Genomic DNA, 144,179 nt, shown 5'->3' on the forward strand with positions numbered 1-144,179 from the left:
ATGAAGCTGGTAAATTCGCTCTGGCTATCTACTCCGATTTCAGACAACGGGTAAGATAGTCTAGCTAGCTACATTTTCAGATATTACACGTGTCTAATTTTGACATTAAGTCTTTTCGTTTCAAGTTAAAGTGTACTGTTAGCTTGCTAGATAACATTAGCTGGCTGGCTCGCTAGCTAACATTACGTGTATGATCTTATTATTCGTATCTCAGAGCCATTTGCTTGGCTAGTTATAGCCTAATGTTAGCTAGCTAACATTGAATCTAGTTGGTTGCAGATTCAAGCAGGGAAGTAGTGTCATGAGTTGGGATTATGATTCTAGCTAGCTAGCTACATGTGTTAGATAACATGAAAACAGCCTAACCAGCTCTGCCCGGGCAAATAAAATGGTCAGTTTGAATTTGGATGAGAGCTAAAGCTTAATAGGGTGTGAATGATGCTGAATGGGTGTAAACAAATATCTCTCCAGTAGGTGCCAAAACAATAAAAGGCATTTTTCTCAAAAAGTGAGGTTACAAGTTTATCAACTTTCAAAGCAGAATTACTTTCCCATTGTTTCTCAAATGCAGTGAGTGATATGTCGTTTTGTAGCTCTGTGTCTCTGCTTTTATCCAATGTAAAAAAATACAATTTGAAATGTTTCTACATAAGACCGAATCAAGGCGGTCGGTCACATATCCCAGCCAGAATCCGTTTATTACAGGCAACATCCGCACTGAGCTAAAGGCTTGAACTGCCGCTTTCAAGGAGCAAGACACTATTCTGCTAAGACCTCCAATGAACCATCAAACAGGCAAAGCGTCAATAGAGGACTAAGAATGAATCCTACTACGCCAGCTCTGATGCCCGACGGAAGTGTCAGGGCTTGCGAACTATCATGGATTACAAAGAGAAACCCAGCCACGAGCTGCCCAGTGATACAAGCCTACAAGGCGAGCTAAATGCCTTGAGGCAAGCAACACTGAACCATGCATGAGAGCACCAGCTGTTCTGGATGACTGTCTGATCTCGCACTCCGTAGCCGATGTGGTCAGACAGGCGGCAGGGCCTGACAGATTACCAGGACGTGTACTCAGAGCAAGCCTCTTCCCCCCTATTAACCAGCTGGCAAGTGACTTCACTGACATTGTCAACATCTCCCCGACCCAGTCTGTAATACCTACATGTTTCAAGCAGACCACCATAGGTTACCTTGCTGTTATTGGGCACAGGAACTATCTAAATGATACATCTGAAGCCATGAAATGCTTTGAAAGGCTGGTCATGGCTCACATCAACACCATCATCCCAGATACCCTGGACCCACTCCAATTCACAATACCGCCCCAACAGATCCACAGATGACGCTGTCTCTATTGCACTCCACACTGCCCTTTCCCACCTGGACAAGAAGAACACCTATGTGGGAAAGCTGTTTCTTGACTTCAGCTCAGCATTAAACACCATAGTCCCCTCCAAGCTCATCACTAAGCTCAGGACCCTGGGACTGAACACCTCCCTCTGCAACTGGACCCTGGACTCCCTATCGGGCCGCACCCAGGTGGTGAGGTTAGGCAACATCACATCTGCTACGCTGACCCTCAACATGGGAGCCCCTGAGGGTGCGTGCTTAGTCCCCTCACAACGGTGATAGGTCTGCTCAACGGTGGAAGATCTGATGACAATGAGACAGCCTATAGGGAGGAGGTCAGTGACTAAGCAGTGTGGTGCCAGGACAACAACCTCTCCCTCAACGTCAGCAAGACAAAGGAGCTGATCATGGACTACAGTAAACAGAGGGCCAGGCAGACCCCAATCCACAGGGCTGTAGTGGAGAGGGTTGAGAGCTTCCTCCGTATCCACACCACAAAGGAATTGTCATGGTCCGATCCACCAACTCAGTTGTGAAGCACAACGATGCCTTTTCCCCCCTTCTTTAATTTTTTTTATTTAACTAGGCAAGTCAGTTAAGAAACAATTCTTATTTACAATGATGGCCTACACCAGCCAAACCTGGACAACGCTGGGCCAATTGTGTGCCACCGTATGGGACTCCCAATCATGGTTGTGATACAGCCTGGATTTGAACCAGGGTGTCTGTAGTGCTGCCTCTAACACTGAGATGCAGTGCCTTAGACTGCTGCACCACTTGGGAGCCCCCTCAGGAGGCTGAAAAGATTTGACATTGGCACTCAGATCCTCAGAAAATTGTACAGCTGCACCTTTGAGAGCATCTTGACTAACCGCATCACAGCTTTGCATGGCAACTGCTTAGCACCGACCGCAAGGCGCTACAGAGGGTAGTGCGCATGGCCCAGTACATCACTGGCGGTGTCAGAGGAAGGCCCAACCAGGCAGTTTCAGAGGAAGGCCCTAAAAATGGTCAAAGACTCCAGCCACCCAAGTCATAGATTGCTCTCTCTGCAATCAGCAAGCGGTACTGATGCATCACCATGTCTCACCCTTTCAACAGTGTGCTTGTCTCCTTTTCAATGTACTACCAATAGTCTGTTAACTGTGACAGACTGGTCTTAATTTGCTCAGTGTCTGTGTGTTTGTGTGCTTTGCTCAGATAGGTTCTGAGAAGAATATCCTTACAGGACATGTGGCATGGTACATGTCAATGAAAAGTGTGTGGGAAGGACTTGAATAGGGGAATTACATTTGTGAGTGACCCTGTTAGCTTATTGAAGAGTGTAATTACAAGCTCTGAAATGTTTGACATAATTGTAAGACAGACATTTTTGTTCATGGTTCATCTCTCCTTCTTGCTCTCTCTCTCTCTTATTCACTGTCTCTCATATCAGGAAATAACAAAAATTACTCTAATCTATTGAACATACACAACATGCCTTGTTCCATACAGTGCAGTGTTCGGGACCCCTCCACCTTTGTGGCTCAGTCTACCTCAGACCGAGAAGCCTCTCCTGGCCTGGAGCCCAGAGTTCTTAGCTGAACTGACTGAGAGCTTTGCCCCCGGGGCAGGTTTAGCCCTAAACACACACTCACCACAGAGAAAATGCAGCGCATCACACAAATTAATGTGTGTGTGTGAGAGGAAAGGGCAGGGGGGGTGCCCTGGGAGAGGTCACTACAGAGGCATCCTGCAATATAGGGCAGGCAACTATGGCCTGCCCTATACTGTACTACTTTAAAGCTGTGGCCTACCAACTGCTGGGAGAAGCTCACTTTAGCTTTCCTCTCTCTAAAGAGGAGCCTCTCATAAACTGTCTGCTGTTGGATGTGTAGGCTAACAGTGGGTCTATGACGAATCAGGAGAACAATGATGATCTGACTAACCCCAACCTACATTACTACTATTTGTGCTCGGCAGCGTACACAGCCAAACACTTGTGAGTGGAGACCAACAAAGACAGGGTTGAGAGAGGAGCAGAGAGGAGAGGGAGTGGGGGAGTGGGAAGTAGGACACAGGAAATGGACAGAGAGACAGAGAGCGCAAGGGAGGGGAAGGAAACATGGAGGATGACTACAACAAGAATCACTTCCTCTAATTGTGTGTCTCCTCCTCGGCTGTCTGCTGAGCACTTTGGCATTTCACTTCTGTCTTTATCGGTCAAAAGGGAGGCTAATGAATATGCAAATTTTGGTCCAACGCCTCCAGTTGTGGCGGGCAACACCCCCTAGTTAGCAGCCCATAACGACAAGGGGTCAGAGACACTCTGGTTTCTCAGCAACCTGGAGTCACGGCACTCTACCCCGCCTTCCCACCTGACGGGAACAAAGGATTATTCATGAAAAATGGAGAAGTACAGTGTACGTCAACCTGCATCCTTCCCCGCCCACACACTGTGACAGGGCTGAAATCCACAGCCCATTCTGCTTGATTGATACCATCAAACCAACCAAGGTCACAGCTTCCTCCGAGCAGCCCAGCCGCCACTGCCAGCAGGCAGGCAGCCACCACATCATAGAGATATACAGGGTAAGAGAGAAGGGGGCAGTTCAAGAGCTACAAGCAAGTCAATGCGATGCAAAATGGTTCACATTTCAAGCACCCATGGAGCAATTGCATTTTACATGCTATACAATACGCTATACGATGTTACTCCGATTCCAAATTAATGTTAGAGTTTCAACTCAGTAAGTCACTTTGGACAAATGTAAACCTTGATCAGTTCTGCAACATAAGGTAAACATTATTGCATGGTCACAGAATGATCATAAGTATTTTCAGATTACTCATGGAAATGATTGAACTGTCAGATTCGGTCTGTGTGTATCGACCGTTGGTGGAAGAAGGTGAGGACCAAGATGCAGCGTGGTAAGTGTTAACCATTATTTTAATAAACTGAACACTAAATAAAACAAGGAACAAAATAAACAACCGAACCAGCTCCGTCAGGTGCAAAACACACTAAACAGAAAATAACTACCCACAACCCATAGTGGGAAAACAGGCTGCCTAAGAATGGTTCTCAATCAGAGAAAACGATTGACAGCTTCCTCTGATTGGGAAACATACCAGGCCAAAACCAGAAATACAAAACATAGAACAAAAACATAGAAAAAATAACATAGAACGCCCACCCTAGTCACACCCTGGCCTAACCAAAATAGAGAATAAAAAGCCTCTCTATGGCCAGGGCGTGACACTGTGAGGTTTTGGTAATGTACAGTGTGCTCCTCACCCAGTTCCCCTTTTCAAATCTCAGAAAATGTAACTTGGCCAGTAACTGAGCGTTGCCAACAAACATTCATGCCTTCTCAAACAAAGGAGACAGACTGCACAAGAAATTTGAGGAAGCACACACATTTTTGCATGCATAAACTCCAAACAAACCTAATTGAAGGGGTGTTATGAATTTAGGAATGTTATCGAAATGTAATTTTGAGTCAAGTTTGTTTAGGGAGCTGTCAAACAAATCTCCTAGTCATCATTTATTCAGAATGACCCCATGCAACGTGACCACGTCAAAGAGTATTGCATAAGGCAGATGAGAGTCAAAAGCATGTGAAATCAATCAAGGACTTTCTATCTCGTTTTGAGAACATATAGTATTTTATACTACATGGGACATACCAAAGTAAGTGGGTATGGCTGCCAAGCACATTCATTAGAAGTGCTTACATTTACAGAAGCTCCAGTTCCCGGCTTTCAGCAGAGGCTTTGTGTTGGCATGTTTAGGTGAGCTGAGCCCCTCGTTAACGTAAATAATTTACCATTACCTTTATCCTGATGGAATCTTAATTGTGCTTCTATGGGCAGCCTGAAAGCGTCACACTCGCCCAGGAAAATAGACGGGGCCTGTCAGAGAGAAGAAATACATCTTAACACTCGGAAACCTGAAATAAAGCCAGATGTTAGGCGACACGCAAATTACACACACACACACACACACACACAAACACACACACCCAACAGGATTAATGACGTTTCTCCTCTAATTAAATGAGTGTTTGTTCATTTGATTCTACAAGTCATCCATTGTCTTTTGACATTGATCTGGATTTCAATGGAGCGAACAGAGAAAACAACAGAGAACAATATGAGCATTACAAAGGGGCCTCCTTGGCTATGCTAGCCCAGGAACATTCAGAGGTTTATTAGCGAACCCATTCACTCCAGTGGAGCGTATTCATTATAGGCCGAGATTGATAAATGCAAGGACAAGGGCTGCATAAACATATGGGAGCCTTTCAGAGGGCAGTGTGGCTGTGTTCTATGTGTGCCTGGCAGTGGAGCAGGGGTGTGACTCTTTATTTATCATTCTTGCTTTATCCGCCAGCCGCTGAGGACCACACCACAGTTGTGCTGGAAAGAACCATGCATCTGAAGCATGTGACTCAGTGTAATTGCTTGCGAGCGTTCCTTTCAGCTCAAAATGAAAGTAGCGTTTGGCCATTTCTCAAGACAGAGGGCAAAAACGAGACCGTAATCCACCACTTCCCTTCGTGAGAGAGAGAGAGATCTCGTACACCCACGGCTTTTCTCTTTTACCAGAAGTCATTCAGCAGAAACACTCACTGAGGTGTTGTAGGCCTGTCTTGTTCCTGTACATGTAAATAGACCGCTGCCTACACTGCAGTCTCTTCTGCCATGTCACTGCAAAAAACTTATTATAGACTTATTACTTTTCATTGTCATCATTTTTGTGACAGCTTGTAGCCTACAGCTTCACTAAGTTGTTAAGATTTCCCAAAAAATATAAATGTAGTATTTTTCTGTCTTATTCTTATTGGGAAAAAAATAGACAACCATTGACAAACAGCTTCTATCTCCAGGCCATCAGACTGAACCTAAGACAATTTAACTAGCCGGTTACCACCCGAAACTCTACCCTTCACCTTAGAGACTGCTGCCCTATGTACATAGTCATTGAACACTGGTCACTTTAATAATGTTAACATTCTGTTTTGCACAGTTTATAAATAGTACCAGTCAAAAGTTTGGACACACCTACTCATTCAAGGTTTTTTCATTATTTTCTCTCAACCAGCTTCACCTGGAATAATTTTCCAACAGTCGTGAATGAGTTCCCACATATGCTGAGCACGGGGGAACTACACATGCCAAGATCATCCGTTCACCTACTCTGTGTCTCACAGGACAGATTTCCACCGGTCTAATGTCCATTGCTCGTGTTTCTTGGCCCAAGCAAATCTCTTCTTATTAATGGTGTCCTTTAGTAGTGGTTTATTTGCAGCAATTCGACCATGAAGGCCTGATTCACGCAGTCTCCTCTGAACTGTTGATGTTGAGATGTGTCTGTTACTTGAACTGTGAAGCATTTATTTGGTCTGTAATTTCTGAGGCTGGTAACTCTAATGAACTTATCCTCTGCAGCAGAGGTAACTCTGGGTCTTCCTTTCCTGTGGTGGTCCTCGTGAGAGCCAATTTCATCATAGCACTTGACGGTTCTTGCGACTGCACTTGAAGAGACGTTCAAATTCTTAACATTTTCCGAATTGACTGACCTTCATGTCTTAAAGTGATGATGGACTTTCATTACTCTTTGCATATTTGAGCTGTTCTTGCCATAATATGAACTTGGTCTTGTACCAAATAGGGTTATCTTCTGTATACAACCTCTACATTGTAACTGCACAACTGAATTGCTCAAATGCATCAAGAAGGAAAGAAATTCCACAAATGAACTTTTAACAAGGCACACGGTCTGCCTGCAAGCTAAACATCTTTGCTAGTGGGTGTGTGTGTGTGTGTGTGTGTGTCCAGGCTATCTGGCCCTCCCCCCTCTGAAACATAGGCTACTGTACTGACATTAGAAGCGTGAGTAGATAGGGAGAGATATTTTTAATTAGCTAGAGAAGAATAGATTCACTTTTAGAATGCTAGCTAAGGGTACTATAGGCCTAGTTATCATGTTTCACGTTGGATTTATTAACTACAGAAAGGTAAGATATGTTTTTAATTCTGGTGCAGCTCTGCACACACAAGGTAGCTCAAGCTTGTTAGGTAGTTAGCTAAAGCTTGTTAGATTGCTAGCTCAAAGGAAATTCAAAGTTCCTTCATAGAAGCCGCTCCTCCTAGGTATAATTCTGTGGACCTAATTCAGATGCATGTGCATGTCATGACATGATGCCCAGCGATTCAAGCCTGCTTCTCAATTATCTCGCTCTCTCACCACCCCTTGCATTTCAGTCACATCATGCGCCATAGGCTACACTTGTCTATCCATCACTTATGTAAACAATGAGCTTGAATGCTCTATCCGCACTGATTGATTTCACAGGTTTGAAAAGGAACAGACAGGAACGATACTGGTTCAGAACTTTATTTTACTGGTTGGAACAGTGGAACATAATGAAAAAAAAATGTGGTTCTGTTCAGGCACACCAGTTTGTGTCAAGAACTGCAACGCTGCTGGGTTTTTCACACCCAACAGTTTCCAGTGTGGGGTCCACCACCCAAAGAACATCCAGCCATCTTGACACAACTGTGGGAAGCATTGGAGTCATGGGCCAGCATTGTAGACTCCATGCCCGGACGAATTGAGGCTGTTCTGATGGCAAGAGGGGAGGATGCAACTCAATATTAGGAAGGTGTTCCTAATGATTGGTATACTCAGTGCATATTTATATTCCGGACTCTAGTCCAGAAGCTAAATTCCTGCAATTCTATCAATTTTGTTGTGGGGTTTTTATACATTTGACATGACTCATCATAATATTTCTACCTCAGTACATTGCATTTTAGTCACACTGCTTATACACACTGCATCTGTATTTATATACTGGATTCTCACTCTAATATATCTACTGCTGTACATATCATTCTTAGTATATCTTGTGTAAATTCATCCGGTGTATATACACTACATGACCAAAAGTATGTGGACACCTGCTCTTCGAACATCTCATTCCAAAGTCATGGGCATTAATATTGAGTTGATTCCTCCTTGGCTGCTACAACAAGGTCCAAAGGCGGCGAGCTTTACACCACTCCAGTCGACGCTTGGTATTGCACATGGTGATCTCAGGCTTATGTGCGACTGCTCGGCCATACCCAAGAAAACTCAAGGCTGTAATTGCTGCCCAAGGTGCTTCAACAAAGTACTGAGTAAATGTGATATTTCAGTTAATTTATTTTTTATAAATGAGCAAAAATGTTTTTTAAAAACTGTTTTTGCTTTGTCATTATGGGGTATTGTGTGTATTTTATTAAGTGTGATATTTCAGTTCATTTCTTTTATAAATGAGCAAGTATTTCAACAAAAAAAGTTGGCTTTGTTATTATGGGGTATTGTGTGTAGATTGATGAGGGAAAAATCGATTTAATCCATTTTAGAACAAGGCTATAACATAACAAAATGTGTAAAAAGTCAAGGGGTCTGAATACTTTCTGAATTTGCACAATAACAGCTAAGAATGATATGTACAGCAGCAGATACAGTATATTACAGTGAGCTATGTCAAGAATCCAGTGTGTAAATAATTATGCAGTGTGTATAAACAGTGTAACTAAAATACACGTACAGTAGTAGAAATATGATGATGAGCTACGTCGGGGATACAGTATTTAAATACACAGTGTGAAATGGGAAGTGACCAGTGGTTCAACGTCTCTATAGCATGGGAAAGCAGCATTGGCTGTGCGTGTGTGTGTGTGTGTGTGTGTGTGTGTTAGTGTGAGTGTGAGTGTGAGTGTGAGTGAGAGCTTAGGCTGGAGTGACATGTTGTCCCAGGTTCCTCTTAAACTCAGCTGTGTGAGGAATTAATGAGGCTTTGTCAAAGTTATCATTACGATGACAAACTCACCACTGGTGTGCATGGCCAACGAGCTCTATTTTCATGTCCTCTAACCAAAGCACCGGTTCCAATCCAAGTGCCAATGCTTTTTAGTAAACTCCAGGAGTTTACATTTGTTGGATGACATGAAAATAGAGCTCTTGGTCCACGCACACCAGTGGTGGATTTGGTGTCAAAATGAGAATGCATAAGCACAAGAGAACCCCATACCTGTAAAATATGGTGGTGTATCTTTGATGTTATGGGGCAATTTTTCTTCCACTGGTCCTGGGGCCCTTGTTACGGTCAACAGCACTTCACCCAGTACCAGGACATTTTAGCCAAAAACCTGGTTGCCTCTGCCAGGAGGCTGAGGATTGGCCGCAAGTGGATCTTCCAGCAAGACAACAACGCCAAGCACAAAAAAAAATCCACAAAGAAATGGTTAACAAACCACAAAATCAACATTTTGCAATGGCCATCTCAGTCTCCAGACTTGAAACCCATTGAAAACCTGTGGCTTGAATTGAAGAGGGCAGTCGATAAGACCAGACGATGGACATCAAGGATCTGGAAAGGAGAGGAATGGTCTGAGATCCCTCCCAATGTTCTCCAACTCATAAAACATTTCAGAAAAAGTATCAGTGCCATTATCCTTGCAAGGTGAGGTATTGAAAGGTATTGAAAACGGGTCTGATTGGTGAGCAATTTTGACCCAAACTTTGTGAGGGAAAAAAGGGATTACTTTCTCTGAGCAAGTCAAATATGGTTTGGCATACAATGTAGCTCAGTATTTGAATTATTTATTTTATACAGTATTTTTTTGCTCATCTTTATCAAAGGTGTCAATAATTCTGATCTCCATTATATAGCTCTTCCTAAAGAGGACCACAGAAAGAGAGAGAGATAGATATATATAGAGAGAGATATATAGAGAGAGAGATATATATAGAGAGAGATATATATATATAGAGAGAGATATATATAGAAAGAGAGATATATATATAGAGAGAGAAAGAGAGGTTGAGGTGTATGTCTGTGTGTGTGAAAATCTGGACAAGTGGTGACATTTAGCCGGTCCCACAAAGAAAATTATATTTAAGGCTTAGGGGTTAGGTTTAAGGTGACAGTTACAATTAGGGTTAGGGTTAGGTTTTGGGTTTAGGGTTAAGATTAGGGTTAGGTTAAGGGTTGGGGTTAAGGTTATGGAAAATAGGATTTTGAATGGAAATACATTTTTTGGTCCCCACAAGGATAGTAAAACAATCATGTGTGTATGCATGCGTGTGTGTGTGTTTCTGTGTGTGTGTGGAGGAAACAGGTGACATGGCGGGAGTCCTGATGAGGGCCAGTGTAATGTCAGCCAGATCAGGTTACCACATGGCTTCCCATTAATCCATTCAGCCATCCCCAAACTCTCTGATATGCTGTTGTTTAGCAATCTAATGTCTAACGATATGAAGTCATGCTCAGAGGCACACAATCTGTGTGTGTCAGATTTCCTTACTGAGCTGTATGGGAAAGGGTTAATGAGTATAGGACAGTTGCCAGCAGGCCTGCATGCCTCTCCCCTCCACCCACCCTCCACCCCTTCACCCGGCCTCCACCCCTCCACCCGCCCTCCACCCGCCCTCCACCCCTCCACCCGGCCTCCACCAGCCCTCCACCCCTACATCCGCCCTCCACCACTCCACCCGGTCCACTACCTGTAGCCTGCAGCCATCAGGCCCCTTTCTATCCATCCCCTGTCTACCCTTCCTTTCTCTCCTCTTTTTTCTCTCCTCCCCTGTACTTTGGCTCCTCCCTGCCCTGCACACCTGCTATGGGAGCCAGCCTCTTGCCTCTTGCCCAGGCAGGGTGGAGGAACAGACGCTCTCTGTGTTTTCTTCCAGATAATCATCACATTTCTCACATGCTTGCTCTTCTCTGCCTGGCCAGCCTGCCAAGCTTACCTCAGCCAAGACCCCTGCTGCAGCTGCCTCGCCATACACCAGACCCACAGACAGCCTCTGGGACCACACAATACAGCCTCTCTCTTTCCACCACCTCCCCACTCATGCCCCCACCCCTGCCTCTCCTACTGCAGGTGTCCCCGGGATAAGAGAATAGCAGGGTGGGGAGGGGTGGAAGGGTTCATTTGGGCTATTGAGGTATAGCTATGGTTCCAAATTCCACACCACTTCTATAGCTATTCAAAGAAAAGAATGCAGAACGATAAAGAGACTGAGTCGTTCCCCAACAAGCATGACAGATCACCACGTCTCATATCCACAGTACATTTAGAGGAGGTATGATCAATGGCATTGTCACTATCTGACCTTATTCTCAATGGTCCAGACGTGTATGGTGTTCAAGTGCCTCTTATCCAGAGGTCTGTGCTGCTCTTCTGTGTAAGACTACCCCTGTGGGCTCCTGAACAGCCATTGTGACTGTGTAAGTAAACCCCAATGGGACAGGGGAGCTCAGTGTTGGAGGAGAAATAGGAGACATTTTTCATTTATTAATGAATGCTATCAGGTTGACCAGTTCATGTTTTACAAAAAGCCAGGGAGAGGCAGATTAGTTATCAGGGCCAGCTGTCCAGTCCAGACTGGCCTCTCTCTCTCTCTCTCTCCCTCCCTCCTTCACTCCCTTCTTCCCTCCCTCCCTCCCTCTTTGGATTTTACCATGGCCACAGTCTCTGGGCAGATGGACAGGGCCCTGGATCAATCAGAGAGGATCAATAGCTCCAGACTGATGCGGGGTGAAAGGTGTGGGCTGACTGACTGTGAATAGGGGACTGGGGAGGGGAGAAGGGATGGGGAAGGGCCCATGTCGTGTAGTGTCACTCACTGGCTGTATTCTCTCAACAGGGGGCATGAGTGAGATGGATGGAGGAAAAGTGGAGCCAGTCGACACCACTAGCTACTTACCTGACTGACTGTCGTTCCTCAATGTTCATGATTCATTAAGTCAACCACCAGTTTGGAAAATGTCACCATGCTGGAGGGGGAAACCACAAGAAAGAAACCTCTCTTCGCTGTTGTGCTTTCTTAGCGTGTGAGACTGTGCACAGTACCTTTTAAACATGAATGCAGGAGTATTCTTATCTTTGGCAAATAGCCAAAGATAAGATGTATTGATTGATTGATGTGTTGATTGTGCTGTTATCCTGGGTGGCAGGTAGCATAGCGGTTAAGAAAAAAAATAAAAAAATCTGAAAGGTTGCTGGTTTGAATCCCCCAGCTGACTAGGTGAAAAATCTGTCAATGTGCTCTTGAGCAAGGCACTTAACCCTTATTCCTCTGGATAAGAGAATCTGCAAAAATCTTATATTACATCATGTGTTGATCTATATGATTTGCTGTAACTTGGTATCAGAACCTTGTTCCTTATCAAGCACTTTCTAAACAGTGTATCTCTTATTTAATTCATTCTCTCAAGTTCAAACTAAGTACAACAGAAGACCCTGGCATACTGAAATAAACCAGATAGAATTTAACAGCTTAAATAATCTTAGAATCCCATCCATCTAGCTCAGCGGCGTGAGGCCTCTGTGAGGTGATGGTAGACAGGGTCACAGTGGTCAGCCAGACCGTCAGACACTGCTCTAAACACTGCCCTATTGTTTCTGCTTGTCTTCCGGCCGGCTGTTAGCTCTGGTCTGTGTTTGATGCAGTCCAGACTCTGCCGTGTGTGGTGGGTGTGCCTCATACTCAGCCCTGTGACACTAGACACAGACAGACACCAACAAGAAGGAAGGAAGGAAGGAAGTGGATCTCAGAGTCCACTCAGCCACCAGCCAAATGGCCGTCCAGCAGCCAGCTCACACTAGTCAACAGTTCAAGAGGTTTGTTCTGCTTTCTCAGGCTTCCAGAAGAGGAGATGGGAAAGTCAACTAAAATAAATTCCTGGGTAGCCCTTTCCTGCAGTCAAATGAATATTTTAAATATTTTTCATAATTTCATAATTAATAAACATTATTTTTTTTAAATCTGCCTAAAATCTGGTGATTCTATGTCAAACTGTTTTGTTATATTTCAGTCTTCTGTGATGTGTATAAAGAGTCATACTGGAATGGAAATTCAAAATTGAATACATTTCAACTCAATATTTGAGATGGTACAGGTGTCTTCTTTTTTAAAGTACATTTAAAAAATATATATATATTTCACCTTTATTTAACCAGGTTGAGAACAAGTTGAGAACAAGTTCTCATTTGCATCTGCGACCTGGCCAAGATAAAGCAAAGCAGTTCGACACATACAACAACACAGAGTTACACATGGAATAAACAAACATAAAATCAGTAATACAGTAGAACAAAAGAAAACAAAAAGTCTATATACAGCATGTGCAAATGAGGTAGGATAAGAGAGGTAAAGGCAATAAATAGGGCATGGTGTCACGCCCTGACCTTAGTTCCTTTTTTATGTCTCTATTTTGGTTTGGTCGGGGCGTGAGTTGGGGTGGGCAGTCTATGTTGTTTTTCTATGTTTTCTTTTCTATGCGTAGGATGGTCAGTTTTAAGAGGGTATGTTTGGCAGCATTGAGTGAAGGATGCTTTGTTGTGAAATAGGAAGCCGATTCTAGATTTAGTTTTGGATTGGAATGTTTAATGTGAGTCTGGAAGGAGAGTTTACAGTCTAACCAGACACCTAGGTATTTGTAGTTGTCCACGTATTCTAAGTCAGAGCCGTCCAGAGTAGTGATGCTGGACGGGCGGGCAGGTGCGGGCAGGTGCGGGCAGTGATCGGTTGAAGAGCATGCATTTAGTTTTACTTGCATTTAAGAGCAGTTGGAGGCCACAGAAGGAGAGTTGTATGGCATGAAAGATCATCTGGAGGTTAGTTAACACAGTGTCCAAAGAAGGGCCAGAGGTATACAGAATGGTTTTCGTCGGCGTAGAGGTGGATCAAAGAATCACCAGCAGCGAGAGAGACATCATTGATGTACACAGAGAAGAGAGTCGGCCAGAGAATTGAACCCTGTGGCACCCCCATAGAGACTGTGTGTGAGGTGTATACTTTTGTTTCAAAGTAGATCTGTTAATTACTACCAAGAAACACTCTGTGTGACCCTGATTTAGCCCACTGCAGTAAAAGGTTAAATTGTTGACCTGCGAAATAAGGACCTAAAAATGGCCATGCTACGAATCATATTAATTTCACATTAGCCCACCTAATATTACCTAATACCTACTTCTATGTATTTCCCCTCACAAACTACTGAATCATCATGATTCTGAGGAGCTGGGGCTTGAGCTGAGAGTTGGATGTTTGGGCGGTAGTTAGTCAGAAGTCATGGGAGTGTTTGGCATGCGGTGTTTCCTGTTTCCTGTTGAGGGGCGAAGAGGAGTCTCATGGTTCCCTGCAAAGACAGGCCGTGGAGGGTAAACAGAGGGAATCCCACCCCTGCCATCACCACACACCAGCATGGAAATTTCACAATAGTTTCCACAGAGGGATCCCCGTCCCCTGGCCTTTCGGCATGACAAAGGAAGTCAGTGTGTCTGCCTGCCAATGAGAGGCAGATATGGTGATTTAAACCTTCTGTTGTATTGAAATCCAATCAAATCACAGAAATGTAAATGCTGTTTGCAAACTACATCTGGGGCTACTTGGGAAAATATATATGGTGTCGATATTATAATGCAAGTTTCATTGAATTAAGCCCTACGTTTTTTCTGATACCACCATGTGAAACTTTCAATCACAACAAAGACAACACAACAAAGAGAAATCAGTTTTATTATATTTCCTCCGGTTCAGGGTTATTATTTGTGGGCCCTTTGTTGTGATTCGTGTCATGTCTTTGAAAAATGAACAGCATTGAAAAACAACGGCAGATACAGATGTAGGATCTTAAATTGATCACCCTGCTGCAGAACATTTAAAAGTGTATTTGAGGTTTAAAAAGGCTTCTGAAGTTATTCATTTCCACTTGGGAAAAATGTATCAACCACTACAAAAATGCCTGTTAATTATAATCCACAAAATTATTCCCAGTTCCTGTTGCTGCAGGATTGTTTTCCTGCTGTAGTAAACTGGCTCAAATTAAGATTCTACATCTGTACGTGAAGAGCAACACAACTATGAGAGAAAGGTGGTGAACATATCACCATGATGCAATGGTGTGCAACCATGGTGCCCTTTGTGAATGTTCTGGGGGATTAGCCTAGTTTGGGAAATGTCACAGTCTTTGCTTACCTCCGCACAGCGCACTGTCTTCACTTAGATGGTGACCTTATTTTTTTCTTATCTAAGCCATCCATGTGAGACCTCTGTTCATACGTTTATAATTCAAAATCATTTCTCGAGTTCAAAATGTGCGTTTCAGGAGAATTGGGAGTCTGAATTGCATTCACATCCGGGGGTAGCAGCATTTGTTTTGACAACGTTGTAAAACAGCAGATCTGCTAATGGTGAAGTGATTTGGTGCCCCTAAATATTTGATGTTAATGTAATAGGAAAGTCATGAAAGCTTTTCAAATCTCAATTTATCGTGTCAACCGATCATTGATTTAACCTGCAAATTTATGGAACCTTTTGTCCAGTTCCTGGAGGGCTAAAGGATGAATGGTTGGACTGTAAATAGCATGTCCAACTCCCAATGAGAAATGTTTCCACATTTTATATTGCAAAGGGGCTTATCTCATTTTAATTATTTACTTGCGAGTGTGATGGAGTGCCTCAGGGAGAAATATTGATTACACAGATTTAGGACCTGCTGCCTGGCTAAATGGCATACTGGGATACTTAAATGGGAATGTCAATGTAGGGAGGTCTGGCTATCTCCCACCCCAAAGACAAAACACACAAATAAACTGAGCCGACAAAACACAAGATTGGATACACAGGGAAAGGTCAGTCATTTCTGCATTAAATCAAATATCATCTGCCTTACTGTATGACCAGTGAATAGGACTGTCATTAGGGTAAATATGGTAATGGCACTGGCCTTGTATGTAGCTTCTAACGTTCTCGTGTTCTTCTCATTTCTTCTTTTTATTTCTTGTGTGTTTTTGTTCTTCCTTATGTTATTTGTAGTACTACATTGTTATTGATTACTGGAGCTGGCAAGAAAGGCATGTCACTGTACTTGTGCACGTGAAATTAAATCTTGAAACTAGGAAATCTGCTACCAGAAGTCACCGGTGGGCATTTCAGACATATTGACAGAAAATGGACATTAAAATACGCCTATTCATCGGTTTCTGACAAGCAAGAGATCCAATCCATACCACTCACTATGTTCAAGATCCTGCCTGTTCAAACACAACAATATGAATCCACACACAAGTTCTATTCTGTCAGACAGACAAGGTTAACACCCATAACTGGGTCTTGGTTAGTACCTTGTCTGTCCCTCTACTTGTCATCAACAACAGCTGTACCTTAATAGTGTAGCAGAAGGAACACCACTGATCTGGAGCTCAGACAGAGACTGAGACCCTTCTGTGATGATCAGGGGCAGTCACACTGGCGGGTCAAGGATCGTCCGTCCTGCATGGGGGCCAACGCACACAGATCAATACATAATATCTTACTAATTGAATTCGACCTGGATCGACCCAGAGGGCGGCTGGCTGCGATCTGTGGGCGAGTGCACAGTAAATACTAATGATCAGCATGGGGGAGGGGTGAGGGATGGAGACTGGGGGGTCTGGGGGGGTTGGGGGGGGGTATGTCTGCTCTGAGGGGGAGATGAGAGGTGGGGGTTGCAGAGAGGGGTTTGGGTGGGCAGAGGATGGGGATATAGCAGGGATGGGGGAATGCGGTATCAGTTGATCACATGAAGCCAGGGGGTCAGCCAGATTCCCCTATCATTACCTTAAAAGGTTTTCACCTCAAAATTAATCTCCATAATAGTGTTCTTGTTTGGACATGGTCAATTTGACAGTCTCTGTAAAGTTGTTTGTGTGCGCAAGTGTGTGTGTGTGTGTGTGTGCGCAAGTGTGTGTGTGTGCTTGTGCGTACGTGCGTGTGTTTGTGTGTGTGTTCGTGTGTGTTTGTTTTACCCCCATGTCTACTGGAAATAGCTGACGGGGTCATCTTGTGCTTTTCAAACAGTACCCCAGCCTCTTCAGACTCTGGCATGGCATCTTTATATGCACTGTACATAAAGCAGTAATTCCACATATATCAATAGAAATGAAACGGTTAGTTGTTTTTCCATCTTACCCAACTACACTGAACAAAAATATCAATGCAACGTGCGACAATTTCAAAGATTTTACTGACTTACAGTTCGTGTAAGGAAATCAGTCAAATTAAATAAATTCATTAGGCCCTAATCTATGGATTTCACATGACTGGGAATTCAGATATGCATCTGTTGGTCACAGATACCTTAAAATAAACGTAGGGTCGTGGATCAGAACACTAGTCAGTATCTAATGTGACCACCTTTTGCCTCATGCAGCTTGACACATCTCCTTCACATAGAGTTGATCAGGCTGTTGATTGTGGAATGTTGTCTCACTCCTCTTCAATGTCTGAAGTTGCTGGATATTGGAGGGAACTGGAACACGTGGTCGTACGCGTTGATCCAGAGGATCCCAAACATCCTCAACATGTCTGGTGAGAATGCATGCATGGAAGAACTTGGACATTTTCAGCTTCCAGTAATTGTTTAAAGATCCTTGCGACATGGGGCTGTGCATTATCATGCTGAAACATGAGATGGCGGCGGATGAATGGCACGGCAATGGGCCTCAGGATCTTGTCATGGTATCTCTGAAAATGCAATTGTGTTCATTGTCCGTAGCTTATGCCTGCCCATACCATCACCCCACCGCCACCATGAGGCACTCTGTTCACAACATTGACATCAGCAAACCGCTCGCCAACACAACACCTTACACGTGGTCTCTGGTTGTGAGGCCTGTTGGACATACTGTCAAATTCGCTAAAACTACTTTGGAGGCAGCTTATGGTAGAGAAATTAACATTCAATTCTCTGGCACCAGCTCTGGTGGACATTCCTGCAGTCAGCATGCCAATTGCACGCTCCCTCAAACTTTTAGACATCTTTGGCATTGCGTTGTGTGACGAAACTGCACATTTTAGAGTGAAATTGTGTTGTCCCCAGCACAAGGTGCACCTGTGTAATGAGCATGCTGTTTAATCAGCTTCTAGAAGTGCCACACCTGTCAGATGGATGGATTATCTTGACAAAGAAGAAATGTTCACTAACAGGGATGTAAACACATTTGTGCACAATATTTTAGAGAAATACGCTTGCTGTGCCTAAAGAACATTTCTGGGATCTTTTATTTCAGCTCATGAAACATGGGTCCAACCCTTTACATGTTGCGTTCATATTTTTGTTATGAATATGTGTTTGAACAAAGCTTCTCTCCTTAGAAAGATATGTGTGGCTTTGCTCTGTGTAACAATCTCTTTCAGGTAAAGAGAACACAAAGGCTGTTTGGATCCTTTTTATTCTCTCCTAGTGTGATATCTACCTGATGCAACATAACATACATTCACTGTAACATGCAGTTCTCTATTCCTCAACCAAATAAAAGGTCACATACTGAACGTTCACGTTCACGTCAAGATTTCACCTCATCCTATTTCCACTACCACTATGACAAGTCACACTGGTCACACAGTCACACTATGACAGGTTACACTGTTAAAGCCCTGCTGAAAGTTGTTTACCAGAAATGAGTGCAGAATTGTCTACAGTAAGCTAATCATACTGCGAATTAACAGTCTCCATACCAGGAACAAAGACACTCCTTAGCAGGTTATTTACGGGGTGGCAGGGTAGCCTAGTGGTTAGAGCGTTGGACTAGGAACCGGAAGGTTGCAAGTTCAAACCCCCGAGCTGGGTTAACGGCCTGTTCCTAGGCCGTCATTGAAAATAAGAATTTGTTCTTAACTGACTTGCCTAGTTAAATAAATAAAAAATTGTCCGGTTTAGTTTTTCTAACGACAGATTACTATGTTTGTTTTTACAGAACCGGCGTCTGTCGAAGCAATGAGCGAGGACATCTGTGTTTCTGACAGCCTTCAATGGAGTCAAGCTGAAGAACAATCTATGGCAAAAAGCTCTCGGTCAATTCCACCCAGCAACACAGCTCTTGTGACAAGGCCAATGTGTTGGTATCATTTACATGGCCAGGGGAGGGTACATTTATTTGAGTCCATCTAATTGACATTTGTGGATCGATGTAACAAAAAGCCTCTCTGCAGAGGCTGCCAATACACACCTATTCCCAGGAGACCCCTGGGTCCACAATGCCACGTGCATGGGGCCTGGCACCTCATCTGTCACAACTATCTGCCCGATCCAGAGGACTTCTTCCCATTCTGCACCTGCCCCACCACACAATCTCCATTGATCAGCGGGGGTACCTATCCCTCCTCTAAGACGCTCCATATTGTTGGAGGCACAGCTCACTGGGGGTCCTGACTGATCCCACCATGGACAATTGGATCACACGAGAGGTATTTATTTGACGGGTTAGTAGATGTGTCACTGGGGGAAACGCTTTGTCTATTGTCACCCAATTCCCAGAGCATACCTCAGCTATGATAGAACGAAAGGGAATACCGATATTACTCATAGAAATCATTATGTCAGGATTCCTACGATAAGTCATGATGACTGTTGTGCATTAAAAGGCCTTAATAACGTCAGTGTTGTAGAACCGCTGGCCCTTTGAAGATAAGTGGTCCTGTGTAACCTGATGACGTGGACTAGTTCTAATCACAGTCCAATTTGGCAGTTCCAGCTCGGAAACATGACCATGCTGAACAGCATCCACAGATGTTTTCTGAGGATTGGTCTTCTGAGTGGATTTAAGTTCTTGGTTGGATCATCATAACTGACACTCATTGGTCAGTCATTGTAACACTCTGGAACTATTGACTTGCATCACTTCCTGGTGGAATCCCAGAGTATCTGGTTCCTCAGTGGGGGCCTAATGAGTGTAAGACACGTTCTGAGAGGAGTGAAACCCAGGCTGCCCCAACACCTGTCACCCGTCTTTCAACTGGCTGTTTGAGGAGAAAGAGGGAGTGAGGGAAGGGAGGGAGGGAGGGAATGAGAGAAGGCAGGGCGGGGTGGGGTGGGGTGGAGAACAAGTCTGTCTGGATGATTATAGGGGGCAAACAAGCAGACGTGCAGGTGGTGAGTGGGTGAGGGGCAGGGTGTGTGTACACACTGTAAGTGTTTGTGTGTGCGTGTGCGTGTGTGTGTGTGTGTGTTTGTGTGTGTGCGCGTGCTTGCATGTGTGTGTATCTCTGTGTGTTTGGGGGGGGGGGGGTTAGTAACCCAAGCTGAGATGCTACCCCCCCCTCTCTCCCCACCAAGGCTACAGATTTATGTGGCATTTCAGAGAAGGCTCAGTGTGGGTGGCTCAGGGTTAAGTCTTCCCCCCATCCCACTCCTCCTCCTCCGCACCCCAGACCCCCTGCGCAGTCCCCCTCTGCAACCCCCACCTCCACCACGTGCCCAAAGCACTATCAGCTCCCCCACTCTACCCCCTCCCTCCACCAACGCCACCGCCCAACCTTCGCCTAACTCCCATTCTAAGTAGGGCCTCCTTTATGGATATAGTCTGAGCCCCACCTCCAAGCCTCCATGCTAATAGACCAGTAGCCCCATCAGCATTAGCCCGGGCCTAATTACCATCAGTGAAGCCATAATTAGTGAGGGATTTTTGGTGCGTTGGTGCGAGTGCTGCGGTTTAATGAGCCGGTGGGGAGAGAGGTCAGGGCGAGGGGAGCAGAGACAAGAAAGAGGGAGCATCACCCTCAGAGGAAGCTCAACCACTCAGGGTCATACAGCATACATCTGCTCCAAAGGCGTTGTACAGATATTGTTTTTTTTGGGAATGATTTGTGTTACACAGACAACACTTAAGGTACCAAAATAATATGCATTCACTACAAGTGATTCTACTGAGGCAGTTTTGGGCATTTATTCACATAGTTAGGGTAGGAGTGCTGATATAGAATCAGTTCAGCCTTTTAGATCATAATGAATAACATTATATGGACAGGGGGACCTGATCCGAGATCAGCACGTCTCTGAGACAGCTCAATTACTTACTTTCCTCAGTACATACAGCATATGATGCAAATGAATACAACAGAGTTGTTTCTGCTATATAAAATGAGATGGGAAGTAGGCTATGTGAATAAAGTCACTGACTTAAATCCAGCGTCACTGACACAATTGCAAACAAAGCTATTTTGATAATGGCTGACTGGATATGTGTTTTCAATACAGATCACAAGACAAAGTCCAAACAGGGCAACAAGGTTCTGAGGTTACTTGAATAATACATTGAAATGATGGCATCAGAAAATCACAATGCATTGTTATTATTTCTCTCCTATTGTGGTGTTTACACAAGAACATGTTTCTATTTGTTACACTTAAGTAATGGCTGTCATTATTTAGACTGCACTATTTAAACACGGTCCTTGATTTGCGTACAGTACATAGTGAACATATGGCCTTTGCCAAGAGTGCCATTTTCTTAAAGGACAAAGCTGTCAAAACATTTGGCAGCGCTCTCATCGTTTTCTGTAAGCATTCAAAAGTTCCTCAGAGTCTTTGTTTGTTTTATGTCTCCCGCAGCTGCTCCCTCTTAGTCTCTCTGTACTAGAAATGACGTCAAGCGAACGAGAAAGGCGAGCCTTCCTCGCTGCTTATGGTTTCAGTTTGTTACCATGGCAGCACGCCCCACTTCCTGCCAGAGTAGGGCTTCCTGTGTTCATACATTTTTTGTGCGTGCACTCCAGAGGAGATACTAAGATGTGTTTACAATACAACATGAGGGGTTTTATGAACAATGAGCTCAGGGCTTTCCTTAAATTACATCAACGTGGTCAATGACATGTCTGTGGTCATTGTAAGCCTGTCTGTCTTCCTGGTGAACGTGAATTATTTGAGTTTATTATTATGGTATCAAGAATCTTCAGGATGCAGAGCCCACATGGACTTATAGTACACTGTATTTGCTGTAGCCAGAAACAAAAAAAATATTTATAATAGTTATATGTGCACATGCAGTACATACGTACATGTAGTCATGGATATCCACATACTGTAACGGCTGTTGGAAGGAGAGGACCAAGGTGCAGCGTGGTATGTTGTCCATATTTATTTAATGAACACTGAAATCACAAAAATAACAACGAGAACGACCGAAACAGTTCTGGCTGGTGCAGACACACAACAGAAAACAACTACCCACAACCCATAGTGGGAAAACAGGCTGCCTAAGTATGGTTCTCAATCAGAGACAACGAAAACCAGCTGCCTCTGATTGGGAACCATACCAGGCCTAAACATAGAAACACAACATCTAGACATACAACATAGAATACCCACCCACATCACACCCTGACCAAACGAAAAATAGAAACATACAAAGCAATCTACGGTCAGGGCGTGACACATACATACATACATACCAGTGGTATGTATTCATGGGTGCCACAGGCTTACCCCAAAACATGTACCAAGAAATAAAAAAAATAAAAAATAACATATCTTTCGTCTCTCTTTGTTTCATAATTTTCCTTCAATTTGCAAGAAGCTGAATGTATCTCACCGGGGAAAGCATCCGAGCAAAACAGCGTCCCAATGTCTCGATATGTGTAGCCCATCTGTCTGATCCTGTCTGGTCAAAAAGAGTATGATATTACTGACACTTGTAGCATTGAATGCAAGGAAAGCCCGTGAGCATTTGGCCTCCCTTGATAAAAAAAAAATCAGAATTGAGTGAGCTCAACTGAGAATGGTCCTGGCACACCAAAAAAAAGTGTCAAGGGAAGCCCGTTTGGATTTGTCTTCACACCAATCACATCACATCAAAAGCCAAACTTCACTGACAGAAAAAAAATGTAATTGTTGCATCTCTTTGTGTTGTTGTCTTCCGGTGGCTAGCTAGCTCAAATTGTCCATTCCCTTAAAGGGTGGGGATAGGGATTTGGACTTACTTAATTGTCCATACTGGCCAATGATTATAACGATGAATCTGATCCAACCATAAATTCATACATTGTTCCTCTGTCCTGAGAGGATGGAAGCTCAATATGTAGCTAGATGTAGAAGGCTAATGTTTAATAGCTGGAGAATCGATGCCCATGAAGTTAGGCTAGTGAGCAAGCATTTTAGCCAGGTAGCCTAGGACAACAAAAAATAAAAGTGTGTACTGTATGACAGAGTCATAGACTGTTTCGGGAAAATGAAAGAGAGGAGGATGGCATTGGCATTTCCCTACAAGTAGGGTGAGTCAACATGTTTTTTCTACTTACACACACACGCATGCACGTAACCCCCCCATACACAAACACACACACACACACACACACACACACACACACACACACACACACACACACACACACACACACAAATCAGAACCATGGACAGCCACATTATATCGAGCTTACGTTGATTGGACTAAATAGTTATTGGTATCTTTTAGTTGCCCCCGTGTTGGACTAAGCATGAGGTGATGTTGAAATGTTGTTGGAATAGTGGAGGCAGCTCCTGTTTTCTTTGCAACATGCAATATGCTTTGTGGACTCCACAGGACAGATGTTGCTCTCCGGTTTTGTGATGAAACAAAGGTGTGGTTGAATTTATTCTGCCACTGTGTCTTCTTATTGTCTCTGCCTTAGGCCTATATATCACAGTGTCAAGGAATATGAACTTACAGGTTATAGAGCAAACAACACAATTATCACAACACAGGTTGCAATATGGCTTTTTTTCCTGTCTTCACTTCCCCAGTGATTTTACCCACACACCGCTAATGGTATATACATACAGATTTGCCTTCCTACGGGAATTAAAAACTATTTAAAAACAAAAACCTTTAAATTATACAACTTATCTTGTCGCATCTTCCAAGTCTTGGAAATACAATTTGCAACCAGGATTGTTTTTTCTTCTAAATAGCCATTCAAGTGTTTTTTCATTACGAATCCACAAAGCTACTCTCAAATGATCATATAAAGTACAACAACAATGCAGTGGATTCTCAACCTCCCTAAATCAAGACAGTACATAGTCGCTCTTCTTCATCTATGCCATTGAACCTAATACTACAATTAACAGAGGCAGCATCTTGTGTACACACACACACACACACACACACACACACACACACACACACACACACACACACACACACACACACACACACACACACACACACGCCACTCTGTCCATTCCCAAACCTCATCTGACATTCCCATCAACACCCATTTGCAATACAACTACTATAATTATCCCTATACTTAAAACAGGCATTTTCTACTGGAATGCAGATGTTTAGACATGTTATTTCAAAAGACCATGAAATTGTAGATGCAAAACCAAAAAGTGGTATATCTTGGTCAAAATCTGCTCTCTGGTGTGATTGAAAGTGCTCTTTGACGTTACCATTAAATACGTAAACACTGGTTGCAAATGATAAACCATGTTGTACGTGTGTGTTTTAAATGGTGTGAGATTCCCTGTGCCTGTCTGTGACGTTCACCAGAGATCTGCGTCAACTCGACTAGTACGTACAGCCATATGTCTTCCCAGCCACCTCCTCTTCCTCTGGTAACATAATACTGCTGAGCAGACAACTGTTATGTCATTAACACAGGCCTCTCTCTCTCTCTCTCTCTCTCTGCCTCTCTCTCTCTCTCTCTCTCTCTCTGCCTCTCTCTCTGCATCTCTCTCTCTCTGCCTCTTTCTCTCTCTGCCTCCCTTTCTCTCTGCCTCTCTATCTCTCTCTGACTCTCTCTGCCTCTCTCTTTCTGCCTCTCTCTATCTCCCCCTCTATCTCTCTGCCTCTCTCTCTCGTACTCCAACGCCTAAAACGAGACCTTTGAGCTGGGTGCAGAGATTTGACTATGTGGGGGTTTATCATATTTTCCACTGAGGCGAGCCTTGAGAATGTGACAGCAGTGTATACACAGCAGAGAGCTCTGTTGAGAGACTACCTTGAGGCAGACAACCTGGTAAAGAATCAATGCTGCATCTAAGAATGCAGAAGCTGTGATATTCTATTCTTGCAGCTGTATGCTATTTTGTTATGCCGATTATCCCACGTATTTTGGGTTGGTTTGCAGAATCCCTGCCCTGGCGTCAGAGAGGGAGGGGCAGACAGAAGGACCACCCTCCCTCAGCCTCAGCCTCGGCTGCAGTGTGGAGTTGGAGTCATGCCAGTTCCCTTACATCCAGCCCCATGCTGCACTCTGTATCAATGACCTCAGCTGTTTCTCCCCACTGTAATGCCATTCCATAACTCCTAGTGCCACATTTACTGATGATGGGGGTGAGGAAGAGGGGGGTGCTTTCTGGGAAAGAAAAATGCGAACGAGGCCGGCCTAAAGTACTGGACTCTGGCTGCCCTATAGCACCTGTTGGAAAGCAACCAAAACGCTGCCTGCCTCACTCTGCCCTTGTAGAAGAGCAGCACACTATTAATCAGGTGGTTTGTACAGCAGTCCTGGTCAGCTCGGAGCAGCAGTACACATCACCATTAAGTTAGACAGCTTCATAAATAGTCACGGAGCCTGAGTGTTCAAACGGAGGTTCAGGTTCAACACTGAACACGCTGTGGTGGGAGTGTTGAGGGCTAGTGTGTAGGTCAGGTTAGGGCCCGTGTCACAGCCAGTAAATGGGAGGATGAGCAACAGGCGAGCAGCCAGCTTGACACTGATTATTAATTTGTAAAGGCACCCTGTGACTGGCTGTGGCTTTGTAGGCGAGAGGTGGTAGCAGCCGGGCGAGCAGAGCAGAGAGGAGGGCGGTTGGGAGCAGGGCCAGTCGAGGTGAAACAAGCTCAGCTCAACTCGCCATCTTTCTCACCACAGCTGCTAAAGGTCACCGGAGCAACTGTACGCGAAGCCCTGCTCTTTACTAGAAAGAAGAAGAGAAAGAAACGCCTCAAAATACATAGTGTTGAGCACATGACAGCCACAGCAGAGGCCACTAGCTAATTCTGCTGTGAGCGACCACAAAGTCTTTAGCAGGTGGGGACTTGGATGTACTCACAAAGACCAGAATGTCAAACCTAAATGTTAACCCAAATTATCAAAAGAAGCTCACCTTCACTTTGTGGTACTTTTGAACAATGCACAATTAACAAAAGGCCCCCACAGTATATTGCTCCTATGCAATTTTTAAAAGTGACAATGGCTCAATCCGGTCCTTCTCAGAAATGTTTGAGCTTTCCTTTATCTTTCTAACCAACCATGGACAGTTGACAGTTGACTAGCGGCCAGTACGTGGTTGTGTTAGTCAACATCCTGTTTACACTAGGTCTACTCTAACCATGACTCCTGTGTCTCTTCCCACTGGTCAGGAGGGCATGCGTTAAGGTCAGCTCTGAGGGGTCAATCTTCGTTGATGTGAATGGTCAGCTGCCCCCGCCGTTTCACTCACTCTCCATGTGATGTTCTGTGCAGCGCATCACGGACGAGTGCAGGAAGAGAGCCTGAACAGATGTCAAAGCTCCCCTCAGCTCACGGCTGCATTAATATCTACTAGGTAATATTTCAGACATTCTTCTCTTTTAAGTGGGCAGGGGACAAACAAGAACTGGACAAAAGGAAACAGATTCCCAGCAGCATCTGACAGAAGTCATGAGAACTACAGCTACACGCAAGAGCCTGGGGGGATATTAGTTTCCGCTCGAATGTTTGTTTGTGTCCAGGAGAGCGCTCTTTCAATGTGCTCAGTCCATTACCCAGACTCTGATTTCAGCCAGGACTTTGTGATCACAAGAGGTTGTTTTCTGATCGTGGACATGATTCTTATGCAACGCGATATTCACAGAGTTGTGTAACCATCGGACACAAAGGAAGACTTCGTAAACAGTTGAGTTGAATCAAATGATTTGAGTTATTATTCAAATGTATCCAACCATCTCAAAGAAAGCCTGGTTTCGCAACCAGAAAGTCCTCAACATTATGTAGAGGATGTAACCTAATGTCCTATCATTTCACACTTGAACAACAAAAGGGCATAGTTGTTTAGTGAGATGTCAAGGTTTTTCCGTTGGTGCGCACTTCTCTGTCACATGTCGGGGATACAGCTGAGGCGACTGAAATGAGACAACATGTGAAAACCCAAGAACAGAGCCTCTTGTATCCCAGAACCACAGGATTTTCAGTTTGTGGTGGCAGTTGTGGTCTCAGTGAACACAGACGGTCTTTCTATCTCTTCCCTCCTGCTCAGTTTCACTCTAGAGTAGAAACTCACACACTCACACGCAAACACACTCACAATCACGCGCTCACAGATAGTGACACCAGGCCTGCCGTCATCACTCACAGTGTGGAGGCAGAGAAGTTTATCAAGTCAGAGTAGAAAAAGAGGGCCTCTTCTGGGAAATTCGTCAACCCATGGTTGTAATATTACTGTGCACCCAGTGTGTGACCATAATAGTTCTCTCTCTCTCTGCTCTCTCTCTGCTCTCGCTCTGCTCTCGGTTCACACAGCAGGGTAATAGACAGCTACAGTGGCAAGGTGAATACACAAACAACAAAGACACAAAAGGTGCAGGGGGTGCAATTGGGTTTGCAATATTTTCAGCAAATGTATGTCAACATCTTTTTTTTCTCAGCTGTGTTTTTGTTCATTTACAGCTATAGGTTTCTTCTGTCAGATCAAAAGCCAGAACAGACAGTTATGACAGTTATTGTAACAGGCAAACCTCATTTCTTACACACCTGCACCAAGGGATGTCTGTCTGCTAGGGGTTTGATCTTTCCAATTCTACTCTGCTGGATTACAATGTCGTCCGTACATTCTATTGTTTTCTGAGGAGTAACCAAATCAATAACTCCAGGGTACCCCAGGGTTCAATAATGTGTCTCCTTATATTTCTTCCCCAAATGGACTCGCATATCTATCATCGGAATAGTTACTTCCATGAATATGATAGAGGTTTCCCTCACAACATCTTCTAAACTCTATCCCTGCTCTCAGCTAAAAGGGTCCATCGAGAGTTTAGTTCTGGGAACTGATTCCTAAATCGAATGGCAGAGTTTGATCAATGGCTAATCTTTAGTTTCATCGATATTCTGCCTTCGTGTGGGATTCCTTATTAAAGTGGCATGTCAAGCATTTATTTCCTGCTGTAGGCTGTGTATATGCTTGTGTAGAGAAGGGCAGCGAGTGGGAGTGTTTGATTAGCTGCATCTATCATCACAGGGAAAGAAAGGGGTGAGGAGTTTCACCTCTACAGTCCTACTCCATAGCTATCTTCCATAGCCAAGGTCTAAACAAGGCTATACATCTGCTGGTTGGAGGTTGGCACAGATGGTATTTATTGCATTCTAATCGGATAACAAAAGCACCACGTTCTGATACCACGTCAGAGATAAAAGTGTGTGGATCATCCAAGGCCTAAATACTACGAAAGGAAAGACCACATATTTGGTCGAAGTGGATCATTAGTGATTGCTAAAAGACTCAGAACTTCCTAGGAAAATACAGCACTTTACCACTTAATGCTAAAATGAAACAAATTGCTTCTTCCTCCTAAATGTCACCCTTATCTTCTTTTATGTACAGATGTAGGATCTTCATTTGATCACCCTTTGCAAATAAATGTGACATTTCAAAATTAAATTTCCCTTAGAAAAAAATGATCGCCCTGAGAAAAATGTCCATGAATTATAATCCACACAATAATTCACATTTCCTGTTGCTGCAGAATTATTTCCCTGCCGTAGCAAACTGGATCAAATTAAGATCCTACATCTGTAATCCACAAACTTTAGTAGCTCTAAATTATTTTCTTCCTTTATTTAGCAGACCTCGTTACAAGATCACTATAGCAACACACCACTTTCAAAACAGCTTTTCCACCCACAGCTTTGCTGCTTTCCCCTGTAAATAACATCCATCCAGGGAATGTGATGCAGCATTAGCCTGACACATTCTGAGCAGCAATGCCTTGACATACAGTAGCTTGGTCCTTTCAAGTGCAAGTCTTTCAGGCATTTCCTCATATCCAAGACATGCTGTTCTGTTCTGTTCTGTTCTGAGCAGCATTCCTTCTCCAATCTGAGTGTGTGCTTCAGAACCTGACACTCTAACTGCAGGAATTAGAGAGCTAGCTCATTTCACATGAACTACTTGCTAACCAATTGCTCTGCACTACCATCTCTCTCTCCAATCTGTCACTTCGTTCTCTTTTCTCAACTTCCTCTCATCCTCCGCCCGGCTGGGGATAAGTGGGAGATCTCATCTGCCTTTTCTTGCTCTCTTCTATCATTCTCCCCGGTGGCAGAGTGAGCCAGCTGGTATACTAGCTCAAATCTTTGCCATTATATATGATGGGTAAAGTAATACTTTATCAATGTACTTCCTAGCTCTTCTTCTTTTTCCTAATGTCACTCCTATCTGATTACCTTATGAAACAGACTTTCATATGAAACCCAACTCTTATTCGGTACATTTCACTCAATACTCAAAAGTCAATATTCTTCAATAGGGATTTGAACAACACCGACACAGACCATTGGGCGTACTCGTTTTGTTTTTTATTTATTACCTAAAAAAGAAAAATGTTCTATCACAAGTCACACTGAAATGTATTGCTTAAGAAAAAAATATATGTAGACATTTTTTAGTTTTTTAGGGGAAACATGATTTCCGTTATATTTCACCAAAAACAAAATAGGACATAGGCATTAGTCGTTTCTACGTCCCAACCACCTTCTCCCACTTAAAAAAATGCACAAAGAAATACAGAATTCACAGTTACCATTTTGGTTTCATAAATTAATACAGTCACACATGTGCTACACCGGTCTATAGCTAGAACATTGTAAATGGTATTCTTGACTCCTGTTATTATTTTTCAATGGTTGGCTACAAGAAAGAACAGGCAACTTAAATGATGTGATCAGAACTCCACCTACAAACTGTTTTGTAAATGCCCTCCCCACCCCCTCTTTTGTCCAATCATCTCATCCCATGTCATCATTTTATGTTTTTTTTTGTTTTTTTTCACACATAAGTGAGGCACACACAGAGTATAGTTCATACATATATCAAAAATCTAATTCAATTTAGGGGGGGGGGGGGGGGGGGGGGGGGGGGTGAATTGTCCTTTGAAATGTCTTGTCCAAGGAGACAGGAAGTGCATGTCATGTGGTCTCACGTCCTCAGAAGACACCTGTCCAGTCAGAGTCAGGGCACTTTGTTGCCATAGTAGCACACTGCAGTCAAATCTTCCACCTCAGGTACTTTGTTTTGTCAATGTTGGTGGGCAGGACAGAGCGGGGTGTTCAGACAAAGAAGACAGACAAACATAGCAACACAATGGAGAGAAAATGGGAAGACCGATTGAGGAACAAACACAGATTACAAACACATCGATATTAATTCACTCAACGTGCTTACCCCTAAAAACTACAGCTCCCATGTGGTTACAGCCTTTTATATTAATTCATGAATTCATCAATGGAAATAATTTGTTCATCTTATATCTGACCCACACTGCAAGGGCAACGTTTTAAGGCACAGAAGCCTTGACATAATAGAGACTCCACCTGCTAAAAGCACAAACAAGAGATGCCCGAATCCTCAGTGACAATGGCGTCTTCACAAAACACAGGTAAAGAAACAAACACACGTCCCCACCAGTCCCCTCGTGTCTCGTTTAGTGAAAGGTAAGGCCACTGACAAAAAGACAAGGTTTACCAAACAGGTAATCTCCCACTGAAAACTCTGTGAGTGCAATCACGGTAGGGTAGGGTCAGACATTGTGTTTTACATAGAAGTGTGGGTTCTGTGACGATGCGTACTCTGGTCCAATGGTTTCCCCTGTTAATTAGTCCCAAACATGCACCTTGTTGAACACTATGTTATTGAGTTAGGCTGAGAGGACTAAGGGCTGGTTGCTGCCTGGGTCCTTGTCTCCATGTTGAGGAGAACGATGTTGGTTGAACCAGCGTTTAGGGAGGAAAGTCAATTGCTCTTTGCTCATGATCATCACTGTCCAGGGAATGTTCAGTTCAGAGTGAGCAAGATATGAGTCCATTCTTACTTCATCTGCGTTGGTTTGCTTTGAGAATACTTGGAGCAGGACAGTGTTGCTGTTCTATGGAAACAATAACCTAACCAACAAAAGCGGCTAAGCATTATTTGTCCACAAATTCTCCAAAGCACCAGTTTCATGTATATATTTTTTCTTCCAACAATACAAAAGTCAGGATAATTCACACTTTTTGCATGCAAAGAAAAGTCACTTTTCCCCCGTCTATCAAAGTCCCATGTAGCAGCAAATCTCTTAGTAAGTCTGTAAATGGCCTAATCTGATATGTGAGGGAATCCATTGGTGGAGGCACTGGTTGATGAAACTGGAGACAGGTTCCCTGCTTGGGATTTCTTAGCTTTCTTCCACCTCTCTTTTCCATTACTAGAAAGTAGCTTGACATAATCAACATTTTCTAACAGACGCCTTGGTTAAAGTGGGATGTTGGTTCAAAAAGGAATACATGGGAAAGATATCTAGAGCGTCTGAATGGCGAGAAACGGAGAGTATTCTCTGTACTGAACCTCCATTGTTTGAGTGACGAGAGGGGTGAATCAGCCATCTTCACTGTCACACACAAACACCCATACGCACACGCTTATAAACCCCTGCTAAGTATCATACAAATGTGAGATCCCCACCTATATTTGAAATAGGCTTGTAGTTGGGTTCAATGGGATTTTTATCCATTATTTGTTTGTGGCTATATGACCCTAATGAGTGAATGAGCTGATGAATGATTGAATAAATATGTTTGTTAGCTATCAATTTAATGAATGGCTTGACCCAAGCCATACTTGGCTACTGTTTTTTGAAAACAGCAGATAAAAAGTGAAATAAAAATAGATTTGTTTCCATATACATTTTTTAATCATGATTTTAAAATCTTCTGAAGCACTCCATTAATATTTATTTATTTTATTCATTAATTCATTCCTATTAATACCCTACTGTATGTTACTGAGGTTGCTGTTTATGTAATAGTCAAAACTTTAGTCAAAACCACATTTCCAATGAGTCATTGCTCCTCATATCCCACTTCCTGCACACTCTGACCTGCTGTTCCAAAATCATGAAAAATGTGCAAATCAACGACTACTTTTAAAATTGTTTATGAAAACCTGAATGCTTTTTGAACAATGCTACATATTTGTTTAGAAAAAATAAAATAATATTACGTTTCAAAATGGAAATAAAAAGATAACCCAATAGGTAAAAAGTCGACTCTGGTCGGTGAAGTGGAGACCTGGAATGCCCATTAGAGTAGTCCAGGGATGGCTCTGGGGCCAGGGGTTGTCTGTCTGTCTGTTTGTCCTGTGTGTAGTTACACCACGGCCCCAGCCACCGACAATCCTGCTCAGAAGTCCAGTGTGAATCTCTCTCCAGAGTTCTCCTTGTAAAACTAAAACAGAAAAACAGAAAAAAAGACCAAAACACCACCACCCCCATCCAAGTCTGCTATGCTCAGTTCAGTTTTAGTTGTTCCTCATAGGAAGTACATATTTTTGCAGTCCGTATGCATAACGTAGTCTTGTAAGTCCATACATATCCGTTCCCAGTCCAAACGTCAAAAATCTTTTGTTGTTTTTGTTGTCTATTTCTAATGGTAGGAGGCTGTTGAGGACATGATAAGATGAAAGACAACAGGGAGCCTTTTGGTGTGACAGTTCGTTGTCCCAGCGAGAGAAGAGGATGACTAGGTTTCTTCCCTCTCTCTGTTTTTCATGCTCCACACTCGGCTCCAGCTTGTTTTCCATACCTCTGAAACCATTCCCAACTTCCTTAACCCGAGTCCTCTGCTGCCTCTTCATTATCCAGCCAATCAGCATCCTCGTCTTTGTCATTACGCCATGACGAACTCAGTCTTCATGTCGGCCTTGACGTCGGGCTTCCACACCGAGTCATCGAAGTCGAGGTCCATGGATCCCTCGCTGGATGTGCTGCTGTTGCTGTTGCTGCGTCCCGCCTTGCGGTTGGGCAGCCAGTGGTAGGGCGCTCTGGAGTCCCGCCTCGCCTTCCGGCGCAGGCGCTTCTGCTGCATCAGGAGCTGTAGACGCTCCACCTTGCAGCGTGTCGCACGGTTCTCTGTCTGACGCACACGGTCACCTGGAGGGAGGAGAGGAAAACAGAAGGTCAAGCATTTTTCAAACAGTCAGATTTTTCCATGACCTTTTGATACACCCTGCTTTGCAAGACGTACAGAGCACAGTCCAACAGAGCACAGTCCAACAGAGCACAGTCCAACAGAGCACAGTTCAACAGAGCACAGTTCAACAAATAAAAAATGAATAAAACATATGTAGGTTCTTAGAGGAGAGTGTATTTTTGAGGGAACAGAGTGTTGTGTTCAGTGTGCGTTCAGTGTGCATTCAGTGTGTGTTCAGTGTTATCTAAGGCCAGGAAGAGGACAAACAAACATAGGCTGGTTTGGTAATGATGCTGGGGTGCAGACAGAGAGAGAGAAACAGACATGCTGCTGTGATCATTCTGTAGACTCTGAGACACACACACAGACACAGACACAGACACAGACACACACACACACACAGACACACACACAGACACAGACACGCACATGCAAACACACACGCACACGCACACTTTTGTTCGTGTCTGGGGTGTGTAATGAAATGCCCCACAGTGAAATATTAGCCATGTGTCCTTCTTCTCAAACCCTTATCACTGTTTGGGAGAACTGGGACAGTCTCCCTGAGATTGCACAATCACCGAGAGAACACACACTCACTACTGCACGTACACTCTAATTTCTTCCTATCATATGCAGTCACATAACTACGGCTGGCATCCCAAATGAGTGTCTTTGTCAGAGCTGTGCGACTAAGTGCATTTCTGGCTGTTGATGTGCCTATAGCAGAGGCTGATCTCTAGGGAATGGCCTTCGGTTCCATTGTGAATGCCTGCCCACACCACCCAACTCAGCCTTCATTTAATTTAGAAATACATTCAGGAGCTGGAGAGGAAGGGACGGCAACCACAATCAATTAGCTAGCTCCATTAGTATCTGTCTCAAAATGAAATAATTAAATAATGGTCTAGAATGTCAATAACCCAAAGCACAGCCCATCTCTCCCTCTTTCTCGAAAACATACACACACACACACACACACACACACACACACATGGACAAACACACAAAACGCATGTGCACACATGCAAGGACACCCTCGACCACACTGAGGCACACACAGGCACACCAAACACACAAGCACGTACACACTCACACACAAACACACACGGCAGCCGCAGCAGAAGCAGTAGCTTTAAACATGGATCGATGGCAAATGAAAAAGACCTATTGATTAAACTTTAGCTCCAGTGCAGCCATCCATCTCCAGCCGAGGACACTGCTATTGGCTTTCAATAGAAAATGCAAGCGAATGGAAATGGTAAGCGAAGAGAGACTGGGATTTTTTCTTTTTCCCCCTCTACTCCTTCTTTATGACTGCAGTTTCCTGCTTCCAGCTCATTGACCCAGCATCCCCCTCGACCCCCCACTGCCTCCCCCTACCCCTCTACCCCCCCTCCCCTCCATGGGCCAGTGTCCCCAGAGAGGGCTAGGTGGGGTGGAGGGGAGGGGCGCGGGCTGTGGAATTTCGCCCTACGGGTGATGGGGAAGGGAATGGGGTAGGTGGACGTTTTTTTCAAATCGATTGTGCCTTCCCTCCTCCTCCTCCTCCTCCTCCTCCTCTTCCCCCATCGGAATGAATTCCAGACTCTGTGTGGGCTTAATTTACCTCTTCCCTTCATTTGCTTATCGGATTGAGCCGAATGATTCTCTGGCTATAAATATTCACTAGTCCTGGCAGTGCATACTAACTAACTGCATTAAACAGAACAAGGACTGGGCTATTCAGCACATGTTATTCAATGTTTTCCACACTAGATAAGAGTGTCGTATACCATAGGACTATATCTCCTGCCTAGTGCATAAGGGTAACAAGGGGGTTCTTGTGCATTAGGGGCATTGTTTAGCTGCCTGCATGCAACGGCTATACATTCTGCCAGGGGCTTTGTTCCCCCTGCGCGCCCCCCTCCTCTCCCCTCCTGTCGTCTCTTACACAGGAAAGAAACCCCTCTATGTTCGCTCTCTCTCTTTCTATGAGAGAAAGGGGATTTCTCTCTCCTTCCGCTGCCCTTTATGTATCTCTCTCTGCCTCTCTCTCGCTCGCTCTACATCTCTCTCCCTCTCTCTCTAGTCTAAAGCCACAGACAAGCGTGGGGTTGTCTCAAACAAGCGTGGGGTTGTCTCCTGCACCTAAAAGCTGGTCAGGCGGGGGTCACACAGCTCAAGCCCTGCTGAATGAGGAAGGACTGGAGCCTGGGGCATGGCCTCATTATAGGACACACACAAACAAATACACACACACACACACACAAACACAGTCAGACCCGCATGCCCTACAATGTGCCCATGCAGTTACACAAACTCCGGAGGTTCTTTACAAGTCATCAGACACACAACCTCTCTGTCTCCACACTTTAATACTGTGTAAAGACTACAGCCATTTTCCCTGCTTTTAAATGTCAAGAATATGTGAGTTTGGCTGCCGCACGCACTGACTTTAACCCAGTCTCACCCACACGTTAACACACAGACACTCGCGCTGGGCAGTGTGGTGTGGGGTCCTGAATGCATTCCCGGTGCAGCCATTCGTCCGGCCTTTGGCTTGGCTGGACCCCTGGGAATGTTTTTGAGGCAGGACCTAACCTATGTGTGTGTGTGTGTGTGTGTGTGTGTGTGTGTGTGTGTGTGTGTGTGTGTGTGTGTGTGTGTGTGTGTGTGTGTGTGTGTGTGTGTGTGTGTTTGGCTAGTCATTAACCACACAACACCACTATTATTAGAGCATACACACACACGCACACGTGCACACCGGCCTGCTTGTATAGATGCTGGAGCTGACGTGAGCAGTAGAACTGGAAGGAGACCAGACCACTGTGACTGACCCAAACTTGACTATGTACAGACTCAGTGAGCATAGCCTTGCTATTGAGAAAGACTGCCGTAGGCAGATCTGGCTCTCAAGAGAAGACAGGCTATGTGCACACTGCCCACAAAATGAGGTGGAAACTGAGCTGCACTTCCTAACCTCCTGCCAAATGTATGACCATATTAGAGACACATATTTCCCTCAGATTACACAGATCCACAAAAAAATCAAAAACAAACCCAATATTGATAAACTCCCATATCTACTGGGTGAAATTCAAGTGTGCCATCACAGCAGCAAGATTTGTGACCTGTTGCCACGAGAAAAGGGCAACCAGTGAAGAACAAACACCATTGTAAATACAACCCATATTTATGTTTATTTTCCCTTTTGTACTTTAACTATTTGCACATCGTTACAACACTGTATATAGACATAATATGACTTTGAAATGTCTTTAATCTTTTGGAACTTTTGTGAGTGTAATGTTTACTGTTAATTTTATTGTTTATTTCACTTTTGTTTATTATCTACTTCACTTGCTTTGGCAATGTTAACATATGCCCATGCCAATAAAGACCTTGAATTGAATTGAAATTGAATTGAGTTGAATTGATAGAAAGATAGAGGTGGATGGGAGGAAGGAAACAAGGACAAACACACCAGCAGGGAGAATCACATCTTCCTTCCTGTTTCTCTGTGACCTAACACTGCTCTCTGACGCACTATGCACAGAGAAAGAAGGAAGTAACAGCACATATTTTCTTGGGAATCACCAGAAGCAAATATTAGGTAAGGGACAGGTCAGGGGCAGAGAGAACAAGGAATACACAACAGAGGGCAGTCCCTCCCTCCCTCTCTTTCTCCCTCCCTCTCTTTCTTCCACCCTCCCTCCCTCCCTCCCTCTTTCCATGTACTCTCTCTCCCTCTCTGGTCACGCAACCCTCCTGCACCCTGTGCTGCTCCTCCATCAGCACTGTATTGTTTGTACCCGTCCTCCCCTGGAGCGGAGCTGTGTGTATGTGTCCTCAGTAGACACTCAGGGCTTTCACAGGCCCAGTTAAAGCCTACAGAGACTAAAGGCATTGACAGGAGTAAACCATAGACACAGAGCCGTAGCTGACTGAGCCATGAGGACAAAACCCTCTCCAACTCCCCCCCTGCTGTGCAGCTGCTCAGGGCAGACCAATGAGAACCACATACACCTGGCCCCACACTCCTCCCTTTATCATCCATCCCTCTCTCTCTACCTCCCCCACCCCCCTCTCGCTCTCTCTCTCTGTACCTTCTCCTGTCTTCTCATCTCACCCTGTGTGGACCAACCCCAAGAAACCAGAGGGAGGGGTGTGAGGTTGTTGGCGTGTGTGTCTAGGGTGAGCATATGGAGATTATTCCAAAAACCCATGTGGAATCCCTGAACTCCACCCAGCAGAAAAACAACCGGAGAGGCTCCCCCTACCCCTCACCCTCCACTGTGCCAGAAAATGACTGTAAACACCCCACTAACACACAAGCTATTTTACATACAGTACTGCATGCAGGTTGGGGGTGGGATAGTATTTCAGCTGGACATAGTAGCTACTGACCACCATATTGCAAGGCAGATAGACGAGAGGGGGAGAGAGAAAGAGGCTGATCTATGAATAATCAATTACATTCTAGAGCCTGGCCAAAGAGGGAGGGAACGAGGGCGGCAGAGAAGGAGGAGGGCTGCGTAGGAAGGATGCAGAAGAGATTAAAGGAGCTTCTCCTCTATTGATCCCTTAAAGATTCCGCTTCATTAACAGTTGTCCAAGTGTTGTTGTTTGTTGTTGTTTGTTTGTTTGCCTTGATAATTCTTGTGATCTCACAGAAGGAGAGCTGTGTTTTCTGAGCATCAGGGGATCAGGCGGAGTGGGTGAGGGCTCAAACTACAGTGAAAACAACCTGGGTTTAATTACAGGAAAACCGTGCTTTTTAAGGTCTTCCAGTACATCCCACCGAAATCGTCAGTAGCTGAAGGGGGCTTGATACTTGTCCTCCATTTGTATGCAGTGGAATGGAACCCCACCTATCCCAGAGTCAATCAAACGTCATTTTACGTAACACTGAAAAAAACACTGTGTTCATACAGGCCTACTTCTCTGAGTAAAGCATGACACAGAGCCAACCCCCTGAGGCCTTGCAGTTTCCCCGTGCTCCACTACTTTCCTAATCCCTGTGGCATCCATAAATCACTGCAGCTACAGGCCCATCATCCAACACAGCCACATGTCATTCCTGGTTGGCCTGGGCCCTGGGCCAGCAGCAGAGCAGAGAACAGCCCAGAGGGTAAACACAGGCCTGGGAAACATAGACAGCACACAGCCCTGCCTTTGTCCTGCCATCCATCCTAACCATCTGGAGCCCAGGGAAGAAGACAGAGAGAGAGGAGAGGTAGAAAGGCAACCCAATGGAAAAGAAGGGGCCAAACTGAAGGAGTCAGACCAGTCAAAGGGAGCGAACGAACATCCCCGTTTGACAGGCGTTGAAAGGGCATCGACAACCCTGCAGGGGAATGAGGTCTTAAATGACTTTTAGACGCAATTTACATTCCCCCCCCCCACCCCCCCCGCTATCTCTTGTCATTCGACAATGAAAGGGCACCTGACGCGGTTGGTTGGCTGTCGTTGCTATAGGTCGAGACAGATAGGCTGGGGGTTAGATGGCTCGGTTACTGCTGCTCAGCAGTGTGTGTGTCATTGGCCGCCGGGTGGCTGCTTACATGCTTGCTGACAGGCGGGTGATAAATTATGTACAGTGGCCTGCTGTCCTGGCCTGGTGTCCTAGCCTAGTGTCCTAGCCTGGTGTCCTAGCCTGGTGTCCTAGCCTGGTGTCCTAGCCTGGTGTCCTAGCCTTGGTGGGTCAACCACGCTGAAGCACGACAGACAGGGAGAGCAGGGTGAGGGATCAGGACACCTGTCAGACTGAATCTGACACACACAGGTCAGAAATGAGGAGAAGAGACATAGTCCAGAGACGAAGTGAGGACTGAGACAGAGGTTAAAGAGAAGGGGAGGACCATATGAAGGGCTGCCACATTAGAACAGAGTTAGGTGTTCAGAATTAGCCATGTTGACAACTCTAACGTGAGGCAGAGCGTTAACATTTTAACAGAAATTAGTCTTCCAGTAGAAGGCACCCACCACAAAGGTAATTCGCTCTGGGCTGGATTAAACGAGCTGGGAGAGGAATTTAACCATTCCCACCCAATCCAGCTTTCTCTCTCTCTCTCTCTCTCTCTCTCTCTCTCTCTCTCTCTCTCTCTCTCTCTCTCTGTCTCTCTCTGTCTCTCTCTCTCTCTCTCTCTCTCTCTCTCTCTCTCTGTGCACACACCGCTCCACCCTGCCTCCCGCAGCCAGAGCCTGAACTAGACTAACCTGACCTGACAGATACTGAGTAGATTGGTGGGAGGAAGAGACAGGAGGGGGAGGAGAGGATATCTACCCCTCCTTTCCTTCTTTCGGGACTCATTTTGTTCATTTTTGTCCTCTCTGTTGAACCAAGCAGCTGCAGTGGGAGTGGGTCTTAAAGCTAGGTCTAATCCTAAGGCATGGAGAGCTCTCTCACGCCCTCTTTTCCTCAAAATTTTTCTCTTTCCTTCTCTACTTCTCACTCGCTCAGCCCTACAATGGCGCAGCCTGGTTCCCTGGGGAAGGGGGGGGGGGGGGGGGGTCCCACTGAGCAAAGGAATTCAGCTAACAATTAGCCTAACACCCCCTTCTTAAGCCCTGCCCTCAGACAAAAAGCATTGGCCCCTGGGCCTAACAAAGCTCTGCACTCAGCAGTCACCACCACCACCACAACCAGCCACGTTGCCACATCACAACCAAAACCAAACTAATCTAGCTAGCTCACTAGGCTGACTTGTCCTGCTATCTCCGATGGCTCGAAGCTCTTTCTTCACCGCCGCCTCCTACCTTCTCCTCCCCTCTCTCCACATGAACCTGCAGTGGAAAGGGTAAAGGCTCTCCGGAGATAGCAGCGCTATGTGACATTTTCATGAGGCTGTCTCAACCTGAGGTAATGTAACACAGACAGCAGACTGGGAAGGCACTAAGCAGTAAGCATAGGTTATTCCTGTAGGCCAATGGAAGCGGGTTTCTGCGAAGAGTTAAGCTGTCAAGTCTTTCACCAGGTGTCGGCTGATAAGAACGTCGTCTCAGGGTTTTACCGGAACACTTAGTCACCTGCCTTCTAAAATGTTCCTCGCCAAGCATTCCACAGTCACACAGCCAGCCAACCAGACAGACAGCTTCCGTCCATACAGAAAAGCCCCAACTCATTAATTGGTAAGGAAGTTCGGCCGGTTGCCGGTCTGACTCGAAAGGCATTTATTTTGCCTGTCTGTTTTTCCTGTGACGGCACAAATTAATCTGTGGGCAGTTAGCAGACGGCCGGATATAAAAACAATGTTATGAATGGAGGCTTAGTGTGTATGTTGTTTTTTCATCCTCCCGCTGCGTTCCAAACACAATGCACATTCTTTCAGAGCTCACATTTCTGTATAAATCTATCTATTTAAAGTCTGAGTGGACACAGGCGACCATTGATGGTGAGCAGGCTTGGAAGAGACCAGAGAGAGATGGCTTTTACAGATGAGGCTAGTTTTGGACAGCGACGGAGGAAGCAGTGGGACGGTCCATTGACGGGAGAGACGGGGGGAGAATGGGACAAAGAAAGAGAGAATTAAAGCAGGGGATGACGGCTGAGTGGAGGAATGGGAGGAACGAGGGAAAGGGGCTTCCTGGGTTAAGAAAATAAGCTCTTATTATTTCAACTGTGCAGAACTTATTTTAAAAGGGCTCACTGGATACTGCAGAGTCCCCTGGACGTTGGGTGAACTTTTGGTCCATGCTTCGATGAAGTGCTCCATTCTATCGCAATGCCAAGTTTCAATACATGTGCTGATATCAGCCTTTGTCTACCATGGACAATGGAATTCATGTTTTTATTTCAAACAAAGAGGCCACATAAAACTTTAATCAGGGCCATTCAGAGATCCTCCCCCACTATCCAACTCTATTCAACATGCAACAAGAGCAGCTCATGGAAGAAAAGTTCAATTTCCTCTGGCAAGGTTTAAAAAAGCAGAGTGGGGACAATGTGTTTCCGCACAACGACTACCTGACACACGCCTGTGAATGTTATCTGTGGTGAGTATCTGTCCTAGCCTCTGTGTGGATGGGCAGTAATCCCTAGTCCAGCCCTCTGAGGGGTAAACCTATCCCCTCAGCACAGAGACAAAGACAAAGACAGGTCTACTTCTGCTGCTGCTGCTGCTGCCTGACAATCTGAGCCTTATGGAATAAGGCTAGAGCAGAGCTGCTGCATTCCCATGGAGGGCCCAAATTCTCCCTCTCCTCCCCCTCATACTCCTCTCCTCCACCCTTCCAACCCCCACAAGAACCTCTCTGCCAACCTCTGTATTCCCTTTCTTTCTCTTTCCTTTTGAGCAAGGATATTGTCTTTTCGAGTGCGGCAACAAATGTGGGGATAATAAGTATTTTTTATTTTTTTTACCTTTATTTAACTGGGCAAGTCAGTTACGAACAAATTCTTATTTACAATGGCGGCCTACCAGGGAACTGTGGGTTAACTGCCTTGTTCAGGGGCAGAACGACAGATTTATACCTTGTCAGCTCGGGGATTCAATCTAAGAACCTTTCGGTTACTGGCCCAACGCTCTAACCACTAGGCTACCTGCCGCCCCAAACAGTATTTGTTAAACAGTATTTGAATAGAAACACAACGGCAGAAACAAAGTTGCTGATGAATCCTCTTCTTTACAATAGACCAGCGGCTCATCTAAATTCAAGCTCTTGACGACAGTCGTTTCAATCACTCTCATCCACAACAACAACAACTGCAGCAACATCTGTTGCTCTGCTGCACGGGGGCTCAAATACAGTGAAGGGCCTTGTGTGTGTGTGTGTGTGTGTGTGTGTGTGTGTGTGTGTGTGTGTGTGTGTGTGTGTGTGTGTGTGTGTGTGTGTGTGTGTGTGTGTGTGTGTGTGTGTGTGTGTGTGTGTGTGTGTGTGTGTGTGTGCGTGAGTAAGTGAGTGGATATCACTACTCACCAGGGGGCTTGCACATGCGGATCTGGCTCTGACACTGCACCAGCGGGTGGAGAGGGGGTGAGATGGGGCTGCTGGCAGGCACCGAGGTAGCTTTGGCAGAGATGCCGGCAATGCCAGGGGTGGTGGCTGGGGGTGAGGGAGGGGGTGAAGGCGATGGGGAGGCAGGCGAGGGCGAGCCACACTGCGTCTGGTAGCGGAGCTGGGTGAGGGAGGGGGGCACGCCCTGGTAGTGGCGCGTGGCACTCAGGAGGTCGTTGAGGATCTGCAGGATGGTGCCGATGTCTCGCCTGGGCCGCCCGGTGCCATCCTGACAGTTAGGATGCAAAGTGCCTAAGGGAGGGAAGGAGGGAGGGGAGAGAGAGATAGAGAGACAGAGAGAGAAAGAGAGAGAGACAGAGAGAGAGAGAGTGTTACAACGCCCCTTAGCTCCAGTCTAACCACATGTCACATCCCCAGACCAAGCCCAGTAAGACACAGTAGTAATCTGCGCCACTGAGAGTGCTAAGCCATAGTCTGAGAGTTAGTGCCTTAGTCTTAGTGTAATGCTATTAGGCCTCACTCACCTGAAAAAGTCCCTGAGAAGACCCCAGGAGCGTGGTTGACGAAGCTTTCGATAATGGCACCTGGTTTGCGGGAGGAAGAGGAGGAGGAGCGTGCTGAAGCGCTGGTGCCGTTACTGGGGCTCTTAGCACTGCAGTTCGCCTGTGGAGGAGAGGAGACAGTCAAACACTAGAGACAAACCTTCAACACACCAACACTTTGCCTTCAGTGAGTGGTAATAAATATAAATCCACTCGACAGCAATTGTGATTAGTTCAATTATGACCATAAGATGTATGTATGTAATACGGGTCATATAAAACAGTATAGAAAAGTTTATCACAGTTTATCTTATTGAGATGATGAGGCAGTGACTTGAAACTCGTAACAGCCATGTCGTGACAGCCATGTCATGACAGCCATGTCGTAACAGCCTGCCTCCCTCATCACAACTGGCGCCGACAGAGATGGCCGCCTCGCTTCGCGTTCCTAGGAAACTATGCAGTTTTTTGTTTTTTTACGTGTTATTTCTTACATTAGTACCCCAGGTCATCTTAGGTTTCATTACATACAGTCGAGAAGAACTACTGAATATAAGATCAGCATCAACTCACCATCAGTACGACCAAGAATATGTTTTTCGCGACGCGGATCCTGTGTTCTGCCTTACAAACAGGACAACGGAGTGGATCCTATGCAGCGACCCAAAAAAACGACTCCGAAAGAGAGGGAAACGAGGCGGTCTTCTGGTCAGACTCCGGAGACGGGCACAGCGCGCACCACTCCCTAGCATTCTTCTTGCCAATGTCCAGTCTCTTGACAACAAGGTTGATGAAATCCGAGCAAGGGTAGCATTCCAGAGGGACATCAGAGACTGTAACGTTCTTTGCTTCACGGAAACGTGGCTTACTGGAGAGACGCTATCCGAAGCGGTGCAGCCAACAGGTTTCTCCACGCATCGCGCAGACAGGAAAAAACATCTTTCTGGTAAAAAGAGGGGCGGGGGCGTATGCCTTATGACTAACGTGACATGGTGCGACGAAAGAAACATACAGGAACTCAAATCCTTCTGTTCACCTGATTTAGAATTCCTCACAATCAAATGTAGACCGCATTATCTACCAAGAGAATTCTCTTCGATTATAATCACAGCCGTATATATCCCCCCCCAAGCAGACACATCGATGGCTCTGAACGAACTTTATTTAACTCTCTGCAAACTGGAAACAATTTATCCGGAGGCTGCATTCATTGTAGCTGGGGATTTTAACAAGGCTAATCTGAAAACAAGACTCCCCAAATTTTATCAGCATATCGATTGCGCAACCAGGGGAGGAAAGACCTTGGACCATTGTTACTCTAACTTCCGCGACGCATATAAGGCCCTGCCCCGCCCCCCTTTCGGAAAAGCTGACCACGACTCCATTTTGTTGATCCCTGCCTACAGACAGAAACTAAAACAAGAGGCTCCCACGCTGAGGTCTGTCCAACGCTGGTCCGACCAAGCTGACTCCACACTCCAAGACTGCTTCCATCACGTGGACTGGGAGATGTTTCGTATTGCGTCAGATAACAACATTGACGAATACGCTGATTCGGTGTGCGAGTTCATTAGAACGTGCGTTGAAGATGTCGTTCCCATAGCAACGATTAAAACATTCCCTAACCAGAAACCGTGGATTGATGGCAGCATTCGTGTGAAACTGAAAGCGCGAACCACTGCTTTTAATCAGGGCAAGGTGTCTGGTAACATGACCGAATACAAACAGTGCAGCTATTCCCTCCGCAAGGCTATCAAACAAGCTAAGCGCCAGTACAGAGACAAAGTAGAATCTCAATTCAACGGCTCAGACACAAGAGGCATGTGGCAGGGTCTACAGTCAATCACGGACTACAGGAAGAAACCCAGCCCAGTCACGGACCAGGATGTCTTGCTCCCAGGCAGACTAAATAACTTTTTTGCCCGCTTTGAGGACAATACAGTGCCACTGACACGGCCTGCAACGAAAACATGCGGTCTCTCCTTCACTGCAGCCGAGGTGAGTAAGACATTTAAACGTGTTAACCCTCGCAAGGCTGCAGGCCCAGATGGCATCCCCAGCCGCGCCCTCAGAGCATGCGCAGACCAGCTGGCCGGTGTGTTTACGGACATATTCAATCAATCCCTATACCAGTCTGCTGTTCCCACATGCTTCAAGAGGGCCACCATTATTCCTGTTCCCAAGAAAGCTAAGGTAACTGAGCTAAATGACTACCGCCCCGTAGCACTCACATCCGTCATCATGAAGTGCTTTGAGAGACTAGTCAAGGACCATATCACCTCCACCCTACCTGACACCCTAGACCCACTCCAATTTGCTTACCGCCCAAATAGGTCCACAGACGATGCAATCTCAACCACACTGCACACTGCCCTAACCCATCTGGACAAGAGGAATACCTATGTGAGAATGCTGTTCATCGACTACAGCTCGGCATTCAACACCATAGTACCCTCCAAGCTCGTCATCAAGCTCGAGACCCTGGGTCTCGACCCCGCCCTGTGCAACTGGGTACTGGACTTCCTGACGGGCCGCCCCCAGGTGGTGAGGGTAGGCAACAACATCTCCTCCCCGCTGATCCTCAACACTGGGGCCCCACAAGGTTGCGTTCTGAGCCCTCTCCTGTACTCCCTGTTCACCCACGACTGCGTGGCCACGCACGCCTCCAACTCAATCATCAAGTTTGCGGACGACACAACAGTGGTAGGCTTGATTACCAACAACGATGAGACGGCCTACAGGGAGGAGGTGAGGGCCCTCGGAGTGTGGTGTCAGGAAAACAACCTCACACTCAACGTCAACAAAACTAAGGAGATGATTGTGGACTTCAGGAAACAGCAGAGGGAACACCCCCCTATCCACATCGATGGAACAGTAGTGGAGAGGGTAGCAAGTTTTAAGTTCCTCGGCATACACATCACAGACAAACTGAATTGGTCCACTCACACAGACAGCATCGTGAAGAAGGCGCAGCAGCGCCTCTTCAACCTCAGGAGGCTGAAGAAATTCGGCTTGTCACCAAAAGCACTCACAAACTTCTACAGATGCACAATCGAGAGCATCCTGGCGGGCTGTATCACCGCCTGGTATGGCAACTGCACCGCCCTCAACCGTAAGGCTCTCCAGAGGGTAGTGAGGTCTGCACAACGCATCACCGGGGGCAAACTACCTGCCCTCCAGGACACCTACACCACCCGATGTCACAGGAAGGCCATAAAGATCATCAAGGACATCAACCACCCGAGCCACTGCCTGTTCACCCCGCTATCATCCAGAAGGCGAGGTCAGTACAGGTGCATCAAAGCTGGGACCGAGAGACTGAAAAACAGCTTCTATCTCAAGGCCATCAGACTGTTAAACAGCCACCACTAACACTGAGTGGCTGCTGCCAACACACTGACACTGACTCAACTCCAGCCACTTTAATAATGGGAATTGATGGGAAATGATGTAAATATATCACTAGCCACTTTAAACAATGCTACCTTATATAAATGTTACTTACCCTACATTATTCATCTCATATGCATACGTATATACTGTACTCTATATCATCGACGGTATCCTTATGTAATACATGTATCACTAGCCACTTTATACTATACTATGCCACTTTGTTTACATACTCATCTCATTTGTACATACTGTACCCGATAACATCTACTGTATCTTGCCTATGCTGCACTGTACCATCACTCATTCATATATCCTTATGTACATATTCTTTATCCCCTTACACTGTGTACAAGACAGTAGTTTTGGAATTGTTAGTTAGATTACTTGTTATTACTGCATTGTCGGAACTAGAAGCACAAGCATTTCGCTACACTCGCATTAACATCTGCTAACCATGTGTATGTGACAAATAAAATTTGATTTGATTTGATTTGATTTGATTTGATGTCGTGACAGCCATGTCGTGACATGGACCCTAATATTAACCATGTTGGTCCACGTATAGGGACACATTATGCGCTGAATAAACCTGAGCTGTGTCCTGAGAGCTCCTGTTACTGTCCCTGACATCAGACCCCATCCCTGATCTTTTATTTGCCCTTTCTCTGCTCTGTGAACTGTGAAAGTAAAACTGTGAAAGTGAAAGTCTAACCCACAGGAGGAGGAGGAGGAGGAAGAGCTAAGAGGGAGAGGAAGGGAGACGTTTCAGAGTGAAGAAGAAAAATGATTGTTTCCTTTATTCACTGTTCTATGTGGCCTCTCAAACTAAACTACACTAACCCACATCTGGTTTTGTTTCTGAAAACTCACAGAGTTGAATTCGGGCGAAAAAAGAAGAAAAAAAACAGGTTGGTGGAAATCAACTGCCATTAACAGACAGATAGATAGCCTAGCTCCAGGCTGCCATTAACAGACAGATGGATAGCCTAGCTCCAGGCTGCCATTAACAGACAGATAGATAGCCTAGCTCCAGGCTGCCATTAACAGACAGATAGATAGCCTAGCTCCAGGCTGCCATTAACAGACAGATGGATAGCCTAGCTCCAGGCTGCCATTAACAGATAGATAGATAGCCTAGCTCCAGGCTGCCATTAACAGAGATAGATAGCCTAGCTCCAGGCTGCCATTAACAGACAGATGGATAGCCTAGCTCCAGGCTGCCATTAACAGACAGATGGATAGCCTAGCTCCAGGCTGCCATTAACAGACGGATAGCCTAGCTCCAGGCTGCCATTAAAAGACAGACAGATAGCCTAGCTCCAGGCTGCCATTAACAGACAGATAGATAGCCTAGCTCCAGGCTGCCATTAACAGACAGATAGATAGCCTAGCTCCAGGCTGCCATTAACAGACAGATGGATAACCTAGCTCCAGGCTGCCATTAACAGACAGATAGCCTAGCTCCAGGCTGCCATTAACAGACAGATAGATAGCCTAGCTCCAGGCTGCCATTAAAAGACAGATAGATAGCCTAGCTCCAGGCTGCCATTAAAAGACAGATAGATAGCCTAGCTCCAGGCTGCCATTAAAAGACAGATAGATAGCCTAGCTCAAGGCTGCCATTAACAGACAGATAGATAACCTAGATCCAGGCTGCCATTAAAAGACAGATAGATAGCCTAGCTCCAGGCTGCAGTGAGAGAGGCCTGCTTACCAGCGAGGGGGCTGATGATCAACAAGACAACAACCTACGCAGACTAACTCATTAACTCCTCTCTCTTCCTTCAATCTCTATCTTTCATCCTTTCATCTTTCCTGCTGTGTTCTGGCCCTCCTTTGTGTAACCGTGGTACGCTGTGAGTAATACAGCATTAAGAAAGCAGTGGTAGGTTGATTGGTAGGTAAGGGTCTTACCTCAGGGCAGGGGACTGCAGTGGGGGTGCTTTGGGGGACGGAGCCAGGGGTGGGGCTGGGTCGGCCTGGGAAGGGCTGGTGGGAGCGACTAAACATACTGCCGGGCAGCTGGGAGGGACGAGGAGCAGGAGGGGTGTTGCAGTGACTTGAAGAGAGGGAAGAGGAGGAGGGGTACATGGGAGGAGAGGGCTGGTGTGAGGGGGCAGGGGGGAAGGCTGCTGAGCTGGTGGAGGGCGGTGGCACTGGATGGGGCCGGGACAGGTGGGGGTGAGGATGGGAGTGGGATTGGGGGTGGGGATGTGGATGCGGGTGAGGGTGGTGGTGGTGCGGGGTGGGGACGCGGGGGTGATGCCCGCTGGTGGACCCTCCAGATGCTCCTGTGGACTGTCCCATGGTGCCCTCTGCGCCCCCACGGGCAATGAGATGCCTGTGCTGTAACTGCTGCCCTCCAGACTGCTGGGCTGCCAACTGCAGCTGAACGAACATCATGTGATCACCCACTCGCAGCGCCAGGGTCAGAGGAGAGCGGCCAGACAGGAAGTCACTGACCTGGAGACAGGAAGAAGAGAAGAGAGTTGAGTCACCTACCAAAAACATTATACATCGAATGCTAATGCAACGTACAGTACATTAATGCATACTAACTAAATATATACCAGTATACCACATATGCCACATACCACATGTGCACACCAACTGACAAAAGAGAAGGTCTGTTAGCTCTTTATCATTTTTTTCGAGGCTTGGGGCTTTGTTAATGAGTTTAACAAAAGCACATGTATGGATATGTGAACAGAGAGACATAACAGTACATTGAGCTGCATTGAATTCCCCCTCAGAGAGGCTGGTGAAGCAGATACAACACACTATCCCATCCTGTAATTAATCACTGCCCTGAACACTGAAACACTGGGCTATTTACATTTGCTGGGTGGATGAAGGGAGCCTTTGGAAAACACACACGGACGGACGGACGCAGACACACACACACGCATGCCCCCCCCCTCCCCCCCCAACACACACACTCTGTCCCTCCCACACACTCCTGTTCCAACTATCCCTATAATCCAGAGTCTGAACATCGTTACCATTCACCAGACATACAAAGGCCACCCTTCCGTCTGGCCCAGGGCCTGAAAATTCAGACCTTCGATAGAGGAAGTCAGACCCACCCGCCCCGCAGCTCATAATACCCGATTGTTCGGGGGTCCACGGCGGATCTGGAAGGGCTGCCCATCTAAGGAGCGCCGAGAACGGGCCCCGGAGCCAAGCATGGAGGCACTGACCCACTCACTCCAGGACACACACCACAGAGAGACGTGTCACCACTTGGCCTGGAGGACACATTCGTCCCACACTGCTCCAACAATCTCCATGGTGTCTCACCCTCCCACACCCAGGGCCTTGTTACTACTCTGGCCACTCATGGGGGGTTATGGTGGTGGTGAAGGGAGAGCATTGACGGGTCAGAGAGCTCCACTCACCACTCAGTACACTGAGGAAATGACGTATCAGGTTCTCCCAAATAGAAACAAGAGTACAATAGGCTATCAGGACAATGTGATACTTAGGTTCCGAAAAACTTCAATGCCCTGTGTGCATTCCTAAGAGAAAGAGGGAGGGAGAGAGAGAGAGAGAGAGAGAGAGAGAGAGAGAGAGAGAGAGAGAGAGAGAGAGAGAGAGAGACAGAGGACAGAGAACAGAGGGAGCGCTCCCTCCAGACTCATAAGCCTTTGGGGTGTGCTTGTGTGTGCTGACCTGTTTTTAACCCTCTGAATCACCAGGCTCTGCCCTCCATCATTTTCCCCTCTTTCTTTTGCTTATTTATTTTTCTATCGACCGCCGGCTCTCTGCAGCCACGGTGACCTTTGCACGTTGGTATTGACACACATTGGAAGAGAGGGGCGAGGGAGGGGGGAGGAGGGAGGACGAAGGGGGTGGGGGGACGTCACCCAACACCATACCTCTTTCTCTCAGCATCTCACAATTAAGCAAAACGACTATTGAACTGGCATAGGAATATGAACCCAAGATTATTCACAAGTCCTAATCACATGCCATGTTAACACAGTGACTGACTATGATGGTGATGACAACTAAAATAAATACAAGCACTGAACCATTGTGGTGCTGTTCTTGGTAAGGGCAGGCACAGGAACAGAGGTGAGACGGTTCTAGGAAACTCCTCACACAAAGGTCACCTGTTAGTCAACCAAGGGGGACAGGCGAAAAGAGAGAGGGAAGAAAGGAGAGCGGGATCGAACGGCAGGAGGGGTAGTTGATTGTGTCCCTCACTGACAGCTGTCAGGAGAATGACTAGGCAGTTTGCAAAACCCTGTCACACACACAAAAGAGAACAAAACACATACACACACACAAAGCCAAAGGCCTTGAGGGAGTCACAGAGCTGTGTTTGATTAGGGGGGGGGGGGGGTAGAGCGAAGAGATGGCAGTGTGTACGGGGGGATGACACATCAGTGTGGCTGTGTTGAGAGAGAGAGGAGAGAGAGAGAGAGAGAGAGAGAGAGAGAGAGAGAGAGAGAGAGAGAGAGAGAAAGAAAGAGAGAGAGAGAGAGAGAGAGAGAGAGAGAGAGTGGAATAGAGAGGCATTCCATCTCCGTTTAAAGACAAGTGTGGATTATTAAAAAACACACCAAAATGAGATAGATGATGCGTTCATACCGAGCTCCCAACTCTGCATGGCAAACCTCAAATTAGTCAGATACGCAAAACTCCCCTCTCCTGTTCTGTCTCTCTGTTTTTCTCCATCCCTCACTCCCTCACTCCCTCACTCCGTCACTCCCTCTGTACATGTGTCACTCCTGGCCCTATTGTCTCACTGGTTGACTCATAAAGCCAATTCTGAAGTTCTCACCTAAACCCCATGACCCAGCCTGTGTTTCACACACGTAACACCGTGTGTGTGGAGACCTCCCCTCTTTAACCATCTGCTTACACACCGCCAACCGCCCACCATAATGTTCCCATTAGATCAAAATGAAAAAGGCCACGAGCCCACATAAAGAAATGCATTAAGCGACCTAAGAAATGGCAGGAGCTACAGAACTCTCAGCCTGCCCTTTAAACCTCTCACTCTCAGGTCTTTGTGGTCCCTGCCTTATTTTCCCCTCCAGAAATAAGTAAGGAACCCAAATAAGCCCCTGGGCTCAGAATTTCAGCCTGGGTCTGATTAGTCATTCTGCCCTCCGTGTCAGATCGAAAGGGGAGGACAGGGTGAGAAATGGGGCAGGCTGCATATAGGAGCCGGGGGTGGAGCCAGGGGTGGAGCCGGGGGTGGAGCCACGGGCTGTGAACTGGAACACCTGAAATAGGTCAGTCTCCTAAGAGATAGGAGGTAACACTAACAGCTACAGTCGGGGGGGTACATACTACAGGAGAGGATGTTGAAACCATAATGTAAAAACAGCTCAGATAGAGTTTCACTAACTAGAAAACCTCAGTGGTTACGGCACATCCCTGTCCATACTCGCCTTTCTGCTCTCTCGAGACAAGTCTGTGTGAGGTTGATGTCAGGGACGAAAAAAATAACGAAGCAGACAAAGAGCCTCCATCAGAGTCTTAAGTCTTCAACCTCCACCTTCCTTCGTCCTTGGTGTCTTTACAAATTCCAAAGCCCTAGGAAGACAGCCACTCCAGTAGTGGGGGATGGCAGTGAGCCTGAGTTACGTTTAGACAGACAGGAATGGCCGTTTCATTGTTCCTATCATCCTGACTCAGCGACAGTGGCTTGTGGAAGCGAAGAGCGAGGACAAACCATAAGAACAAGGCGTCTGACAAAAGCGTCGTCTTGAACGGTATATTTCGTAAACAGTGCCGTGATAAGTCAATGACAGCCTATCTGTTAACTGGGTGTTTAAGAAGATACAGAGACACCTGGTTCTGTTCAGATCAACATGACCTCCGTCTGCCATTTTGTTTTTGTTGTTGGGGTGTCATTTTGTGTAGCTGTAGCAGCAGGCTTCGGTTGCTATGCAGGGACAGGAGGATATGATAAGCAGAGACCGGGGAGGAGGGAGAGAGGATGGATGGGGGGTGGGGGGGGTAAGGGAGAAAGAGAGGATGTAGAGAAGGGGGGATGGGGGTAGGGTGTCAGAGAGGAGATGGTGGTGGATGGTGATGAAATATTCAGTGAGAGTGTGACTCTGCCTCCTTTTCTCTTTTTTTCTCCAACTCTGCAGTTGACAGTTTTATTTATTGGGGTCCCTGTGGTTCAAGGAACTCATTTGCAGGCGTTCTTCCTTTGCACACTAAGCATACTGAGAGAGAGAGGGAGCTGGGAACAGGACTGAGCTGACATTCATGAACAACTGAGCAGCATTTGCGTCAGAGCCCAGAGAGGACAGGGATCTGTGGAAGGGTTCAAGCGAAGGAATCGCCCTTCTCCTTCAGCTGCATTACGGCTGAGTAGCTCCTGGTCAACCTATCAAACAGATAGGTGAAGGGGGGAAGAGGAGGTCACAAACCAGCTTATTAACCTGCCTATCGACCCAAATGTTTTGATCGCACTGGGAAACGATTGATACGCTCCTTGTGCAGACAGACGCTGGGTAAAGATGCAATAACACGATTCTCAAAAGAGGAGAAAAAAATCAATCATGCCACAAATCCTAAAAAGCAGGCCCCGTCTTCAAAGGACCCATCAATGGCTAACCCATCAAAACATAAAGCGAAGAGGGTGAATGAGTTACAGTGAACCAGCTGGCTATCAGCAAATTTGCCCAGCTGGGTGAAAAAAAAGAGACAGAATGGTAAAGTTCATAATGATAAGGTTCTTGGTTCCAACTCCCCCCCCCCCCCCCCCCCCCCCCCCATCCCTCCGGCCCTCTACATTACCTCTGCTTGCAGCCAAGCACAATGGCTTTGAAGGTTCTAAGGCAACAGAGGCAAAGCAATCCAGTCTATTCGCTCTCCTTGACGTATTACATCTCCTGCTGCTATCGCGGGTGCATCCCTCTCTCATACACACTCCATTCTCTAGGAGATCAAAGATGGTGCAACACCAATGCACAAGGTCTTTGATTCCAACTGAATGAACACGTTCTGACTAGTCTCTGCAATAAGGGTGGCGGGGGAGAGAGAACGAGGGCCAGGCTTAACCACATGCTGGCTCTACAACAGGACACAACATTGAAAGGAACGTAGATGAATAAAACAACATTTGGAGTAGATCCCCATTCATTATTATTCGGCAGCGCTGAGATGCGGCAGCCGGTAGAGTTTGTGTGTACTATTTACACAGAGGGAGTACAAAACAAGAGCTATATGCGATGCCATCATAGCAAATGAACATGACAATTACACTAGGTCCAACGGGTCTCAACCCATCGAATTTAGAATGAGTACATCAGCCGATGTACATCATGAGCCGATCAAAACATAGTCCGCAGGCCTGATGCCTTTGAATGGTGGTGAGAAAACGAAACCCACCCAACACCTCCTGTACAGTTGTGTTGTGCTAATTACCTACATGTGACATTGGGCTATTTTTCTATCTGTTGTGATATTCCTGGCTTCCACCGCCTCCCACACGCTAGCCCAGTCAGTCACGATCATCATGCTGCAGGGGCACTTGAAGCACAAAGGAGGCCAGCGGAGGAAGAACAATGACGGTCACGACACAATACACACAGACTTTATTTTCGCTGGACCCACACGCACTCACACAATCTTTGTCACGCTCTCTCAAATACAAACACAAACACAAATACACAGAAACAATAGGACAAAGACAATATCTGCAAATCCATCTCCCCCGTTTCTCAAACACACCTTGGCACCCCTCCTGTATGTGCCCGTCTGTATCAGAAAGAGATGACACTCCACCAGCTAGGGTTTATAGGTCACGGAAACAAATAGTTCCTCTATTCACTATTGTCTTTCAGTCTTATAATATACCATTCGATTTACACATTCTGCTCCGAAATTATTTATTTATGTAGCCAATTACGAGAAGGCAAGACAAAAGCTTTGATTTGACACAGGGAGACAGCAGGCCGGTTTTATAGATGGGGAGATGCTCTTATATTGACATGGCAAGTCAGTAATTTTTCAATTCTTTCCACTCCCAAATCCTCAATACAATTAAAGAACAATGATTTCCAGTAGTGTCTGACTGGCTGATTAACTACCATCTTGATGAGGTGGGTATAGAGCAAGGGTCTGGAAAAAGACACATATTGACCAATTGCTTTGAGCAGTGTGCTAGGCACACAGGCACAGACAGGCACACACACACACGCACCACACACACAGTTTATGATGTACTTCTAACACATGAACAGAATACCTTATCTAGAAAAGAACTTGGACAATCTGACTATAAGGTGGAGGTGCATGAACGGACCATATAGTTATAGCCCTATGACAAGACAAGGCCTTATCGGAGCTCCATCACCAGCACTCAGAACACTTCTCTACTACTCTACCTCAGAGGTGACCTTTTCTCCTCTCCCCCTCCCTCCCTCCCTCTGCTCATCTCCTCATCTTTGAGTCACGCCTGTCCTTCCAAACATCCTCCCTCCGTGGCTCAGAACAACCTGTACACAACACGCCACAACGCCCTAAAACAAATCGCCGTGACTCACCAAGGCCACCTATGGCTCCCGCCTTTCCGTCCCACATCCCCCCTGCCTGGCCTGGCCCACCAAGCTCCCTGGAGGAGGGGAGCTGGTGGAAATGATGAGAGGGGTGACCCAGAGGTGATCCTCCACATAATGTTAGATCCCACTATTAGCATCTATCTGTTTTCAGACACAATGACAATGCTGAATCTTTTTCAGAGCCCAGCGGAGGCTGGTGGAGGAGGGTGTTGGGAGACAGAGGGACGGAAGAGAGAAAAGGTACAGCAGAAATGTAACAATGTACTCCTCAGGGACCTGGCCAACATACAGCCTCCCCAAAGACAAGCTGTGTTCTTACTCCAGGAAAATATGTCAATCTTCTCCTCCCTGCCGTCCTCCCTCTATCCTTCCAGCTGGGCTATACATTGATTTTGAAACGGCATCATAGCACTGTTTTACTTAATTGGCTCCAGCCTACATGGAAAACAGAGTCATCAGGGAGACCTTAACCTAAAGCTTGACTCTCAGTAATTGTTTTTGCATTGGAGGGTTGGTCAGCTTGGCAGGTTTTGTGGACTGGACTGGGTTTATTCTTTAAAATGTGGAACAAAGGGAGATGTGGGGGAAGGGGAGGGCAGTGCATGGGGGATGGTTAGGTTAAGTGGCAGTAACAGTTGATGATGCTGATTATACTCAACCACGGTAAGCATCCCTCTTCCTCTCCCTAGATAGCTACCATATTTCTCACAAACAGACCAGTAGCTACATTGCTCTGAGTCCAAGCTCGAAGGGGGCTTTCATTCTTCCATCAACAGAAGCAAGCCTCTTAAATACAGCCTGCTGCACAGACAGACACTCTCTCAGGCTCAACCTAAACCTATCTCTGGCAGACAGAGGGAGAAAACCAGCCCAGTCTTGATGGACTGTCAGGAGGTGGTGGCTTAATGCAGATTAGATGTCAGGAGAAAATTTGCCTGGGAAAGCCAAGAAGACGAATTAAGAGAGCCAGTGCCCTTGATAGAGGCCAGCCTATTCTGTCACTGTCTGAATATAGCAGGAGCCTACTGGAACCAGTGGGCAGGCATTAGGTAGAGAACAAAACTTGCAAACCACAGCACATTCAAATGATAGGGCTGTAGACGAGTTGTTAAAGAGAGAGAGATAGAGAGAGAGAGAGAGAGAGAGAGAGAAAAAAGGTCCTCCCTTTCCATGAAACACTTTCCCTCTCGCTCTACGGAAGTCCGAAATAGATCTCTCCCTGGAAGCCACCTGGCTGGGCAGATTGTGGAGTACTCCTCTGAATCCCAGTATGAAGCAGGAGAATACTGGAAGCCGTTATCAGCTGGGATTCTATGAACACACTGAACTTCCTGGTACAAAACCTGATCTCCAATACCGACCAGACTACACATAGTTGGGGGGAGGGAAGAGTGCGACATAGGGGGACGTTTAACCTACCACTTTTCCTAATGTTACCAGCCAGCAACTAGCCACAACATTTTCTCCCTATGGCTATTTTTGGAATCGTAGGGGTATCTGTTAACCTATCAGACACATTTAAGAGCTCAGTGCATTGATTGATTTTTGATAGCCTCCAAGTTGGAGGAGGAAATGAATGGGAAAGCTCTTGTGTTCCTATTTTCTAATCTTACCCGGTATCTGTAATCTCTCCCCGATCTATATCATCCCATTCCGCCTCATGAATTATGAAGTGGGAATCAATTCTCCTAGATAAAAAAAAACAACCACATTCAATCTGTTTCATACGGGTTTCTTCCTTTACTAAACTTTCATTGTTGGCTGTGCATATGAGCACATTGAATGACTCACCAGGAGACATGAATAGTGCCACCATCTCACGTTCTTACAGTAAAGTCTTGAGAAACAAGGGGCAGGCTTGATGAAGAAGGAAGTCCTACCAATGTGACTCATAATGACTGTAGGGCCTAACTACTGTACATGCCCTTTCCTGCTGTCTGCCTGCCCCGTGAGAGGAGGAGAGCCGAGGCGAGGGCAACAGGTCTTGACTACAGAGCTGTGGAAAGTCAGGGCACAGACTGTTTGATGTTGGCACTGTTGAAGTATGGGAAAGCCTTGCCTAGTGGAAACAGTCAGTGTTGGCCACCCGGCAAAGTCGTAACACATGATGATAAAGGCTTCTAGCCCAACCAACCCCCACGCACACACACAAACGCACTCACTCATCTGTCGTCACCGTTGTGCTGTGCGCAGGCAGGCTAGGCGCTGAGATCACACACACAATAAAGCCAGGATTTCCAGTGTAAAAATATCAGCGGGAGAGAAGCCACACTGAGGTTTTGACATGTGTTTAAAGTTTTTGACTTTACCAGCAGCCCTGCTGGAAGGCTTTATGTTCTCAATCTTTATCATCTTGATGTTACTTGAGAAAACTTGCTACTTCAATGTCACACAAAACCTCAAAATATAGGTGTGCAACTAGTCCATTTTATTGAGGTCGTATCTAACATTGGTGACATATTTTTTACTGCAACTATTACGTGCATCACAGAGACACAGCACACCTTGAGTCAGTCAGCTGCTGAGACAATACGTCATCGCTGTCTCTCTCTCTCTCTCTGAGGTTGAGGAGGTGAGGTGAGATCAGATCTTATCACTTTACATTCAGTATTGATCATATCAGTGACTCAGACCAAACCAGTGACTCATATTCATGCTGTATTTCAACAGTTCCAGAGAGGTACATCGAGTTCTTGGCCACTTTGTTCTCGTGCATGCATTCTATGCTTCCAGGAACGATAGGCTAATATTGATTGAAATGCCTATCTGTCAATTGAATCTCTGTTTATGAGTTTAGTGTATAGCTGTGTTGGCTTCCTGGAAACATCTCGCAGAGTCTCTGTGGTGAGAGGAGAGCCAGAAGGGAGAGCCAGTCAGGGCTTTGCACAAAGAGGGGGGGGGGGGGGGGGGGGGGTGACTTCACTCTCAATCAGGCCCATGTTGGGTGGGGTTTGCTTGGGCTCGCTTGTTTAAGAGGCTAAGATTACACATGGGAAGAGTCTGGTGTAGCAGCAGCCTGTCTCATATATGAGGTATTCTCTATACTGCTCCAGCTTCACATGCAAACAGGTCTCATGCACTTTAAAACACACTGCTTCTTTTCAGGGGCTATCCGTTTAGGTTAAACCAGCGGTATGTCAAAGCACTTCTGAAATCATTAGATGATCTCCAACGCAGGGCTACTGAACGGTCTTCTCATGAAGGTCACTTAAATACCATTATTTGAGAGAGTTCTTACCTGAGTTTCTGTTAAACTCTCCAAAGCTTGCATCACTGACTGTTCTGGTCTTGATGCTTGAGACTTCAAAGAAAGAAGAAGAAGAACGACATTATTTACTGGTGAGCCTTAGTAGACAAAGGAGAAAGGCTGAGCCTTGTGCATTCAAAGATGACTGAGAGGAGATCAACACAGACTTAATTACCTACATTAATCTGTCTGATGCTATTAACATGTATTATCTTGAACCCAAACAACCCCCCAGGGCGTTTAGCAAAACACACACAGATGAGGTGTATAATTATCCTTACCATTAAGCCTGCTTCAACTGTAGGTACAAGGGTTAACTTGCTCCCATCAGAGATCCCTAGGTCCTGGAGTTTTCCTGAACTCAAACGCCTGAGGGGGAGAAATAAATAACCATATTAGTTTACAGTCAAACTGGCATTTTAACTGATTAACTGACATGACTCTATTCACATTTCAGAAGCGCCAACCTTTGTGCAGTTAGGTGAGTCTTCAAAATTTATTTAGAAAAACAACCTGTATGAAAGTCTGCTTGACGGAGAGCCGGCATATTGATCCGCTGTCATACACTATTTCAATTTCAAGTAGTGGGGCTTGACAACTGTTAACAGTGGATATTTGACACCACTGCCATTGCCTGAAGGAGAGGACTATTTTCTCTCATGATGCTGGACAGGAGGTTATGACAACTTCTTGGAGGACAACAAAATCTGATAGTTGAGGGTTATGACCTCTCCATAAACATTGCATGTTCCATTTGAAACTATGAATAATGTGTGTTTATTCACATGAAATAGACCTAAGCGTTTGCATTTGTACAAAATCTTTCAATTAACAGCCTACTATTTGACTTCCCTAAAAAGCATAGTTTGGTCCATTCATGTTCACTATTGGAGAACCATGAGCATGCAATGCCCTACTCATCATCGGTTGGAGACAGGTTTATGTGTGTTCTCTGATGACAGTTACTGGAAAGACTTTCCAACACATTGAAATGGTATGTAACCATAGGGTGATCATTTGCATTTGAAATGTTTGGACATAACATGGCATTTGTTTCTGCACAATGCATTTTTTGTACAACTAACGCGTTCAGGAACACTTGTAGGCCTACGCCTATTTACTGAACAGCCATGAAATTTGTCATTCTGAATGGTCATTTTCAGGACCTCATCATGTCAAAAAAAGAGGTGGAAAAAACGCGAGGCTAGCGGAAGCGTTGTGAGAGGCCTACTGTACAGTACAGTGTGAACTAAAAAAAAAAAGTCACACCTCCAGTTGGAGAAAGGCAGTCAGCAGCGCATAACGTCAGGTATTTGGAGAGAGGATTTAAAAAAATGTTCTCGGTTTTAAGGCCTGATGTGATTTGGAGGCGATTACACCGGGAGACATGGGACGGGTGTTATTTAAAAGCACACAAAAAACAATGCGACTGGTTGATTTGAAAGTACAAAGACACCTTTAACATACCAACTCCCCTCCCCTCCATTGTAATTTAACGCACGAAAATCCGACTCAATTGAAAACCAGCTAATATTACAGTTTCCGTTTGCTTTAAAAATAAATACATAATTACAGTGCAGATAGATTGTAGATTGTGACGCGTTGTTAAACTACCCCCATTGTTCTCGAGTGCTCCCCTATTCAAAATGGCAAATACGTGTTCTCCCAATTTTCTCCAGGGGAGTTCCTTGTAATAAAACGTGAGCATAAACCAATGCATATGCGTTCCCTGGTGTGAGAAGAGATTGTAGAAAGCTGGGTGTAACCATAGATCATGAAAGAGCAGGAATTAAAGAGATTCCTTGTGCTTCGCCCTCATCTAATCTTCCCATGACCCCAACCATGGAATAAATGCAATTGTGCACCCCACTTACGTATAGCATCAATTCGATTCTAAACCCAAAGCCTCTAAATAATTGTGTATTTATTTAAGACCAAATCCTATGTTCAGACAAACGGCAGCTGGATAAATAAAGTAAACATGCACTGTATGCATTTCGTTCAGCTGTTAATCATTTGTATAATATATTTAATCATTAATGGTATGGTACGTATAATGAACGCTGAAGGAGGCAATGCAATGTGCCCCACGACTCCCTCATAAATACTGCTTCAAACCTTGACTGACAAATGTGCGTCTCCCATGCGCAATTCGATACTTGCCGCACTGGCCGGCTTTAATGGTCAATAGCTGCTTAGCTTGAATACAGTGCTGCTGATATGACACCTATGCCATTCTTGAGCTACACAATGTGTTACAGTTTAAATAAGTGCAAAATATAGACATCATTAGAAATCCATGATTTGTACAGAGCAAATGTATGTACAATGTAGTCTACTGTATAATGTATGCACATAACATTTGACCGTAGGATATGCTGATGTTTATAGATGTACTCACGTTTCTTTATGTAGAAGGGCGAGTCTTTCTTTTGGTACTTTGAGTCTCTGAGAAAGCTTTCTCTTCAGTCCTTCCACAGTCTCCTCCAGGGGAAGAGAGAGCTCGAAGCGTGTGCCGGTTGTGGAATGGATGTACAAATTCATGGAGGGTTCACTCGGGACGGCCTCGCAAGACGGAGCCCCGCGGCTGGTGCAGCTCCGGGCGCTAGGATGTTGGTCCATTCGATAGCTTGTGGTCAGGGGGGGAGACAAGGCGAGTGGAGCGGGGTTGGAGAGAAAGAGCAGACCCTTTACACAGTGTCCCTTGTTTTCAGAGAGAGAAACTGCTTGCATTCAAAAGAAAGAAATATAATCTCTCTCCCGGTGTCTTTCTGTCACTGTATACCGAGTCTGAATAAACCAATTTTCCCTCTTCTGATTATATAATGAGAATATTCCCCGAACGAGTCTAAAATAGAGAAATACTTTGTTGCGCTTTTCTTGTGCATGCGGCTTGCTCAAGAGATGTTCCAACTTCCACTCCAAATGTTCCAGATTTTTAAATGCTACAGAGGTGGATGAATGCCAGGCAGCTATACTAGTATCACAGGAATATACCAAGGACCATCAATTAGAACTATTGCCTTTCTGAGAGAAAATGCGCAATATAGGCTATACCTCTCTGTCCTTATTGTTTTAAATGAATGGGACTGAAAACTGCCTTGAAGCCAAATACAAGACCTACAGAATGCAAAAGCCTCATAAGATTAATACAGTAAAGCTCTCTGCTGCGCACCCATGCCCACCGCAGCTCCAATGAAAAATCGACACTGAGCATTGTCACAAAGTAGCTCACTTCCACCACGACAAAAACACGCCTACAGTCCGCAGACATTCTACCCAATCACAAGAGAAGTCCTTTAGGACGCTGTTGATCTAAACCAATGGCAAAAGTAGATTCACACCCACGTGGAGGACAGATGTCTCGTTTTTTCTCTTCCACACCATTTTGATCACAAAAACCAATCGGTTTGAAGGGGGCTAGGCATTGGAGCGTCACGCAATAATACGATAGTTCCAGCCCACTCAGGCAATTTTAGGCCATTCATAATATATTACAATCACAACATATAGCCCTATAAGTGGTGGAATTTCAAATCCTAAACTAAAGGCTGCTGTAATGAAAACAAACTATGTAATATTCTTACATAGATGCTTTATGTGGGTAGGACTTTAAATGTAGGATGATGTTTTATTATCGGTTATGCAGACTACAATGGCAGCAATGCATGTAGGTTGCCACATTGTCCATATCCTATAACTATGTTATGTATATTCAATGTTGCGCAATCTCAAGTTTCACATGTTGGCTGTCATCGTCATCATTTATAGTACGGTGCTGACGTCATTTCCTTCCTTCTAACCAAATCCAAATCCATTAGAAGGTAATCGCGCGCGGAATGCAAATAACACAATAAACCGGGTATTCTCTTCAGGAAGTGCGGTTCGGCATCAGATCTTTGAGATATCCTCGGGAAAGAATATGGACACTGGTGGCAAACAGGGCTCGGCTCCTACGTCATGCATTCCCTACAATCAGTTTTACAAGAAAAAGAGCCCATGTTTGTTACTCAGATCCACCGGATATTCCGTGCGTAGGCCTACAGGTAATTGCGCATTGCCAACTGGTTAGAAATGATCCATATGTTTATCCACTGGACTTCTCTGAAAGCCCATACCCTTCTTTCTGCAACATAAACCCACATACCATACTTGGGCGACAGATATGCGTGTCAACTGCTAAATATCACAGACATCAGGTTACTTCAGAGAAGTGCTTTCTCAATTTTTCCTCCTGGAAAATCTCACTGGCTTGGGCTACATGGCCATAAGAGCTACAAGAGAGAATGTTTAATTGGGCCACCACTGTACCTTCACCTATGTACAGTAAAGGGAGAAATATGTATATGTGTATTCTATGTAGGGCAAATATCGACAAAGGGCGCTGAATAAAACCAGATACTCGCTCGCCCTCCAGTGGTCAATGTGGGCACTTTGGGAGGCTGAATTTGACAGGTGAATCCCGACCCTGTTGACCCCTAGGACCTAGGCGGTCTACACACCTGTTGTAACAGGTTTTTGGCACTATAATCTGGTTAGAACATCGAATCCACAAGAACTTAATCTTGTTTTCAGGAAAGGCAAGTGTGTTTAGGAAAGACAAGGCATCAATGTTGAAGCACACATTGCCTATTGTTGCAGGTGTTTTTAACAAATTTGTAATTTATTTAACTAGGCAAGTCAGTTAAGAACATATTTTATTTTCAATGACAGCCTAGGAACAGTTGGTTAACTGCCTTGTTTAGGGGCAGAACAACATATTTAAAATATATATATATATATATATTTTTACATTGTCAGCTCAGGGATTTGATCTTGCAGCCTTTCGGTTACTAGGCCAACGCTCTAACCACTAGGCTACCTGCCGTCCCTTGACAGACAATAGAAGTAAGCTAGCCTACCAGTAATGACCCTCTGAGTATAGGTACAGCTGACAGAGTCGGTGTAGCCTAATGATATCATACCACAGACTGCGCTTGATGTCTATAAAGAGAGGTAGGTTGTGTTGCTTATATTGATTGACATTATGGGTGCTGTCATCAGCTATCCTATAGGTCAGGGATAACCACCCCTGTTATTGTCTGCAGATGGCAGGTAGCATCAGTTGACACATCAATTGAATCTTGCATAGCCTACATGTAGTTGTATAATTTTGAAACTCTTGAAAGTTGCCAAAAACAACAGTGAAATGTGATGTAAAAAACATGAATAAAGCCGCCCCCCGCACCTGTTTCAGTACAAATCTGACGGGGCTGGAGAAATATAACCAATCTCAAATTCATAAACAGAGCTCTGGATGCAAGGACTGACCATCCATGTCACAATTATAGTTTGAACCATGTTTTGAAACTATATTGTGTTTGTTTACAGTTACTGTGTTTATTTGGGGTTCTGTTGGGGTAGGACAGTTGAACTGAGCTTATGAGGCATTTATTTCTAAGTTGTATTCCTCAAGAATCAATGTGTACATATTCATTTACAAGTCCAAAAATGAATGTAGCAACTGCAGATTGCCCCTTTGAGTCAACGTTATTAAAACTATAGAATCATCATTTACCACATTATACAAATTATGAATTATGACTATAGGTTTGACATGATTCCAAAGTCGGAATGGAACTTACCAATTGTTGTGGCGAGAACTTTAACGCTTTTGTTTTTCAAACACGTTTCCCCAGATTTGGCATGTAAATCTTCCCAAACTGAGAAACACAGGTATGTCCAGTTAGCATCCACTGTGACAGTAAGTTCTCAGACAAATCTGTGAGTCTTCACTGTAGTAAGGACCACTCTGTAGCCTATTCCTCTTGCTTAGCACTTGAGTGTCTTAAAATTCCCGTGTGATGTTTGCACATCGGTGTCTTTTGTACTACAAGCACAATTCGGAAGATGAGGCACCTCTTGTCCTAGCCCTCTAGGTCTAGGATATGGGTGGAGAGTAATGGTTCTTGATATGTCAGCATGTGATTTAAGGTAGCCACGGAATTCCTCCTCACATGCGAGTTCCTTTCCAAGACCTGCTGCCTGATTCGTTCTCCACTATCGGAAAGAATGTGCTTGCACAAAGGTTTAAATCGCTTCACGGGATTGGTGGGGTCTCTGTGGGAGTGCCTCTACGGTAGTCTAAACAAGGGTAAGAACTCTAATCCCTCTCAGGACAAGGTCCTTATAAATCATATTCAACTGACTTACGACCTTAACAAAAAGTAAATTAAGTATAGAGATTTCAGGGGTGTAACCTTCCGCTGACGACAAGAAAGAAAACATTCAAAGAAGAAAAAATCTCTTGGCAACCAGTGTAGGAAAACACAGTGCATGGTTACAAACTCACCTGAATACAAATAAACAAAAGTTATTTCAGCAAATGACCAGTTCTGCAGGTGATAATATACCTGGCAATCATCAAACAATGGCAATCCTATACCAGGAATTGGATTTTGACACAGTTATTACACATTCAATATACATTAATACAAGTCCCTCATTGTTCATGTGGTACGTGTAGATGTCAGTTTGTGTGCAGACTTGCCAATAAACCCTTAAATGAAGCCCATCAGTAGATTTGATGCAGTAAGTTGCAGTGTAGTCAGCATATGGTAGGCTAAAAAGGTATTGTTATTCATTCATGTGTTGTTTCAGTATCAAATCCAATCCAATCAAACTTTATTTAAAGTGTAGGCCTATTTAACACACTTCACATTAAAACAATAAAGTATGGGAGCACACTACAAAAATGCCAATGTTGTTTAAAACACAGTTGTGTGATTCAATATACCTGATGCCCCTTATTTTCTTAAAGACAGGGTGTTGTTATTATGCTCACTAGTCTTGTTGAGGCAAGTGAGGCCAAAGCATTTTAATGATGAACCTGTACCCACAGGCGTAGACGCTGGTGGGATGACTCTGAGGGAGTCACAGTCCCAAACATCACGACTCAGTCACATCACAGCATGCTGAGTAAGCCTCTTCCCAGCCCAGAGAGAGAAGGAGGGGTGGGGGGAATCGGGGGAGGGGGGAGTGAGAGAGAGAGAGAGGGGAGGATGAGAAACAAGCACCACTGTCTGCTGCACTGTAAAATAACATCTAGCTGTTTCAACTAATTATTAAGAAGTAACTGCTTCCACTGCCTTTTTTTTGTTTACTCAACTTTTCGGTCCAAGTGTTACCTGAACAAACCAGAAAATAGTTGGCCCAAACCTAGCTCCAACAACATAGCTAAGGCAGTAGGAAGCTCTCTACTCCATTTATACACAGGTGATACAGTCTTATACTCAGCTGACCCCTCCCCGAATTTTGTGTTCAATGCTCTACAACAAAGCTTTCTTAATCTCCAACAAGCTTTTTCTACCCTTAACCTTGCTCTGAACACCTTCAAAACAAAGATCATGTGGTTTGGTAAGAAGAATGGCCCTCTCCCCAAAGGTCTTCTCATTGGACCCTATGATCACTCGGCTACACAGCTGACGCCTGCTGAACTCTTCATTAACACGGCACTTCATTTTGTTTATCTGTCGGCCCCAGCCTCAAACTCAAGCCCTGTGTGTAGCTAACTGACCCTCTCTGCTAGAGGTTGACCGATTAATCGGAATGGCCGATTTCAAGTTTTCATTTTTTACACCTTTATTTAGCTAGGCAAGTCAGTTAAGAACACATTCTTATTTTCAATGACGGTCTAGGAATGGTGGGTTAACTGCCTTGTTCAGGGGCAGAACAACAGATTTTTACCTTGTCAGCTCGGGATTCAATCTTGCAACCTTACGGTTAACTAGTCCAACGCTCTAACCACCTGCTTTACATTGCACTCCACGAGGAGACTGCCTGTTACACGATTGCAGTAAGAAGCCAAGGTAAGTTGCTAGCTAGCATTAAACTTATCTTATAAAAAACAATCAATCAATCATAATCACTAGTTAACTACACATGGTTGATGATATTACTAGTTTATCTAGCGTGTCCTGTGTTGCATATAATCGATGCGGTGCGTATTCGCGAAAAAGGATTGTCTTGCTCCAATGTGTACCTAACCATAAACATCAATGCCTTTCTTAAAATCAATACACAAGTATATATTTTTAAACCTGCATATTTAGTTAATATTGCCTGCTAACCTGGCTCGTTGCGAACTCTGTGAAGACTATTTCTTCCTAACATAGACAGCAAACTTCGCCAAATGGGGGATGATTTAACAAAAGCGCATTTGCGAAGAAAGCACAATCGTTGCACGACTGTACCTAACCATAAACATCAATGCCTTTCTTGAAATCAATACACAGAAGTATATATTTTTAAACCTGCATATTTTGCTAAAAGAAATCCAGGTTAGCAGGCAATATTAACCAGGTGAAATTGTGTCACTTCTCTTGCGTTCATTGCACTTAGTCAGTGTATATGCAACAGTTTGGGCCACCTAATTTGTCAGAATTTTACGTAATTACGACATAACATTGAAGGTTGTGCAATGTAACAGGAATATTTAGATTTATGGATGCCACCCCTTAGATTAAATACGGAACAGTTCCGTATTTCACTGAAAGAATAAACGTCTTGTCTTCGAGATGATAGTTTCCGGATTCGACCATATTAATTTTATTTTTTTATTTTTTATTTTACCTTTATTTAACCAGGCAAGTCAGTTAAGAACAAATTCTTATTTTCAATGACGGCCTGGGAACAGTGGGTTAACTGCCTGTTCAGGGGCAGAACGACAGATTTGTACCTTGTCAGCTCGGGGGTTTGAACTCACAACCTTCCGGTTACTAGTCCAACGCTCTAACCACTAGGCTACCCTGCCGCCCCTTCGACCATATTAATGACCTAAGGCTCGTATTTATGTGTGTTAATATGCTATAACTAAGTCTATGATTTGATAGAGCAGTCTGACTGAGCGATGGTAGGCACCAGCAGGCTCGTAAGCATTCATTCAAACAGCACTTTCGTGCGTTTTGCCAGCAGCTCGTCGCTGTGCTTCAAGCACTGAGCTGTTTATGACTTCAAGCCTATCAACTCCCGAGATTAGGCTGGTGTAACGGATGTGAAATGGCTAGCTAGTTAGCGGGGTGCGCGCTAATAGCATTTCAAACGTCACTCGCTCTGAGACTTGGAGTGGTTGTTCCCCTTGCTTTGCAAGGGCCGCGGCTTTTGTGGAGCGATGGGTAACGCTGCTTCGAGGGTGGCTGTTGTCGATGTGTTCCTGGTTCGAGCCCAGGTAGGGGCGAGGAGAGGGACGGAAGCTATACTGTTACACTGGCAATACTAAAGTGCCTATAAGAACATCCAATAGTAAAGGTATATGAAAAACAAATCGTATAGAGAGAAATTGTCCTAAAATTCCTATAATAACTACAACCTAAAACTTCTTACCTGGGAATATTGAAGACTCCTGTTAAAAGGAACCACCAACTTTCATATGTTCTCATGTTCTGAGCAAGGAACTTAAACGTTAGCTTTTTTACATGGCACATATTGCACTTTTACTTTCTTCTCCAACACTTTGTTTTTGCATTATTTAAACCAAATTGAGGCTATTTGAGGTTAAATTTATTTTATTGATGTATTGTATATAGTTAAAATAAGTGTTCATTCAGTATTGTTGTAATTGTCATTATTACAAATACATTTTTTTTTAATTGTCCGATTAATCGGTATTGACCTTTTTTGGCCCTCCAATAATCGGTATCGGCGTTGAAAAATCATAATCGGTCAAAATCATCAAATCAAATCAAATTTATTTATATAGCCCTTCGTACATCAGCAGATATCTCAAAGTGCTGTACAGAAACCCAGCCTAAAACCCCAAATAGCAAGCAATGCAGGTGTAGGAGCACGGTGGCTAGGAAAAACTCCCTAGAAAGGCCAAAACCTAGGAAGAAACCAGGCTATGTGGGGTGGCCAGTCCTCTTCTGGCTGTGCCGGGTGGAGATTATAACAGAACATGGCCAAGATGTTCAAATGTTAATAAATGACCAGTATGGTCCAATAATAATAAGGCAGAACAGTTGAAACTGGAGCAGCAGCACAGCCAGGTGGACTGGGGACAGCAAGGAGTAATCATGTCAGGTAGTCCTGAGGCATGGTCCCAGGGCTCAGGTCCTCCGAGAGAGAGAAAGAAAGAGAGAAAGAGAGAATTTGAGAGAGCACACTTAAATTCACACAGGACACCGAATAGGACAGGAGAAGTACTCCAGATATAACAAACTGACCCGAGCCCCCCGACACATAAACTACTGCAGCATAAATACTGGAGGCTGAGACAGGAGGGGTCAGGAGACACTGTGGCCCCATCCGAGGACACCCCCGGACAGGGCCAAACAGGAAGGATATAACCCCACCCACTTTGCCAAAGCACAGCCCCCACACCACTAGAGGGATATCTTCAACCACCAACTTACCATCCTGAGACATGGCCGAGTATAGCCCACAAAGTTCTCCGCCACGGCACAACCCAAGGGGGGGCGCCAACCCAGACAGGAAGATCACATCAGTGACTCAACCCACTCAAATGACGCACCCCTCCTAGGGACGGTATAAAAGAGCCCCAGTAAGCCAGTGACTCAGCCCCTGTAATAGGGTTAGAGGAAGAGAATCCCAGTGGAAAGAGGGGAACCGGCCAGGCAGAGACAGCAAGGGCGGTTCGTTGCTCCAGAGCCTTTCCGTTCACCTTCCCACTCCTGGGCCAGACTACACTCAATCATATGACCTACTGAAGAGATGATTCTTCAGTAAAGACTTAAAGGTTGAGACCGAGTTTGCGGTCTCAACACCTGTGATTGCTTTATGCCTCTCTCTAATGTCAATATGCCTTGTATACTGTTGGTTAGGGCAGCTCTCATTGTTTTATTTTACTGCGGAGCCCCTAGTCCTGCTCAACATGCCTCAGATATCCCCTTGTCCCACCCCCCCAAACATGCTTAGACCGCACCTAGCTTAACTGATGCCTCCAGAGATGCAACCTCTCTCATCGTCACTCAATGCCTAGGTTTACCCCCACTGTACTCACACCCTACCATACCCTTGTCTGTACATTATGCCTTGAATCTATCCTACCACGCCCAGAAATCTGCTCCTTTTATTCTCTGTTTCCAAAGCACTAGACAACCAGTTCTTATAGCCTTTAGCCGTACCCTCATCCTACTCCTCCTCTGTTCCTCTGGTGATGTAGAGGTTAACCCAGGCCCTGTGTCCCCCCAGGCACTCTCATTTGCTGACTTCTGAAACCGTAAAAGCCTTGGGTTCATGCATGTTAACGTCAGAAGCCTCCTCCCTAAGTTTGCTTCATTCACTGCTTTAGCAGACTCCGCCAACCCTGATGTCCTAGCCGTCTGAATCCTGGCTTAGGAAGGCCACCAAAAATTCTGAAATTTCCATCCCCAATTACATTTTCCATCAACACAACTGCTAAAGAGGGCGGAATTGCAATCTACTATAGAGATAGCCTGCAGAGTTCTGTCATACTATCCAGGTCTATGCCCAAACAGTTCGAGCTTCTACTTTTAAAGATCCATCTCTCCAGAAAAAGGTCCCTCACTGTTGCCGCTTGTTATAGACCCCCCCTCAGCTCCCAGCTGTGCCCTGGACACCATATGTGAATTGATTGCCCCAATCTATTGTCAGAGTTCATACTGTTAGGTGACCTAAATTGGGATATGCTTAACACCCCGGCCATCCTACAATCTAAGATAGATGCCCTCAATCTCACACAAATTATCAAAGAACCTACCAGGTACAACCCCAAATCCGTAAACATGGGCACCCTCATAGATATCATGTGGACCAACTTGCCCTCTGAATACACCTCTGCTGTTTTCAACCAGGAGCTCAGCGACCACTGCCTCATTGCCTGCGTCCGTTATGGGTCTGCGGTCAAACGATCACCCCTCATCACTCTCTAAAACACTTCTGCGAGCAGGCCTTTCTAATCGACCTGGCCCGGGTATCCTGGAAGGATATTGACCTCATCCCATCTGTAGAGAATGCCTGGTTGTTCTTTAAAAGTGCTTTCCTTACCATCTTAAATAAGCATGTCCCTTTAAAAAAAAATTGAACTAAGAACAGATATAGCCCTTGCTTCACTCCAGATTTGACTGCCCTTGACCAGGACAAAAACACCCTGTGGCGTACTGCACTAGCATCGAATGGTCCCCGCAATATGCAACTTTTCAGGGAAGTCAGGAACCGAAACACAGTCAGTTAGGAAAGCAAAGGCTAGCTTTTTCTAACCTAAATTTTCATCCTGCAGCACTAATTCCAAAAAGTTTTGGGACACTGTAAAGTCCATGGAGAATAAGAGTACCACCTCCCAGCTGCCCACTGCACTGATACTAGGAAACGTTTTCACAACTGATAAATCCTTGATAATCGACAATTTCAATAAGCATTTCTCTATGGCTGGCCATGCTTTCCACCTGGCTACACCAACACCGGGCAATAGCTCTGCACCCCCCACAGCAACTGGCCCAAGCCCCCCCCCCCGCTTCTCTTTCACTCAAATCCAGACAGCTGATGTTCTGAAAGAGCTGCAAAATCTGGTTCCCTACGAATCAGCTGGGCTAGATAATCTGGACCCTCTCTTCCTAAAGTTATCCGCCGCCATTGTTGCAACCCTTATTACTAGTCTGTTCAACCTCTCGTATTGTCTGAGATTCCTAAAGATTGGAAAGCGGCCATGGTCATCCCTCTCTCCAAAGGGGGAGACATTCTAGACCCAAACTGTTACAGACCTATATCCATCCTGCCCTGCCTTTCTAGTCTTCGAAAGCCAAGTGAACAAACAGATCACCGACCATTTCGAATCCCACCGTACATTCTCTGCTATGCAATCTGGTTTCCGAGCTGGTCACGGGTGCACGTCAGTCACGCTCAAGGTCTTAAATGATATCATAACCGCCATCGATAAAAGACAGTACTGTGCAGCCGTCTTCATCGACCTGGCCAAGACTTTCGACAATGTCAATCACCGCATTCTTATCGGCAGACTCAACAGCCTTGGTTTCTCAAATGACTGCCTCGCCTGGTTCACTAACTACTTCTCAGATAGAGTTCAGTGTCAAATCGGAGGGTCTGTTGTCCGGACCTCTGACAGTCTCTATGGGGATGCCACAGGGTTCAATTCATCGGGCCAACTGTTTTCTCTGTATATATTAATGATGTCGCTCTTGCTGCGGGTGATTCTTTGATCCACCTCTACGCAGACGATACCATTCTGTATAAATCTGGCCCTTCTTTGGACACTGTGTTAACAAACCTCCAAAGGAGCTTCAACACCATACAACACTCCTTCCGTGGCCTCCAGCTGCTCTTAAATGCTGGTAAAACGAAATGCATGCTCTTCAACCGATCGCTGCCCGCACGTCCGCCCAACTAGCATCACTATTCTGGACGGTTCTGTCCTAGAATATGTGGACTATAAATACCTATGTGTCTGGCTAGACTGTAAACTCTCCTTCCAGACTGACAGTAAGCATATCCAATCCAAAGTTAGAATCAGCTTCCTATTTCGCAACAAAGCCTCCTTCACTCATGCTGCCAAACTTACCCGCGTAAAACTGACTATCCTACCAGTCCTTGTCTTCGGCGATGTCATTTACAAAATAGCTTCCAACACTCTGCTCAGCAAATTGGATGCAGTCTATCACAGTGCCATCCGTTTTGTCACCAAAGCCCCATATACTACCCACCACTGCGACCTGTATGCTCTCGTGTGCTGGTCCTCGCTACATATTTGTTGCCAAACCCACTGGCTCCAGGTCATCTATAAGTCTTTCACCTTTCCAGCAAGTCACCTTTCCAACAAGTCATTTCTGCCCTGATAGAGCTGCCCCAGTTAACTGTAAGAGCTGTTATTGTGAAGTGGAATGTGGAACGGATCAGCCATGAAGTGGTACGCCATACAAGCTCACAGAACGGGACTGCCGAGTGCTGAAGCGAGTAGCGTGTAAAAATCGTCTGTCCTCGGTAGCTACACTCACCAACGAGTTCCAAACTGCCTCTGGAAGCAACGTCAGCACAAGAACTGTTAATCGGGACCTTCATGAAATGGGTTTCCATGGCCGAGCAGCTGTATACAGGGCTAAGATCACCATGCACAATGCCAAGCGCTGTAAAGTCGGCGCCATTGGACTCTGGAGCAGAGCAAGCACATTCTCTGGAGTGATGAATCACGCCTCACCATCTGGTAGTCCGACGGATGAATCTGGGTTTGGCAGATGTCAGGAGAACGCTACCTGCCCCAATGTATAGTGCCAACTGTAAAGTTTTGAGGAGGAGGAATAATGGTCTGGCACTGGTTATCATGGTTCGGCACCTTAGTTCCATTTAAGGGAAATCTTAACGCTACAGCATACAATTACATTCAGGCAATTCTGTGCTTCCAACTTTGTAGCAACAGTTTGGGGAAGGCACTTTGCTGTTTCAGCATGACAATGCCCCCATTCAGAAAGCTAGGTCCATACAGAAATGGTTTGTCGAGATCGGTGTGGAAGAACTTGACTGGCCTGCACAGAGCCCTGACCTCAACCCCATCGAACACCTTTGGGGTGAATTGAAACGCCAACTATGAGCCAGACCTAATCAACCAACATCAGTGCCTGACCTCACTAATGCTCTTGAGGCTGAATGGAAGCAACCTTCCCATAAGAGTGGAGGCTATTATAGCAGCAAAGGGGAAACCAAATCCATGTTAATGCCCATGATTTTGGAATGAGATGTTCGACAAGCGGGGGTGTCCACATACTTTTGGTCATGTAGTGTATGTTCATTTAACTATAAATTATGATTTGGCCATCTTAACTTAATATTAAAAAGGCTGTCCAACACAAATATTGCTTTTAACCTACAATGTTTTCAATTTACATATGACACAGGTTGACATACATTATTACGTTATGCATCATCATTTATAGAGTAGTTATTTTTCAACATGCGCTCACAACCTCTTGGTTCATGGCATTCCAAACTTTTCATTAAATTTTAACGTTTCTTCAAGTGCAGTTGCAAAAACCATCAAGCGCTATGATGAAACTGGTTCTCATGAGGACCGCCATAGGAAAGGAAGAACCAGATTTACTTCTGCTGCAGAGTATAAGTTCATTAGAGTTGCTTGCTAGGGCCAAGAAATGAGCAATGGACATTAGACCGGTGTAAATCTGTCCTGATGAGTCCAAATTTGAGATATTTGGTTCCAACCGCCGTGTCTTTGTGAGATGCAGAGTAGGTGAACGGATGATCTCTGCATGTGTGGTTCCCACAGTGAAGCATGGAGGAGGAGGTGTGATGGTGTGGGGGTGCTTTGCTGGTGACACTGTCTGTGATTTATTTAGAATTCAAAGCACACTTAACCAGAATGACTACCACAGCATTCTGCAGCAATATGCCATCCCATCTGGTTTGCGCTTAGTGGGACTATCATTTCGACAATTACCTATTTGACCAAGAAGGAGAGTGATGGAGTGCTCCATCAGATGACCTGGCCTCCACAATCATCCGACCTCAACCCAATCGAGATGGTTTGGGATGAGTTGGACCGCAGAGTGAAGGAAAAGCAGCCCACAAGTGCTCAGCATATGTGGGAACTCCTTCAAGACTGTTGGAAAAGCATTCCAGGTGACTACCTTATGAAGCTAGTTGAGAAAATACCTAGGGTGTGCAAAGTGTAGCTACATTGAAGAATCTCAAAAATAAAATATATTTGGATTTGGTTTTTTAACCCTTTTTTGGTTACTACATGATTCCATGTGTGTTATTTCATAGTTTTGATGTCTTCACTATTATTCTAACTAAAAAAATAAAAATAGTCAAACATTTTTTTTTTTAATGAATGAGTAGGTGTGTCCAAACTTTTGACTGTTACTGTAAGTATTCAGACCCTTTACTCAGTACTTTGTTGAAGCACTTTTGGCAGCGATTATAGCCTCTAATCTTTTTGGGTATGACGCTACAAGTTTGGCACACCTGTACTTTGCCCTGTTCATCTGTCTCTCGATCCTGACTAGTCTCCCAGTCCCTGCCACTGAAAAACATCCCCACAGCATGATGCTGCCACCACCATGCTTCATCATAGGGATGGTGACAGTTTTCCTCCAGACGTGACGCTTAGCATTCAGGTCAAAGAGTTCAAACTTGGTTTCATCAGACCAGAGAATCTTGTTTAACATGCTCTGAGAGTCCTTTATGTGGCTTTTGGCAAACTCTATGTGGGCTGTCATGTGCCTTTTACTGAGGAGTGGCTTCCATTTGGCCACTCTATCATAAATGCCTGATTTGGTGTAGTGCTGCAGAGATGGATGTCCTTCTGGAAGGTTCTCCCATCTCCACAGAGGAACTCTGGAACTCTTTCAGAGTGACCATCGGTTCTTGGTCACCTCCCTGACCAAGGCCCTTCTCCCCTGATTTTTTTGGTACCCTTTTTGGTACGCTTCCCCAGATCTGTGCCACAACAAACTGAGCAATTGGGGGAGAAGGGCCTTGGTCAGGCAGGTGACCAAGAACCCGATGGTCACTCTGACAGAGCTCCAGAGTTCCTCTAGGAAACCACTCCTTGCCTTTTACCAAGGAGTGGCTTCTATCTGGCCACTCTACCACAAAGGCCTGATTGGTGGAGCGCTGCAGAAATGGTTGTCCTTCTGGAAGGTTTTCCCATCTCCACATAGGAACTGGAGCTCTGTCAGAGTGACCATCGTGACCATCGGCTTCTTGGTTACCTCCCTGACCAAGGCCCTTCTCCACCAATTGCTCAGATTTGCTAGGCAACCAGCTCTAGGAAGAGTCTTGGTGGTTCCAAACTTATTCCATTTAAGAATGATGGAGGCCACTGGAGACCATCAATGCTGAAGACATTTTTAGGCACCCTTCCCCAGATCTGTGCCTCGACACAATCCTGTCTCGGAGTTGGTATGGACAACCAAGCACTGAGGTGATCCTTGGTAAAGATTGCCACTCCCCCACCTTTGGAAGATCTGTCTTGCTGAAAAAGGTTATAACCAGAAAGGTTAACCTCAGTATTCAAAACTCTCTTCCTTAACCACGTCTCAGTAATGACCAACACATCTGGATTGGAGCTGTGAACCCACACTTTCAATTGATCCATTTCAGGTAATAAGCTTCTAGTGTTAACGGGCAGAAAACCCAGGCTTTTACGAGAGCAGAAATCAGTGAAGCAGATATGAGAGCATAAGTCAGAATTGGGGCTAGCAACAGTAGATGGACCAGGGTGTACATGCACATTTCCAGATATCATCAAGAGTAATACAATCAAGGCACGGCATAGTACAGGGAGAGCTCTGCAGTGTTGATTTATGAATGTATGTGCATCAGATGGCAACAAGATCATATTGTACAGCAGTTTCATCAGTTAACATGAATACAAAGCCAGCGAGAGGTGGTTAGATTGGGATGGGAGGCCAAAAGTATGTGTAACCAATAGAGAGTCAGAGTCCCGAGTGTGAAAACAAACATAGTCTGTCCCACGGTTGGGTAAAGAAAGTTCGTAGTCAACAAAGCATGCAGGAGTCATGAGGCAAATAGCAATATATAATATATAACGACTTGGGGCTAGCCATTGTGAGTTCAGAGTAACTCGCACCAAAAGTGCCTGTGTGCTGGAGGCGAGCGAAAGCTTGGGAGAGAGGGTGGAGTGTGGTGGTGATACCTGTACCAGATAGGGGGAGACAACCAGGGCAGATGGTGAACAGATCGCCAGGTGGAATCCAAGCAGCAGTGCAGCAGGCAACGGAAGTAGGTGTCACACCCACCTGGGAGAAGATTTTATTTCTGGAGGTAGATTTCTTGTAGAAAATGCCAGTCTCTGAACAAGAGGAGGGGGCTTTAAGGCCTCTGGATTTGGGTAGGGTAGCCTGCCATTTGTTGGGCTTAAAGGTTTCAACACCTCTCACTTCACGTCAGTGCTAATTAAAATTGTATCTCTTTGTCTTAGCAAACTTGGTAGCCTTAGCGTTCAGTCCTTATAATGTAAAATATATCATTGTAATGTATTTTTCTACATTTGTTAACATAAAAAAAAAACGTATCACTTTTTTTATTATGAGGTATTGTGTGTAGATTGATGAGGGGGAAAAAAACTATTTAATCCATTTTAGAATAAGGCTGTAACGTAACAAAATGCGAAAAAAGTCAAGGGGTCTGAATACTTTCCGAATGCACAGTACACAGACACACACATAATGGAGAAACATTGATCCTATTGAAGATCTGAGGCTATAGGCTACCCATCTATATGCTGGTTGTACACAGTGTTTGCAGGACAGTAAGAAACAGGTTTTCATAATCAGACAAACAGCCTGTCCTACACTCAGGAGGCAAAACATTTTATTGGCTGAGAAGCGGGCATTTTTTCAGGGAGGGAGTGATATATTTTAATTTCATTCTACCTTATCTCTTACGGCTGTGCCATGACCCTTTGCCAACATTATTATATGGATTATAAGATCAGAGCAACACAGCCATACAGATAGTCTATGGTAGGATAAGCATGTGTAGGCCTATTAACAGACATATACAGTATTTACTATATGGTAACTTCTCACATACTTTTGGACAGGAAAGAGTTTCTTGACAAGAGAGCATGCATGGAGTGGTGTGGGTGGATTGTAAACATTTCACATTGGATCTCAGATGTGTGTGTGACAGACAGTGTGTGATGAGTGTATGTGCGTGGGAGTGTGTGACAGTGTGAACGTGTGTGTGTGGGTGAGCAGCATTTCAGTCTATCAAAGTCACCAGCGGGCCGCCCCCGGCTTCAGAGACAAACAAATGAGAGCGAGAGAAGCCAGATTCAGTCGGTTCACAGCTTGTTGTTCTCAAGCGATGATATTCTCCTGAATCACACGGCAAGGCAGTGGGACACACCTGCCACAACCTAATGAAACTGTATGACAAGACAGGAAGTGGAAGAACAGACCCAGATGAGTGAGCCTTAAAGATTTACAGTGTGGAAAGTAAAACCAATCTGGGAGTTCAACGGTGAGTCAAAGACTTTAATTATTTCAAACGGAATAAGCCAGAAGTGCACCTGTATACCTGAGGGCAGAATATTGGTATTCAGATCAAATATCTCATGGCAGATCATTCCAACTCTTGGAATGGAGTGAACTTCTAGGAAAGCTCCCACTCACCACTCCAACCTGTTGTCTGATCCCCAGGCCCATATGAAGATAGAGAGCCTGTTAAGTATTAAGGCTGGAGGGGCTCAGGTGGAGTATAGTCAAGGCTCTGATCCCACACCTGCACCAGGAGGAGCTTTGAATTGAAGCGGTTCTCAGGTAACAGTAACAGACGACTGATGACACATCAGTGGTTCTTACAGATTATAGCGCAGAACATGAGATTGAAAAAGTGTCAAACTTGCCAACTAGGTTATTGAATGTATACATTATTCTTTTAAATGGTTAGACTACTCCGTCAAACATGGTTTTCTGAATAAGTAATCGACACCATGTGTGTTGTGTACTCTACAAATCCATCCAACAAATAAAATCCATGTGTACATTATACAATCGTGGCCAAAGGTTTTGAGAATGACACAAATGTAAATATTCACAAAATCTGCTGCCTCAGTTTGTATGATGGCAATTTGCATATACTCCAGAATGTTATGAAGAGTGATCAGATGAATTGACATTTATTTCAAAGTCCCTCTTTGCCATGCAAATGAACTGAATCCCCAAAACACATTTCCACTACATTTCAGCCCTGCCACAAAAGGACCAGCTGACATCATGTCAGTGATTCTCTCGTTAACACTGGTGTGAGTGTTGACGAGGACAAGTCTGGAGATCACGCTGTCATGCTGATTGAGTTCGAATAACAGACTGGAAGCTTCAAAAGGAGGGTGGAAACACGTGTTTCAAGGAAACACGTACCGTCATCATTGCTTTGCACAAAAAGGGCTTCACAGGCAAGGATATTGCTGCCAGTAAGATTGCACCTAAATCAATCATTTATCGGATCATCAAGAACTTCAAGGAGAGCGGTTCAATTGTTGTGAAGAAGGCTTCAGGACACCCAAGAAAGTCCAGCAAGCTCCAGGACCGTCTCCTAAAGTTGATTCAGCTGTGGGATCGGGGCAACACCAGTACAGAGCTTGCTCAGGAATGGCAGCAGGCAGGTGTGAGTGCATCTGCATGCACAGTGAGGCGAAGACTTTTGGAGGATGGCCTGGTGTCAAGAGGGGCAGCAAAGAAGCCACTTCTCTCCAGGAAAAACATTAGGGACAGACTGATATTCTGCAAAAGCTACAGGGATTGGACTGCTGAGGACTGGGATAAAGTCATTTTCTCTGATGAATCCCATTTCCGATTGTTTGGGGCATCCGGAAAAAAAGCTTGTCCGGAGAAAACAAGGTGAGCGCTACCATCAGTTCTGTGTCATACCAACAGTAAAGCATCCTGAGACCATTCATGTTTGGGGTTGCTTCTCAGCAAAGGGAGTGGGCTCACTCACAATTTTGCCTAAGAACACAGCCATGAATAGAAAATGGTACCAACACATCCTCCGAGAGCAACTTCTCCCAACCAGCAGAGGTCTTGAAAAAGAAGGGTCAACACTGCAAATATTGACTCTTTGCATCAACTTCAAGTAATTGTCAATAAAAGCCTTTGACACTTATGAAATGCTTGTAATTATACTTCAGAATTCCATAGTAACATCTGACAAAAATATCTGAAGACACTGAAGTAGTAAACCTTGTGGAAATTAATATTTGTGTCATTCTCAAAACTTTTGGCCACGACTGTACATGTATACTCTCTCACCAGTGAGCTTAACTTTGAACCACAAACCTGGTCGTCTCTTTTTATTGGATAGGACCCCAAGGCATTATGGATAAAGGCCAAACATTTCACAAATCAGGCTCACAATTACTACATACAACTTACAGTATGGCTATGCAGTTATAGGATATCCTGACACCTTGTTTTTCCATCTTTCAACTGCCATTGCACAACATTTGATGTATCATCACACAGTTTCTTGGTCAACACATTCCTAACTGGCAGTTATAGCCGGATAAATGTACATTGTGTACAGTGTAAGTAATCCAAGGGACCATTCGTAAATGATTGGTCAATCAAATGTTCAGTCATTTGACTATCTCTTACACCTGAAACAGTGTCTATAGGTAGGGTTGAGTCAAACAGGAAGATAAGGGTGCAGCTATGAGCCAGGCCCTCCAGGCTGTATTGTCAACTATGGCTAACTCCTATTCACAAAAATTATACATCAATTACCTCATCATCAATGACTAAGACCTCTGACTGAAATTCAAACTGTTTCATACAGTATGTACTGCACTGCTGCTACTTTGCTGTATCATTGGACAAACATCAGGAAATGACTCATAAAGCTGGCAACCAGGCTGGTAAGAGAGGCTTTTTTTAAATCATCTTTGTTAACCAAACAGTTGTTTCGATCAGATCGTTTCTCATTCTCATTTCAAAACACATCCCAGTTCGTGAGGCGGATAATCAGACACCTCGACTGACTCCTCAGTGGGACCTCACCCCTCCTTCCCAATGTCCTGGCAGCTACTTACAGAGCACAGCCGGATGTAAATGGTGTAAACTTAACACCCCCACAAAGTGGACCTGATAATTGCAGCCTTTTATGGTGTTGAAAGGCCCCACAATAAGACTCACCCTGGAACTCGCCTCAATGTGCTAAATAACCTAATTTAATCAACCCACCAGACACAAGCCAAGCACGATAAGAACCTTTATAGCAGTGAAGTTGGTCACGCCGGGAGGGTGTTAACTCAATTTGTTTGTTTGGGAGCTAGAGGCAGTGTATCAGAGGGACAAAGCGTGGACTGGAAAAGGTTAAACGTGACTTCATGGACTCAGAATGGGAGGGAAGTGCCCGGCAGAGCAGAAGGGGATAGCTTGGCACTGAGGAATGAACTTCTTGGACATGACTAATTTCTTCTGGAAAATCTTAGAGACTGCCCTTATGAATATGAATCCCATCAGTTGTACATCTGTCCAGATGTCAGTGACATAATAAAGGCTGCCATGTTCCTGGTGTGTTTTCAAAAGGAACAAAGCAATGATACTGTGTACTGTACACAATGATCAGTACCAGATGCAGCCATTTCCTTTCTCGGTCCAAACAAGTTGAGAAACCACCCACTCACTCTCCTCCCACACACTTATGAACACATCCACACCCACATGCCAGGACTCTGCAGAATCCCTTGGCCACTAATCCCTGTGTATCCTGGGCTTAATGCTGGATGACGAGCTGGTCTAATCTAATCAGCACTGTACTGGCAAACCCCCTCTACCACCTTTTTTCTTCATGCGGTCTCTTTATTTCTCTCTCTCTCTTTCTCTGACTCTCGCTCTCTCTTTCACCATCTCTATCCCTATCTCCCTCTTTCTTCCTCTCTCGGTTCTCTAATCATTGACACAAAAGGTCATTATCAGTCAGAGAGCCTGATTTCATTTCTGATGTCAGGAGAGTAGCGATCGCTGGCTGCGGCCTTCTCCCTATTGCACGCTTAAAATAGCACTATCATCACTGGTGACGTCATTCATTCCCCTCTCCTACTGGCTCAGCCCCGGCCGCTTTTCTCTCTCCCTCTGCCAGCTCCTCTTTCTCTCGCTCTGATAACAGCATAGTGTGGGCTGTAAATCTATAGCTGAGGGTTCATTGTACTCTAGACTGCAGACTAAAGTCAGGTGTTCCAAGAATTGTCACGAGCAGGACAAATGAATGCAAATCAAATGTAGCTATCTCCCCCCCCCCCCCCACCCCCCCTTGACTTCCCCAGTTGGTCACAACTACATTGCACAAACTGATGACTGAAATTATCTCAATCCGTCATTTCTACGAAGGCATGTTTTTATACCAATCTACTGACAATGATATCCATCTGCAGTTGAAGCATTTATTCTGGATAGATTACATTACATCAATCAGTAGTGAGTCAGAGCAGCAACTTCAAACTGACCGTCTCCTCTACAGTATATCTACAGAAGTATATGACTAATGTAGGAGAGACTTGAGAGATCAAAGGAGACACTTGAGTTCAAAAGCAGCCAACTGAAAAGGAATTTGATCACCTCGTGGCTCTCAAATGTGTGGGGGAGAAATTCTCCACACCAAACACATTTTTTATTTCAAGGATTGTATTATTCTGGGAATAATTTAGATCAACAGATCTGAAGTTGCACAATATCCTCGCATTGTCTATTATAGTCTAGAAAAACACCCTGGGTAATGATAATACTTCAGACTAAGCACAGCAGTGTCAGAGGAAGGCCCAATTTATTTTTTGAAGACTCCAGTCATCCAAGTCATAGACTGTTGTCTCTGCTACTGCACAGCAAGCGGTACCGGAGCGCCAAGTCTAGGTCCAAAAGTCTCCTTAACAGCTTCTACCCCCAAGCCATAAACCTGCTGAATAATTAATAAAATGGCCACCCAGACTATTTACATTGACCCCGCCCCCCATTTGTTTTTACACTGCTGCTACTCGCTGTTCATTATCTATGCATAGTCACTTCACCCCTACCTACACGTACAAATGACCTCGACTAACCTGTACCCCCACACATTGACTCAGTACCAGTACCCCCTGTATATAGCCTCGTTATTGTTATTTTATTGTGTTACTTTTAATTTTAAATGTTTACTTTAGTTTATTTAGGAAATATTTTCTCAACTCTATTTCTTGAACTGCATTGTTGGTTAAGGGCTTTCGGTAAGGTCTACTACTCCTGTTGTATTTGGCGCATGTGACAAATACAATTTGATTTGATTTAAGATTGATTTAGTCATGTTGAATATTGTTTCTGTTGACGTTACTCGATACAGCCAGTCAGCCAACTATAACTTCACAGTTAATTAGTCAGACGTGTCTATTTTTACCGTCCAGTTGATATACCTGACATTAACTGCTTGTTAAGGATGTGTTTATCGTGCACGGCAAAGTTTAGCCAAAACAATTATTTAAACAAAATACTTGGTAGGGGAGGTCAGACCCCTGGACAATGTGGAATACTCCTGGCCTCACAGTATTCTTAATGGATGCAAAGCTACCACCAGAGAGATAGCTACCACCAGAGAGATAGCTACCACCAGAGAGATAAGTACACCACTTCACTTTAAACATCTCCAGTCTCAGTCCTTTTCCGAACATTTCGGGAAAATCCCCTGAGATTCTAGTTGGAGGGAGTCCTTGCCTGACCACTGTGCTTTTGGAAATGCACGTGACGCACAGATCAATGACGGCATTCTGGGGATTCCTGACCACCCTGGCCGTGGCTAAACACACACACAACCACTGCAATACAATGTCGTCTGACAAACAGATAGCTGCAATGGTTACGGTCAGATTGAACCATAGCCGTCCCTGTAGCCCTGTTTGGTCTGGCAACTGAGGTCACTAGGGCACAGGCCATAATATGCAGGGATTAGCATTGAACGTCGTCATCAAGACCATGAAGAGGGTGGAAAATCCAAAGTGGGCTGACGTAGGGAGGAGAATCAGGGAGGAGGACAGTGACGCAGGAGCCAGGATGGATATCAGTGGAAACTTCTATGGAACATTACCCCTCTAGACAGGGATAGTCATGGCCTATATTAATCTACAGGTGTCTATCTATGGGGAGTTCTGCAGTTTAAAGGGGTTCACTGTGATATCAATTCAGACAGTGCCAAACCCCTGGGTGAACCTGTCATTGTTGTTTTTGTCATCGAGTCCCCCAAAGTGTCACTGGCCAATCAGCACGGTGAGTCCGAGGGGACAACTGTGATAACTGCATTCCTCTGGTCCCTTAGCGCTGGGCCACAGCCACCTGACAGAATTTGATCAATGGGCCTGGCCTCCGGAGCAGACATTGGTGCCAGCTCCACCGTCCCCCAGACTGGAAGGTGTCAGGGGGAGATTGCGTGCAGGCATGAGGAGGACAGCTCTGAAATCTGGGCCCTGCCAGAGCTGATCTAAGCGTGTTAAAGGAGTTATGCCTGCCTGCCTTTGTTGTCCTTGGTGGAAACTAGCTCAATGGCATATTTTCCAAGTGCTTCAGAGGAGAGTCATGTGATTAGGAAACCACTGAGCACTCAGTCACACAGGGAGAGAAGAGGGACAGTTAGCTAGCCAAAAGGAGGGGAGGATGGGGGGAGGGGTGGTGTGAGTCACTTTGACAGACCTTGCAGTGCGGGTACATTCTAAATTAACGTCTTCTGAACTTCAGTGCTTGTCAAAAGTTTCCAAACAACTCAAAGGGCAGAAAAAAAGAAAGGAGATACTCACGAAGGTGTTCCTCTACTCTCCGTTCTGAACCCTTTGACTCTTCCTCCAATAACAGGTCCTTACACTCATATGACCACATTATACTTATCTGGACATACCAGGCTATTAGAAGTACACTGACATGTCTGAGACAACACTTGACCCTCTTAAGAGTTCTAGTTGTCTGTGTGTATATGTGTGTGTGTGTCACACACACACCTTTGTGTGTGTAAAACAAATACATTAATTTGTGGTGCTCTGTGTTATGGAAAGAGAGGGACCAATCAGAACAGGAGAATGTGTGTACACAAGTCTTCTTTAAATTCCCATCGGGCAGGAAAACAAAGACCATCCCATCCCAGATCCCTCTGATGGACATCTCACAGGGAAGTTCCACAGCCAAAACACGACTAACTCAAAAGATGGTGCCAGCCAAAAGGCCCTAGCCCCTTGTTTGGTAAGAGCAAAGTGAATGGCTTGGCCAGGATCTACATGCTAGCACTGTCATCCACAGCTGTCACCAGAAGAGGCCCTCCCATCCGGCCGGCCCGCCATGCAGTATTATTGTAGCAACATGCTGTGAATGACATGTAGAATTGACTGTAAGTGATCACAGGATGATATAAAAAGGTCACTAGGGCATACAAAAATATGAAAATGTTCGCTCATCTCAAAATCCCCTCTCTCTCCCAACATAGTTAGGTCAATGGCCAAATGAACATGAATGGCTTGGCAAATGAACAACGTTGGGGCACTGTTATGATCTTTTCAGCGCTGCTGCAAAGTTATTTTCTACCAGACTATCTGACTCAATCTAAATGTACAGCACATAGGCCTTCTGAAAAAACATGCTTGCCTCTATGAGCTCTCCCCCAATTACCTAGTGAATCACACAACAGTGTTAGAAAGTGGAGGGGGTTAATGCATTTACAGACCCTTGTGCCCACAGCCTCACCCTGGCAATCCACTCATCTCTCCCCCTCTGTCCTACCCTACTGTTGGAATGCCACAGTGCCACAAACAGCATTGTTAGCAGCCCCAGGGAGAGCCAGGGATATTTTACACATTGATCCCAGCCAAGGCAGTCACGACTAGCCCCACCATTTTGTTTTTGCACAACCTCAGGCAGAGAGGGGAAGAAACAGATGTCTTTTAATTGGAACACTCTAGCAGTATCTGTAAAATCAAGTTGTGAGGAAGATGTTTTTTTTTATGCTGGCATGAACGCACAACTGAATGAGGATCAAAGGCGTGAAAAATGTAAGGATTTCCTTGAAGAAAGCCCAAGGTGATGACTCAGAGCTCATTGCATGCAAACATGCAGCACATTTCAGACAAAATGCGTCCCACCTCGGCTCTCTCTAGGAAGTGGACAGGCAGCGTTAAACAGCACAGAACAAAGGAATGCTGGGGTGCTCTGTGTGTGTTCACATGGTATTAGATACAGATATTAAACCATAGCAAAAACTCTAAAATGCTCTCTCTCAGGGATACACACAGTGATTACCTGATTATGATTACCTGACATCAAATAAAAGTTTGTCAAATGCGCCGAATACAACAAGTGTAGACCTTAGCGTGAAATGCTTACTTACAAGCCCTTAACCAAAAGTGCAGTTCAAGAAGAGTTAAGAAAATATTTACCAAAAAAAATGAAGTAAAAAATAATAAAAATAAACACAATAACATAACTATAACGAGGCTATATACAGGGGGTACAGGTTAGAGGTAATTTGTACATGTAGGCGGCAGCTTACAAAACAAATGGAGGGGTAATAGTCTGGTGGGCATTTGATTAATTGTTCTTATGGCTTGGGGGTAGAAGCTGTTAAGGAGCCTTTTAGTCCTAGACTTGGCGCTCCGGTACTGCTTGCTGTGCGGTAGCAGAGAGAACAGTCAACTGTCTTGGTGTGTTTGGACCACGATAGATCGTTGGTGATGTGTACACCAAGGAACTTGAAACTGTCGACCCGCTCCACTACAGCCCTGTTGGTGTTAATGGGGGCTTGTTCGGCCCGCCTTTTCCTGTAGTCCACAATCAGCTCCTTTGTCTTGCTCACATTGAGGTTGTTGTCCTGGTACCACACTGCAAGTTCTCTGAATTACTCCTAATAGGCTGTCTCATCGTTGTCGGTGATCAGGCCTACCACTGTTGTGTCATCAGCAAACTTAATGATGGTGTTGGAGTCGTATTTGGCCACACAGTCGTGGGTGAACAGGGAGTACAGGAGGGGACTAAGTACACACCCCTGAGGGGCCCCAGGGTTGAGTTTAAGCGTGGCAGACATGTTGTTGCCTACCCTTTCCACCTGGGGGGCGGCCCGTCAGGAAGTCCAGGATCCAGTTGCAGGGGGAAGTGTTTAGTCCCAGGGTTTTTAGCTTAGTGATGAGCTTCGTGGGCACAATGGTGTTGAACGCTGAGCTGTAGTCAATGAACAGCATTCTCACATAGGTGTTCCTTTTGTCCAGGTGGGAAAGGGCAGTGTGGAGTGTGATTCAGATTGCGTCATCTGTGGATCTGTTGGGGCGGTATGCAAATTGGAGTGGGTCTAGGGTATCCGGGAGAATGCTGTTGATGTGAGCCATAACCAGCTTTTCAAAGCACTTCATGGCTCCCGATGTGAGTGCTACGGGCGGTAATCATTTAGGCAGGTTACCTTCGCTTCCTTGGGCACAGGGACTATGGTGGTCTGCTTGAAACATGTATGTATTGCAGAGAGGTTGAAAATGTCAGTGAAGACACTTGCCAGTTGGTTGGCGCATGCTTTGAGTACACGTCCTGGTAATCCATCTGGCCCCACATCTTTGTGAATGTTGACCTGTTTAAAGGTCTTGCTCACATCGGCTACCGAGAGCGTTATCACACAGTCAACCAGAACAGCTGGTGCTCTCATGCATGCTTCAGTGTTGATTACCTTGAAGCGAGCATAAAAGGCATTTAGCTCGTCTACTAGCCTCACGTCACTGGGCAGCTCACGTCTGTTTCCCTTTGTAGTCCGTAATAGTTTTCAAGCCCTGACACATCAGACGATCGTCAGAGCCGGCGTAGTAGGATTCCATCTTAATCCTGTACTGACGCTTTGCTTGTGTGATGGTTTGTCTGAGGGCATAGCGGGATTTCGTATAGGCATCCGGATTAGTGTCCCGCTCCTTGAAAACAGCAGCTCTAGTCTTGAGCTTGATGCGGATGTTGCCTATAATCAATTGCGTCTGGTTGGCGTATGTACGTACGGTTGGGGTATGTACGTAGTGTTTGCTTATAAGCAGGAATCAGTTGGATAGAGGATATAATTATGGTAAGATTTGCCAAATGGAGCGCGGGGAGATGCATCTCTCTGTGTGGAGTGAAGACCATTTGCTCCTAGCCACAAAGCTGATTAACTGAAGCCAGCAGCAGGATGTTTGTTGCGGATTGGCGACTTTCTCCGAAATGCCCCACACTCCTATTTGTGGAAACGTTACCTAGCTGGTCCACTGGCTGGCTGTTTGTGAGAAGAAGAGAAATGGGTCAGTGGCGTGGGCGCCAGAGTCAGGCCTCAACTCCCACTCCCAGCCTGGATGCAGTATCTGACAGCTGACTGAGAGTCTGCAGGCCCCCTCTTTACACAGAACCACCAAAAGGTCAGGTACTTCAATCAGTTTAGCCCTCTGCTGCCTCTCAGTGCACAGCCAAGCTTGACTTTGCCCCAGGCTGTACAGGTGTCTACTAGCTTTAGCACACACTACACAGACAAACAACCTGGATTGAATTCTGTTGTTTTTGTGTGTCTGAATACCGATCTAATTGGTGGTTGATGATTTCGCTGTTGGTGACGTGTGTGTGTGTGTAATTCAGATATACTTTAGCAACTATCCTCAAGACATTTTATTTAACATACCTTTTTGATTTCCCAACCCTCTAATTTTACCAATGCTCAAAAGCCTTTAATTTCCTCTCACACAGCACGCTCCCAATACCATCTCAAAAAGGACCACCTGCCACAAGCAAACACTTTCACCACTGATACTTAAAACTTCTCCAAATTACACACTTCTAAAACGTACTTATTAATTTGTTACATAATTATGTTATTTTCCATAATAAGCTACCTTCCTACAGTGAAGGGCTGGAAGTAATATTAATTACAAGAGGGAAATGTCAAGTAGACCACTGTGTGAAGGAGGCCACATAGGATACAAAAAAAATCCCTGGTAATTGTACATGAATATGTACATTGAGCCTTACAACTACATTGGAATACAGGCAATGAATAGGTGTTACAAACAAGTATCTAGTGAGAGCCATTTATAGCGAAGACACTTGTGAGATGTTTTAGGGCTGAAGTTAATAGATACGTAAAAATGAATGGGGACAGACTAGTAAACATAAACGGTAGCGTAGATATCTGACTAAATGACGCAAGATTTTAGTTCTGGGTTAACCGCGATAAGAAACTCTTTCAGCGTAGACTCTGTAATAGCAGTTGAGTAAGACTGGTGCAGCAGAGGGGGACTGATTAGTGGTCAGAAAGCATTCAACCAGCCTATGGAGTCATGTTATTGTGACATGGTTGAGCCATTTAAGTGCTCAATTGGAACACTGTGTCCCTGTTCTCTGCCTTCACTTGATTCAGTTACAGCTTCCTCAGGGATCTCATTCTAATGCCACAGGACAACCCCCAAAATGGCCTCCCCGTCCCTGTCATTTGTACAGTAACTGCAATTCCCGAAAGTGGCATCCCCCTCTAGATGACTTCTCAATCCACAGCGTCACCAACTGGAGTCACTGCTTAGAAACTAGTATGTAGAGTGTCAATTGATCACAACCCATTCTTTGGACCTCACATCCAGTATGTGAGTAAGCCTGCACAGTTTGATTTACAAACACCCCACATGCTGATGAAGCACATGGACATTTTCTGCTTCAGCCTTCTATAAACGGGGTGTTTTAAGGGGACTAAACTGGATCAATATCAGGTTTCTACATACTGATAATAAGCTTGAATAAACGTGTCTGACAGGATTGTTTCTTCTCCTTCCGGGTCCTGGCCTGTTCAGAGCGGTTCTGCTCTGTTCTCTTCTGCCTTTAGGCCCAGGGGCTGTGCAGCTGGAACAAGACTCAGTGAGAGTGGCAGATTAGGAAGGAGACAGGATGTGGAGTCTTTAAAAAATATATCCCATGTTAATGGAAACTGGAGTTTCCACTATTGTGAATCACATGACTTTGTCCTCTTCATAACACTTAGCATGGAATAACCTAATAAAATGTCATGTTATTTTCCTGCGTCTGCCTGCAGAAACTGATCCATATTTTCCACTGTCTAGTCTATGGACATACCCCTGCCTTTGGCCAGCACACTGTAAGGAGTTTGCTGACAAGGTAGAAACCTCGATGTGACAAGCCAGCACCTCATTAAATACCCATTTTAACAAGCAGGCTTTAAAAACAATTGAGTTCCGTCATGGGTCCAAATTTGGTTATGACAGAGTTAATGTAAAAAAAAAAAAGTGCAAGGGGCCATTCTTTTAACAGAAGCTTGCTCACTAGTAAAATGGGGCCTGGCTAGAGTTGTAACATTCAGAAAACTGGTTGTGGTTGGAACTCTGAAAGCATCCAGTCCACACATGATTAGAGCTCTGGAGTGCTCACGTTAACATGAACACAGAGGCATTTTCTTCAATGCCACTGCAGTCTGTTTCAAACGGGCAACTTTCCTGGCAGCGCCACGGAAACCTGAGGTCACCATATTGACTCACAGTATAAACATGCTCACGCCTAGGGACAAAGAGGGAGTAATGGAGACCTTTAAAAGCGGCCAACACCCCCCCCCCCCCCCCCCAGTCATTGAGTAACACCTACGCGAACCACCTGACAAAATGTCCAACGATGAAATTAGCATGCAGACCAAATTCATTATTGGACAAAAATAACATTCAGTGCCTTTAATCATTTAATTATAAGGCATGATAAATCACAACATAGCTGAACCAAAATGTGATTATAATAGCTACCCTTGGTTGAAGTGGTTGTCTCACCACAAAGGGACAGACCTGCTGTGACTGGCCTACCATGGTTTATGTGAAAACACTGCCACAAAGTGGCGGAAATGAGAACTGCAACAAGCTCCATAACAAAATACAGGCGCAACACATTGTACACAGAATGTTCGTTCACTTTCCCCTTATAATAATGGGCTCACAATGCCACTCACTGAATCTGACATAAGAGGGACATAAAGACAGAAAATGACTGGCAGGTAAATCCAAAGAAATTTATTGGTAATTTCATTCCACTGTACAAAGCAAGCATGAGATCTTGCAGTTACTGACTTCACGGGGCAGGGAAACAAAGTTGGAGAATTTTCATTTCTGTTATACCAACACGACATCTAGAACAAAGAAGAAAATATGATTAGGGTAAGTACGCAGGCTTTAAATAAATATTTTCACAAGTAATCTAGAAATAACATTGAGTGTGCTAACAACCCTTTTTGAAAGCTACCTCTGGATGGACACTTGCCACGATAATCAGCGATCAAGTCGTTGTGATCCCCCTGGTGGGTGGATCAATGCATAATGTCAATCATTTGTTGCTAGCCAATATCAAAGCTTGCCAGCAAGAGCTGCCCTCCCGATTGGCTGTTGCGCTAGTCGCCGACCTTTAAGTCGCTGTGTCTCCCCTCAGGTCTCCTCCTTTTATTAAAAATGACTGGTCACTGGGAGCTAGGTGGTGGATTATCTCAGCAAGTGTGAACAGCAGGTAATACTTTAGAAATACGCATCAGTGATAGCGGCAAGAAGTAAATGATCATGGGTGGAATGCATTTTAAAAGGTACTCCAACAAGGTCTAGGACGCGAGACTCATATACTCTTCACTTTTCCACCACAAAGATACAGGTCTGCAGCACTTACCACAGAGACCAGTCCCATGGCCTACTCCAGGGCTTTGACGATGGCCTCGTTGGCGTCTATGTTGATCTGGACCTCAGCCCTGGCAGCCTCGTCAGACGCTGATGCCATCTCAGACTGGGCCTTCTCCAGGTTGGCCTTGGCAGCCTAAGAGAGGCGTCAGATACACGTCAATACAATAACAGTTTCTCCATGTGTGTACTATGATGCAATGTGTTAGATATCATGCACACTAAATATGCTAGCACAGTACAAACACTGTCTTTATATTTCTCACATTTGACTGAATAACCAATTGAGGCAAATCATGTTTTAGACAGGGGTCAGAGCTAGGCAGCCAGACCAGTGTAAGTATTGTCAGGGGAGACACTTCAGCGATGCTCCAGCTAAAGAAACCTATACAGTTATGGCTCATTGGGGCAAAGACATAAGGGGGGCATAGCCTATTGAGCTTTATGATTCTTCCAGGCAGACACATGAACTCATTCCAATATACCCGTTTATGTTAAAAGTAGGTCAGGGAGCATATCTGGGAAGAGAGAGACTAGCATAGCAAATTCACGTTGCCTCTTTCCTGTGAAAAGCCCATTTGTCACAGTAGTGTTTACAGCATAGAAATGCCAAACATTAGTTAAAGGTCTCCCAGCGGGGACTTGACACATCTGTTATAACTCAACAGTGACTGACCTTTCCTGCCTTATTAACAGCAGGGCCTCCTGTGCATTTTTATCTCACAAGGGGGGGGGGGGGGGGGGGGGGGGGGAATCATCTATTTGTATGGAGTCAAGTTGACAGTGTGTGCCCTCCTTGGGCGGGGACAAAGAGAGAGAACGAGCACCTCTATGATGAACGTGTATAATTGGCTAATGTGGATGTGAATGAACAACATGGCCTTGGGGACATTTCATACACACTGACATGTTTTGACTGACATTTGGGCCAATGCTGTGCAATACACTAATGTTGAGGAAGGGATTTGGACATTTCATGGAAGGTTTACTTCATAGCTTTACAAAGGTCTGACTGAGGAGAGCTGTACACAGTTATCGTCTTTATAAAGGGCACTGGGATTGGCAAAGGGCTCCTGTTGGGTTTCAATCAATCAATGACTGACTGGCTCTGCATGGGCTCAATGAGCCTGCCAATAACACCTCTCTAGCCTGGCTTTCCCAATCACGTGAGTCTTCCTGTAAGCCTAATCTAGAGAATGGCTTAAAACGAATGTTGGGGATGGGCAGTTCTTAAATTGGGTAGGCAGCCAGTTAAGGCTAGGCGAAGATTTTATTTCTGATGGACAGCCATTAATGAGCATGAACCGGAATACTTTTTCCACAATTGAAGCATTAGAAAACAGAGGTCATCCCTATGCCAGTCTTCCTGACCAGCTCTAACACACCTGGTAAAACAAATCACGCTCCAACTAGCTACTATGATTAGCCTAGTTGATAACTAGAGTCAGGGTGTGTTGATGGCACAAGCCTGCTCACCCTGTGGTTCTCAAGGACCAGAGTTCCCCACCCGTTACCATAGAAATACTACATCGGTCTATAGGAGTTGGTGATACTTACAGCCACATCCAGCTGGTCCAAGGGGAAGGCCTCCTCAGCCAGCAGCTGCACTGAGGAGTCTGCGTTCACTGTGATTGACCCGCTGCTCACTGCAAAACATACACAGCATCTGTGAATATACATACCTCCCTGTTCCACCCAGCAGTAGGACTACACTATTGAAGTTAATTAATAAAGTTCAGTGCAGCCATTTTGTTTTAGTTGATTTCAAAATCAGGGAAGTAGCCTACAATTTGAGTGTTACACTAAAAAGTGAGATCTCTCAGTCTAGGACACAGTCATCATTATCCTCACAAATCGAGACAGGGCTGACCCCTGCTGGATAGTCAATATTAGTGGCAAGATATTGATATGGAACTGACCCTTGCAATCTATTAATAGGAATTTCAACATTGAAAGCATGTGCAAGTATTGTCCCCATTTGATACATTTTACATTAAGTTAATTCACTTTGAAACGATTGCTTTTAGTAACCAGAGTTTAGTATCGTCCAAATTACATATAGGCCCACTACTGGTATTTCCACATTTCCTGATACAATATGGCTGCCAGGGTAAATATCTAGCCATAGTGAATCAAATACAGTTCTTGACGGTGACACCACTGAAGTCTCTTTTCACATAAATATCAGAGGTCAGACACTGTCCTACCATTTCATAAAGGATGATTAAAAAGTGGTATTTTCACAATGTTGCTACACCTATCCAACACCAACCATTTTAGATGTAGCCTAGGCAAGGACCTAGAGGTTAGGGGAAAGGCTTAGGGGTTGATTTGGGATTGAGCAATTCTGAACCAGGATCCTCTCTCAGGTACGGTACGACAGAGGTCATGAGACCCGCCCACTATTCCATCTACATGATCAAGCCACATCTTACCAAAGAATTTAGCTGCGGAGCCATCATCGTTGAACACTGTGACCACGCCAGGCCTGAGGACCTGCAGCGTGGGGACGTGAGCAGGGAGGATACCAAAAGCACCAGTCAGTGTGGGCACATCAACCTGTTTCACACTGGCCTCCTTGAAGTACACCTGGGAGAAGGAGAAACATAAGCAGACATTACTGTACTTGACTGTTATCACCTTTCAGATGAGAATTGAAGTGGGATGTTTCAATATTATCTGTGGAAATATACACAATCTGTGCATGCAGTACTAGATTGTTGTTTCTAATGAAGTATATGCATGTTTACTGAGGTGTTATGTTACTCCACTTTGAGGTCCTGGTGCATTGCAGATAGTTATGATGTTAATATGCTATTACTGCCTGACAGGTTAAATAGCAAGTGCATACTTCTCTCTTCAATTCATCTTTAGAGTTGACTGTTGAGTTATGTAGTTAGCTAGGTACGACATTATGTATCCAACGAAGCTAGCAAATAGCGTACTGTCAGACGCAAAGTGTACGGTTCAATTATACATAGCTTGCAGAATAGCTATACGTGTGGCTAAAAAGGTGCAGTCCGCACAAGACTGAATGCCAACGAGTTAGTAATAACGTTACTTTCTGATTTAATAACTGTTGAATAGTATTCCCTTTCTATTCTCAAGGTGACAGAATGACAGAAACTGCAAGGCCCTGTGACCAAACATTTTTGGTAGCTAACGTTAGCTAGCTAAAGTAGTTAACAATTGAAAGCCAGCAAGTGGCAACACTGACAGTAGGACTGTCAAAGTGGCTAGCTTTGTAGGCTTGGTTGGAAAATCCATGCTCGACCGTCCCTTTTTACAATTATGTGCACCAGACTGGTGACAAGTTCAAGCCAACTAAGACTGGTGACAGGTTCAAGCGAACTAACCACGCCTAAGCATATAGGTACATTTTGATAATATTTACATGAATAACTAGCAAAGTGCATAGGGTTTTCATAATGCCTATTAAAATGAGGAGCTAGCGATCTAGACAACTTACTACGTTAGTAGGCCCAAAAGCCTTGCCAACCCCGGATTCGCTTACCTGCGTTGGAGACGCAAATGTGAAGGACATCTGGGAAGAGCCTGAGGGTGCGTCGGCGTAACATCTTGCTTGCCTCAATACAGGAATAGAGCGACGGAGAAACCTTGCTGCCATCATTTTTGTGGAATAAATCTAACTCAGGTTCAACCCGAAACGAAAGGATCCCCTAGCCCTTGTGTGAAGTCAGTCAAACAGTGTGCGCCTGATAGGACAAGGACGTTGGTAACCTACCCACAATTCCTTATGAGTGCTCAAAGCATGAAGGGAAATGTAGTTATTTTCCAGAAGCGACGCATTCAATCCAAAAATTAAGTGTTTCATCTGAAATCAGTGTTTCGTTTAAAATCTTTAAAAATAAATAAGTTATATTTTGTGTATATTCTGCTATTGTAAATAACCAGAATAAGTATATGCTTATTTATGGTCGTGTGAAACATCTCATACTTTACTGCCAGAGTGTGGCACTGTTAGAATGTAAACAATTATCAGCTGTTGTTTAGTGCTATCCTCACCCTAACCTATCTCAGATAGGGGGGAGTGAGGCCTAAGAGGGTTGAATAAATCAGCAACAAATGTAAACTTCAGTGGGGTGAAGTCCCAAGGATTCCGCTTTTCATCCTTGATCGATCATCAGGTGTTGGTTGACCCATCAAGGTGGTTGATGCTGATTTATAAAACCCTCTTAGGCCTCACTCCCTCCTATCTAAGATATTTACTGCAGCCGTCGTCCTTCACATACAACAACCGTTCTGCCAGTCACATTCTGTTAAAGGTCCCCAAAGCACACACATCCTTGGGTCGCTCGTCTTTTCAGTTCGCTGCAGCTAGCGACTGGAACGAGCTGCAACAAGCGCTCAAACTGGACAGTTTTACCTCAGTCTCTTCATTCAACGACTCAACCATGGACACTTACTGACAGTTGTGGCTTTTTGCGTGATGTATTGTTGTCTTTACCTCCTTGCCCTTTGTGATGTTGTCTGTACCCTGTTTTGTGCTGCTACCATGTTGTGTTGTCATGTGTTGCTGCCATGTTACGATGTCGTCTTAGGTCTCTCTTTATGTAGTATTGTGTTGTCTCTTGTCGTGATGTGGGGTTTGTCCTATATATTTAATTTGTTTTATATTTAATCCCAGGCCTCGCTCCTGCAGGAGGACTTTTGCCTTTTGGTAGGCCTTCATTGTAAATTATTTGTTTTTAACTGACTTGCCTTGTTAAAGAAAATCATAAGTTAGCTTGTGATAGCCTACTGATCTGTCTTACCAGATGTTAGTAAATAATATAGAGCTGCAAGCAGGCCTACCCACCATGGGTGCTCAAATGGCCTACATTAAAGTAGTCTACTACATAAGAATGTTCAGAACATAACCTTATCATCCAGAAGACCTTTTCACTTTTCATCTTGTCAATCTGTATATACCTCTTCAATTAATTAATGAACCGATTCTTCATTCCAAACATAATATGAATTTAGGTGTACCTATTTTCATTATGTTCCACCAGAAGCCTATTCATAACATCACCCCCAAATACTTGAATTGAAGGGGGGGATGCTGATGATCTTCAGCACGCGCCTCCGCCTGCTCGTCAATCACTTACGTCACGTGGTGCGTACTTGACTGGTGGTGGGTGTGTCTTAAGCATAGGGTTTCATTCATAAATAGTTTTAGCTGTTAAAGCAACATTACAGTGTTCTGCGAAGGTTTGGCGCTATTGGCTTCTGCCTACTGTACGTCTCAATACATGGATCACCTGAATTGTAATTAGGTGAGTGGCATTTCAGTTTCTTTTGCACATGCATGTTTGTGAGGAACATCAACCCGTAGCTTTTCGGTTGCACATTGAATACCAGCCTAAGTCTGCAGATATAGAAAGGATGGAAACAGTTTGCAGTGTAAGGAAAGCTTTTCTATAATTATGTATTTGTGTAAATGGAAGGAAATCAATGTAATTGGAATAGTCGCTTCTAGAGCAGGCGCTCCTTAACACCCTTAACGAAATGGAAGAGCCTGTGGAACATGAGGCACGCACCGATACGCGTTCTTCTAGAATAGGCTATTATTTGGAGCGAGCGCTACACCTTTCTGTTGATCACAGCAAATTCATCCCAACGTCTTGGACTGTACAAATGAAATAGCATGGGATCCATACAGAGACAACCCATTAAGAAGTGGTGTGTTTTTTATAGCAACAAAGGCAAACATTTTGAATTCAAAATATTTTCGAAGGTCTATTGCCATAGCCATGTTTATGAGGAATGCAGCGGATTCATAGAGCAAGAAAAGGCTGCAATTTTGTTTTCCTACTGACTTACAGTAGCTGTCAACTGAACAGTCACCTTGTAAAATCAGACATGATTCATCATTATGCATGTAACAGCATTCAGACATGTGGTGAACTGTACATGATGGGTGGCTTATTTGCATGCATGGTTTTACAGTAAGCTACTTAAATTACAGTAAACATTCATGGGGTTTGCTTCACACTTTGAGAGTTACTGTAGTCTAATGCATCTTAATATGGGGAGGGGAAATTCGTAGGAATCCTACAGTACCATGGAAATACAACATACATTGACTGAGGCTTTTTTTTGCCTATAAAAGCCACTCACTTGCTTGTGAGACTATCTCTTGTGGGTTTCATCAGGGGCGTCATGCCCATAGGGGGCACAGGGACGTGTGCGCCCCCCCCCACAGATTTGTCCTGTTACATATACTTGCCAACTAGCAAGTTTATGAAGTTGCTTTTAGCTAGCCCAGATATGTTCCCAACCTCATAACTAATTAACAAGAAGACATTTCTGGCTATCAATCAAATTAGAGTAGATGGCTTGTCTTACTAAATAAAGGAAATACTAACGAAGTGTCTTACATTTTAGTAGACACTTATCTAGCGCATTTAGGGTTAAGTGTGTTGCTCAAGGGCACAGTGACAAATTTCTACCCTAGTTGGCTCAGGGATTTGAACCAGCAACCTTTCAGTTACTGTCCCAACACTCTTGACCTCTCAGCTACCTTCCGCCCAGGTAGCCCGATCAGCTTCAATGCACCTTGGCATTGGTTCTACAAGTGTCTGAAATGCTATTGGAGGGATGAAACACTATTCTTCTGTGAGTGTATATATATATATATATATATTTATTTATTTATTTATTTTATGGTTGTGGTGAAAAACGCTGTTTTAAGTGCGGATCCAGAAGCTTTTTGTGCCCCTTACATTTTTGGGTTGCATGACGCCCCTGGGTTTCATAACCACATCTTTACAATGATTAAATAATGATGAGACAGGAATCAGTTAAACCATTTATCTAGAAAGTACTCATTACAACACATGATGTGCTGTGTCTAGAACTACAGTAAGTGTGGAGGTGCAAATGGCACAACCCTAATACACAACACCTCCTCCCCTCCTACATTAACTGTTGCGAGAGTCTGTTTTACAAGTTCAAGCATCTAGGTACCCACCAATCTCTGGTAGCGTAACAGCGGTCAACCTGACTCCCAACAACCATGTCTTTGGACTGGGGCGAGGACATAGGTGTAAACCCCTCCAATCCAAAATTAAATCTAGAATTGGCTTCATATTTCACAACAAAGCCTCCTTCACTCACGCCGCCAAACATGTCCTCGTAAAACTGACTATCCTACCGATCCTCGACTTCGGCAACGTCATTTACAAAATAGCTTCCAGTACTCTACTCAGACTGCATCCAATTTGCTATCACAGTGCCATCCATTTTGTCACCAAAGCCCCTAATACCACCCACCACTGCGATCTGTATGCTCTAGTTGGCTGGCCCTCACTACATATTAGTCGCCAGACTCACTGGCTCCAGGTCATCTATAAGTCTATGCTAGGTAAATCTCCGCCTCATCTCAGCTCACTAGTCACGATAACAACACCCACCCATAGCATGCGTTCCAGCAGGTATATTTCACTGGTCATCCCCAAAACCAACATCTCTGTTGGCTGCTTTTCCTTCCAGTTCTCTCCTGCCAATGACTGGAATGAATTGCAAAAATCGTTGAAGCTAGAGACATATACTTCCCTCACTAACTTTAAACATCAGCTAACCGATCGCTGCAGCTGTACATAGCCCATCTGTAAATATCCCACCCAATCTACCTACCTCATCCCCATATTGTTTTTATTTACTTTTCTGCTTTTGCACACCAGTATTTCTACTTGCACATCACCATCTGCTCATCTATCACTCCAGTGTTAATTTGCTAAATTATAATTACTTCACTACTATGGCCTATTTATTGCCTTACCTCCTTATGCCATTTACACACACTGTATATAGAATACGGTGCAGACCTGATGTGCTGTACACCATTCACCTGTAGAAATGTGGCAATTTCTTGGGACACTAGCTCTGGTCTGTTTTGTCGCTAATGAGTTGGCGTGGGGTTCTCAACCGACTAAACACTTCTTCTACAAGCTTCTTGCTGGTCTTCTCAGCAGTAGTAGACCTCATGGCAAACTCTGGCCATTTTGCTATGAGCATCCATGAGAAACATTTTGTCTTTGAATGGACCTGCGAAATTCACTTATGTGATGCCACGCCTCCTCCGGCCAATCCCATGGATGAAGAGATGCAAGTTGAGGTACTTTGTGAACCTTCTGACATGAGGTACATGTTTTTGCTTTCTCCTCAATGCTTCCCTCCAATCCAGGCCACCAGAAGTAGCTTTGTGCAATTTCCTTCATGCAAACCATTCCACAGTTTAGCTGTTGCAACACTGGTTTCCTCACCGACGGCAGAATGGTGACTTCTCTCCCACAGCAGACAACCAGACTGTACTGACAGCTCAGTTCTCCTGGTAAGGGTTCAGTTCTGGAGCATCACCTGTGGCTTTACTTTTGATGTCCATCCCTTCAGATAACACCGGGTGATTTCTGGTGTTTCTCTGCACTTGTGTTGAAGTGACGGGTGCGTTTTCCACTTGTCTGAGGTAGATGTGACTCCGGTTTGACCACATGTAGTGGTAACCTGGAGAGTCAATCTGTGTTGTAATGCAGTTCTGCCTTACGGTACTTGATGTCGTGTGTGCTGACAAGAACAAAGCCCACATTCTGCAGAATGCAAAGGAGTGTAGCTGAACATCCTCCCTTACAGATACTGATGAAATCCACTCCAAAAAATGATGCCTAGGGATTCCCGTTTCAGCTGTGTAATTTCTGCTTTCTTTAATGTCCTTGATGTGAAAGCAGTCGGCTTCTTTTTATCTGAAGGCATGATATGGGACGACTGCTCCCACAACCTAGGGACTAGCATCTCAAGCTAGTTGGATGGGCAATGACTTGTCGACGTGTGTCAGTAACTCAGTTTTCAGGAGTATTTCCTTGCTTTTTTGACGAATGCTTCCTCACATTGTTCTGTCCATTTTCATGTTTTGTCCCGACAAAGCAACTGATGCAGTGACTTCTGCTTTGTTGCCAAGCTCAGGATAAAGTATCTGAGGAGCTGTGGCATCCAAGATAGCCTTGACCTTGGATGGAGCCTTGTGAAGTCCCATCACACCTGACGTGACCGAGGTATTGAACCGATTGGAAGAATGCACATTTGTTCTTACGAACTCATAGTCCTTCAATCTCTTTAAGGAAGATTCCAAGTTCTGGAGATGTTTCTCATCCTTTCCAGTAATGAGGATGTCATCCAGGTAGCATTGTACTCCCGGCAATCCACTCAAGATATGGTCACCCTCTGGAACAGCACTGGCGCACTAGTGATTCCAAATGGTAGACGACAATACCTAAAGAGCCCCTTGTGTGTCTTGACGGTCAGCAGCTCCTTTTGACTTTTCATCCATGTGCATCTGTAAGTAGGTTTGGCAGAGGTCGATTTCGAACTTTTGACCCCCAGCTAAAACTGTGAAAAGGTAATCTATGTGTAATGGATACTGCTTAGCTCACTACACCGGGTTAACTGACTTGGAAGCCTCCACATATCCTGATTCCTACATCCTCCTTTAGGACTGGTACAATGAGGTTAGCCCATTCACTCACGCTGACCGGCTTCAGTACTTTGTTCTTGACTAAAGTGTCCAAGTCTGTCTCGACTTTTGGTCTGATAGCATAAGGTACAGGTCATGTTTTCAGAAACTTTGGTTTTCCGTCTGGCTTAATGCTGAGCTTCACTGTAATGTATTTCATGATACACAGTCCTCCATTGAATACCTCCATGTTTCTTTAAGATGGTGGATAGGCCTGTGTCTCCATCGGTCATTGTACACACTGATTGCCAGTCCAGTGTGATCTAACTGCAAACAACCCAGTAGTGATGGATAGTCTCCTCCATGATGTAGCGTGGCAGCGTTTCTGTTTAACTGAACTGAGGCCTCAGAGAGGCCGCTCACAGCAACGGTTTCACCTGTGTAAGTCCTTAACACAATGTGTGCTGGCTGAAGTGGAAGGTGTTTCAGTGTCTTTTTGTAGACTGACACAGGAGCAGCTGTATCTCGTGTCAGACAATCCATATGCACTAGCAAGCACCTCACAAGAGACAGCCATCCCCCCCCCCCCAGCAACAGTAAGTATTTTCAGTGTGACTTCCTCATTGGATTCCTTCTGTGTTCTCTTGCTCTTATGTTTCTTTCGTTGGAATGTCTCTTGTTTTCAGTCTGATGCTTTCTCTGATCTCTTTTTGTTTCTGCAGGCTTGTTTGATGTGGCCCTTACCAGAGGCTAGTGAAAGGCATACGCTGACCCACACCCAAAAAATGTTTGTAGAGGTGCTGACTAACAGAATAATTTATGATAAGAAAAAGTTTCACACCAATTATGCTGCCAGACATTTAATGGGCATAGAAACCAGTGTTTTGGTGCCTTCAAGTGAGAAGGCACTGTGTGCCAAAACATTGGTTGCTATACCCATTAAATGTTTGGCAGCATAATTAGTGTGTGACTTTCATTCTTAATTTTTTACCTTTTTTACCACTGGCTCAGCAATCCATGTACTTAAACGAGCACATAGATGCCTGATGTCCTGCTTTGCCACAGCGGAAGCATGTGCCTTGATTTCCCTTTTCTGCTTTTCAGTTGCAACTGTGCACTTATCCTGATGATCTCTAATGCTGAGCCTCTTCCATGGCCACACTGACTTCAATTGCCTTTGCCAAAATCAGATTACTTTCAGTCAATAGTCTCTTTTGTGTAGTTTCGCTCCGTAGCCCACATACTAGTCGGTCTCTGATGGTGTCATTTAGAACATCATTAAACTCCAAGTACTCTTTTTTTTTTTTTTTTTTTTTTTAATTTTTTTATGCCACAGCAAACATTGTCCCTGATTCTCCTACTTTCTGATTTCTTCTGTGGCACCTAAACCTTTGTGTAATAACTAGTGGTTTTAGTAAAAAAGTGCCTGGCTGTAGCAGGCTGCGAAGTAAATTGAATGTAGGCCCAATTTTTGTCCTCATCAATGTTATTTGCAAGAACAACCGTTCTGTATATGAGCTCCACTGCTCAATACTTTCAGCAAACTGTCCAATATTTCCAACCATTCCAGACATTTTTAGTTTCTCAATAGGCTCCTGATTGTCTCTTTTTTTCAAGTTAGTCTTCACAGTTGAACTAAATATCCTCCCTTTAATCACGTTTTCTCGCTCCAACGTCCATCTCAAATCTGTTTCTGCCATCCATGGCGACGCTAACTCCCTCTTAGCTAGTTCGACTATGCATTTGCCTCTGCTAGCAATACACTGAGCTAACATTAGCCTAGACTGTACCAAGGAAAATGTGTTTAAACATCTAAAAACTGACCTCTTCTGGACAGAATAGTTTCTGTAGTTTCAGACTTACTCATCATCAATATTTTATGTCTCATGGGTTTCATAACCAAATGTATTTATATAGCCCTTCTTACATCAGCTGATATCTCAGTGCTAAACAGAAACCCAGCCTAAAACCCCAAACAGCAAGCAATGCAGAAGCACGGTGGCTAGGAAAACTCCCTAGAAAGGCCGAAACCTAGAGAGGAACCAGGCTATGAGGGGTGGCCAGTCCTCTTCTGGTTGTGCGGGGTGGAGATTATAACAGAACATGGCCAAGATGTTAAAATGTTCATAAATGACCAGCATGGTCAAATAATAGTGAACAGGTCAGGGTTCCATAGCCGCAGGCAGAACAGTTGAAACTGGAGCAGCAGCACGGCCAGGTGGACTGGGGACAACAAGGAGTCATCATGCCAGGTAGTCCTGAGGCATGGTCCTAGGGCTCAGGTCCTCTGAGAGAGCGAAAGAGACAATTGGAGAGAGCATACTTACAAGACACCGGATAAGACAGGAGAAATAATACTCCAGATATAACAGACTGACCCTAGCCCCCCGACATTAACTACTGCAGCATAAATACTGGAGGCTGAGACCGGAGGGGTCAGGAGACACTGTGGCCCCATCCGTTGATACCCCCGGACAGGGCCAAACAGGCATGATATAACCCCACCCACTTTGCCAAAGCACAGCCCCCACACCACTAGAGGGATATCTTCAACCACGTCATTATGGACTTGTTATAAAGATGAGACCGGAATCAGTTCAAACATTTATCTTGAACGTGCTCATCTCAACACATATTACCCATGATGCTCTGCCTATACAACTACCTTAAGTACGGAGGTGCAAATGATACATCCCTAATACACAACAAGTAACACATTGGGAAATGTCTGTTTCCTTGGCTTAAAATAAATACAAATTAGAATGCAACGTATTGTTTTGCTATCAGCAGTGTATATGATTTGGCAGTGCCTTGTTGCTTCCTAAGCAACTGAGCTGCTGGTCAGAGCCCAGGCAAGCCTATACGGAGAGGTTACTACAGCCCTGAGGAGGCTGGCCAGCCAGGTGGGTGGGCAGAGACAGGCTGAGCAAGGAAGCTGAGAAGGGAGAGACTCACATCCATAGCTGCTGCACACAGCCCTCCATCAGGGTAAGTCACTCCGACACGCATCTCCCCTGTAGCAAAGGCACCAGTGCTGGGGGAGGGGGAGGAAGAATAGGTGCTGTGCCAGGCAAAGAGTGTTGCTGCCATGCTGTGTGTGTGTGTGTGTGTGTGTGTGTGTGTTGCAGCAGAATGACTGGCTATGATTTGTTTTGTATGAGGGAATGCATTGGGCCACAGCTATTGGACCACCGAAGCTGTGTCTTATGAATGTGATGGCAGAGCCTCTTTGAGGGGGCTGAGGTGGGAGGATGGAAGGATGATTTACGCATTGAAGCTAGGCTGCCTGGCTGGTGACTCTATCGCAATTCGGCAGACCGATGCTAGTTTTGGTTCTGCTTCTTGCCAGTCTTTCATGTCTGGAGATGTTGACTTGTAGTCATCCCAGCAAACCAAAAGGTGTAGGGAAGGTGTAAGACCATTTCCCCTAAAAGTTGTAATGAAACATTTTTCAGAATAAAACATTTAAATATAAAAAAACTCTAGTTGTGTTGATGATTATACAATGATGGTATTAGAGTGGAAAATGTTAATGGCACACATTTTATTATTTATTTTAAAGTTCCCAAAATGTTGTGAGTGTACATGACAAGTAAAAAAATATATATATATACACATACAGTTGGAAGTTTACATACACCTTAGCCAAATGCATTTAAACTCAGTTTTTCAAAATTCCTGACATTTAATCCTAGTAACAATTCCTTGTCTTAGGTCAGTTAGGATCACCACTTTATTTAACGAATGTGAAATGTCAGAATAATAGTGATTCATGTATTTCTTTCATCACATTCCCAGTGGGTCAGAAGTGTACATACACTCAATTAGTATTTGGTAGCATTGCCTTAAACAATTTAAACTTGGGTCAAATGTTTCAGGTAGCTTCCCACAATAAGTTGGTTGAATTTTGTCCCATTCCTCCTGACAGAGCTTGTGTTACTGAGTCAGGTTTATAGGCCTCCTTGCACGCACACGCTTTTTCAGTTCTGCCCACACATTTTCTATAGGATTGAGGTCAGGGCTTTGACCACTCCAATACCTTGACTTTGTTGTCCTTAAGCCATTTTGCCACAACTTTGGAAGTATGGTCATTGTCCATTTGGAAGACCCATTTGTGACCAAGCTTTGATTTCCTGGATGATGTCTTGAGATGTTGCTTCAATATATGCAATTTTTTTTTTCCCTCACTCATGATGCCATCTATTTTGTGAAGTGCACCAGTCCCTCTTGCAGCAAAGCACCCCCACAACATGATTATGCCACACTTGTGCTTCACGTGTGGGATGGTCATTGTGGCCAAACAATTCTAATTTTGTTTCATCAGACCAGAGGACATTTCTCCAAAAAGTACAATATTTGTCCCCATGTGCAGTTGCAAACCGTAGTCTGTTTTTTAAATTTTACCCCTTTTTCTCCACAATTTTGTGGTATCCAATTGTTTTGTCTCATCGCTACAACTCCCGTAGGGCTCGGGAGAGACGAAGGTTGAAAGTCACGCGTCCTCCGATACACAACCCAACCAAGCCGCACTGCTTCTTAACACAGCGCGCATCCAACCCGGAAGCCAGCCGCACCAATGTGTCGGAGGAAACACCGTGCACCTGGCAACCTTGGTTAGCGCGCACTGCGCCCGGCCCGCCACAGGAGTCGCTGTTGCGCGATGAGACAAGGACATCCCTACCGGCCAAGCCCTCCCTAACCCGGATGACGCTAGGCCAATTGTGCGTCACCCCACGGACCTCCCGGTCGCAGCCGGTTACGACAGAGCCTGGGCGCGAACCCAGAGTCTCTGCTGGCGCTGCAGTACAGCGCCCTTAACCACTGCTCCACCTGATTTATAGGACTCGTTTTACTGTGGATATAGATACTTTTGTACCTGTTTCCTCCAGCATCTTCACAAGGTCCTTTGCTCTTTTCGCACCAAAGTACGTTAATCTCTAGGAGACAGACTGTGTCTCCTTCCTGAGCAGTATGACGGCTGCGTGGTCCCATAGTGTTTATACTTGCGTACTATTGTTTGTACAGATGAACGTGGTACCTTCAGGCGTTTGGAAATTGCTCCCAAGGATGAACCAGACTTGTGGAGGTCTACAAAAAAAAATTGGAGGTCTCTGCTGATTTCTTTTGATTTTCCCCTGATGTCAAGCAAAGAGGCACTGAGTTGGAAGGTAGGCCTTGAAATACATCCACAGGTACACCTCCAATAGGCTAATTGACGTCATTTGAGTCAATCACAAGCTTCTAAAGCCATGACATTCTTTTCTGGAATTTACCAAGCTGTTTAAAGGCACTATCAACTTAGTGTTGTATGTTAACTTCTGACCCACTGGAATTGTGATAGTGAAATGAACTGTCTGTAAACAATTGTTGGAAAAACTACTTGTGTCATGCGCAAAGTAGATGTCCTAACCGACTTGCCAAAACTATAGTTTGTTAATAAGAGATTTGTGGAGTGGTTGAAACACTCATTAACAGTCATTAACTAGTTCATGTGAACTTCTGACTTCAACTGTATATTTTGATCAATAGAATTAAACTTGTCTCTATGGTAAGTGTGAGATTAAGTATAGCCAGTTATAATGGTAATGGCTTAGCAGATGATAAGAAAAGACTATCAGTATTTACCTGGCTAAAATAGGAGGGGTGAAGTATTTTTCTCCCATGGGCAAAGACATTTAAAAGGGGTGACGATATTAACAGTAATTTTGCTCCAAATGTGCAAATTGTCCAAACAGGTAGATGGATTAAAAAAAAATGTGATTGGACAATAAACAGATATGGCTTATTAACCTATACTGTCCAAATAATGATCCTCTTATGATGGGGGATTTCAATACCTCTATGGACCGTAAAGGAAATCACACTATCACCCTCAGGTACTTAAGGATATCATGAATGTCCTGGATAAATTGGAATTAGTGGATATATAGAAGCTTAAATACTCTGACCTACTGGGATAGATGTGGCGGAGGCTTAATCAAGCTAGTCATCTTGATTACTTTCTTATGTCATTCTCTCCGGCACCAAAAGTTAGTGTTGATGGGGGACAGAATACAGTCGGATCATCATATAATTGGCATATATATTACTCTTACAGAATTTCCACGTGGGCGAGGATGTTGGAAATTTAATCAAAGCTGATATGATGATGATGATGATGATAACTAGGACAGTAGATTTTATAACTGACTTTTTCCAACATACAATAAGGGGATCTGCTGTATAAGGGGACCTATGTTATGGGACACTTTTTAAATGGGCCTTTAGAGGCCATGCAATTCAGTACTCATCTATAAAACAAAATAAATTTAGATCAAGAGTCCATATTAACAAAGGAAGTTGAAGGACTAACAGTACAGTTAGATAGCAATAGAGGCACAGAATAAGTTAGAGGAAAAATAAATGGAGGAACTTATTCAAGAGATCCAGTGTAATATATATATATATATATATACAGTGCCTTGCGAAAGTATTCGGCCCCCTTGAACTTTGCGACCTTTTGCCACATTTCAGGCTTCAAACATAAAGATATGAAACTGTATTTTTTTTGTGAAGAATCAACAACAAGTGGGACACAATCATGAAGTGGAACGACATTTATTGGATATTTCAAACTTTTTTAACAAATCAAAAACTGAAATTGGGCGTGCAAAATTATTCAGCCCCCTTATGTTAATACTTTGTAGCGCCACCTTTTGCTGCGATTACAGCTGTAAGTCGCTTGGGGTATGTCTCTATCAGTTTTGCACATCGAGAGACTGACATTTTTTCCCATTCCTCCTTGCAAAACAGCTCGAGCTCAGTGAGGTTGGATGGAGAGCATTTGTGAACAGCAGTTTTCAGTTCTTTCCACAGATTCTCGATTGGATTCAGGTCTGGACTTTGACTTGGCCATTCTAACACCTGGATATGTTTTATTTTTGAACCATTCCATTGTAGATTTTGCTTTGTTTTGGATCATTGTCTTGTTGGAAGACAAATCTCTGTCCCAGTCTCAGGTCTTTTGCAGACTCCATCAGGTTTTCTTCCAGAATGGTCCTGTATTTGGCTCCATCCATCTTCCCATCAATTTTAACCATCTTCCCTGTCCCTGCTGAAGAAAAGCAGGCCCAAACCATGATGCTGCCACCACCATGTTTGACAGTGGGGATGGTGTGTTCAGCTGTGTTGCTTTTACGCCAAACATAACGTTTTGCATTGTTGCCAAAAAGTTCAATTTTGGTTTCATCTGACCAGAGCACCTTCTTCCACATGTTTGGTGTGTCTCCCAGGTGGCTTGTGGCAAACTTTAAACAACACTTTTTATGGATATCTTTAAGAAATGGCTTTCTTCTTGCCACTCTTCCATAAAGGCCAGATTTGTGCAATATACGACTGATTGTTGTCCTATGGACAGTCTCCCACCTCAGCTGTAGATCTCTGCAGTTCATCCAGAGTGATCATGGGCCTCTTGGCTGCATCTCTGATCAGTCTTCTCCTTGTATGAGCTGAAAGTTTAGAGGGACGGCCAGGTCTTGGTAGATTTGCAGTGGTCTGATACTCCTTCCATTTCAATATTATCGCTTGCACAGTGCTCCTTGGGATGTTTAAAGCTTGGGAAATCTTTTTGTATCCAAATCCGGCTTTAAACTTCTTCACAACAGTATCTCGGACCTGCCTGGTGTGTTCCTTGTTCTTCATGATGCTCTCTGCGCTTTTAACGGACCTCTGAGACTATCACAGTGCAGGTGCATTTATACGGAGACTTGATTACACACAGGTGGATTGTATTTATCATCATTAGTCATTTAGGTCAACATTGGATCATTCAGAGATCCTCACTGAACATCTGGAGAGAGTTTGCTGCACTGAAAGTAAAGGGGCTGAATTTTGCATGCCCAATTTTTCAGTTTTTGATTTGTTAAAAGTTTGAAATATCCAATAAATGTCGTTCCACTTCATGATTGAGTCCCACTTGTTGTTGATTCTTCACAAAAAATACAATTTTATATCTTTATGTTTGAAGCCTGAAATGTGGCAAAAGGTCGCAAAGTTCAAGGGGGCCGAATACTTTCGCAAGGCACTGTATATTCTAAAATGTGTGTATTTACCCCCAAAAATATATGGGGATTGGAAATGATGCAGACAATTTACATTGATGGAAGCAACAATCTGCTATATTAAAGCTGATCAACCCCTTTAAAAAGCCATTTATTTTTCTTTTTTTCCCACGTCTGAAATAAAACAACATATGATTTGATTTGCCATAAGTGTCCAAACACTGGACTGAAAATCACCATAGACTTCACCAACCAGGGATTCCGTCATGATAGAATGAGGTGATCGTGATGAATTTAGGAGGAGTGTTTACACTTCCTCCAGGCTGCAGGAGTGCTCCAGGGGAGATGTGGCATTTGATATAAATGTGAGGATGGTTCTTCTAGCTCACGAACTTGGACTTGGTTATGCAGATCTAAAGAAAATGAGCAAAGTCCTAGGGATTCCTTCCTTGAGTCTCCGCTTATATCAGAGAAATGACCAGAGTGACACATAAATAAAAAGGGGGAGTAGCCCATTATTGTCAGGTGACTTGCTGTGTATAAATAATATTTATTTCCTTTGCTCCAACAAATGTTTTCAAAGTTAACAAAACAGAGTGATAGGAAAACAGCCCTACAGTGGAGCAAAGAAGTATTTAGTCCAATTGTGCAAGTTCTCCCACTTAAAAAGATGAGGCCTGTATTTTTCATCATAGGTACACTTCAACTATGACTGACGAAATGAGAAAAAAAATTCCAGAAAATCACATTGTAGGATTTTTAATGAATGTATTTGCAAATTATGGTGGAAAATAAGTATTTGGTCACCTACAAACAAGCAAGATTTCTGGCTCTCAGACCTGTAACTTCTTTAAGAGGCTCCTCTGTCCTCCACTCGTTACCTGTATTAATGGCACCTGTTTGAACTTGTTATCAGTATAAAAGACACCTGTCCACAACCTCAAACAGTCACACTCCAAACAAAATTGTAGACCTGCACCAGGCTGGGAAGACTGAATCTGCAAAAGGTAAGCAGCTTGGTTTGAAGAAATCAACTGTGGGAGCAATTATTAGGAAATGGAAGATGTACAAGACCACTGATAATCTCCCTCGATCTGGGGCTCCACGCAAGATCTCACCCCGTGGGGTCAAAATGATCACAAGAACGATGAGCAAAAATCCCAGAACCACACGGGGGGGGACCTAGTGAATGACCTGCAGAGAGCTGGGACCAAAGTAACAAAGCCTACCATCAGTAACACACTACGCCGCCAGGGATTCAAATCCTGCAGTGCCAGACGTGTCCCACTGCTTAAGCCAGTACGTGTCCAGGCCCGTCTGAAGTTTGCTAGAGAGCATTTGGATGATCGGGAAGAAGATTGGGAGAATGTCAGATGAACCAAAATATAACTTTTTGGTAAAAACTCAACTTGTCGTGTTTGGAAGACAAAGAATGCTGAGTTGCATCCAAAGAACACCATACCTACTGTGAAGCATGGGGGTGGAAACATCATGCTTTGGGGCTGTTTTTCTGCAAAGGGATCCGTGTAAAGGAAAAAATGAATGGGGCTATGTATCGTGAGATTTTGAGTGAAAACCTCCTTCCATCAGCAAGGGCATTGAAGATGAAACGTGGCTGGATCTTTCGGCATGACAATGATCCCAAACACACCGCCAGGCAATGAAGGAGTGGCTTCGTATGAAGCATTTCAAGGTCCTGGAGTGGCCAAGCCATTCTCCAGATCTCAAGCCCATAGAAAATCTTTGGAGGGAGTTGAAAGTCCGTGTTGCCCAGCAACAGCCCCAAAACATCACTGCTCTAGAGGAGATCTGGATGGAGGAATGGGCCAAAATACCAGCAACGGTGTGTGAAAACCTTGTGAAAACTTACAGAAAACGTTTGACCGCTGTCATTGCCAACAAAGGGTATATAACAACGTTTTGAGAAACTTTTGTTATTGACCAAATACTTATTTTCCACCATAACTTGCAAATAAATTCATTAAAAATCATACAATGTGATTTTCTGGTTTTTTTAAAATTATTTTGTCTGTCATAGTTGAAGTGTGCCTATGAGAAATTACAGGCCTCATCTTTTTAAGTGGGAGAACTTGCACAATTGGTGGCTGACTAAATACTTTTTTGCCCCACTGTATACAATTTGTGTCACATTAGGCTACAGCCTTATGACACTGTAGGCTAATGTGATTAGTGAGAAAAAAAATGCTTTACATAAAGTAAATATATGCTAGTATTAACATTGGGTGATATGCTGATATTTAGTAATGCAGTTATGACTGATGTCGACAGACATAAGTACTTTATCCCCCCTCTTTAGATTCAGAGAGGGCTACAGTCGATGGAGAGTGCTGCAATTAGAAGAGCATATGCAAATATAGACCCAGACATAGCAGAGTTGTTGGATGAGGATGCCATCATAGACCTTAATGTATCCTTTGATGGCACTTGGCATGAGAGGATTCCCTTCCAACTACGGGATAGGTGTGACCTGTTCACCGAATGTGCTACCTTGTCCCGGACCTGCTGTTTTTGACTCTCTCGCCGGCTACCGCACCTGCTGTCTCTAACTCTGAATGATCGGCTATGAAAAGCCAACTGACATTTACTCCTGAGGTGCTAACCTGTTGCACCCTCTACAACCACTGATTATTATTATTTGACCCTACTGGTCGTCTATGAACGCTTGAACAGCTTGGCCATGTACTGTTATCTCCACCCAGCACAGCCAGGAGAGGACCCCTCAGAACCTGGTTTCTTCTTAGGTTCCTTCCATTCTAGGGAGTTTTTCCTAGCCACCGTGCTTCGACATTTGCATTGCTTGCTGTTTGGGGTTTTAGGCTGGGTTTCTGTATAGCATTTTGTGACATCGGCTGATATTAAAAGGGCTTTATGATTGGTGCTGGTACCAGCGAGCCATAGAAAATGGTGAAGATCCACCCTGTCACAAAAACCTTGGAGGCCATACATTTTTTGAAGAGGTTGCACAGAAAATGGGACCTGTAATATCATAGGATGTCAAATGATAACGTCCTCAAAAGAATGTAGCACGGAGGAACCCAGAATGCAAATGGTTGTCTGAACTCTGTGATATGGTTGCAATGCCCCAAAACTGTCTCAGGGCAAAAGCCACATTGACGGAGCAGGCAGTATGGCAGTAACCACGTTCAATGAGGGAGCCACTGCTATATCAAATGTGATGAACAAATTGTGGATTGACAGCACATTGGTGACACTGGAAGCAATCAGAGAGGAGGATGCAAGGCATGTTGCGAGAGTTGACTTTTCTTCAATGGAGTGTGCCAAGCGTAGGCGCAGGTCCCATGACAGTCAAGAGAGTAAAGCTGCACCAGCAACAACTCAAAGAGGGCCTTACATATGGGGCAGGCATAGCTGATTTAATGTTCTGCACATTTCAACAGCCATACAAAAATCCTTGTATGTGACATTGAGTAAAGTGATATGAGAATTTGCCCAAAACTGCCCAACAGACCAGTATTCAAAGCATATGCTCTGTTGCTTGAAACAAATGTAGGTAAAGGTATATTTGATGTTTAGAAGTTGTCACATTAATTAACTCTTATTTATAGATAAGTACATTTTAATTGCATTACCATATCTTTATCAGCCATTTTCTAAAAATGACATGTTCCCCAATTCATTTCTCAGGCTTCAAAGGATGTGCATTCACATTATTCCACACATGGGTTCTTATGTCTTATAGTCATATTTACAGAGGTTTTTTTTATAGATCTTGTGTTTTGATTTTAAGTGTCATTTTAAATGCAAAATATGCATCCTTCATACAAGTGTTTTTTTTTAAATATTAAAAAAAAAAATAATGCCATGAAATGACAGTATTTGTATATACTGATCTGTAAAAGTCTGACCATTGAGTGTCTTATCATAATAAAACAAACATTCTGCCTTGAACCAGTTTTGAAAAACGATTATCGTAATATGCAAATTAGTGCATATTTAAGGCCAGTTTTCCCTCATTTGCATATTTAAAAATAATTAACTTGCAATACAATATATTGTGTTATGTATACATTCAACTGGTAAAGGTTGTCAGAGTAAAGAAAGAAAATCCCTATTACCCTCTGGTGCCCGGCTGTAGAAAGTAACACAATAACAGGGGGTACCGAGTCAGTATGCGGGGGTACAGGTTAGAGGTAATTTGTACATGTAGGTAGGGGTGAAGTGACTAGGCATAGATAATAAATAGAGTAGCAGCAGTGTACAAAACAAATGGAGGGGGGGTCAATGTAATAGTCTGGTGGCCATTTGATTAATTGTTCAGCAGTCTTATGGCTTGGGGGTAGAAGCTGTTAAGGAGCCTTTGGTCCTTGACTTGGTGCTCCGGTACCGCTTGCCATGTGGTAGCAGAGAGAACAGTCAATGACTTGGGTGACTGGAGTCTCAGACAATTAATAAAAAAAAGTATTTCCTCTGATACTGCCTATTAAATAGGTCCTGGATTGAAGGAAGCTTGGACCCAGTGAGGTACTGGGCCATACCCGCTACCCTCTGTAGTGCCTTACGATCCTTAGGAGAATGTTCTGTGGTGTTTTTTAACAGATGTTATGAACAACATTTTTGTGAATGTTAGAGAATCCCAAGGAAATTTAATTCCAAACATTTTCTTTGATATGAAATATTTGGTGATTTAAAAAAAAAAAACTATTTTAATGTTTATGGGTTGTTATCATCTTAATGTTAGCTCAAACCCTAATGAGAACTTAATAGTAATGTTTGATAATATCTTGGGAATATTCCCAGTTTGCTGGGTTTTATTTGAAGTTGTCTTGCCACTGTATGTACATACAAAGTATGTGAACTGTTTGGAATTGCCATGAATTTCTGCATAAATTGGTCATAAAATTTTATCTGACCTTCATAAAAGTCACAACAATAGACAAACACAGTGTGCTTAAACTAATAACACACAAATTATTGCATTTTCCTTGTCCATATTGAATACATAATTTAAACATTCACAGTGTATGGTGGAAAAAGTATGTCAACCCCCTAGGCTAATGACTTCTCCAAAAGCTAATTGGAATCAAGAGTCAGCTAACCTGGAGTCCAGTCAATGAGATGAGATTGGCGATGTTGGTTAGAGCTGCCCGGACCTGTAAAAAACACACAAAATTGGAGTTTGCTATTCACAAGAAGCATTGCCTGATGTGAATCATGGCTCAAACAAAAGATTAAGATTAAGAATTGTTGACTTTCATAAAGCTGGAAAAGGTTACAAAAATATCTCTAAAAGCCTTGACGTTCATCAGTCCACAGTAAGACAAATTGTCTATAAATGGAGAAAGTTCAGCACTGTTGCTACTCTCCCTAGGAGTGGCCATCCTGCAAAGATGAGACAAGAGCACAGCGCAGAGTGCACAATGAGGTTAAGAAGAATCCTAGAGTGTCAGCTAAAGACTTACAGAAATCTCTGGAACATACCAACATCTGTGAGTCTATGATATGCAAAACACTAAACAAGAATGGTGTTCATGGGAGGACACCATGGATGAAGCCACTGCTGTCCAAAAAAAACATTGCTGCACGTCTGAAGTTTGCAAAAGAGCACCTAGATATTCCACAGCGCTACTGGCAAAATATTCTGAGGACAGATTAAACAAAAGTTGAGTTGTTTGGAAGGAACACACAACACTATGGAGGAAAAAAAAGGCACAGCACACCAACATCAACAACTCATCCCAACTGTAAAGTATGGTAGAGGGAGCATCATGGTTTGGGGCTGCTTTGCTTCCTCAGGGCCTGGACAGCTTCATGACGGAAAATGAATTCCCAAGTTTATCAAGACATTTTGCAGGAGAATATAAAGCTATCTGTCTGCCAATTGAAGCTCAACAGAAGTTGGGTGATGCAAAAGGACACGACCCAAAACACAGAAGTAAATCAACAACCAGAATGGCTTCAACAGAAGAAAATAGTGGCCTAGTCAGAATCCTGACCTCAACCTGATTTGAGATGCAGTTGCATGACCTCGAGTGCTTCACACCAGACATCACAAGAATATTGCTGAACTGAAACGGTTTTGTAAAGAGGAATGGTCCAAAATTCCTCCTGACCGTTGTGCAGGTCTGATCCACAACTACAGAACATGTTTGGTTGAGGCTATTGCTTCCAAAGGAGGGTCAACCAGTTATTAAATCCTACGGTTCACATAATTTTTCCACCCTATACTGAAGGTTTACACGGTGTGTTCAATAAAGACATGAAAATGTATACTTGTTTATTAGTTTAAGCAGACTGTTTTGTCTATTGAAGATCAGATTAAATTGCATGACCAATTTATGCAGAAAGCCAGGTCATCCCAAAGGGTTCACATACTTTTTCTTGCCACTGTGTTGGTATATGTTCTGAAGTGTATTTGTTCAGATTCAATGCCACTTTCATATGCAGCCGGTTGATAAAGGTTGCCCACAGTATAATTATGTTACAGGCCTTTGTCATTCTGTTTTTGTTTTTCTGCCTATTCCTCAATTATTTTAGAGGGACATATGTCTGCAGATATATTTACAGTAGATCTCTCAGATATAACTGGTGTTTTGTGGTGTCTATTCCAACAGCTGCCTAACTTCCTGTTGGTTGTCTCAGGGGGACGCTCACGCTTGCCTGGACCATGAGCAATGAGTCTACCGTCTGGAACAACCTCACCGAGAACTCCACCGTAAGTCACTGCCAGAGCCCCTTCTGTGTGGGTTTTCTGCTAACTGACAGAGCTGACTGTTCTTCCTCTATTCTGCCTGAATGGCTGATAGAGGGAACATCCTGGGCTGGGTCTGAAATGATTAAATCCCTGATCTAATCTTAAATTTAATTCCTCTTTAGAGAAATGATTTTCTGATGTCAGCAGTCAACACTGGGGTAACATGAATATTACTGAGTTTATGGTACAGACTAAAGTGTTTAACCTTGGTTACTGCATGGACTGTAGCCTTTGACTGGTATTAAACATGCTTGCAATAGCAGCATGCCTTTGTACAACAGTTGTACTGCTGCCCTTGAGCGGTTTGCATCTAACAATGCAATGGATGAAGGAAGTCCCAAAAGTTTGTTTCTGAGTAAACTAGCTGGAGCGTTTCTAAGGCTTTTGTTTGGATAGTAGTCTATCAAAAGGGACTTTCTGGTTGTCTGATGCTTTTTCAATTAGCCACAAACAGCTTCTCTAGAGCCAAAGTGCCTTGACATGCTGTTGGCGGGGTGAAGGTTTACTGTCTGAAAGGAAGCTCCTACCTCTTTGTAAAGCTTTTAGGTAGACACATTTCTATCATATGGAAGTCCAACCTCCTTCAGAATGACCTTTTTGGTCGAACCTAAACTATGCGTTGAACAGCCAGCCTAAAATCTCCTCCCTGTTGTATTCAGTCAGCTCCAGCGCCACCACCAGAGCACCTTTTCCTGTCTTAGGTGCAGACAGGTTAATAGCACAGGCCACAATTGATAAATTGCTCTGTGGCATTTATAGATTCACGGTGCACAAACCAGTGGGTGTAAATCAATGGCGTCAACCTGCATGCTGTAATTGGTAAGGTTATGCATCTGCACAGTGGATTGTTTGTATTTCTCATAGCATTGTCTGTTTTTAACATCTGAAAGCTACTAGAGTTTTGATCACCCTTACCATACCTGGTCTTATACAATAGGCAGAAGTACAGTACCAGTCAAAAGTTTGGACTCACCTACTCATTCAAGTGGTTTTCTTTTATTTTTTACATTGTAGAATAATAATGAAGACAGCAAAACTATGAAATAACACATGGAATCATGCAGTAAGCAAAATATTAAACAAGTCAAAATTATATTTCAGAATCTTAAGTAGCCACCCTTTGCCTTGACAGCTTTGCACATTCTTGGGATTCTCTCAACCAGCTTCATGAGGTAGTCACCTGGAATGCATTTCCAACAGTCTTGAAGGAGTTCCCACATGCTGAGCACTTGTTGGCTGCTTTTCCTTCACTCTGTGGTCCAACTCATCCCAACGATCTCAATTAGTTTGAGGTTGGGTGATTGTGGCGGCCAGGTCATCTGATGCAGCGCTCCATCACCATCCTTGGTCAAATATCCTTTACACAGCCTAGAGGTGTGTTTTGGGTCATTGTCCTGTTGAAAAACAAATGATAGTCCAACTAAGCCAGATGGGATGGCGTATTGCTGCAGACTGCTGTGGTAGCCATGCTGGTTAAGTGTGCCTTGAATTTAAAAAAAATATTCAAATCACTGACCGTGTCACCAGCAAAGCACCATTACACCACCTCCTCCATGCTTCATGGTGGGAACCACAAATGCGGAGATCATCTGTTCACCTACTCTGTCTCACAAAGACATTGCGGTTGGAACCAAAAAGTTCAAATTTGAGGTTATCAGACCAAAGGACAGATTTACACCGGTCTAATGTCCATTGCTCAAGTTTCTTGGACCAAGCAAGTCTCTATTATTATTATTATTATTATTATTATTATTATTGTCCTTTACTAGTGGTTTCTTTGCAGCAATTTGACCATGAAGGCCTGATTCACGCAGTCTTCTCTGAATAGTTGATGTTGAGATGTCTGTTACTTGAACTCTGTAGCATTTATTTGGGCTGTAATCTGCGGTGCAGTTAATTGCCAATTATCTGAGGCTGGTAACTAATGAACTTATCCTCTGCAGCAGAGGTAACTCTGGGTCTTCCTTTCCTGTGGCGGTCCTCATGAAAGTTTCATCACAACGCTTGATGGCTTTTGTGACTGCACTTGAGAACTTCCAAAGTTCTTGAAATGTTCATGTCTTAAAGTGATGGACTGTCGTTTCTCTTCGCTTATTTAAGTGGTTCTTGCCATAATATGGACTTGGTCCAAACCAGCAGGGATACCTTCTACGTCAACACCAGGACCAGCTGGCACAACTGGGGACGGCTATGGGAGAGTTTCTTCAGTCTCGAACATACATTGCCGTCAACTAGTGGAGGATACTCTACAAACAGTTGCGCCAGCACAACAGCCCATTCAGCAACCCACTCAGGTCAGTGATACCCGTTTGTCCCTCCCCGGATAAATATGACAGCACCCCATCTAAATGCTGTGGCGTCCTACTTCAGTGCTCCCTCTTCTTTATGCACTAAAGGGGAGCCCCACCACCTAGAGGTCCAAGATTGCCACGGTTATTTCTCTGACTGGGTGGGTTTTGGAATGGGCCATGGCTGCCTGGGAGAGAGGACGAGCTAGATTCATATGAGGGGTTCATGGCTCTGTTCAAATGCATCTTCGAGCATCCCCCGAAGGGCAGAGAGGGGTGAGCGCTTATTCCAATTACGGCAGGGGGACCAGACGGCTGCCGAGTACATGCTCACCTTCCGGACAGTAGCAGCCTCCAGCAGATGGAACGAGCCGGCGCTTCATATGTTATTCCAAAGAGGTCTGTGCGAGGAGGTCCAGACGGAATTGGCCTGTCGAGATGACGACCTCTTTGGACATACTCATCAGAGAACACTCTGGATCAGAGCCTGAACCCATGGAGGTAGGGGTCTCACACCTCCCTGCGGCTGAACGATGCAGACGGGGGCTGTATTGTGGTCAAGGAGGGCACCAGTTGCAGCGGTGTCCTGCACTTGCTAATCCGGGATCCACAAGAGCAGAGGGATGGTCATGTGATCTTCCACCTCATAGGACAGGAGTGAGTATTCCATCTTCATCACTTTCTACTAAACTCTCTTTTTGGTGTCCGTCACACTTGTTGACTGTCCCTCATGTACTGTCTACAGCGTTCGTGGATTCCGGTGCCTTGACCAGACCCTTGCCTCCTCTCAACATCTTAACATTATGGCTTTAACACCATAACCTCACCATCTCATGGTCGGGGATGAGAATCAGACTGGTCACCCGAATGCCAGAGGACCTGCTTCCCCATCCCATGTGGTTTCACCTCAGTTGAAAGTCCTGTGGTTTCCCTTCAGCCCAATATCCCGGAGGTATACCAGGACCTGCGGGAGGTATTCTCCAAGACCGGCGCCACCTGTCTTTCTCCTCATCATCCCCTGGCACTGTGCCATCAACCTGCTGGCAGGGTCTGTGCCTCTGCACAGATGCATTTACCCTCTGTCAGTGGTTGAGACCAGACCATGAATGATTACATCCAAGAGGCGCTCCAACAAGGTTTCATCCGCACGTCCACTTCTCCTGTGTTGGCTGGTTTCTTCTTCATGGCCCCACAAAATTGAAGGTTACGCCCATGTATTGAGTACATAGGAATCAACGCAATCGCCGCAAAGTACCTTAACCTCTCCCGTTAGTGCCAGCAGCCATTGAACAGCTCCGCGAGGCCAGGTTCATTACCAAACTGGAACTGAGGTGTGCATACAATTTCATCTGGTTCCGGGAGGGGGATGAGTAGAAGACTGCATTTAGCACGATGTCTGGTCACTATGCTATTTGGTTTAGCTAATGCTCCTTCAGTGTTCCAGGCATTCATTAATAAGGTGTTCAGGGACATGGTCGGACGCCAGGTGGTCGTGTATATCGATTACATCCTGGTCTACTAGGCTACCCTGGAGGATCACATCACTAACGTTTGAGCAGTCCTGGAACATCTCCTGGCTAACCACCTGTTCTTCAAGGCTGAGAAGTGCCAATTTCATCAGAAGGCTGTCTCCTTAGGCTAAAAAATCAGCCTGCAGGAAGTGAGGATGGATGACAAGAAGGTAGATGTGGTCAGGTCATGGCCAGTTCCAACCACCATAAAGTGGTTACAACGGTTTTTGGGGTTTGCCAACTTTTACCTCCATTTCATCAGGAACTTCAGGTCAGTCGCCTCTCCTCAAGAGTGGGCCCTGTAGGTTGGTGTGGAGCCCAGCAGCCAACAAGGCCTTCCGTCTACTGAAGGGACTTTTCACCTACACCCCATTGCTCAAACACTCCCACTTCGCCTGCCCTGCAAGAAGCTGAGGCCCCGGTTTGTGGGGCCGTTCAAGGTTCTCTGGAGGATCAACGAGGTGACGTACAGGTTACAGCTTTGCAGTGACTACCGTATCTCACTGTTTTTCATGTCTCCCTTTTCAGGCTGGTGGTTCCTGGTCCCCTAGCTGGACACCGAGGGGGTCTGGCCTATGCCGTCAGATCTCTACTGGACTCCCGACTGTTGTGAGGGTCGGCTTCAGTACCTGGTGGACTGCGAGGGGTATAGCCCAGAGGAGCGGTGTTGGATTCCTGGTGGAGGACATTCTGGATCCCAACACCATCCGTGAATACCATCTTTACCGCCTGGACTCCTCGTCCTCGGGGCCATCCCTTTGGTCGGCGTCATCCTGCGGCTGGAGCCGCACGCCGGGGTACTGACTCGTCTGCTCCTCCCCTCCGGCGTCACCGGTATACTAACCACCGGTCCTGGGATCCATCATTACACACATTTATATGTCATGAGGCACACCTGGACTCCGTTACCTCACTTACCTCTCCTATATCTGGCACACCCTTAGGTTCCTTCCCCAGTCAGTATTGATCCTGTGTTTATGCAAAGACACTACTATGTTGTCTGGTTCCATGTTTGTTTTATTAAACGTTTCATCTGCTTCTTGTCTCACACTGTCTTCATTACAGCTATCTTCTGTATACCAACCCTGCCTTGTCACAACACAACTGATTGGCTCAAACGCATTAAGAAGGAAAGACATTTCACAAATTCATTTTAACAAGGCACTCCTGTAAATTGAAATGCATTCCAGGTGACTACCTCATGAAGCTGGTTGATAGAATGACCAGAGTGTGCAAAGCTGTCATCCAAGGCAAAAGCTGGCTAATTTGAAGCATCTCAAGTAGAAAATATTTTTGATTTAACACTTTTTTTTTGTTGTTGTTTTGGTTACTACATGATTCCATATGTATTTAATATTATTGTACAATGTAGAAAATAGTAAAAATAAAGAAACCCTTGAATGAGTAGGTGTCCAAACCTTTGACTGGTACTGTATGTAGAGCTTAATAATTGCTCTCTAACAAGTAAAAGCAATTAAAAGAAGAACTGTTGCTGAGGAAAGTGTAGTGTGTTTTTTTTTTTTTTTTTTTTTTTTCCATTTAGGCTTCCTGCTGCCTTGTCTCACATGAATAGCCTGATCAGGGGAGCAATTAGCCAGGAGGCCCTGCCACAAGTAGCTATACTCTGGGCTTTGATGTTCATGTGAGAAAGACAGTTATTTTTTTCCTTCTTCTCCACTCTACCCTACACACACAGCCTCAGTGGTCCCTGTCTCTCAGTAAACACCCATTCCTCTCGGGAACTTAGTCATGCACTTAGCCTCAACGCCAGAACAATCAGCACACCTGTGCACCCAGATGTCCCTCATCCTCTCCACTGTTTCTCCAGGGGGTCCCATTTGAACCTGGTAAACAGAATGGTTACGTCCTACTGCTGGTGCTCCTGTCCATCTTCCTAGGGGGAACACTGGTCCTGCTATCTGTCATCCTGATTGTCTCCAGACGCTGCTGTGATGGAGACCGCAGCTATAACAGGTCAGACCACTAGTCTGCATGGTTTAGTGATGTATGTCTGAGTGAGATGGAGACCATCCAAATATTTGAATAGAAAGCCATGTTTATTCCATTACCATGCGCCTGTCCTTTCTGTACACAGCAGCACATATAGAGGCAGCTGCAGGCTGGCCAGGGTAGAGTAGTGCTGACTGGTACAAATGATGAGTGTAATGAGATTTCATAGCAGCCATCGGCGGTGATTCATCTTGCGTCTCACACTGCTATAAGCTGTGGCTGCAGCCCTGTGAAACACACACACACCGCAGGCAGAGCGCACAGAGGAAATTAAAGCACAGAGCCGGGCAGACAGAGAAATCCCTCAAGTCATTCTCTCACAGATAATATAGCACAAAGGAACCGCAGATGCACTGACAGGGAAGAGACCTCCGTTGCTCTACTGCTCCAGTATAAGGCTGTGGTGGGGGGGTCAAAAACACAGTGCATTCAGGGCAATTAGCAATAATATAGGGAATAAACAATTCCTCCCCTTAGAGAAATGTATATGATTAGAACTGCAGATCATAAATCATTAGCATTGCAGATCATAGATTTAATCTAGTAATATTTATTAGTAGAAAACCCATCACAGGAGGTTGGTGCACCTTAATTGGGGAGGACGGGCTCGTGGTATTGGCTGAGGTAGAGGCCTAAAGTTCTAAATGCATAGGAAACATCTCAAATCACACCTTATTCCCTATATAGGTCAAAAGTACTGCACTAAATAGAGACTAGCGTATGATTTGAGACACAGCCATAGACATCAGTGGTAATAATGTCTGTGCATTGATCTGCTCCTCTGTGCTGCAGTGCCAGCGACGACCCTGAGAAAACCAACACGACCTACACTGAGGCGTCTCAACCAGTCCATGGTGAGTGAGGGAGAGTCAAAACCATGTTTATCATTCTTCCGCACTTGGGAAAAGAATGTATAGGCAGCCGAATAAAATATAAACTTTTGCTCCGATGCAAATCATTTCTTTAAAGTCACTGTTTCGGCAGCTAGCTGCCATGTTTTATCCCAAGAACAGGGATAAAAGGTCATGCTCCTCTGATACGTAATCATGTTGTGTAAATACAAACATTTAGATGTGGGTTTTCTGAGGATCTCTGCTCTCTGCTGGGTATGTTAATTCAGTAACACATTACATTCATTAAGCGAGACAAAGTACTTAAAGTGCCTTCAGAAAGTATTCCCACCCCTTTTACCACATTTTGTTGTGTTACGAAGTGGGATTAAAATGGCTTTAAATGTCAGTTTTGTAAACGATCTACACAAAATAATCTGTAATGTCAAAGTGGAAGAAAAATTTGAACATTTATAAAAAAATATATATTATAAATAAAAAGCTAATATAAAGAGTCTTGATTACATAAGTATTCAACCCCTTGAGTCAATACATGTTAGAATCACATTAAAGCTGTCAGTCTTTTGGGGGTAAATCTCTAAGAACTTTGCACACCTGGATTGTATACTGAACAAACATGTAAACGCAACATGTAAACTGTTGGTCCCATTTTTCATGAGCTGAAATTAAAATAAAAAAAAATACATTTTGTAGAGAATTTGGCAGTACATCCAACCGGCCTCACAACCACAGACCACATGCAACCACGCCAGCCCGGGGCCTCCACATCCAGTTTCTTCACTTGAGGAGGGGGAGGTAGGGTGCTGAGGAAGATTTCTGTCTTTATTAAAGCCCTTTTCTGGGGAAAAACTCATTCTGATTGGCTGGACCTGGCTCATGAGTGGTAGGATCTAGCTGCCAAGTGGCTGCACCAGTCATGTGAAATCCATAGATTAGGCCTAATTCATTTATTTCAATTGACTGATTTCCTTATATGAACTGTAACTCAGTAAAATCCTTTGAAATTGTTGTGTTTATTTTTGTTCAGTATACAATATTTGCACATTCTTTTAAAAATTCTTCAAGCTCTGCCATTGCTAGACAGCCTTGAGAATGGCTTGCCATAGATTTTCAAGCTGATTTAAGTCAAGTTCTGACTAGCTAGGCCACTCAGGAACATTCAGTGTTGTCTTGGTAGCAACTCCAGTGTATATTTGGCATTGGGTTTTAGGTTATTGTTTTACTTAGTACCTTATTGCAAACAGGATGCATGTTTTGGAATATTTTTATTCTGTACATGCTTCCTTCTTTTCACTCTGTCATTTAAGCTTACTAATGTGGAGTAACTACAACGTTGTTGACCCATCCTCATTTTTCTCCAATCACAGCCATTAAACTCTGTAACTGTTTTAAAATCACCGTTGGCCTCATGGTGAAATCATAAAGCGGTTTCTTTCCTCTCCAACAACTAAATGAGAAAAAACGCCTGTATCTTTGTAGGGACTGGGTATATTGATTCAAAGTGCAATGAATAACTTCCCCATGCTCAAGGGGATATTCAATATCTGACTTTTTTATTTATACCCCATCTACCAATAGGTGCCCTTCTTTGCCAGGCATTGGAAAACCTCCCAGGTCTTTGTGGTTGAATCTGTTTTTGAAATGCACTGCTCGACTGAGGAACTTTACAGATAATTGTTTGTGTGGGGTACAAAGATGAGGTAGTCTTAAAAAATCATGCCACTAGAGTAGATTTCCATGGCCCCACTGATATCTATACTGAACAAAAATATAAATGCAACAATTGAAAAGATTTTACTGAGTTACAGTTCATATTAGAAAATCAGTCAATTGAAGTACATTCATTAGGCCCTAATCTATGGATTTCACATGACTGGGAATACAGATCTGTTGGTCACCGATACAGTTGAAGTCGGAAGTTTACATACACTTAAGTTGGAGTCATTAAAACTTGTTTTTCAATCTCTCCACAAATGTCTTGTTAACAAACTATAGTTTTGGCAAGTCAGTTAGGACATCTACTTTGTGCATGACACAAGTCATTTTTCCAACAATTGTTTACAGACAGATTATTTCACTTCACTGTATCACAATTCCAGTGGGTCAGAAGTTTACATACACTAAGTTGACTGTGCCTTTAAACCGCTTGGAAAAATTCCAGAAAATGATGTCATGGCTTTAGAAGCTTCTGATCGGCTAATTGACAATTGGAGGTGTACCTGTGGATGTATTTCAAGGCCTACCTTCAAACTCAGTGCCTCTTTGCTTGACATCAGGGGAAAATCAAAAGAAATCAGCCAAGACCTCAGAAAAAAATTGTAGACCTCCACAAGTCTGGTTCATCCTTGGGCACGATGTGAAGATACTGGAGGAAACGGGTACAAAAGTATCTAAATCCACAGTAAAAACAAGTCCTATAAATCAACATAACCTGAAAGGCTGCTCAGCAAGGAAGAAGCCACTGCTCCAAAACCACCATAAAAAAGCCAGACTACGGTTTGCAACTGGGGGACAAAGATTGCACTTTTTGGAGAAATGTCCTCTGGTCTGATGAAACAAAAATAGAACTGTTTGGCCATAATGACCATTGTTATGTTTGGAGGAAAAAGTGTGAGGCTCGTAAGTGTGAAGTGTGAAGCTCCTACAAACCTGACTCAATTACACCAGCTCTGTCAGGGGGAATGGGCCAACATTCACCCAATTTATTGTGGGAAGCTTGTGGAAGGCTACCTGAAACATTTGACCGAAGTTAAACAATTTAAAGGCAATGCTACCAAATACTAATTGAGTGTATGTAAACTTCTGACCCACTGGGAATGCGATGAAAGAAATAAAAGCTGAAATAAATCATTCTCTCTACTATTATTTTGACATTTCACATTCTTAAAATAAAGTGGTGATCCTAACTGACCTAAGACATGGAATTTTTACTCGGATTAAATGTCAGGAATTGTGAGAAACTGAGTTTAAATCTATTTGGCTAAGGTGTGTGTAAACTTCCGACTTCAACTGTACCTTTAAAAGAAAGGTAGGGGCGTGGATCAGAAAACCAGTCCGTATCTGGTGTGACCACCATTTACCTCATGCAGCCTGACATCTAATTCGCAGAGCGTTGATCAGGCGGTTGATTGTGGAATGTTGTCCCAAGCTTCTTCAATGACTTTGCAATGCTGCTTTATATTGGCCGGGAACACGCTGTCGTACATATCGAACCAGAGCATCCCAAATATGTCTGGTGAGTATGCAAGCCTTGGAAGAACTGGGACATTTTCAACTTCCAGGATTTGGGTTCAGATCCTTGGGACATGGAGCTGTGCATTATCATGCTGAAACTTGAGGTGATGGCGGCGGATGAATGGCATGACAATGGGCCTCAGGATCTCGTCATGGTATCTCTGTGCATTCAAATTGCCATTGATAAAATGCAATTGTGTTCATTGTATGTAGCTTATGCCTGCCCATACCATAACCCCACTGCCACCATGGGGAACTCTGTTCACAATGTTGACATGACCAAACCGCTCGCAACAAAACGCCATACACTTGGTCTGCGGTTGTGAGGCCAGTTGGTCGTACTGCCAAATTCTCTAAAACTATGTTGGAGGCGACTTATGGTAGAGAAATTAACATTCCATTTTCTGGCCACAGCTCTGGTGGACATTCCAGCAGTCAGCAAGCCAATTGCACACTCTCTCAAAACTTGAGACGTCTGTGGTATTGTGTTGTGTAACACAACTGTACATTTTAGAGTGGACTTTTATTGTCCCCCGCACAAGGTGCACCTGTGTAATGATCATGTTGTTTAATCAGCTTTTTGATATGCCACACCTGTCAGGTTGGTGAATTATCTTGGCGAAGGAGAAATGCTCACTAACAGGATGTAAACAAATTTGTGCACAACATTTTAGAGAATTAAGCTTTTTGTGCGTATGGAACATTTCTGGGATCTTTTATTTCAGCTCATGAAACATGGGACCAACACTTTACATGTTGCGTTTGTTTTTGTTCTGTGTATTTAGGCTTGCCATAACAAAAGGGTTGAATACTTATTGACTCAAGACATTTTAGCTTTAATTATTTAATTTGTAAACATTTCTAAAAACATAACTCCACTTTGACGTTATGGAGTATTGTGTGTGTGTGACACAAAACAAGCCAGTGACACAAAACTCAATTAAAACCATTTTAAATTCAGGCTGTAACAACAAATTGAAGCAAAAGTCAAGGGGTGTGAATACTTTCTGAAGGCACTGTCCCTAATAAAAAAATTAATTTACTACACTATCAGATCTGTTATATCTCTGAATATATTAGAACAAGCACAGCTCCATTTAGAATACATAAAATACTAGACATAGATACATTTGCATGACAAGACAGTAGTAAATGAGGCTGTGGTGCTGTTCTTCCACCAGACCTTTACCTCTCCCTCTATACACCCCACTCTCCCCCAGCAGAGATCACCATCCGGGTCGACGAGTCAGACTGCCTGTCGGCCGCCAGCTCCCACATGGACATGGAGACGGAGCGCTTCCTGTCCACGGGCACCCAGGGCGGCCGCCGGGTCTCCTTCAACGAGGCGGCGCTCTTCAACCACGGCAGGAAGGCCCTGGATAAAGGCCGCAGGTCAGACAGATCCAGACGCCCACTCACTCCCCCGCACTAGACCACGCTGAATATGCTCATATTCTGCACTACAAGACAATGACTGCCTTGGCAATAAAGTGTTTGTTTTAAAAATCTGTGAGAAGATTGCAGCATAGTTTGTTACATTGGAAGACATTATGGAGACAACTGTGTAATACATTATAAAGGCAGTTTTAAAAGTGTTTTTATGGATGGTTTTATTACAGGATAATTATAGGGACTGATGCTCTGAAATGGTAACTAAGCTCTGTGTGCTCTCTCTTTCTGACTGTCTGGGTTCTTTGCATGAGCCCCACCTCATTCTGATATGCAAATTAAGTTTAGAGATTCTGGTCCCAGGAACCTACAGTGTGTGCAAGCTTTTTTTTCAGCCCAGTACTAAAAACTTCCAACAAAGGAAACGATCTCATCAGGTGTAGTGATAGCTGAGAACAAAATACTTCACTCCTTGTGGCTCCCGAGGACGAGGATAGAAGAAGATTCCTTGCAGGGGATTGCACAGTAGCATTTATATTGCATCAGCCTTGAACTCTCTGAACTGTTTCTCAACTGTGTTCCACCTCAGGTACACGTTGACTGAGGGTGACTTCCACCACCTGAAGAATGCGCGACTCACACACCTCCACATCCCGCCCCTGGCCCTCAAGATCGTCACCATCCACGAGTGTGAGTCATCAGAGATCAGCATCGCCATGACGACTCGCCCCGCCGCCAAGTCCAGCCTTTCCATCTTCCAGGTGACAGCCGTGCTGCTATTAGCATTGATACATCATTAGTCATGACTTGACCAATTAGGCCATCCATCAATGTGGGTCCCACAGCGTGTTTCACCCCTATCAGATACAGCCTATGGATCATTCTGCCTCCTCTTTCCAATGAGACATATACATTGATTTTGCCTTTAACTGAGGTTTCTCAATCATTATGTGTATAGCCGGCACTGTGTGCCCTGCGGCCCCTACCCCAGACAGCGTTGACCAGTCTGAGTGTCAGCCCCAGCTCAGCCCTCCCTGGGGACACCCTCAACTCGGTGGTGGACTCCAGCTTCAGTGAGAGTCCCCTTGTCCCGGGACCCAAGGAGCTCTGCAGCAGCAGCGTAAGTCACTTTCCCCCTATCTATCTATCTATCTATCTATCTATCTATCTATCTATCTATCTATCTATCAATCAGTCAACCCACCGAACCAATCAATCAAATGTTATCTACAGTATTAAACACTACGTTAAGCGACTCAGTTATTCCCTCATCATCACATAAAGGGTATATCTACAGTGCCTTCAGAAAGTGTTCACCCCCTTGACACATTTTGTTGTGTTACAGCCTAAATTTGAAATGTATTAAAAATATATGTTTTATCACCGGCCTACACACAATACCCCATAATGTCAGTGGAATTAGATTTATTGCTGCAGAAGATAAGTTCATAATGCTTCACAGAGTTCAAGTAACAGACACATCTCAACATCAACGGTTCAGAGTAGACTGTGTGAATCTGTCCTTCAAATTGCTGCAAAAAAAACACTACTGAAGGACACCAATAATAAGAAAAGACTTGCTTGAGCCAAGATACACGAGCAATGGATATTAGACCGGTGGAAATCTGTCCTTGGTCGGATGAGTCCAATTTGGAGATTTTTGGTTCCAACCGTCGTGTCTTTGTGAGACACGGTATGTGTGAAAGGATGGTCTCCGCATGTGTTTTTCCCACCGTAAAGCATGGAGCAGATGTTATGGTGTGGGGGTGCTTTGCTGGTAATATTGTATGTGATTTATTTAGAATTCAAGGCACATTTAACCTGCATGGCTACCACAGCATTCTGCATAAATACACCATCCCATCTGGTTTGCGCTTAGTGGGACGATCATTTGTTTTTCAGGACAATGACCCAAAACACCTCCAGGCTGTGTAAGGGCTATTTTACAAAGAAGGAGAGTGATGGAGTGCTGCATCAGATGACCTGGCCTCCACAATCCCCGACCTCAACCCAATTGAGATGGTTTGGGATGAGTCGGACCGCAGAGTGAAGGAAAAGCAAACAACAAGTGCTCAGCATATGTGGGAACTCCTTCAAGACTGTTGGAAAAGCATTCCAGGTGAAGCTGGTTGAGAGAATGGCAAGAGTGTGCAGAGCTGTCATCAAGGCAAATGGAGGATATTTGGATTTGTTTAACACTTTTTTTGGTTACTACATGATTCCATATGTGTTTTTTTTTTCGTAGTTTTGATGTCTTCACTATTATTCTACAATGAAGAAAATCGTAAAAATAAAGAAAAACCCTTGAATGAGTAGTTCAAAACTTTTGACCGGTAGTGCATAATCTTAGTGACTGTACAAGCTGGAATAAAAACATAATTGTAAGTTTATGAGAACCCTAAAAAAGTTATATTGTTCAGAATTAAAAATACGTAAATCTAGGCTATGGGCGCAGATGGCTATGGCTTTCTTACTGCCGCAAAGAGTTGCGCACATCTGTGTGTGAGGTCAGTGTGTCATGTACTGGAAAAGGGTCTGACTTAAAGAAAGAAGGAAGCCTGTACAGAATAAAAATATTCCAAAACTTGCATCCTGTTTGCAACAAGGCACTAAAGTATTACTGCAAAAAATGTAGCAAAGCAATTAACTTCTTGGCTTGAATACAGTGTTAAGTTTGGGGCTAATCCAATACAACACATTACTTTGTAAAACTCTCCATATTTTCAAGCATAGCAGTGTTATCATGTTATGGGTATGCTTGTATTCGTTAAAAACTGGGGAGTTTTTCAGGATAAAAAAATCAATGGAATGGAGCTAAGCACAGGCAAAATTACGGAGGAAAACCTGCTTCAGTCTGCTTTGCACCAGACACTGGGAGATGAATTCACCTTTTAGGACAATAACCTAAAACACAAGGCCAAATCTACCCTGGAGTTGCATACCAAGAAGACAGTGAAGGTTTCTGAGTGGCAAAGTCACAGTTTTGTCAAAAATAAATCTACTTGAAAATCTATGGCAAGGCCTGAAAATGGTTGTCAAGCAATGATCAACAACCAATTTCATAGACCTTCAGAATTTTGAACAATGTTACACAATCCAGGTGTGGATAGCTCTTAGAGACTTACCCAGAAAGACTCACATCTCTAATCGCTGCCATAGGTGCTTCTTCAAAGTATTGACTCGGGTGTGAATACTTACGTAAATTAGTATTACTTAATGAATTTTAAATACATTTGCAAACAATTCCTAAAATATGTTTTCACTTTGTCATTATAGTGTGTAGAGGGGTACAAAAAAATCTAATTTAATCCATTTGAATTCAAGGCTGTAACACACCAAAATGTGGAATAAGTCAAGGGGTATGAATACTTTCTGAAGACACTGTACGTATGGTAGGGCCGAATATTGAATGACCGTATTATTGGGTTGGATTACGTTTAAATTAAAATCCTAATTTAACTATGGAAGACAGTTAGCCGCTAATCACAAGTATTAATTGGTCTGGAAACGTTGGAGCCTAGAGGTCATCATGAAGCCTCTGAACCAATAGAGGAGGAGTAAAGCATGTGCATCCACAGTGGTGGAGGATGATGGGTAAACAAGGGAGAGGCTCTGGAAAGGCCTTGTTCGGGGAAGATTACAGACACCACTGCTCCCCACATCTCTTCATCGCTCCTGGCTGTTCATCCCTTCCTTGACGTGGACGTGGATTTAAGGCAGCCCCCCGCACCTCTCTGATTCAGAGGGGTTGGGTTGAATACATTCAGTTGTGCAACTGACTAGGTTTCCCCTTTCCCTCTCTCTCCCACAGATTGAGGTGATGGTTTCTGGCTCCAGGAATGGGGGCAGTCCGTCTTTGAGTGATGGGGCGTCGGTGACGTCTGTGACGGGTGCGTCCCCTAGCGCAGGAGTGGGGCAGGGCCCGGTCCTGCAGTTCTTCACCAAGCTGAGGCGCCATGCCAGCCTAGAGGGGGCCAGCCCATACTTCAAGAAGTGGAAGCTGGACAGCAGCCAGCGGGCTTCTAGTCTGGACACCAGAGGTAGAACAGACTTATTAATATTTATGTATAGTATGTTTCAGGCTTACTGTATGTACAGAATGATGGATGGAGCATCGGCCTCATTAAAATTATTCTTTGTACTCAAATTTAGTGTACAAATTCTATTTTAAAGACAATGCTTCTTAAGAATGAGGTTCAACTGCAAGAGGCTTCACTTAACTGCCAAGGCGCGTTGTGTACACCACACACACACATACACACACACACACACCCTCTGACAGATGGCTTTATGACGCAGGACTCTTCTCTTCCAAGGCATTGTGAGCCTAACTGAAGCCTCCCCACAGCTTTCCTCACAAACACACAAATGCTGCTCCCTCTCCTGCTCCCCCTACACACAGCTAACAGAGCACACAGGACTAACACCCCCCAAATAGACTATATATACAAAAGTGTGTGGACACTCCTTCAAATTAGTGGATTTGGCTATTTCAATCACACCCGTTGCTGACAGGTATATAGAAATGTGCAGAAAGCCATGCAATCTCCATAGACAAACATTGACAGTAGAATGGCTTTACTGAAGAGATCAGTGACTTCCAACTTAGCACTGTTATAGGATGCCACCTTTCCAACATGTCAGTTTGTCAAATTTCTGCACTGCTAGTGCTGCCCCAATCAACTGTAAGTGCTATTATTGTGAAGTGGAAACATCTAGGAGCAACAACGGCTCAGCCGCAAAGTTGTAGGCCACACAAGCTCCCAGAACGGGCCTGCTGAAGCGTTTAGCGGGAGCTTTGTGAAATTGTTTTCCATGGCCAATCAACCGCACACAAGCCTAAGATCACCATGCGCAATGCCAGCTGGAGTGGTGTTAAGCTCACCGCCATTGTACTCTGGAGCAGTGGATACGCTTTCTCTGGAGTGATAAATCACGCTTCACCATCTGGCAGTCTAACGAATGAACCGCTACCTGCCCCAATACATAGTGCCAACTGTAGAGTATGGTGGAGGAGGAATAATAGTCTGAGGCTGTTTTTCATGTTTTGGACTAGGCCCTTAGGTTCCAGTGAAGGGAAACCTTAACGCTACAGCATACAATGACATTGTCGATGATTCTGTGCTTCCAACTTTGTGGCAACAGTTTGGGGAAGGCCCTTTCCTGTTTCAGCATGACAATGCCCCCGTGCACAAAGTGAGGTCCATACAGAAATGGTTTGTCAAGATCGGTGTGGAATAATTTGACTGGCCTGCACAGAGCCCTGACCTTAACACCATCAAACACCTTTGGGCTGAATTAGAACGCCGACTGCGAGCCAGGCCTAATTGCCCAACATCACTAATGCTCTTGTGGCTGAAGGGAAGCAAATCCTTGCAGCAATGTTCCAACATCTAGTGGAAAGCCTTCCCAACTTCCTACTAATGCCCATGATTTTGGAATGAGATGTTTGACGAGCAGGTGTCCACATACTTTGGGTCATGTAGTGTATCTCAATGCCTGCTGCTATCTCTTCAGCTGACTGGTACAGTACATAAGCAGATAAGAGATGCTAACCTCTCACCATTACAATAATAGGGGAGGTTAGCATCTCTGGGGGGGTAGGATATTTGTGCATCTAACTTTGTCACTCATCATTATTCACGATTCATTCAGGACTATGCGTAATCATGGTAGCATCCACATTAATGTGGAAGTGTTTAGATAGATATTCTATTCTCATTTACAATAAAATTGACACTACATTATTTACCATTTTAATTTCTATTGCATCCAACAAGTTTTTAGAGTTACAAGCTTAATGTAATCATTGAATGCTAGGAATATGGTACCAAATACTAAGATTTTGACTACTTTAAATACACATAAGTTAATTAAAAAAAAAAAAATGTTGGTCCTCTAAAATATGGGGTCTATGTACAAACAGTGCTATCATTTTTAAACGGTTCACCCGGTATGGATGAAAATACCCTTAAATTAAAGCTGTCAGTCTGCACTTTAACCTCTAGTCATTGTATCATATCAAATACAAAGTGCTGGAGTACAGAACCAAAACAACAAATGTGTCACTGTCCCCAATACATTTGTAGCTCACCTATAGTGGGGCAAAAAAGTATTTAGTCAGCCACCAATTGTGCAAGTTCTCCCACTTAAAAAGATGAGAGAGGCCAAAGAGATGTCAAAGGACACCAGAAACAAAATAGTAGACCTGCACCAGGCTGGGAAGACTGAATCTGCAATAGGTAAGCAGCTTGGTTTGAAGAAATCAACTGTGGGAGCAATTATTAGGAAATGGAAGACATACAAGAACACTGATAATCTCCCTCGATCTGGGGCTCCACGTAAGATCTCACCCCGTGGGGTCAAAATGATCACAAGAACGGTGAGCAAAAATCCCAGAACCACACGGGGGGATCGAGTGAATGACCTGCAGAGAGTTGGGACCAAAGTAACAAAGCCTACCCTCAGTAACACACTACGCCGCCAGGGACTCAAATCCTGCAGTGCCAGTACATGTCCGGGCCCGTCTGAAGTTTGCTAGAGAGCATTTGGATGATCCAGAAGAAGATTGGGAGAATGTCATATGGTCAGATGAAACCAAAATATAACTTTTTGGTAAAAACTCAACTCGTCGTGTTTGGAGGATAAAGAATGCTGAGTTGCATCCAAAGAACACCATACCTACTATGAAGCATGGGGGTGGAAACATCATGCTTTGGGGCTGTTTTTCTGCAAAGGGACCAGGACGACTGATCCGTGTCAAGGAAAGAATGAATGGGGCTATGTATCGTGAGATTTTGAGTGAAAACCTCCTTCCATCAGCATAGGCATTGAAGATGAAACGTGGCTGGGTCTTTCAGCATGACAATGATCCCAAACACACCGCTCGGGCAATGAAGGAGTGGCTTCGTACGAAGCATTTCAAGGTTCTGGAGTGGCCTAGCCAGTCTCCAGATCTCAACCCCATAGAAAATCTTTGGAGGGAGTTGAAAGTCCGTGTTGCCCAGCAACAGCCCCAAAACATCACTGCTCTAGAAGAGATCTGCATGGAGGAATGGGCCAAAATACCAGCAACAGAGTGTGAAAACCTTGTGAAGACTTACAGAAAACGTTTGACCTCTGTCATTGCCAACAAAGGGTATATAACAAAGTATTGAGATAAACTTTTGTTATTGACCAAATACTTATTTTCCACCATAATTTGCAAATAAATTCATAAAAAAATCCTACAATGTGATTTTCTGGATTTTTTTTCTCTCATTTTGTCTGTCATAGTTGAAGTGTACAGGCCTCTCTCATCTTTTTAAGTGGGAGAACTTGCACAATTGGTGGCTGACTAAATACTTTTTTGCCCCACTGTATATGTTTGGGGCAAATTCAATACAACACATTACTTAGTCCCACTCTCCATATTTTCAAGGATACTAGTGGCTTCATCATGTTATGGGTATGCTTGTAATCTTTAAGGACTGGGGAGTTTTTCAGGATACATGTAATGGAGCTTAACACAGGCAAAATCCTAGAGCAAAACCTTGTTCAGTTGGCTTTCCACCTTGCACTGGGAGATTATTTCACCTTTCAGCAGAACAATAACCTCAAACACAAGGCCAAATCTACACTAGAGTTGCTTACCAAGAAGACAGTGAATGTTCCTGAGTGGTCAATTTGACAGTTTTAAGAATTTTGAAAAGAATAATGGGCAAATATTGTACAATCCAGGTGTGCAAAGCTCTGAGAGACTTACCCATAAAGATATTTCTGTATTTCATTGTCAATAAATGTGCAAGAATGTCAAAAACAAGTTTTCACTTTGTCATTATCGGGTTTGTGTGTAGATGAGTAAAAAAAAATATATTTAATCCATTTTGAATTCAGGTTGTAACATAAGAAAATGTGGAATAAGTCCGGGGGTATGAGTATGTTCTGAAGGCAATGTATTCATGCTACACACAGCACAACTGTTGCTACCAGACTCTTATTATGATTGCTAAATACTGCACAATTTAAACACTCGCCCCCAGTCCCCCAAAACGCATGTAAATATTGGACTATAACTTGTGCCTTCCTGTATTATACTTATGCTAAAATGTTTTCTATTCTACTGAGCCATTTACATTATGTTCGTATTCTTATCTTTTATTATTTCTTATTATTGAAGGAACCTGCAAGTAAGCATTTCGTTGGATGGTGTTTACCATGTGTATCCCGTTCATACACCTAATACAACGTGAAACTTGATATACCATGGTGAATGTTGGTACCGACATCCCATGTCTCTCTGTGGCCTTGGACTAATGTTTGACCTGCTTCGTCCTGCGTGTCAGGGTCCCCTAAGAGGAGGCAGTTCCAGCGGCAGCGCGCCGCCAGCGAGAGCATGGACCAGGAGGATAATGACGCCCACCACATGGACCTCATCCAGTACATCGCCCGCACCCAAGACGTCACCTACCACCCTAGCCCCTCCGCCCGCCTCCTCTCCCCCAAGCCACCACCCTCCCTCGGCAGGTATCTTTAATTCCCTCGCCATCCTTCCACCTCACCGCTTTGCCTCAGTCATCAATACGGTAACTAACAGTATTATGGATAGTTTTGTGTATGTTTTACCTGTCACGGTTAGGATTTGAGGAGAGTAAGCTGATCCTAGATCTGTGCCTACAGGGAACTTTTACCCACAGCTGCTTAACAAGCCAGCCCATTCCATCGCTGATGCAGAGTGATGATGTCATGGACAGGAATAGTTTTTGGGGTCAATGGGAGAATCTCAACTGCCAACTCCTCGCATCCTCTCTCCTCTCCTCGCGAGGGGACCCAAGCAGTATGCAATTAAGATTTTCCATTAGTGACCCCCTTACTTGAAGTTACTGTGGACGCAGAGCTGTGATGGATTTTAAGGAATACAAATATGTATTTATATTCTGAATAAAAATATACTGAATAAAAATAAGTAATAATCAAAGCCAATCCATATTTGTTTCTTCTACAGTGCTGGAAGCTGAAAGTATTCATGTTGATTCCTGAACATGCATAGTTGCTAACATAATGCAAGCCATATGTCATGCTTCTAATGGATAACTAACTGGGACCAGTAAAATCACAATGTAGGGAAATTCTTCTCTCTAATACATGACATTTGTGCATTGCAGTTCAGTGGTTTGTGGAAAACATCCTACAACCTTAAGAAGTCATGGTGATCACTTGTAATCACAGTGGCTGCAAACATACTCAAACATCAGACATCAGATCTGTGCATGGGCGCTCTGTGACTGACTGTTATACTGTGTGTGTACGTGTGTGTGTGCGTCTTTGTACGTGTGTGTCAATGCAGGTTAGAGGTGGAGGTGGTGGTGGAGCCCAGCTGCAGCAGGGGCCAAGTAGCGGGGTTGATCGGCCTGTCCCCGGAGTCCCAGGACGAGGCAGCGAGCCTGGGGGACTGTAGACAGGAGAGCTTGGCCTCAGACCACCAGGCCTTGTACAGAGACATCTGGACGCTCCGGGCCTCTCTAGAGCAGTACGGCTCCTCAGACCAGATCAACAACGACAGGGACTCTGTTCGCAGCGACGCCGACAGTGTCAGCTCCCTGGGGGGCCGGACCGAGAGGGGGGAACTGCCCAGTAACCCCTCCCAGGACATCGGGGATGAACCCGAAGGGGATGTAGAGCTGCCCGTGGATGATGGGATGGGAGAGGAGAAGGAAGAGAAGAAGAAAGGGGGGAAGCAGGACAGTGTGGAGTCAGAGAGGGTCAGTGACGGGGAGTCAGGCAATCGTAAGCTCATGCAGATGGACAGTGGCTATACGTCTATAGAGGCTCCATCACGGGCGCCAGAGGAGCTAAGACTGTTTGGCAGTAGTGGCAGTATAGACAGGACGGCCCTGGAGAAGAGACACTACTTCACCAGTGCAGGGCACACTGGCACAGTTGGCGAGAGCTTCGAAGCCCGCATCTTCGAGGAAGAGCCAGGCGAGGAGATGCTGGTGGGGGCGACGGGCGGCATCGCAATAGAAACGTCCAGGTCTCCCCTGGGCTGGTCTCCGTATGGGCAGATGTTCACTCCACGAGAGGCGCAGCCGCACTCCCACCCACCCTTATCATTACACCGCCGTGACTACAGCATCGACAAGAAAACTGACGCGCTTTTCCATGAGTTCCTCCGCCACGACCCCCAGTTCGACCAGCAGGAGTCACCGAGGAAACATCGCTCGCGCATCCACCTCCGCAAACAGTGGCAGCGCAACAAGCAGTACAGTGACCCGGGCGTTCGCTACCAGTACCACTCCTTTGAGAGGCAGCGGACCCCCCTGCGACGAGGCGATAGCGTCAACTACCCTCTGGACACAGGCTTCCACAGCACACTGCCACGCATCGTCAGTGCGCCTGATGAGGAGGCCAGCGAGGGGGCCCCCAGTACCCCCCAGATGCCAAAGGCCGAGGTGGTGGCAGGCGGGGCAGGAGAGGTGGAGGAAGGAGACAGGAGGAGAGCGAGTCCCAGCAGTAGCTGTGGCAGCAGCACCGTGACCATTAGAGACCTGGAAGGGAGGGCATCCTGTTCCCCTCCCACTGTTCCGGATAGAGAGGGCCTGCTAGGGGAGCAGCCCAACCCCCAGGAAGACACTAGGCAGGCGGTACACCCCCCTGAGGCCCCTTACGAGCCCCCCCAGCCTCCTGACACGGGCAACAGCCGACAGACCATCACAGCCGAGCTGACGGACAAGCTGTGCGCCACTCTGGATGAGCGGCTGTACACAGGCCTGCAACGGACCAACGACACAGTGGTGGTGACAGAGTGTATGGTGAAGGTCGTTCACGCCTCCCCCGACCACAGCCCAGTGTAGTAGCATGTCTCCAGTCCTCCTCCACTCCTCCCTGATCTTTTGCGTTTCATTTGATTTCAGTCTACGCCGGGTAACTACAATTTCTCTGTCTGTCTAAATTAGCTGGTCCCAGACCAGTAACAAGAAAACAGGCTACACTATACAGTATCATGTAGGCTATATGAAGAATACACCCCTAGATAGTATTTACAGTACCATAGTGTCTCTTACTGCTGTGATTCCTTTCTCCTCTTAGAGAAGTGATGATGTAAAGAGCCAGTATGCTCTCTGCACTAGTCTATCCACTGTGAAACTAGGTGCTATTAGCCTTGAAATCATCTCAAGATCTGGATACAAAGTTTCTGGGCGTAATAGGCCAGTCTTGACTGATAGGCCAGCCAAGACTGTTTAATTGTAATGTGATGTAATTTAATCTGAATCTATGGTACTAGGAACAGAAACAGATGAATTTGAAAATGCATTTATTTTTTCTCATAAACGATCATTAAATGGGTATGAAGATGCTGTCCTAATTTGGACACCAAATAAATTGCAGTATCCATATTAGGACCGCCTCGTCATATCCACACTGGATCAGAGAATATTCTTCATCAAGTATCCTTGTTGCTTAATGTCTGGCCTCATGTTTCCATAAAAAAAAATGTCTTACTGCTTTCCAGAAAAGTGATGGTTGTTAGGACATGTTGTTCTTTGTATTTGTTGTTGTTTGTCTATGCTTGTTTTACATTTCACAGCTGGTTGTGACTGTAGTAACTGGCATATTGGAGGCCAGGGTTAGAACAACTTAAATGACAGGTCATTTCTGTGTCAAAAATACCTTGTTAGCTAATGGAGGCATCTCAAGTGTTACTGAACCAGGGGTTGGAACTAAAACATTTTGTCCAATCGTTTAGTTTTGAACAGAACCGCAAATCTTTCATTTTGTTCCACTGTTCCGACCAGCAAGAGTTTAGAACCCCCCAAAAAAGAACTGGTTTATATTGTTCCTTTTTTAACCTGTCAAATTATGTATTAAATTTCTTTACATTTAGCTCATTAAATGAGCGCAGACAGAGCAGGCAAACTAGTTGTTTACATGCGTGATGGACAGGCAAGTGTAGCCTATGGTGCAAGATGCAACAGAAATTTTGCGGTTGGAGAGAGCGAGAGAGGGTTGAAGTGATGGGCATCTTATGACGACATGCATTATCTGAATTCGGTCCACAGAATTATACCTACGGAGCGGCTTCTATGGAGGAACGTTGAATGTCCTTCGAGCAAGCCAGCTAGTTAGTGTGTGCAGAGTCACACCGTAGTTAATAAATTCGACATGAAACATGATAACTAAGCCTATAGTATCCGTAACTAGCATTGAAAAAGTTAATCCATTATTTTCTAGCTAATTAAAAAGGTCTCCTGACTTCTGAATCAAGCTTGTAACCTCAGTACAGGAACCTATGCTTTGGAGAGGAGCAGGTGTCTCTCTCTCTCACACACACACACAAAGATGTTCAGCTTGCAGGCAGACACTGGAATAAGTTTGAGTGAGGGCTTTGCATAGGCGTTTTGTTGTGGGACTAAAAACAAATGCCTGGAATGTAACATAACGTTATTAATCGGTTCCAAAGCTTTGAAAAATAACTGGTCTGTTCTGGAACAGTAAGGATCACTTTCATTCCAGGTTCCGTTTCTGTTCCTTGAAAAATGTTGTTCCTTTGTTCCAACCCCTGCTGTTAGAATCACACATCAAAGGCAAGGCTCCCTTGGCCTCCCCCACGACAGTGTTGGTTAGTGCTGGTCTATAGCTGTAAAGGTTTAAATGAAGGCTTTGAATGGGGCCGATGTTGCCCTCGCAGACATTTGCGTTTATTGAATTTATTCATGAAGGCATACTTTCTTGTGCATGGGTTTACCAAACAGGCTTTATTTGTTTGCTCACTTTATTTTCTTTCCCCTCCTTCTCCTGTGAAAGTTGATATCGCAGCAGCGCATCCCTCTGGGCTATAAGGACTGCACTTCTTGTCTGTTACCAAACCAGAACAAAGTTGCTATTTGGAGCAAATTCCACACCTTCTCCTTTGACATCCTCTGTGTGGACTTTGCAACCCAATGCCATTCAAGTGTAACCCCATTATCAGATTTTGTCTTATGTGCCAAAAGAAGGCAAGGAATGGCATGCCCGTTCCAGAATTACCTTGGAAACTATTTTGCACTTAAGTGTGTAGTGGCTGGGAGTCTGCTTCTCCTACATCCCACAATCAGCAGGAATATTTGATCAAAAGCAAGGGGAGTCCCCCTCCCGTAGTTGAAGTCCACTCTGCCTGGTCTCTTGCTGAGGGTGTAACACAATTAAGATAGAGAAATTGGCGTAAATGGAAAAGAGGGAGATATTTCTAGCTTTCATTTCCCTCCTTTTGGGTGTGACCGTGCTACTTCACAGCCCCGGTGAATCAGATGTGTTTCCTCTAATAGGGACATCAGATAGCTCCTTGTTATAGCTGAGTGGACTCACAGGCAGAAGGTACCTTAACTCATTAGGGGAACAATGGCCAAGATGAAAGCTGGTGAGAGGGCTTGAATTGGTCTTCTAGCGTGGAGGCTTCCTTTCTCTCACCTACTTCACATAGCCCACACATTAGACAGTGCACATTATGTCACCATGGGAAGGAAACCCAGGGGCTTCACATGTCTCAGCACCATTTTGTGTCATTACCAGGTGCCTTTTATGGAGGCGTTTAGAACGTCAAGGAATGAGACGGATTCTTTCGCCAGTCGCCTTGGGAACAAACAAGATCAGATGTCTTTGAGGTTACTGGTTACTCAGCATTCTCTGATTCTTGTCAGTAATGAGAGGAATGGTGCATCATTTCTGGACTTAGCAAGGGGGTGACAACACCAACTTAATGAAAAAGACTAGAGGCGCAAATAAATTAGTGCATTTGTACAAAGAGTAACTTTGTTGTGTATACAAGCACAATGTTGCAGGAACTAGTGTAGTCTCTTTTATTAGGCGTAGACGTAACTGGGGGCACTGTGGTGAAAGACGTTTTGTACACAAGTAGCCTGTCCAATGCATTGACGCATTACTGTGCATAGGTTTGCATGATAATTAACCGTTTTAGTACATATATTCATGATTTCTCAGAACTACTGCACCAAATGAATGATTCCATGGTCGTCGGTCGACAGAACAGACATTTAAATCAGCACTGGTACTTAAGAGGTTTTATGTTCCATGGAATCTACCTTTGTTTAGGAGTCATGCCATGCTAACTGATAATCTACAATTGAGTTTTATTTCCATGAAAGACAAAAATATACAATCTATTTCTGTATTCCTGCTTGTTATAACTGCTATATTTCTCAAACTAGTTACGTAGAGCTTTATAAATAACTGATTTGTTGACCCAGAACTATATGAGCCTTGAGGGACCAAACAATTAAACCATTATTTGGGGATTTTCCAATAAGTAAATAAATTAATAAGGCATTAATGGTTGTGTCTCATTTTTACTTTTAATGGTACTCAAAAGCAAAAAGAGTGGGAAGAAGAGGAAGACAAGGGGACTGCAACACTATCCTCCCTCTTCTCCATCCCATGTGTTGTTCATTTCAGGTGTTGAGGGTCTGACAGTGTGTGGAGCTGTTAATGCACCAGAGCCCATGCACATCAATGAATGACTTCACAGTGATTAGGGTTCCCAATCGATTGCAAAGCAGAGTGAAAGTAGGACAGCAGTCTCAACCTCCATAAGAACTACATCAGCAAATATGACAGAATAAAAAATGCCAGCATTCCCCAATAGCTTTACTCCAATATTGCTATGATCACCCACTAATACCCTGTGGATTTATTTACCAACCTGCAGCAAAGCTATGACTTCTGTTCGCTTTTGCCCTTGGATTTATAAAAGATGCAGTGTTGGGGTAGGGGTAGCCTTTTTGGTCTGTGTGAACATCACTCTCAGGGATGGTTCAGTACAAGGTTTGACAGTCCAGATCAATAGTGGCAAGGCCAGCTCCACTAAAACAAGCCCATCACAGCAGGAGCCACATATCATCTTATCAAAGTAGGCTGCAGCCAACCCTCCCACCAGCCAATACACCAATCAGAATAATACATCAAAGTCAAGGTGAAGCAATCTGCAGTATAGCGTTGTAGTGCCAGAGAAACCTGCAGGTTTGACTGCAGCAGCACACTAGCATGAGCAAATACAGGATGTTCCTTCAAAGATACACTATGCAGAAATGGTAATTACCTGGTTGCAAAAATTATAATAGTTCGCCTAATTTGAGATATGTGACAAAACAAGCGAGTATAGCGTAGAAAATCAATAATTGTACCAAATAGTGTTTTCAGCTGGTGTACAAAACCGAACGTAAAAGACGCAGAAAGGAAACTAACGGGAAGCATAGGAATAGCACACATCTACCGCTTCTTAGAAAAACCGAACAAAATTAGTGACAGAACTGATAAATCTCAGTTTATCAACTGGCTCGCTCTCAGAACCTAACCATTGAGCCTGGGGACGAGTCGGTCATAAAGTTTCACACTGCCTATTGTTTGATTGACAAGATACATTTATTTATAATACAGCCACAAATAAAGAGAAAAATCACAGAACAAACAGCTGGTGAGGTTGGGGTGCATTTTATATAAATAATAATTAAAACCCATTTTGGGGACTAAAACACCAAAACTAAAGATGCAAAAAAAAATCTAAAGCAAAGACATTCTCGAATAGTTATGCATCCTTGGCTTGTCTATAGTTCCCTTTTCTTTAGCCTGCATATGCCGTTAATGCATTTCTTATTAAATGATCATACTTATTACCGTTACAAATATTGTAGTTTATTGAAATGACCCATGTCATTCAATACACATCACAATGTGCGCTTTAATACAGAGTAACTGTAGGAGAAACAGTGTAGTAGTCTAAAACGAGCTACATTCATACAGTGAGGGGTGGGATTCCCAGTATGATCTGCAGAAGGGGGTAAGTCCTAGCCTCTTCTCCATTTCTCTCTGGAGCTTCACTTACGTTGTCAGACAGAAAATAACTAGTGAAATAAACCACTGTAGTGCATCATGTCCTGTTATTGCATGCTGCAGACCAGGCTGTCAAAACATTCATCACCCAAACGTCAGGGAGCCGGAAAATAGAGAACACAAACCTGAGGGAATCAAAGACCGACAATTAGCTACAATCATTTACAGTATTACTCAATGAGTTATCAGCACCCCTCAATTAAACATTTGCACAATACAGTAAAAGATGACTGAATAATAGAGGATTCACATAGTATTACAGTCTAAATAATGGAGGACTCACATAGTATTACAGTCTAAATAATGCAGGACTCACATTGTATTACAGTCTAAATAATGCAGGACTCGCATAGTATTACAGTCTAAATAATGGAGGACTCGCATAGTATTACAGTCTAAATAATGGAGGACTCGCATAGTATTACAGTCTAAATAATGGAGGACTCGCATAGTATTACAGTCTAAATAATGGAGGACTCGCATAGTATTACAGTCTAAATAATGGAGGACTCGCATAGTATTACAGTCTAAATAATGGAGGACTCGCATAGTATTACAGTCTAAATAATGGAGGATTCATATAGTATTACAGTCTAAATAATGGAGGATTCACATAGTATTACAGTCTAAAAGAACAATGGAACCAAGATTGTATGGATAGTATTCTGCATTGCTTCTCCACTCAGTTGGTGCTGTAAGCCTCTGTGGCCATTCGCAGTGAGTGGGAAATTATGTCATCTTCAATTTCATACAGTACTAAATATGCCAATAAAATCATTTCCCAGGGATACTGTATTATATAAATATTTTAACAAATGTGTTAAATGTGTTGCATATAGCACAAAACATGTTTGTTAGGAAGGGATATTCTTCAAATTAGCATCAGAATCCCCTATTGGCTCAGGAGATGTGTGACGGTTGCAATGCATTTGTATGAACCTGTTAACCAGGCAGGAGTGCATGATGGGATCCTTCATTTTTCCTTCAGAAAGAGGAATGTGAGGCAGGGGGAGTTTGTTAAAGAGTCAGAGCCCGTACTCAGCAATGACTCATCGGGAGAGAAAGAGAGAGAGGGAGACGGAGGGAGAAAGAGGGGAACCCACATGAATGAGCAGGTGCCTCGGGGGAACACAGAGAGAGGGGGGAAAATGGGAAGAGAGAAGCCTAGAAAGCAGATTATGCTGCATCTCCCTCCCACGCAGTCCGCCCACACACTCTTGCTCTCCATCCATACAGAGGAGAGCATCAGCGTCAGTCAGGGCTCTTCCAACCCAACCCCGTCCCTAGCACCATACGCTGCGTCAACCAGCCCAATCCTGCCTCTCCAATAACCAAGCCTTCCTCCCCTCTCCTCTCCCTCCCTGGAGACGCCACTCTACTGTTCGGCTCCATAATTAGACTCCTCAGGCCTGTGTTTTTTTTTACCTTGAGAGCAGCTTGGAAGATAATCAAGGCACACATGCGTAATTACACCAGGCAGACGTGTAGCCAGAATCTTACTTCCATTTGCTTTTTTGTATACAATTAGCTGTAGGTTTCAGGAGGAGATCAAAGGAGTATGTCATCTCAGTTAAATTGATAAAAATGTCATCTTACTTGGATTTAGTAGCATTATCATCTGAAGGTCACAGGGATGCCACAATGTCTAAACTACACCATATTGTACAGCTGTTAAACACTCCCCCAATGCCTCCTCCTACTCACCTGTCCAGTATATGTGTTCAGGGCTGGGGGTCCAGGGGCTGCCCTCATTGCTGCTTGCAGTTGGACAGCTTGCGGATGCGGCTGTAGGTGGACACTCCTTTGCGTGAGGGGTTGGAGGAGGAGGAGGAGGAGAGGCGTTCTGATCGGGACCTGGTCCTGCTGGTGGTTGGGTAGTGGTCCTGGTCTGTCTCCGTGCCGTTCACACATAGGGTCCTGAGCCCCAGCCCCAGCCCCGGCCCCACACAACCCCCCTGGTGCCCGTTCTGCTCCAGCCCATCCTCATGCACCCGACCTGAGGAGAGAACACAGAGAGGTTGGAAGTCAGTGGTCTAAGCTGACTCAGGGAAACATACACTGTCAGCCATCAGGTTAGACTCCTGGTGGAAGTCAGCTTTATGCACAGATCTGGGATCAGCTTACCCCCCCCCCAAACCATTAGGCGGAAATGAAAAAATGCCCTTAAATCATTGTCAGATAAGTATCTAGGTCTAGGAGGACGTTTTTCCTCCACACTGTTAGTAACAGGTCAGAGTGACCCGAGATAATGGGGGAGGTGAGCACTGAGCAGCCTTGAAGAAAGTTTGTTGACGGGCAAAAACTGTTGGGAGACCTTTATTAACATGTAAGCATATTTTTACTGTGTTCTTCAGCGGTTTGCATTTTTACAAAAGAGACTGTTCAGGGTCGCTCCCAATATAATTTTATTAGCAAATGTAGCATAGAAATAAAACACTGCATTCAAACATTGACAAGAATAGCACATTTGCACATATCCCAGAAAATGTCAAATATCTCACCTAAAGAGAATACATTTACTAATTAATGCTAAAGCGTTTCATGCCATTTCTTCTGTGGGTGAAACTCAGCACAAACCCAAAACAGCCTGCTTCATTTAAGATGCAGTTCTTCTAAAGTTGCAAAAGTCTTGCAAAACTAAGGTGAGGTGGGCTTTAGCTTAAGTAG

At 44.4% G+C, this 144,179-nt stretch overlaps 4 protein-coding genes across 8 annotated transcripts in view; 1 reads left to right on the top strand and 3 right to left on the bottom strand.

Annotated features, from left to right (window-relative positions):
• Positions 1-29,681: 29,681 nt before the first annotated feature.
• On the bottom strand, positions 29,682-63,930 carry midn (midnolin). Of its 2 annotated transcripts, XM_021603749.2 has the most exons (8): positions 63,627-63,930; positions 60,404-60,631; positions 58,284-58,371; positions 57,994-58,056; positions 48,136-48,684; positions 42,808-42,946; positions 42,245-42,574; positions 29,682-33,303 (listed from the first exon to the last, which is right to left on the bottom strand). In XM_021603749.2, the coding sequence occupies exons 2-8, from the start codon at positions 60,622-60,624 to the stop codon at positions 33,041-33,043; spliced, it is 1,653 nt and encodes a 550-aa protein (XP_021459424.1). In that variant the 5' UTR covers positions 60,625-60,631; positions 63,627-63,930; the 3' UTR covers positions 29,682-33,040. The 2 variants fall into 2 exon arrangements, with proteins under 2 accessions (XP_021459424.1, XP_021459423.1); XM_021603748.2 differs by lacking the exon at positions 63,627-63,930 and having other exon boundaries at positions 60,404-61,220.
• A 25,542-nt stretch (positions 63,931-89,472) lies between these two features.
• On the bottom strand, positions 89,473-93,923 carry atp5f1d (ATP synthase F1 subunit delta). 2 transcript variants are annotated; one of them, XR_002473568.2, is made up of 6 exons: positions 93,660-93,923; positions 92,581-92,734; positions 91,703-91,791; positions 90,138-90,281; positions 89,727-89,778; positions 89,473-89,613 (listed from the first exon to the last, which is right to left on the bottom strand). XR_002473568.2 is itself a non-coding variant. In XM_021603750.2 (5 exons), the coding sequence occupies exons 1-4, from the start codon at positions 93,774-93,776 to the stop codon at positions 90,159-90,161; spliced, it is 483 nt and encodes a 160-aa protein (XP_021459425.1). In that variant the 5' UTR covers positions 93,777-93,923; the 3' UTR covers positions 89,474-89,613; positions 90,138-90,158. The 2 variants fall into 2 exon arrangements, 1 of the variants encoding a protein (XP_021459425.1); XM_021603750.2 differs by lacking the exon at positions 89,727-89,778 and having other exon boundaries at positions 89,474-89,613.
• A 1,314-nt stretch (positions 93,924-95,237) lies between these two features.
• Positions 95,238-139,956, top strand: LOC110524265 (voltage-dependent calcium channel beta subunit-associated regulatory protein). 3 transcript variants are annotated; one of them, XM_021603753.2, is made up of 10 exons: positions 95,238-95,424; positions 114,257-114,329; positions 119,996-120,141; positions 120,970-121,031; positions 125,483-125,654; positions 126,241-126,412; positions 126,610-126,771; positions 129,463-129,691; positions 133,976-134,156; positions 134,977-139,956. In XM_021603753.2, exons 2-10 carry the CDS (start codon positions 114,282-114,284, stop codon positions 136,481-136,483), a joined length of 2,679 nt encoding a protein of 892 aa, XP_021459428.2. In that variant the 5' UTR covers positions 95,238-95,424; positions 114,257-114,281; the 3' UTR covers positions 136,484-139,956. The 3 variants fall into 3 exon arrangements, with proteins under 3 accessions (XP_021459428.2, XP_021459429.2, XP_036833915.1); XM_021603754.2 differs by having other exon boundaries at positions 95,240-95,424; positions 114,229-114,329; XM_036978020.1 differs by having other exon boundaries at positions 95,240-95,424; positions 114,229-114,329; positions 125,486-125,654.
• A 1,066-nt stretch (positions 139,957-141,022) lies between these two features.
• The window catches only part of LOC110524266 (serine/threonine-protein kinase STK11), a 112,956-nt gene continuing 109,799 nt past the window's right edge, over positions 141,023-144,179 (bottom strand). The window contains exons 10-11 of the mRNA XM_021603756.2: positions 143,217-143,508; positions 141,023-141,637 (exon numbers count right to left, since the gene is read on the bottom strand). Coding sequence (XP_021459431.2) covers positions 143,261-143,508 — 248 coding nt within the window. The 3' untranslated portion in view covers positions 141,023-141,637; positions 143,217-143,260. The remainder of the gene's footprint in view (positions 141,638-143,216; positions 143,509-144,179) is intronic.

Source organism: Oncorhynchus mykiss, chromosome 5 (assembly GCF_013265735.2).
Source record: "Oncorhynchus mykiss isolate Arlee chromosome 5, USDA_OmykA_1.1, whole genome shotgun sequence".
Taxonomy (NCBI): Eukaryota; Metazoa; Chordata; class Actinopteri; order Salmoniformes; family Salmonidae; genus Oncorhynchus; species Oncorhynchus mykiss.

What these genes read in the sequence shown, in the direction of transcription:
- midn (XM_021603748.2), bottom strand. Translation starts at nt 60,735, where the DNA reads ATGCAAGCAGTTTCTCTCTCTGAAAACAAGGGACACTGTGTAAAGGGT. An exon ending in AGAGTTTAACAGAAACTCAG is followed by an intron (nt 48,685 to 57,993) that starts GTAAGAACTCTC and finishes TCCTGTCTCCAG; the next exon opens with GTCAGTGACTTCCTGTCTGG. An exon ending in CCGCATGTGCAAGCCCCCTG is followed by an intron (nt 33,304 to 42,244) that starts GTGAGTAGTGAT and finishes TCCTCCCTCCAG; the next exon opens with GTGACCGTGTGCGTCAGACA.
- atp5f1d (XM_021603750.2), bottom strand. Translation starts at nt 93,776, where the DNA reads ATGATGGCAGCAAGGTTTCTCCGTCGCTCTATTCCTGTATTGAGGCAA. An exon ending in CATTTGCGTCTCCAACGCAG is followed by an intron (nt 92,735 to 93,659) that starts GTAAGCGAATCC and finishes TCCTTCTCCCAG; the next exon opens with GTGTACTTCAAGGAGGCCAG. An exon ending in TGGACCAGCTGGATGTGGCT is followed by an intron (nt 90,282 to 91,702) that starts GTAAGTATCACC and finishes CGCCTCTCTTAG; the next exon opens with GCTGCCAAGGCCAACCTGGA.
- LOC110524265 (XM_021603753.2), top strand. Translation starts at nt 114,282, where the DNA reads ATGAGCAATGAGTCTACCGTCTGGAACAACCTCACCGAGAACTCCACC. An exon ending in GGAGACCGCAGCTATAACAG is followed by an intron (nt 120,142 to 120,969) that starts GTCAGACCACTA and finishes TCTGTGCTGCAG; the next exon opens with TGCCAGCGACGACCCTGAGA. An exon ending in GGCGTCTCAACCAGTCCATG is followed by an intron (nt 121,032 to 125,482) that starts GTGAGTGAGGGA and finishes ACTCTCCCCCAG; the next exon opens with CAGAGATCACCATCCGGGTC.